The sequence below is a fragment of the Rhinoraja longicauda genome, chromosome 6 (assembly GCF_053455715.1).
Source record: "Rhinoraja longicauda isolate Sanriku21f chromosome 6, sRhiLon1.1, whole genome shotgun sequence".
Classification (NCBI taxonomy): Eukaryota; Metazoa; Chordata; class Chondrichthyes; order Rajiformes; family Arhynchobatidae; genus Rhinoraja; species Rhinoraja longicauda.
Window position 1 is genome coordinate 15,110,098 of NC_135958.1, and position 144,179 is coordinate 15,254,276.

At 40.7% G+C, this 144,179-nt stretch overlaps 2 protein-coding genes across 3 annotated transcripts; both read right to left on the minus strand.

Moving 5' to 3' along the window:
• Nucleotides 1–3,125: 3,125 nt before the first annotated feature.
• On the minus strand, nucleotides 3,126–84,746 carry LOC144594262 (Golgi apparatus protein 1-like). Its single transcript, XM_078400526.1, has 27 exons — nucleotides 84,237–84,746; nucleotides 64,300–64,332; nucleotides 63,093–63,179; nucleotides 60,381–60,596; nucleotides 50,644–50,829; nucleotides 47,667–47,738; nucleotides 44,214–44,397; nucleotides 40,949–41,163; nucleotides 38,021–38,142; nucleotides 33,788–33,889; nucleotides 32,882–33,035; nucleotides 30,166–30,303; nucleotides 28,494–28,580; nucleotides 26,878–26,940; nucleotides 26,593–26,706; nucleotides 25,642–25,730; nucleotides 23,670–23,787; nucleotides 22,294–22,386; nucleotides 21,293–21,430; nucleotides 19,351–19,474; nucleotides 17,299–17,441; nucleotides 13,098–13,199; nucleotides 12,831–12,938; nucleotides 9,975–10,095; nucleotides 6,375–6,481; nucleotides 4,996–5,159; nucleotides 3,126–4,573 (listed from the first exon to the last, which is right to left on the minus strand). The coding sequence occupies exons 1-27, from the start codon at nucleotides 84,729–84,731 to the stop codon at nucleotides 4,462–4,464; spliced, it is 3,687 nt and encodes a 1,228-aa protein (XP_078256652.1). The 5' UTR covers nucleotides 84,732–84,746; the 3' UTR covers nucleotides 3,126–4,461.
• Nucleotides 84,747–113,336: 28,590 nt separating this feature from the next.
• rfwd3 (ring finger and WD repeat domain 3) lies at nucleotides 113,337–139,641 on the minus strand. Of its 2 annotated transcripts, XM_078401678.1 has the most exons (13): nucleotides 139,500–139,641; nucleotides 138,118–138,469; nucleotides 136,917–137,119; nucleotides 134,471–134,541; nucleotides 132,560–132,784; nucleotides 131,636–131,727; nucleotides 130,330–130,444; nucleotides 125,102–125,330; nucleotides 122,386–122,536; nucleotides 121,201–121,377; nucleotides 120,073–120,287; nucleotides 119,179–119,396; nucleotides 113,337–114,891 (listed from the first exon to the last, which is right to left on the minus strand). In XM_078401678.1, exons 2-13 carry the CDS (start codon nucleotides 138,465–138,467, stop codon nucleotides 114,748–114,750), a joined length of 2,190 nt encoding a protein of 729 aa, XP_078257804.1. In that variant the 5' UTR covers nucleotides 138,468–138,469; nucleotides 139,500–139,641; the 3' UTR covers nucleotides 113,337–114,747. The 2 variants fall into 2 exon arrangements, with proteins under 2 accessions (XP_078257804.1, XP_078257805.1); XM_078401679.1 differs by lacking the exons at nucleotides 134,471–134,541; nucleotides 138,118–138,469; nucleotides 139,500–139,641 and having other exon boundaries at nucleotides 136,917–137,084.
• Nucleotides 139,642–144,179: the final 4,538 nt, after the last annotated feature.

Below are 144,179 nucleotides of genomic sequence, written 5' to 3' on the forward strand. Positions count from 1 at the left end.
GCAAGGTATTACCTTCTTCATAGCTGGAATAAGCTGCAGATGTTGGAAATTTAAAAAAAAACAAATATGACAAAGCTGAGGAGCGAGGCAGCAATCATGGAGAGAAACTTTTCTAGCTCTGAGAAAGTGTCAGTAACCTGAACTGTCGATTTCTTCTATAATCTTTTCCAGTATCTTGCGTTTTTGAGCAGGCAGGAAATCTAGCAAAAGTGCCCTCCATAATGTTTGGAACAAAGACCCATCATTTATTTATTTGCCTCCACAATTTGAGATTTGTAATAGAGAAAATCACATGTGGTTAAAGTGCACATTGTCAGATTTTACTAAAGATCATTTTTATACAATTTGGTTTCATCATGTAGAAATTACAGCAGTGTTTATACATAGTTCTGTTCCTCCCCCCCCCCCCCCAACCACATTTCAGGGCTTCATGTTTGGGACACATCAATGTCATGTAAATGAAAGTAATCATGTTTAGTATTTTGTTGCATATCCTTTGCATGCAATGACTGCTTGAAGTCTGCAATTCATGGACATCACCAGTTGCTGGGTGTCTTCTCTGGTGATGCTCTGCCAGGCCTGTATTGCAGCCATGTTTTGGGGGCTAGTCCCCTAAAGTTTTCTCTTCAGCATATAAAAGGCATGATCAATTGGGTTCAGATCAGGTGATTGACTTGGCCACTCAAGAATTGATCAATTTTTAGCTTAGAAAAACTCCTTTGTTGATTTAGCAGTATGTTTGGGATCATTGTCCTGCTGTAGAATGAACCACTGGCCAGAGTTTTGATGCTAGGGTTGCCAACTTCCTCACTCCCAATTGTGGGCCAAGGTGACATCACCGCCCCACACGACCTCACCCAGCCAGCGGCCATGTGCTCCCGCCCCACCAATGGCGGCCGCCCGGGCCGGGAGGCTACGCAACCACCGTTAGGCAGTGCCCGGGCCTCCGGATCTACACTGTCCGGAGCTAAAATGTCAGAAATCTAGTGTCGGGGCCTACAGCGCCATCCGGGTCCAATACCGTATTAGGACAAGGTGCTGAGAGCTCTCTTATACCTGCATTAAGGAGGCAATTAAACACACCTGAGCAATTACAAACACCTGTGAGGCCATGTGTCCAAAACATTATGGTGCCCTGAAATGGGGGGACTATGTATAAACACAGCTGTAATTTCTACATGATGAAACCAAAATATATAAAAATACCCTTTAATAAAATCTGACAATGTGCATTTTAACCATGTGATTTTTTTCGATTACAAATCTTAAATTGTGGAGTACCGAGGCAAATAAATGATGGGTCTTTCTCCCAAACATTGTGAAGGGCACTGGAAAAGTAATTGTATTACTGAATATCCATTGAAGGTGCCTAAATTCACAAACCGACCTCTTCTACATTCCCTCGAGCAAAATGAAAAACACCAATAACTATTTCCTTTGGATAACGCAATGTTACCAATTCTGCAGTCCTTTCTCAAAACAAAAACTCAAAATTGTGTCAGGCAGTGATTTAAGAAGCTTATTGGGTCTCAGATCCTGAATGGAGAACAATGGTCTTGTTCCCTTAAAAAACAATAGACAAGTTTGTTTTTAAAGGATTCTAGGTATCACATACATGAAAGTAAGAATTATATCCTCAAAATGCTTTTAAGATCAGGTTCCATCTGAATGAAATGTCAAACAAATGATTTGGACCAAACATATTTCAAGTTTTAAAAATGTAGCATCAATAACAATGACCATGCAAATGCAAACCTCCCAATAATGTAGTTGACCTGTGACAGTATTTCTACACGTGGCCTATATAGCTATTGTCGAATAAAGTCCTTCATACAAAGGTCACTCAGTCCCTCTTCATTGTGTGGCCTCTCCTTTGAAATAAATTGTGTGAACTGGAGTTTTAGCTTGCAATGTATTCAAAGGGTAATTTTAAATGCACTACAATTTTAATTACAATTTATCTTTGAAAGTAGTTTATTGTACTGCCAGGCCTAATCATAAATAGAGCAATACAGTCTTCGTTATATGCTCCTGCGTGGGCAGGCAATTTAGTGACATTTGCACACTTAACGTATCAGGTTTCATCAGAAACTTAAACCATTAAACTAAATTTGAACTGAAAGATTTGGAACATCTGTGGTGTCACTCAGGGCAGAGGGAAATTATTTTTAAGTGTATTCTGGATGCATTATGCAGCAGCTGCAGATGCAAATCAAGCCGATACCGCACAACCACCTACTTCTAACTCGGTGCTTCCTGCAGAAAACCCCAACCGTTTCATCAATCCAATATCCTGAGTCCCCAACCCGGTGTGCTCTCATTTCTCCCACCATCTCCCACATCCTCTCTCCCCAGTCACCCTGCTCCATTCCCCTTCTTTTACTCATTCCCCCATTCCCCTCCCTCCAGCATTGTTGGACTGTGGGTGACTGAATTTCGTCCAATATTGGATGACAAATAAAGCTATCTTGAATCTTGAATTGCACTCCTCTGCTCTCTGCCTGACACGCTTTTGTCTCCTTTTCACTGAATCGTTGTCACTTATTGTCATCGATCTACTTATCAAATCCCCCTCACTGTATCCAACTATTACATGCCAGGTTCTATCCCATCCACTTCTTTTCCAGTGTTCTCCCCCCTTCCAATCAGTCTGGAAAAGGGTTCCTGCCCAGATGTTGCCTGGCCCGCCGAGTTCCTCCAGCACTATGTTTTGCTTGAGATTCCCACATCTGAAGTTTCTTATATATCCATTCTCTGAGTGATTTTACTAATTGTTAGATTGCAGATAACTATGAGTAATATGCCTAGGTTTACTTGTGAGGACGACTTGCAGCTGCATGAACAACCCAAAGGATTGAAAGGAACCCTCAACACCAGCAAATCAAAAGTCAGTTCAACTTATGAAAACCAAATATTGCAGTTGCTAGAAATCTGAAATAAAAACACAAAGCACTAGCTCCCAAAAAGAACTTCCGATCTAAATCGTCAACCATATCTCTTTCCACAGATGTAGCCTGAGTGTTTCCAGTATTTTGCTTTTATTTCAGATAAACTTACCCAGAAAACAGTTCAAACCTACTAAAATACAACTTTGGCAAATAAATACAATGAACGGGACTCAAAGGGAAAGGACAAAGTTTAAAAACCTGCAGACCATTTTATTAATAAATTCTGCCATTTCATCTGTACAGAACAAATGTTAGGATTTCATTAACATCTCAAATTACACAGCATGATTGGAAACAAGTATCTTTTACGTTGAGAAAGTGGATTTTATACACAGAAAAAAGTTTACAAACCCTGGTTTGTAAATTTTACTTCAAAGTGACATTGACATCCACAGCAGAACAATGCACAACTTTTCCGTGTTTTCTCTGTACAATACACAGAGATACACATGTTGTCGTATCCCTGTACACAATTTCACTACAGATAATCTGTATTAAAAAATTTAAACACCCTACAAAGGAAATTTAAAAAAATGATAATCCCATGTCTGCAACATGCAGGTCGCCCTCTCACCATGATGGAGTCACATAAGTGACCAGGTATATCCACACAAGAACTTCAAACAAGGCAACAGAAAAGAGTCGACAGTTGCAGGCTGTGACCCTGCTAAAATTTATTAGTAAACAATAAATAAGGCTGAAGAGTCAACACATAGGGCAAAAATAATTGTGTGAGATACTTCTGTTAGCAGTCAGAGATCAGTATTTAAAATGTACATTGCCTAATTAGATCATTGTTCAACTGATGGGATTTACAACAGTCTAGTGAAATGGTTTTGATCATTGGTAGCACCCTTGGGTGCATCCAACAGAGATCCTGTCAAATCTGACTGAGGCTGATTAAAGCATTTGGTTTATTATCTGATCACTAACTTCATGACCAAGTAGTCTCTCAGCATAAAACGAATTTCAAACTTCAAAAGTTCAAACAATAGCAGATTTGGGCTTTTGTTCAAACAGATTTATTTTTGAATGGGCAAAATACACTGCCACAGAAATTTACTTCTATTGATTCCAAGTCAGCAATATTTTACATCATATGTTTAATTCTTTACATCTTATGCTATCGTAGCTTATGCCATATGATCGCACAATTCACTGCTGTAATAGTGTGTGAATATTCACCTCATGAAATTACAATTCTCCCAAAACGAAATAATTTTAGGTTGGTTATTTCCCCACTAGAAAACCTTTTTTTTTTCCCCGAGTACCATGATCAAAATCGAGTTATGAAAAAATTGTGCAGGATATAATGAATTACAATTAATTAACCTTTTTCAAAAAAAGTCCCGGGCCATAAAGTGACAAAATGAACACAAACTGGAATTGCAAAAGAAACCCGATCATCAAAGCACAGGACACAAATAAAAAAAATGACCACCACCAATTTACACAATGCCAAATATTTCAAATATACAGTGAATTAAGTTTGGCCTGAATGCATGTGGACATCTTAGCAGAGTGGTTCAATCTTTATGTTCTGCCTTCGGGTCCCTTTAAATCCCAAGGCAGAATCATAGCCCGTTTTCTCTTCCTCACCATCACCGAAAGCAAGCATGAACAATCTTTAATAAAAAAGGAATAAATCAATCTGATTTGTACAGACCACCACAAGAGTTGAAGCAGACACTTTTCTAAAGTATCCTACAATCTACTTGAACTGATGCAATTCTTTGGAATCATTCCAGTTGTGGCAGTTAACTTTCCTACAGGTGAGAATCTCTGTTGGATTAGACTGCTACCAATAAGACTTGCTGATCTGGGTGAATGTGATTCGGATATACATTGGAAACCAAGTCTACAGGAATCTAAAGAGAGGAGTCCTGCTGGAGCAGAAGCAGCAGCTTTTAGTTTGCATATTTGTTCTGCAGACAAAATTGGTGCAGAGCAAACTGCGAGCAAGTGTAAAGGACTGGATTACGTCTGCTGCTCTTATTTAAGGAGACTATACAGAGGCTGTACAAAAGCAGGCTGGACCATGCTCTACCTATCCTTCAGCTCCCGTGTCACTCGTTTGGTGATCCTGCCACAGGTCATGCCCAGTAGAAATAGGACGCACACTCCCAATGCCAACAAGCCCATCAGGTAATTTTTGGATGGAGACGTCATAACTTGATAGGCCAAGTCTGCAAAACCCTCAGCAGGGGCAACCTACAAGAAAAAAAAACGGGATGATGTTCCATGATAAAAAGCAACAGATTCTTGACAAGCACAAAATGTTATGAACATAAATTCTAATGCAATACATGTGAAATTGCATATAGATCTGCTTTTCACCTTCTCTATGCTTGGAATGTACTAATCCCAAAGGTGGTGAAATTACCCTCAGAATTCCTGCCATTTGAGTTGACCTATTCGCAATCAACCCGCCCACAACTCCACCTTTTAAGGCCTTTCAAAACAGCTCCCTGCCAAGACCATGCATTTCAGAAATGTACTGTGGCTTTCGGTCCAAGTGAGCATCGAAATTCAAGGTCCACTGAAGCCCAATGGTATTGAGGAGCTCTACTGCTACTTAGTTTTGATAGTAATACATCGACCTGCATCATAATTTGTTTATTCTCTCCATAAATCTTTTGAGCATTTTCAGTAATTTTATTCAAACAATGAGAACCCGACACTGGCAGTATTTTCAGTTGCTTTTGTGTGTTTAATTGTGGAATGTTTCATTGAGCATTTATACCCAACACCCCAAGAAATGCGTATGAAAAAAACTGCAGATGCTGGTTAAAATCGAAGGTAGGCACAAAATGCTACAATAACTCAGCGGGTCAGGCAGCATCTCGGGACAGAAGGAATGGGTGACGTTTCGGGTCGAGACCCTTCTTCAGACTGATGTCAGGGGAGGGGGCGGGACAAAGATAGAATGTAGTTGGAGACAGGAAGGCTAGAATGTAGTTGGAGACAGGAGATAGGAAGAAGGGGGAGGGGATAGAGGGAAAGCAGGGACTATCTGAAGTTAGAGAAGTCAATGTTCATACCGCTGGGGTGTAAACTACCCAAGCGAAATGTGAGGTGCTGTTCCTCCAATTTGCGCTGGGCTTCACTCTGACAATGGAGGAGGCCCAGGACAGAAAGGTCAGATTGGGAATGGGAGGGGGGGGGGGTTGATGTGCTGAGCCACCAGGAAATCAGGTAGGTTAAGACGGACTGAGCGGAGGTGTTCAGCGAAACGATCGCCGAGCCTGCGCTTGGTCTCGCCGATGTAGAGCACCTGGAACAGCAGATGACGTTGGAGGAGGTGCAGGTGAACCTCTGCCTCACCTGGAAAGACTGTGTGGGTCCTTGGATGGAGTCGAGGGGGGAGGTAAGAAATGTATTGGTAGCACACTACTCACCCCTTACCCAGGCACTAATTCACATTACCTTTGCTGCATAACTCCACATTTCCTGACGATCTTGTAATCTCTTTTTGCAGTCTGGTTGCAATCTCACAGTTTTATCTTCAAGTTGTTCGAGCAAACATGACATTTCTAGTGGAAGTTAAAAAAAAAATCAATAAATATCAAACCATTCAATGAGTCGACCACAGGAAACCAACTCAAAATTGCATTAATCTTAAGCTTGGAGTGTCATGTAAACTTCAAATATTTAAAGATAACTTACTTAAACTTAAAAATTGCAAATTCTCTTAGAGACAAAATATTGCCTTAAGCTACAGCAAGGTCAGCAACAATATTTGTATAGAGCTGTCATCAAGACATGTGGAAACCTGGAAAGCTATGGATGCTGATAATATTGTAGTGCGATATAACAAATGTGTGGGTGCCCAGTTTCATGAAGACGCCTTCTACACCATTGGAGGGCGTCTCCATGGTCGCTTCAGGAAGCGGGATGTGGCATCCTCGCTGCAAGAAAGTTGAGGGCAGCTGCTGGAGGCGATTGACAATGTGGCTACACAGGTTTAGTTTAGTTTTTAAATACTGTGCGGAAGAAGGCCCTTCGGCCCATCAAGTCCATGCCGACCAGCGATCCCCGTACATTACCACTATCCTACACACACTAGGGACAATTTACAATTTTACCAAATCCAATTTACCTACAAACCTGTATGTATTTGGAGTTCTTGGGGTTGTGGTGTTGGTGGAAATAGCCACTGGAAACCCAACTGGGTTAGCAAACAGATTGAACAGCCTGTGGCAGCTAAATGGAGCAATGGTGGAAAGGAGCCAACAACGCTCTGTTGGGCTAGGCTGATCGTTACATCAACCCAGTACCACTAGGACACTGAGCTTCAAAGTGAGAAACTAAGAAATGCATATCTTTAGGCCAAGATCAGACTTCTTCTGCAAATTTGCCCAGCAACATGGCCATTCTGAGTGCTCTTCCAAAAGAGAATCTACTTACAATCGTTTTACTCTTACTCATGTATGATTGTACCAATGAATAGTATTGATTTTACTGGATAGCACACAAAACATGCTTTTCCCCCCAATCACTCCCTCTTCCCACCCCAGTCACTCTCTCTTCTCCCCTCTCAGGCAAGTCATCGAGGTTTGAAAACGCATACCTCCAGATTCAGGGACAGTGTTTTCCCGGCTGTTATCCAGCAACTGAACTGTCCTCTCACCAGCCAGTGCAGTCATGAACTCCCATTTACCTCATTGGAAACCTTTGAACTATCTTTAATCACACTTTATCTTGCACTAAATGTTATACCCTTTGCACTGTATCTCTACAGACCCATCCTTTCAGCCTGGTCTTCTCAAAACAGAATTTGATTCTTCCTATTCCAACTTTCTGCTTTCCTCCCTTGCCCAGTCTTTAGCTTCATACGTGTACGACACTTGTGACACCCTCCCTTTAACAAATTTCAATGTCTGGCCCCAACTAGCTTGTTAATGTAATAATGCATGGCAACAACAGGGTTAATAATAATTAGAGTTCAGATATTCAAAAAATATAGAATTAATTTGGGCAGTAATGGAAATAGCGAGGGTATGAGTGAGGGTATGAAGTCACTGGTAGGAGTAGTACCGACAATCTACATTATCCACAAGAGATCAGGGCAATAACTTCTCATGGATGATACAAATGCAGATACCCACAAAGCCCTCTTCTATGTACCCAACACCACCCCACCCCCCCCCCAAATAAACATAAATATGCCCGATTATCAAATAGCATTAACACATTAAAGAACATTAAATATTTAAATACCCAAGAAGAAATGATACCACCCAGCAGAATATATCGATCGGTTTTCAAATCACAAGCTACAGCTGTGTATTTAAGACGTCCGTCAATTGGAACAGGCTGTGTGCCGTTACGCAGCACAGTGAATCATGGGGGGGAAAAGTGCCTAGGAAATAGTCACAGTATTTCTACAAACAATAGTTTCTCAATGTGCATATGTATGCAGATATTTGAAAACAGCTGGTAAGGCAGACTGAGTGTACATAAGCCATTGTAGAACAGAGCGTAAATGTTGTCGTAATATGGGCTTCTAAGATCGATATTGCAATAACGGTGTGCAATTTTAATCATTATACAGATTCAACAAATCAAATTGGCAAAGATAGCCTTGCAAACTCAGAATATTTGGGATGGTCTCACAGCAGTACATTGAGGAACTAACCAAGGAACATTGTAGGAAGGAACTGCAGATGCTGGTTTAAACCAAAGATAGACATTAAAAAAACTGGAGTAACAACACAGCTGCTGCTCCAATGCCACATGTCTGATAATAGTCAAGAATGGTATAAGATTAAAAGAGAAAGTATACAATTTTGCAAATATTAGTGGTAGGCCAAAAGATTGGGGATTTTTTTTAGAAAAAAACAAATGACAACAAAAATTATATAGAGGCATAACAGATTATGAGGTTAAACTAGCAAATAATATAAAAACAGACAATAGGAGCTTCGGCAGTTTAACACAAACATAAGAACTAAAATAAAAATGGTCTTTAGATTCAGTCTTTAATAATAAAGAACACTAAAAATATCCAATAATAATAGATAATTAATTGCCCTTGAGGAGGGAGATACATGAACAAACTATTACTGGAGAAAAGGTACTAGGCAAACCAAGGTGGCTAATGTTCAATATGTTCCCTGGACCTGATGGTCCACATCTTTGGGTCTTAATGTGGCGGCAGAGAAAATCGTAATCTCACAAAATTTCCTAGACTGGGTGGGTCCCAGAGAATGCAAAAACTACAAATTGAACAGCAATTTTTGAAAAAGAGAGGAGACTACAGAAAGTATGAGACTATAGGCCAAATATCTTAGTCTAGCAGTAGGTGCATGGGAATGTTTCAACTTGCAAAATCCCCTTCAAATCACACATATCCCAATCTCAAATATCTCACCAACTGTACCATGGCTGCATGCTATAATGGGGAGGGTTTTTAATGCCTGTATATGGAATCAAATGGACAAATTTCTGCCAGTATCAGCAGCAGGAACTGCCAGATTGGATTTAGATTCAGGATGAAACACCCTTTTTTAGATTAGAGATACAGTGCAAAAACAGGCCCTTCAGTCCACCGAATCCACAACGACCAGCGATCCCCGCACATTAACACTATCCTCGGGACATTAAAATTATTTTTTTATACCAAGCCAATTAATCTGCAAACCTGTACGTCTTTGGAGTGTGGGAGGAAACAGAAGTTCTCAGAGAAAACCCACGTGGTCATGGGGAGAACGTACAAACTCCGTACAGACAACCAGCTGTAGCCAGTATCGAACCTGGATCTCTGGCGCTGTAAGGCAGCAATGCTACCGCTGCGCAACTGCGCCATCCTTCTTACTCATTTCTAACAATCCACCTTAACATGTAAAAACAATCTGCACTCAACCCACCTTGCAGAGTTACTACTATGGTAGATTAAAAATGTTCCTTCAAATCCCTGTTCCCCCACCCCCTCATCACCCTTATAGAACAATGCCAATTCTATTGACTGGTTACATTAGTGCGCAAACTCTCTCAACCCCCGTTCTCCTCCCACTGTTCACTTACGGCGTCCTTTGCCAGGAAGGATAGAAGCACAATGGTGCTTGATATCGAGGCCACAGGCTGCATGAAGCACAGGGTCCACGAAGATGTCGGCTTTGCTCTCTTGCAACATGTTCAGCACCTCCTAAAGGACAAAGCATCATAACATTAAATAAAACTAAAGTAAGCATTTTCTCCAGTTACATCCAAGAGACTGTAAACAGCAATAGAGGAAAAAGAGAACTATAGTAGATCTCACTGTACAGAGTTTGTTCTCCCTATCACCGTGTGGATTTGGTATCCTCTCACTCTCCAAAGACATACAGGTTTGTAAGTTAATTGACTTCTGTTAATTGTAAATTGTCCCTAGTGTGTAGTATAAAGCGAGTGTACAGGGTTAGCGCTGGTCAAGAGAGAGCTGGATAGAGCTCTTAAGGATAGCGGAGTGAGGGGGTATGGGGAGAAGGCAGGAACGGGGTACTGATTGAGAGTGATCAGCCATGATCACATTGAATGGCGGTGCTGGCTCGAAGGGCTGAATGGCCTACTCCTGCACCTATTGTCTATTGTCTATTAGTCGGTGCAGACTTGGTGGGCTGATGGGCCCATTTTCGCACTGCACCTCTCAAGTGAATTACTAAAGTAAAGGTCATTCAAAGTCAAGGTGGTCTTAGCTGCTCTGCCATTCAATACGACCACTGTTGATCCTTTTCCTTACAACTTGATTTCTTCGGATTTAAACAAATGATTGCTTGGGTAGAAATCCAAAGAAATACTACACTTCAAATGAAGGCATTTGAGTGAGCTCATATGCTGAGATTGTGATGACTGATTCCAGCTAGGAGAAACATCAACTCTGTCTCCATCCTGTTAAACCACAACAATTCTTCAAAGAGAAAAGCACTCAATTCTAAACTTCAGACAGTTATAGGGCATGTATGCTGGCACCTCATTGAACTATCCCAGGAATACATCTGGTGAATCTCTGTTGCACACCCTCTACCATAAGTACATTTTGCTCTCAGCCATCGGGCATCTTTGGGGAAGGGGAAGAGGGGTAGGAGGCACTGATTGCATGAGAATCAAACATTATGGCACATCTCATACAAGCATTCTCTGAATAAATCTTTAAATAATATCTTCTTCTCTTTTGAAATAACAATGCAATTCTATATTTTAAAGCTAAACAATGCAAAATATGACAAAATAAATCAAACATATGACCGTATTCCCCTCACATGAAATGCCAAATCTTCAAAAAGGATGTTACTTCTAATCAGCCTACAAATGCATTGCTCTTATGTATAAATGTAAATAAACAAAGTTTCCGGGATTTATGCTTTGGGAATTCTTAGGCAATCAACAAAAATTTCTAAAGCATATTAAACAATTTTAAATAGTGACTTTTCATTTCATGCTTATTTAGTATGACACTTGAAATAAAAGTCGCGAGTTAAAATTGTTTAATACTCTTTAGAATTGTTTTGCTGATTGCACGAGAAATCGCTAAAGCATAATTTTTTTTGCTGATTGCATGAGAAATCCCCAAAGCATAAATACCAGATGATCACATTTTTCCACATTATATTCCATTTGTCATCTTGCATGCACTGTCAAGACCAGAAAAGAACAAACAATTCATCCATCAATTTCAAGGAAGGCCATGACATGTACAATCCACATGGTGAGTTATAGATATACCTTAATTGCAGAGAAAATTATAAACAGTAGCTATGTTTTTGCATTGTACAATAACACATGAATATGACAAGCACAAAACAGTCCTCAGATTCATCGTCTGTTCTACACAATTTATGATATTTTAGACATTTTAATGCATTCATGGTATTTATAACTCAATAATTGACCACTTTATGCAGCATGTTTTGGCTCAAAGGGCTATTTTAAGCTTTCTTCAGCTAACTATTAATGTTTTATTCTTTTCTTCCTTGTGTAGATAACTGGCTTGCTCTCAAATGCATCTATTCCACAATTGAAAATGGTCCTTGGGATAGTAACTTAAGATATCTATATGCTAAAACTCTCGTTTGTTATCTTGTTTGTGACTGAACTTCAGCCAAAATGATACACGATATCGCAAAAATTTTAGGCCCATCTTACTCACCATTGTCACTTTAGTGATAATGCAAGTAGTTTTATTGAAATCGGTGTTATATTTTTAAAGTTATTCACATTTTAAAGTTTAAAAGGAGGGGAGGGGGAGAGGAGAAGGGGGGGGGGGTGGGGGAGAAGGGAGGGGGGGAGTGAGGAGAGAGGGGGGGCCTGGGGGGACAGGGTGCTGTACCAATGCAAGAGAGGTTTGGGCCCAACGGGTCCACTTTGTCTAGTATCTGCATAAAATTCACTTGAAGATTTTTAATAAATCTACACTGGATTTATTTTTAAAAAGCACCATGAACTTTGGTTTTGGAAATCTATCAATAGAAACATCTTTATCCTTACACATGATCAAATCCCAGTCAGAAAAAAAAATTCTCACTTCATCTCAGCCTTCCTTTCTACAGAAAATAGCCAGCTGCCCATTTAGTTTCTTTTTTTAAAGTATAACATTGTAGTTCTTGTTTCATCTTTGCAGATATTTTTTCTACCTTCATCTGAATCTCTAGACTTCTTACAATATGTACCAGCACTTCTTCAATTAAGGTATAACTACCATTCTGTGTTTATAACTTCCCTGCTTTCAAAATCTATTTTTAAAGCACGAATCCCCATGCAATGCTTGAAATTTGAATTGCTTTGTTAACTTGTATGTTTATTTTTGATGATCTGTGAAACTGTACTTATCCTTTTGCTCATCTATTTCTGAAATGATTTTATAATATTGTTTTAAACCTAATACTGCATTATAGATAACCTTACCCTTTTGCAGGCCTCTCCTGTAATCTTCAGCAGGTTGATTTTCAGACACTCCTCTACCTGGCCAGTCTGCTCTTGTGCTGCCGCCTCCTCTGCGCACAACCTGTTAATCTGCAACAACATTAAAGGCAATTCACAGCATCATCACAATTATATCCTTCATCTCATGCAATCCCCCTTTATCCCAGTCACTATTTTCACCAACCACACTTGATTCCCCTCATCTTCGCATCCTTTTCAGGTCACCATGTTGTCCCAAGTTCAACCTACCTCTTTATTGCAGTGGATCTGCAACTGAGGATCCAGCCTGTAGTCCAAAGCAGATTCCTGGATAATCACACGGATCTGATCTTCACAATCTGAAGACAAACGCTGCCAAAAACAAGATTAAATGGAGCTCAGTCACTTTAACACGGTAACATGCGAACACTTGTTGTGAGATTAACTGAAAATTCAGTCTTAAATCCATCCTAAGTTTACAAAGTAAATTTTGGTGAATGTTGACTTTTTTCCCCCCTTCCTCCTCCCCCCCACCAAACTCCCACCCAGCCCCACCAACCTAACCCCCCCTCCCCCCTTCACTGCCTTCCGTAATTATACCTCGATTTAATAAGCACTTTCAAAACAGGTTTTAAACTTAGCTGTTCATTCATTGTCAAATCAACAGAGGAGGAAGTTATCATTAACACAGACAGCTATTCGGTCTAATTGCCGTTAAGATACTTTGCTCATAAAATGTCAAACAAGCAGCTTTCCTTGAACACAACACAGAGGAGGAGGAGGCCATCAAGCCCTTCAAATCTGCCCAGCCATTTAATGTGATCTATGCTGGCATCAACCCCATCTTCTCTGCCATCAGGACAGAGAATCCTAGAGATCCACTACCATTTCCAAGTAGTTTCTATCTATCTCAGTTTTAAATGATCGGCCCATAATTTATGGTTATGTCGTCTTGTTCAATACATTGTCATGAGTGAAAACATCCCAAAGGCGGCCTAACAAACCTCCTCAGCATCTTGCATTTTTGAACAAGATCATCTGTCATTCCTCTAAACTCCAAGGAATACAGGCCCAAACTAATCTCTCTTGGTCAGACAACTTTCGCATCTCAGGAATTAGCCTGGTAAATCTACTTTGTACTACCTCCAATATCACAATTTGTATTTACAAAACTGCATGCAATATTCCAGGTGAAGCCTCACCAACATCCTGTGCAATTGCAATAAAACCATCCTGCTTTAAACTCCAACCCCTTTGCAATGAAGGCAAGAATGCTGTTTGTCCCCTTAACTACTTGTTCAACCTGCCTGCTAACTTTTTTTATGATAAACAACTCGATCTCTGTATTTCACTTAATAGCAGTTATTTGCTTAGTGTAGTCCCTGGAAACAAAATAACATGTCAAACAGTAAAAACAACCTGCCTGGAATTGACAAATGGCTTTGTGAGCTGAAGTTCCTGTGTCTGCATGAAATAATGAGATATTAAGAAAATATGAAACAAAATGTTGAAATCTGAAATGAACAGTAAGTGCAGAAGCATGCCGAGGAGAGGCAGTATGTAGCGGGAAAAGAGCCAATGTAGTAGCTCCATAATCTTTCATGACAAACTCACTACAGATGCCACTCTTTCCTGTTATTTTGTCGGAACATCTTGAAACAACTCAATGTTGATCATAAACTGCATTGCCTTGTTTGAACGCCAAATGCATTTTGGAAATTGTACAAGCTTATATAATGTGGAAAGTGTTTGCTTTCAATCAATATAATGTACCTGGAAGCCCAATCTTCAACTCTTCTTTTTCAAGGCTGATGGTGGCCAGTACATACTCAATAAACACAAAGCTGACTACTCATCATCTCTGTGATCACATGTAGGGATGGGTAACAAAAATCAGTTTTATCGATGTTGTGCACCATCCACAGCTGAACAACAGCCAAGACCAATAGATAACAATAGATAAAGTATTGCAATAGGGAGCCTCAGAGCAGAATATGAAAACTCAACTAACACCACTATTAAAATTTCTTAGATAGATAAAAGTAGAATGCTCAAGACTCCTGCAGATTGTAACTTAAGCAACCAATGCAATATTTTAAATAAAAAGGCTCATGTTTCTAATATATCTTAGTGTGTTAATCGTTACTATAGTAATGATTTCAAAGACTGTTAAAGCAACTGCATTACGTATTGACTTACTAAAATGGCACCAAGTCAAAAACCAAAACATGATAAGACAATTAGGTCAAAAACAATGTTAACCGCAAAGAATATGCTGAAGCAGGAAATGTTATACTGAAGGAGTGTGCAGACTGACGGTGATGTTACCAAGTAGGGGACCAGTTGAAAGTGCGTTGTTCAAAACCAACGACAAAACATTAATTAAACTAACAAGGAACATACTAACAAGGGATAGTTGTCAAAACAGGTAGAGGTAGGGGGAAGAACATCGAGATAAATGTTTAATTGTTATATGCACCAGAACAATTAAATTATTACTTGCTGCAGATAAAGTTGAAAAAATCTAAGCACACTGTACTTAGATAAAGAAACACTGGCAGCAGGGACATTAGTAGCAGGGGATGAGACTGAAGAGGAGTACAGGGGGGAAAAAAACAGGATGTGGGAGAAGAGACCAGATTAAATTTAAAGATTAAAAATAACAAGGAGTGGGATTGACAGAAGGTTAATTGTTATAATCAAACATTTATAAGTACAGAGTCTGAAAGGTAGGGAGAAGAGAACTTGCAGTCAAAGGGTCAAAGTAAGGAGGAGGCAGGCAATGCTGTAGTTATTCAGAAAACAACCACAAAAGGTTTCCAGGAACAACTTCACTTCCCTCTTTATTAAGGATTACTTTCTTACATTGGATGGAAATTAAATGCAACTTATTTAATAAATCTGTCATTCTTATAATATATAAATACACATGCAAGGTCTTGTTGTAGTCACTTCCCTCGAGTCAGATTAAATTGGATCCTGAAAATAGTTTAAAAAACTCCAACTGTCAGAATCTTACGAGTTTAATTTAGAATTTAGAGATAGTGTGTAAACATGCCTTTTGGCCCACCGAGTCCACACTGACCGTTGAGCACCTGTACACTAGTTCTGTTATCCTACTTCCACATCCTACATACTTGGGAGCAATTTACAGACGCCAAATAACCTACAAACCTGCATGTCTTTGGAACGTGGGTGGAACTCGAACATCAGGAGAAAACCCACACGGTCAGTCTACCCCACGACAGAAAGGGGAAGAGTTGTATAGTTTGATAGCCACAGGGAAAAAGGATCTCATGTGGTGTTCTCTGCTGCATCTTGGTGGAACCAGTCTGTTGCTGAAGGTGCTCCTCAGTTTGACCAGTGTGTCATGGAGGGGGTGAGATGTATTCTCCTAGATGCTCCGCAGTTTGAGAAGCATTCTCCACTCTAAGACCACCTCCAGTAAATCCAACTCCACCCCCAGGATGGAGCCAGCCTTCCTGACGAACTTGTTAATTCTGTTGGCGCCCACGGCCTTTGCCCTGCTACCCCAGCACACAACAGCGAAGAAGAATGTTCTGGCCACCGCCGATTGGTAGAACATCTGCAACATCTTACTGCAGACGTTGATAGAGTGGAGCCTCCTCAGAAAGTACAGATGGCTCTGTCCCTTCTTATACAACGCCTCAGCTTTCATGGACCAGTCCAGTTTACTGTCCAGGTGAACTCCAAGGTACTTGCGCTCCTTGGTAAACTACACATCCACAACCTTGATGGAGACAGACGACAGGAGTGTCCCTCTCCTCCTAAATTCCACCACTAACTCCTTAGTCTTGTCGGTGTTGAGCTGCGGGTAATTCAGCACACACCACTCAACAAAGTCGTTAACTACACCTCTGTATTTAGCTTCCCTCCACTCACTGATGCAGCCCACAACTGCAAATGTGCAATAAGTCTAGATACTGGATAGAACTTAATAACTTAACCTGGCCTATCACACCTACACTGGTTCTCTGAAAGTGCAAGTCCGTTCCTTTTAACAGAAATTTTAACTCCAGACATACAGGTGTGTCCTCTAGCTGCTGACCAATGATTAATTTTATTTCTGATATGTTGAATCAGGGTTTAATGGTTATGAACACATTCCTTCAATTATCTCAATTTGATTTTGTTCTAATGTTATCTTCTTTTCCCAGAAGATCACCAATTGGCAAAAATCTTGTTTTTTTCTGCTTGTATCTGGTGAATAGTTAAAATAAATGATTCCAACAACTCCTGTGCTGTAAACTTCCAGGTTCTCTAAAAACTGGTAACAAATGGCTAACAACACTGCCAAAATAATCAAAACATAGAGTGTCTAACGATAGGTACATTTCCTTATTTTGGTTTGCAACAATGAGCACATGAATGCGAAGGGGGGAAGAGAGAAACAGGCAATATGCAATTCAGCTGAACTGTCTCTCCTGTGGCCCACCTGTCCTTTCAGTACCTGGTCAGCGTATTTCATTTTCAGACAGGAGATAACTTGCCCCTCCAGTTCTTTGCCATCTTTTACAGTGTTTAAAATGGACTGGCAGAATTTAGGGATATCAGCCTTGCAAGCTTTCCTCAGGACTGGATTTAAACGGTAATCTGAAAAAGACATGCAAAAATTAAATGCAAAATGGAGTAGAAAACTCATAATTTGGCAAACTCATCATTTGGCAAAACACAGATTTGAAGCTAGCTGTGGGACTGCACTATGTGGGATGTGTAATGCAATTCCTGGTAAATTACCCAAAATCACAGGATTTCACAGGAAGAAAACAAAGGGGAAGTTAGCCTGGGATCCTACTTGCAACTGCTCAACAAGCCCCATAAGATCAGAAATGACAGACCCAAGCTTCGGTGGTTGTTTTGTAGATGTTGTACTCAAATTCCAAGAATGATTAGGGAAAATGCTTTGAAGCAAAGAATGAACTTCACTGAACAGCCATCACAGCGTGATTTTACTAAAAAAACATACACTTTGTTTTCGGATATTTAGCATTAAGACTTCATTAGCTGTTTATTATGTTTTCCTTTTAAACCTGTAATTCTAGGTATTTATAAGATTTTTAAAAAATCAAACAGTAGTAAATATCTCGTAACAGAAACAAGGAAACACAGATAGTTAGTTTACACAAAAAGACACAAAGTGCTGCAGTAACTCAGCAGGTTAGGCAGCATCTCTGGAAAATATGGATAGGTGACGTTTCGGGTTGGGACCCTCACTTCATCCTGAAGCCAGGTTAATTGAAAATTTCAAAATTAACAAATTGCACTCATCTCTAGTTCTATTTTTGGGATCTGTGCATCACTAGCAAGGCAATCATTTAATGCCCATCCCCCAATTCTTCTTGAGGAGGGGGTGGTGAGCCACATTATTTTACGATTGCAGTCTTATGCTATTGGGTAAAGGTCACCAGGACAAAGGGCTTTGACCCAACACGAGACAAATCATTCACCAGCTTCTGACCCGTTCTTGAAGCCAATGTATTTATCTGGCTGACCCAACTGAATTACTGGGCAAGACTAGAATATCGGCAATCAGAATGACATTGCATGTCAAGAATTGGCAATTGGACAAATGGGGGTTATTGTTTCACACTGCTTTGACACAAAATGTTACTTCCCACTGATCAGTCCTTATCTGAATGTTGCCCTAGGCATGGATGGATTAATTTATTGAGAAGCTATGAATGGTATTGAATATCATGCTACCAGAGAACATCCCCCACTTCTGAACTTAGAAACGAAAGGACGGTGCTTGATAAAGCAGTTAAGATGGTTAACTTAGTTCATTGCCCTGAAATACTTCTATAGTGATGTCCTGTTTCTATAGTGAAACTGCAGTAAACTCTCAATTACTGGAATTGGAACATCCAGCAAAGTTTTTTAAATAAACCCATGCAGTACATTTTAGTTCAAGTCTTCTGCAAAGTAAGTGTGAAACACTTTTATCATTAATTTACATTTATACATAATAGTTGAGACTGTACTGCATATTGTGGCTAAGTCTAGTCACTTCCATGTAATTTTAAATAGCTTCATTAACTCAGTTCATTCTGTTAAGAACATTATCAGAGGAAGCTATAACTCACTTATATAAAACTACACTATTCACAACTGTACGAGTTCCAGTCCAGAAAGAGATCACTTCTAATGCAATTTAAGAATCTTGCACCAATATAAACTGCAATATTATTAACAGCTTTTAAAAATATACTTGCACATTGTTCCTTGCACCCGATGGTGGACTCGGAAGAAATGATAGCCCATGTGTACATGGAAGGAGCAATCAACAGACTTTGCTCAATCACAACTTGATTACTTAGCGTTTTTTTCCTTTCCTAGAAATTACATGAATTCCTGGTTCCAAAGAGTGCACCTCACCGCACAGAGCTGTGCACAGTCCCAAACAAATGCTAACTTTACAGCCAACATCTTTTCTTCCAAGTGATGGCAAGCAATTTTCAATTGTCTTAATTTTGCTGGGTGTTCTGGAGTTAATTGTACATACCAGTGTTCTGTGTGATTTGCCGTTTGGTGATCATCTGCTTGCATTTGGGATCCATAAGTTCAGCATTCTTATTTTGTTTCAGGCACTGCAGCACATTTTTTGAGTCAGAATCAGAACAGTAACGCTGTAAACATAAAGCATACAACTAGTTAATATTCATGTAAGCTTCTAGTAGCCAAACATGAAGTGATTGAAGAAGGGCCTCGACCCAAAACGTCACCCATTCCTTCTCTCCAGAGATGCTGCCTGTCCCACTGAGTTACTCCAGCTTTCTGTGTCTATCTTCATGAAGTGATTCATGAATCAGAAGATTGACAGGATGCAGCCCAAGTAAACACCCCTCAAATAACCAATGTTGTATTGGCGGCCCAAATTAATTACTACCAAAATGCAAATTAGTAGCCACTCAAATAGCAATTTAGAGTCTGAAACTTTAACCTCAACTCACCTTTTTCTAAATCACCAGTTTATAAAAAATGGGTTTGAGATTGCAAATAACAAATAATTTCTGTATCCTTGGCATGATAATAAGCTATCTGGTGAGAATTAGTGTACGTCAATTAAATCACTTGCTCACCTAACAATTCTCACATATTTCACATGGCACGATGACCCGCTAGACCTGTAGTTTCCTTCCATTTAGATGCCCTTCAATACTTAATCGTCAAAATCTACACTCATTCAACATCACAGCTGAGCAAAGCTTAGCTGTCAAACCGTCCAATTATATTTAAAGATAAAGTAGAGTACATATGGAACGCCTGCAAGTAACAGAAAATGGCCTAATCGTTTTAATCTACAATCTGCACTCAATAGTAATGTAATTAGTCTCTTAAAATTAACTCAGTTCTTGTTTTAGATCCAAATGCATCCTCGGATCCCATATTTTACAGTGCAACCTTTCCCTCCGTCTTAGACTTTGAATGGAACCCATTTTTTCAGCAATATCACTGAATATGGGCAAAGGTAAAGGGGCAGACAAGACTGGTCTTGACAATAAATAAAAAACAGTACGTTGTTCTCGATATAAATATCAACATGAAATAGAGGAAGCAACATGTCTTGCTCCTAAAATTGGCTTTCATCTTTCAAATTTCATTAAGGCATTTGTAAAGGCGGGATTGTTTCAGCAGGGGTATCCAAATGACAGCATACTATCAGCACATCAGTAACAGGCAAACTTTTTTCCTGGGTTATTCATGTCTGTTAAAGAGCAAACACTACACAGGCTTGCTACTTGACTCAAATCCCTGTTGATTAATTTGGAATCTAAATCAACTAGCATTTGGTGTGACAATGATGGCAAAAAAACTCAGAAAAAGATAGGCTAGAAACACAATAAAAGGTGTAGAATTGAAAACGTTACAGGCACACCGTCTGTGATTCCGCAATGTTCAGCTACAAAAGCTTTCAGTTCAGTCTCCTCCCTGTTCCAGCATAAGAACATAGCTTCAGGCTAAAGATGAGGGAAGGTAACCATTAAGGAAAGCTGACATTGCAAAGTGTCACTAAGTGCTGAGCAGACACAATTCACTCTCCCAGGAGGAAACATTTTCCAAAGTAGTAAGAAAGGTTCAACACTGTGATTATAAATACAGCAGTTAAAGGAAGAATGCAACAGCCTGGAACCCAAACTTTCTGAATACAAGTCGATTCGTCTCAATAAACTGCATTCTCTTTCTTCGCCAAATTCATTAGCTTGCACGGATGCATCGAATCTTTATTTTATTACTTGAAGTATTTGGGTAATTGGGAAAGTGGCTTTAAAGCAAGAAACTTGGCAATTGCAAAATATTTTCAGCTGAAGAAAGAACTGCTTTCAAGGACAGTCCCAATTTTTCCCAGCCATTGTTCATGGCGACAGGAACATCAGTTACGATTAAAAAAACACACCCTTCCAGCTTTAAGTCTCTACAATGAAAATGTGTCTCTCTCCTCCTACCTTAATCATTTGCTTGCAGATTCTCATGAGGGTGTAATCTAGCTCAGGGTCACCCATTTCTGTCTCCTGTAGTTTGAAGATTTTGTCATGACAACGGTTGGAGAGAAATGTCTTGGCATCTTTTAGACACTCGACCACCTGTTAAGAAACATCCATGAGATCCAAGAGGATATACACTTATCAAATGCAAATTTAAAAACATTTTTGGCCGAGTGCCTTAATATTGCACAAAACAAAAATATTAGGGTCTAAGACATAATATGCAGCTGGGCATGGTGGTAATGGCAATGGAAACAGAGGTCAAATTAATACTTAGTATAATTACATTTAATTAATAATTATTGATAATTATTCCTGTCCTCAAACAGGAAACTTGAATAGTTAGTAGCAATTCACCTTGATCTGCTTGGGTTTCAGACCAATTTCTGTGATGGAGGAAAGCTAGATCACCGACTGAACACAAGATTTGTGATTGGCATGTTTGATACAGCCTAAGCCATTGGATTTGTCGGTCAATCCTGAGTACACAGGCTCCTTAGTCACTAACTTTCTTTAGGAAATTGTTGTTTTATTGATGCCTAAATTGGTTTCAGCAACTCGCACATCAAAAAAACCTTCAGTCCAGAGACGTGCTCTTTGCCATCTTAAATATACATTCATTGCCCCTGGCCTCAATAAACTGCATTCTTTTTCTTCCCCAAATTCATTAGCTTGCGCGGATGCATCTAATCTTTAATTTATTACTTGTAAAGTATTTGGGAAATCATCCTTCTCCCCTCCCCTCTCCTCCGCCAAGGATGTAAGGACTTGTATCTTATAGCCAGCTTTAGTTGACAGTGCTACTTTTAGAAGGAATCAATTCTACTGTGCAACTCTACACTGCCATTTGCCAAGGTTAATCAGGATTATTACACTCCTGACATCTAAAAATAGCTCACATTTCTCACTTTATAGCTGCAAAATACAAAATACTTTTGTAAATTGCTATCTTGGTTGCTCACCTGTGCATTCCCAAATTGAGTATTCTGACAGTATTTGTCAATGTCCATTTTGCAGGACGCATAAAGCTCAGGCTCCAAACGAATGTCCTCAGTCTGTCAAGAAAGAAAGATCATAATTTTGTTTTATATAAGCTCTTTGTAAACTTAACAAGATCTATCTGTTAGGCACCTTAGAGTTCCTTCCCAAAGGAAACAATTATTTTGAGTTACTCGAATGATAGCAATTGCACATATCATAGCCACTTAAACATCCAATTTTTAGAGTCAGGAATTTGCTGACCGTTCACATTTCAGAACATATTCATACCCCAGTATGAATTAGATACAGGAAGAACCTAATCAGCCCCTCAATCTGCCACTCCGTTTAATAAAGTCATAGTTGATCTGACTAACCGCAAAGCTGGGTTCCATATACCCACTGTAATCTTTCCACTTGCCCATCAAGAATCTGTCCAACTTTGCATTAAAATATTTTAAGTCTATTCCTCAAAGGGGAAAAGGAGTTTCAAAGACTCTTTATCCTGAGAGATAGAATGCACATCTGTGTTAAATGGATATTTACCCCACTCCCCCCCAGTTTTAATCAGTGATTATTCAATTATCTATCAAAAGATTATTTCACTCATCAAAAGTGGGAGGTTACTACCCATCAAAATTATATCACAAGCAAAAACATCCTCTCCATTTCCACCCTTTCAGGATTTTCTATATTTAAAATCAGCCTGCCTCTGACTTTCGAAGCTCCCAACAGCTACAAGCCCAGATGCATCCACCTTTCCTCAAAGGACAACCTGACCAGTAGGAAGGTAGGGAAATAAGTTGCGAAAAGAATGAGGATACAAAGGGATGTGTAATTGAATTGACTCGTCAGGGATCACCTGCAAATATAACCTCAATCTTTTACAACAGCCTGCTAAGAGCCCATCATGTGGCTCAAAGTTACCCAGCAGAAGCAATTGCTAATATAGGAATAATAGTCTTGGATTTAGGGACAGTCTTACCACGGTTCCCTTTTTCAGTTTAATACACTTCAAGCTTATAATTGGAGAGAATGTTTTGGATTGCCTCCCATACTTTGATGAGCCAAGTTTCCCCAGCTATCAGAAAAGTATACAGAACAAGACAAACTTAACCTAGACAAAAACACTTGACATGCTTTTCCACACTCAAACCTACAAAGAAAGGCAAGTTCCTCAACACATCAACTTGGCCCTGTGTTATCACCTCTCAAAGACCTCAAATGCAATTTGAGGACATGTCCGACTCATATGTCTAACACAGCAAGGGATTCATTTACCTGGTTGACAGACTATTTGTAATGAAAGCTGAACAAAACCAACTGACACTGTCACTGCCACACAATCAGGGACACTTACCATTTCTAATTCTTCCACACGCAACTGTTTCCGACATTTAATGGAGACACGCTGATCCTTCTTGTCCTGCAGTGTGTCATTTCGTACTGTGGTGCTCAGACAGAACACAACGTCCACCCTGCACAGAAATGCAACAATAAAGTGCCAGAGTTATTTTTATGGCAAGTTTCTCTCATCCTTTCTTTTAGCTTATTTTCTCTGCCTGACTGTTGCCATTGCACAAGTCCATAGACATTCTTTGAAATCCCATACAGGAACCAGTAACAACCCACGCTGTTCTAGCCTACTCTAACATTCTGAAAGGCTCCTGTAAAGTACAAGAACATTGACTCTAACCATATTTTGGGTGCACTTTCACTATGCAGACTCAAGTTCTTTCGGATCTTCCAGAGGCAACCTTGGATGGTAATATCAAGCTGCTTGCACACCATGAGGGCATACTTAAAACAAACTCCCAAGGACAACTTTGTTCCTGTTGCCATATCTGCCAATACCTGTAAAACTTGGAAACCAAGTATCAAGTTGGAGAAACCGAATTAATGTTAAAAGGCTGAAAGAGACAAAAGGCAGGGTTGGCGAGGGAATGGCTCTGATAGGATGACACCAGAGCAAGCACAGGAATTAGCTCCTCCTGCTCTGCATTTCATGTCTCACACATTATTTTGTGTATGTTCTTACTCTGAAATATCTTATGGGGAGCAGTAATAACCCAGATAAGCTGTTCAGTTTATTCCTTTGGTCACCCTCATTTAATCCTATGAGGGGCATCAACTTTGCAAGTGACACAAAGCTGGGTAGCAGTGTGAGTTGTGAGGAGGATGCTATGAGGCTGCACGGTGACTTGGATAAGTTGGGTGAGTGGGCAGATGCAGATGCAGATGCAGGATAAATTAGGTTATTCACTTTGATGGCAAGAAAAGGAAGGCAGATTATCTGAATGGTGACAGAATAGGAAAAGGGGAGGTGTAACAAGACCTGGGTGTCCTTGTACATCAATCACTGAAAGTAAGCATGCAGGTACAGCAGGCAGTGAAGAAAGCTAATGGCATGTTGGCCTTCATTGCGAGGATTTGAGTTTAGGAGCAAGTGGTCCTACTGCAGTTGTACAGGGCCCTAGTGAGACCGCACCTGGAGTATTGTGTGCAGTTTTGGTCTCCTAATTTGAGGAAGGACATCATTGCTATTGAGGGAGTGCAGCGTTGGTTCACCAGGTTAATTCCCAGGATGGTGGGACTGACAAATGATGAAAGAATGGGTCAACTGGGCTTGTATTCATTGGAATTTAGAAGGATGAGAGGGGATCTTATATAGAAACATAAAATTCTTAAAGGATTGGACAGGCTAGATGCAGGAAAAATGTTCCCGATGTTGGGAGAGTCCAGAACCAAGGGTCACAGTTTAAGAATAAGGGGTAGGCCATTTAGGACTGAAATGAGGAAAAACGTTTTCACCCAGAGTTGTGAATCTGTGGAATTCTCTGCCGCAGATAGCAGTGGAGGCCAATTCACTGGATATTTTCAAGAGCGAGTTAGATTTAGCTCTTAGGGCTAAAGGAATTAAGGGTTTTGGGGAAAAAGCAGGAACGAGGTACTGAGTTTGGATGTTCAGCCATGATCATATTGAATGGTGGTGATGACTCGAAGGGCCGAATGGTATACTCCTGCACCAATTTTCTATGTTTCTATCCCTCTGCCAAATCCACCCTGCAGTTTTATCAGCTTCTTTTGCCTCCCATTCAGTTCATCTGAAGTCTTTGACCTGAAACTCTGTTTCTCTTCCCACAGATGGTGCTTGACTTGCTGAGCATTTCTCCCATCTTTGGCTTCTATTTTTGATTTTCAGCATCTACAGTTTTATTTTTTACATTTTCTCTTACTTGGAGAGAAAGAGACTTAGTTATTACTTCACATATAAAACCAAACCTTTACAGATGCAGAAAAGAGCACAGAATATATTTGTGTAACAAACTTACTTCTTCTTGATGTTTGGGCACAGTTTCAACACATCTTCTTTGCACGCCATCTTAAACTTGTATGAGAAACGGAAATCTTTCATTTGAATCTGTTAACAATTAGAAGGGAAAGGACTGATATTTCTGCTCAAAACACGACCATCTAAATTAATAATAAGCATGAATAAAAGGTTTGCTCACATGATAATGACCAATAAGTGAAAGCTTTACATGACTGGTCTTTGTTCAACTTCACAGATCCTAAGGCCATTGATCTCAGGATGCAATAGGACAAATGAGACCTTTTGAAATCAAGAATCTCTCCTTCATTACTGCCTAACCAGTTCATTTCTGAATGAAACTCCTTCGAGGGAGATCTTTATTTTGCTGGAAAGTCTACCCCATAAGCGAAGATTTCTACTGTACTTTCAAACACCGGCTCCGTTTGGTTACATGAGCTGTGTTCTGCTCGTGAAGTTGAGCGCCATATAAAATTAGATTCTTGTATGTCAATCTTCATGCTGACTTTTATCTCTGAAAATGGGCAGCCACGGTGAACATGGGAGAAGAGAGCAAAAGAGAATTGTCTGGTGAAATCAGTAGAAATTTGTAACACTGGTATATTAGATTAATACCATGGACCAAAAATCTTCACACAGCAGCAACTTTTTCAGGGACAGATGGCTTCTTGGAGTGGGTTCACATTTAACTTTGTTAACTAACAAGTTCTTATTGACCAATTGATGAGAATTAATTTGAAAACAGTCATAAAGTTTCATAACCTTTGACAAAATGAGTCAAAAATGTATGACAACCTTTATTTTTTTATGATCCAGGCAAGAGGTTAAGTTTATGAAACTTGTCTTATCTGCAGGGAAACCAGTAGTTTGCCAACCACCAAATCTGAGAAGATTTTAAGTGACGGCAAACGATTCTTGTGCCCATCAGCTTGATTAGAATGGTTTCTCTTACCAATTGAAAATGTGTAACTCCAACAACACACTTCTCATTCATCTCTTTCTGGTGTTTATTTTGAACCAGACACTCCATCAGATCCCCACTGTCAATCTGGTTGTCTGCTAACTCCTGCAGGAGGAGAAATACAATGAAACCATTGCTTAAAATGAGCAAAGGGATTACCGCTATGCAAGAGAAATTAAATTATTATAACCTCGATAAACTCTTTAAAAGCTCTGCAGACAATTTTTTATTATTTTTGCTTACGACAACAAAAAGGAAATCTTATCAGTTACTCACGTGACAATATATCTGAACGATAGGATCACAGGCTCTCATCAACAGGGCTTCAATCTGAATATCCTGAACAAAAACAATGTAACAGAAATCAGACATGCTAGTTTTCTTTTAACTAAACTACAGAGTAGATGAAATTCAAATTTTAAAACACATTAAAGGCAGCTTATAATTTCCAAGTGATACATACCAAAGACAAGGGACAAGCAAATTTAAGAGAACTGTCACACTATATTTAACAGACTTGTTGATGCAGTACCTCCTTTAAACACTCTGCTGAAGTGGATCAAGAATTAAGCATGAAACAGTAATAGTCAAAGTTTACATAGAATGAAGGCCATGGAAACATTATTTGAAATGTCAAGTAATGTTATATAATTCAATATGATGCTAACATCTCGGGATTTTTGTTCAATTGCCTTCCCTATGCACTTAATTACAGAGCTTTATTGCCAAGGATATTTTTCTGGAATTGGATTTTCTCCATCGTCATGGCAGGCCTCTCTCAGTTAATTCACTCTGGCAACATTCCCAATATATGGAGCAAATAAAATACGTCAGAGTACATTGATTTGCTCCCACAAGTTTAAGTGGAAAATTAGTTTTAAATCAAGAATGCTTACTGACCCTCCCCATCACACAAGAGGTAATTCAAGCATATTGACTTTAATAAAGAAATACAATAAAAAGCAGTTAATTCACTTCATCTTTGATAAACTTTGGAAGTACATTAAAGAATTGCATATCAAAACTGATGTGCCACAATCATAAATGCTGAGTGGATGGCAGGCAGGTACATTTTTAATTTAAATTGCTCTCTTTTGTCATAGGATACAATTCAGGCAATCTTTACACATCCCCAAAATCCCATGGCAGCAGTATGTATTTTCTCCAACAGATGGTATTCACAATATTCCAACTTCCCCAAAGTCAGTCCCATCGTTTACCACAGAACTAAAATGATGTAACAGCAATAGAATAACTTAGCAGTCAACTGTACATCGCAGTTTCTACATTTCCTTTAATAAGTCGTGAACTTTGATAATGTGCTTGCTTCCTTTAGAATTTCCTTTTCTTTTTGTGCATTTGATCCCGATAGAGGGCACAAAGTCGGATTAAATAGAGTGTCATTAAGATAGTTTTTTAAAAAACAAATTTAAAAAAATCACCAACTCATATGAAGATGACACCTTAGCTTCAAGGTAGATATGTGATATACATTAAGTGCTAGCTTCTTGAATTAAGCAAACAGCCAAGCCAGGAGCAACAAAACGGGTAGCTTTGTTGAATGAGTAGCAAAAGAACACAGCACCAAGTCTCTTAAATTTCGAGAGTCCCTTGACTCCAGGATTATGTAACTATCACAGGAGACAGAAACAGTCTATACAATCCCAAACCATGCATCCTTGAATGAACATGAATTGGGGAAGACAACAGTTAGGGAAGGAGATTACAGAAACTCAGTTCAGATTAATAATTAAGAAAGTTACAAAAGTTTCCCTTTGATTTGCTGATCTGGCAGCAAGTCTGGCAACAACTGTGGAAAAGTCTCAGAGGATGTCGCAGTCATTAAAAAATGTGCTGGCTCACTCAATATTGTTATTTGCTACAAGGCTTACCTCTGATTCCAGCTCTGTCAAGTTACCCACTATTTCCCTGCATTCCACTGCCAAGTCATCAAGATGGTCCTGGAGACACTCCAGTTCCTAAAAAGATAGCAATGCAAATCAGCAATGAATGGCAACAACAACCAATTGGAGACAAACAATGGTCTTGATTGTATCTCAGAATCAGTAAAACATGAGTACAAGCTTCCAGCAGTATCTATATATATTTCTTTATTTGTCCCACACCGGGGAAATTTACAGTGTTACAGCAGCAAAGTGGATAGCAAGAGATCATTCATTATAAATAAAAGTAAAGACAAGGATAAATTGTCATCAGTTTACTGTGTATTCCTTAACTGTATCACAAGGAGATTCATTTTCTAAAGAAATTACATACACATGCCTAATAAAATTGTTTTTAAAACTGTGTAACAAGTGCCTGCCCACTCTCACTAAATGCGTATTTCTTTTTGCATGCTATTTGAACAACTTACATCAAAGTAATTACTTTGGCCAAACTACAAAGAAACCAATCCTAAACTGTTTTACCAAGATGCCAATTGCACCTCCAACGCACAGAACCTTTCACGGCAAACATGAAGCAACTGTGAAATAAAGCAGAATACTTAATGTTAAGTATGCCACAGTGCAGCCGATTTCATTAGGTAGGATAGAAACATAGAAACATAGAAAATAGGTGCAGAAGTAGGCTATTCGGCCCTTCGAGCCAGCACCGCCATTCAATATGATCATGGCTGATCATCCAAAATCAGTACCCTGTTCCAGCTTTATCCACATATCCCTTGATTCCCTTAGCCCCAAGAGCTAAATCCAACTCTCTCTTGAAAGCATCCAGTGAATTGGCCTCCACTGACTTCTGTTGCAGAGAATTCCACAGATTCACAACACTGGGTGAAAAAGTTTTTCCTCATCTCAGTCCTAAATGGCCTACCCCTTATTCTTAAACTGTGACCACTGGTTCTGGACTCCCCCAACATTGGAATCATTTTTCTGGCATCTACCCTGTCCAATCCTCTAAGAATTCTATATGTTTCTATAAGATCCCCTCTCGTCCTTCTAAATTCCAGTGAAGATCTCTAATAAATTCTGAAATGGAATATAAGGAAATCATTTACACCTACATTTTCAGATATCCAAAAGTGAACATTATTAAAGAGTAACTCCTTGAAAAAAAGGTTGATTAATCGCCCTACAAGAGTCAAAATTATTTGTTATGAAATGTTTGTGGAATCCAAGAATCTATCTTACTATTCATTTAAGATTTCAGTGTTGGTCTTAATCAGAAAATCCTCATAAGAATTAAAACAAAGTTATGAAAAACAGATTACACAATGTAAGCAGCACATGAGGAATGTCAGCAGAAATTTACAGGAAAAGATCATATGATTTATCTATCCAGAGAATGCTGTGAGAATGGTCAGTGTTGGCTGTAGCTATATCACATTTGCACAACCTGAGTCTCACAAATAGGAAAATAATCTAGCAATTGTGTGGCTGTGACTGGAAAACAAGATTGAGCAGCTATTCAGACCAAAGTCAGTTCAATCGTCAGACGTCTCTCGCAGCTGTATACCTCGCTAGCATACATGCATACAGGTCCTGGCATCTCCACTTTCTAATCCTTTTGAGATTATGGGTACATTGTAAATCAGCCTGGTGTTACCTGTCCGGGATCTGTCTTCTCACTGCACCATTTCCCAAGGTCTATTATGCAGTGTTCTTGTAATCCAGGCTCCAACTTCACATCCAAGGCTCTTTGATGAAGAATCCGTTGAATCTCTGCCCGACAGTCTCTGGATAACTGTGTAAAAAGTATGGTTCTGGTCAGTATGTCTTCATTGTCAAGCAATAGTGTACAGATTTTTTTTGCACGGAAAAAGGTTTTATGGCTCAACAGGTTTGTTTGCATATGTTCTAGACAGGCTTTTCACACTTCCTGATGGTTACTGCATTAACATGTCCACCTGATCCTTTTGTCTCAGATCACAATTCAGCTTCACGTAAATGAATCCATGCTTCTAGCCACAACTCAACAACTGCCAGAATGTCAACCTTTACTTTGTGTGATCAGTAAAAGTTATGATGAGGCACAATTTGAAACAAATACCTTGAACAAAAATTGATACTTCTGAAAGTAAATATCAACGGTAACAAGGGTGCGAAAGTAAGAATTGCTCACATCAATTTCCACCATGGTAACTCTCTTATGAACCTCTGATCAAAATGCATGCAATTGCCAGCAGAGAACAATGCCACACAGTACCAGACCTCTGTTTCCAGCGTTTTCGCAAGTGTCAGTCCTCTCCAATATGAAAAATTATTGAAGATACAAAAGGACTACTACCGATTGTGAAGCATGGCCTTTGAATGAACTATGAAAATTCGCTGCTTAAATATTATATTTCAATGGTGATTACATTTCATTTAACACCTTCCACCAAGATAGCACACATTCATATCAGGACATATTAAAATGTACACAAATCAATGAGAGTGAATAAACACAATCTGTTAAAATGTATAAAGATTGTTTTCCAGAAGCACCCTCTTACAAAGCCCAGCCAGGAGCTCAAAGATTTAAACTGTGTGAATACAAATTATTTCTAGTTTGTGAAATAAGACCATCAGAATTCAGTAACGTGCCTTTTCTCAGAAAGGGAAGGCAGCAATGTTTCGTGTAAATAATGAGTTGCGATCTGCCTCCACATGCAGGTAATTGTCATGCAGATTTGTTTCATGTGTAAAACTCTCAATCAATATTTATATAATTTGCAAATGTCTTTACATTTGAGTTCAGATCTTAAACATCTCACAAAAAGCATGGCACTGAATGCTCAGTGCTGTGGAACTCCATTGGTCATGTTTAAATCACATCAACCGTGAGCTTTTGTTTACTGGCAGTGAGCCAATGTATAAAGTTCAGGTCCATAATGTTTCACCAATTTCATAAAAATCTATAAATGTTTCTCACTTCCTCCCCTTCTCCCTCCTCAAAAAGATGTGAGCTGACTTGGCTAAATAATTGCAGTCTTTTCTGACATGTCAGTTTTCTACCAGCTGTGGTTCTTCGCTTTTGGATTCTTTTGGATTCTTTTTGCTACTTTGTTCCCCACGAATTCCATGAGATTTCACATTTTGATCAGCATGCCATGTTGGATCCTTTCAAACGCTGTAACACTACACCAAATTCACTGCCCTCATTTACACGACTTCTTGCTCAAACATACCATTGAGTTAACACATATTAAGGGGTAGGCCATTTAGGACTGAGTTGAGGAAAAAAATTTCACCCAGAGTTATGAATCTGTAGAATTTTCTGCCACAGAAGGCAGTGGAGGGTAATTCACTGGATGTATTCAAGAGAGTTCGATATAGCTCGTAGGGCTAATGGAATCAAGGGATATGGGGAGAAAGCAGGAACGGGGTACTGATTTTGGATGATCAGCCATGATCAAATCGAATGACAGTGCTGGCTCAAAGGGCCGGATAGAAACATAGAATGGCCTACCCCATCACCTATTTTGTATGTTTCTATGTTTAATAATTAGCCCATCATTAAAATAAAATGATTGGTCTTTACTTACTCATAGACTTAACAATGGACTTTTTGATTTTACTTTCCAGTTTTTTTCTTGTTCTACTTGTTCTAAATAAATCCATTCCTGTCCCAATGATCTCATTTTCAATCGTGAATACTAACCGTGCTACCAGAATGCACAAAAACTACAAAATGTGCCAGATATGGGAAAACGAACAAACATTATGGAAATTAAAAACTTATCATTGAGTTACAGGAACTTGTCTTTTGACCTTTAACCTAAGACTGTCTTTTATCCGATTTTACTTGATCCAATGGTATCATATTTGGGACAATGTTTCCATTTTGTGATCCCACTACATCTAAGCCAGTGGTGTCCAAACTTTTTTCAAAGAGGGCCAGATTTGATAATTTGAAAATACCCAAGGGCCAATTGAGGGGAAACAGTGCAGCATTAGCTGAATGATGAATCAGACTCTGGCTCCACACACATTCAACATTGCTTGTTTCATCTAGGTATTGTTTCAAGCGCAATGCGCCTACCCTTATCATGGGTGCACTTATCCCCTCAATAAAAATGTTCACTCTTTTCTGCATGACTGAATATGCTGGAAATGATCACCACTTGGTCCAAAACCAAGCCTGGATGTGGACATCTTCCAAGGTCAAATAGCCTATCAGTTCTACATTTGAACTCATGTCATAAACCCTAGGCTGCTGACACCACTATCATGCCAGTACATCAAAGGCTACATAAAAATAACAGAGACCCTGCTATTACAGTAGACTGCATGTGGTGCTGTTTATAGTGTTTTGGAAATAAACAAGCCATCACTCTCACCCTGCGACCTTGTTCCTCTGTACGATAAGCATGGCGATACAAGCAGGAAAACACTGCTCCAGGAGGTAGCATCTCACTTGTTTGATTCCAACCCTGGGTATGGCAGAGCCTTGAAGCATCACCCTGGCATTTACGATAAAGAACAGGATCTAGCCTAAGGAGGGAAATCAAAAGAGGATTTTGTTCAAAGATTTCACAATTGCATTTTACGATAAAAGTCATTATATTTTTTCCCAATCGCACACTGAAATAATTAATTTACAATTAGATAAGTAGCATGACGTGGTCCTCTTCATAAAAATAATACTTTCTATGTCTATATAGATGGGCAAAAATTGCAGTTGACTTAATAATAGGTTTATTATAATTTCCAACGTCTATCTTAACTTGGATTCTAATGGTGCTATGAGCAGCAAGATGATTAAACATTCCAAAAAATTGCGTTTTTTTCTGTAATTCTCAGGCAGTTGCATGAGCAGAAAGTCAGTGTATTTTTGTGATGGCAATTGACAGATGAATATTGGCCACGGCAGTATGTAAGAATAGCCTTTTAATTCTGCCCTTTATCAAACTACATGAATAAGCTTCAGTTAAAAATCGCTTCTGAATAATGGTACTTCCTTAACAAATCCACTGTTGTGCAATGTTTCAATAACGGAAAGTTTTTTGTCAACTTTTTGGGTCTCCAAAGGTTGTCACAACATATTGGAGGTAGATGGGTCTCTTGGAGATGGCTGTTGAATTGTTTTCACTTGCAGAAGCCAACTGATATTACTGATAGAGCACCTTCAGCTTTGACCTCCAATTTCGTAGCAGTCAATGATTCTCTCTGCCTTTCGTAGATCATGTTTGATTGCAATGTAACTTGAAGCTTTCCAAACCCTCAGCACAGATGTCAATACTTACTTCCAGTCACGGGAAATGAAGTACTGCAGCTCAAGTAGTCGATGCTCACACTCTTCCACCATCTTTTCTGTGTAAAGATGCTCCATCAGACACGAGAGGATCCTGCCAGCAGAAAATAGTAAACATTAGAAAACATAGAAAAATAGGTGCAGTAGGCCATTCGGCCTTTCAATATGATCATGGCCGATCATCCAAAATCAGTACCCCGTTCCTGCTTTTTCCCCATATCCCTTGATTCCTTTAGTCCCAAGAGCTAAATCTAACTCTCTCTTGAAAACATCCAGTGAATTGGCCTCCAATGCCTTCTGTGGCAGACAATTCCACAGACTCTCAACTCTCTGGTTGAAGAAGTTTTTCCTCATCACAGTCCTAAATGGCCTACACCTTATTCTAAAACAGTGACCCCTGGTTCTGTACTTCCCCCAACGTCAGGAACATTTTTCCTGCATCTAGCCTGTCCAATCCTTTAAGAATTTTATATGTTTCTATAAGATCCCCTCTCATCCTTCTAAATTCCAGTGAATACAAGCCCAGTCGACCCATTCTTTCATCATATGTCAGTCCCGCCATCCCGGGAATTAAATCTGCGAACCTACGTTGCACTCCCTCAATAGCACATTCTCCATTCTCTAAACATCCTCCATTCTCTAAACAGCCTCTTATAAAAAGCATCAGCCGAGCAAGTGTGCAACTTTCCTCAGCACATTGCATTTAAAATGAGTAGCGTTTTATTCACAAATCAAATCCTGTTACTGCATTAATTTATGCAAGTACCTAGCAAGTTTTTAGTTTACCAATGTGCCTCATTTCTTTTAACATACTTTCATAGCACAAAACTATTGCTCAGGTTTTTAGAAAAGATAGCCTGGCAGTTGAATACAAAAACATCTTCTGACACCATATACAATTTTGATCAGGAGCTATTGGATGGAAATGTTAGGTTGCAACACACTGCTTCCTTCAAAATGTTAGAATGTGTCAGGTATGTTCATGAACACACTATTCCCACGAAGTACAAGGCCAACCAAGGATATATCACAGGGCACAAACACATTCATTCAACCAATAAAACCACAGCTGATGTTTTCAGCATCAGTATTAGGCAGTCTTTGGTACCCTCTGACCCTTCTTTGTGCAGAAAATATGTGTTGCTAAGAGATGAGTGAGAGGAAGGGAAGTAGAAGGGTAAAGATTAGTATGCACGTTGCCAACACTCCTTTCAAAGTCATTGTCTCATAAGTTGATCAAATCACAGAACAGTAATCCAACAGCAAATATGTTTTACTAGTTAAATAAACAGACACTCCTGGTTTCAAGAAGCACTTCCACATCTAAGACTATTTCTTTAAGTACATAACAGATTTCTCCTCCATCTGAACATGTGTGAGCCACTTTTCTTCCAACGGATACATACAGCCAAGTGCCTTTCGACTACAAACCGCCATAGTATTACAGATGAACAAAGAGGTCTAAGAAGGCATGAGGGAGGAGCGGCCAAAGTTGACTGAAAAGGGACCCTAGTAGGGATGACGGTGGAACAGCAATGGCAGGAAATTTTGGGAATAATCCAGAAGATGCAGGATCATTTCATTCCAAAGAGGAGGAAAGACTCTGAGGGGAGTAAGAGGCAACCGGGGCTAACAAGGGAAGTCAAGGACAGTATATAAAACTAAAAGAGAAGACGTATAACATAGCAAAGATAAGCGGGAAGCCAGAGGATTGGGACTCTTTTAAAGAACAAAAAAGTAACTAAAAAGGCGATACGGGGAGAAAAGATGAAGTACAAAGGTAAGCTAGCCAAGAATATAAAGGATAGTAAAAGCTTCTTTAGGCATGTGAAAAGGAAAAGATTAGTTAAGACAAATGTGGGTCCCTTGAAGACAGAAACAGGTGAATTGATTATGGGGAACAAGGAAATGGCAGACACAAAGGAAGACACAAACAATCACCCAGAGGTACTAGGGGACAGAGGATCAAGGGTAATGGAGGAACTGAAGGAAATTCACATTAGTCAGGAAATTGTATTGGGTGGACTGATGGGACTGAAGGCTGATAAATCCCCATGGCCTGATGGTCTACATCCCAGTGTACTCAAGGAGGTGGCTCTAGAAATCATGGATGCATAGGTGATCATTTTCCAATGTCCTATTGATACTGGATCAGTTCCTGTGGATTGGGTCCAAGTCAGAATGGCAGGTAGTGACTAGTGGGGTGCCGCAAGACTCGGTGCTGGGACCACAGCTATTAAAAAATATATTAATGATTTAGATGAAGGAATTAAAAGTAACAGTAGCAAATTTCCAGATGACACAAAGTTGGGTGGCAGTGTGAACTGTGAAGAGGAAGCTATAAGGATGCAGGGTGACTTAGATAGGTTGGGTGAATGGGCAGGTGCATGGCAGCTGCAGTTTAATGTGGATAGATGTGAGGTTATCCACTTTGGTGGCAAGAAGAAGGCAGATTATTATCTGAATGGTGTCAGATTAGGAAAAGGGGAAGTGAAACGAGGCCTGGGTGTCCTTGTACATCAGTCACTGAAAGTAAGCATGCAGCTACAGCAGGCAGCGAAGAAAGCTAATGGCATGTTGGCCTTCATAACGAGAGGAATTGTGTATGGGAGCAAAGAGGTTCTTCTGCAGTTGTACAGGGCCCTGGTGAGACCACACCCGGTGTATTGTGTGCAGTTTTGGTCTCCTAATTTGAGGAAGGGTATTCTTGCTATTGAGGAAGTGCAGCATAGGTTCACGAGGTTAATTCCCAGGATGGCGGGACTGTCATATGATGAAAGAATGGAATGACTGGGCTTGTATTCACTGGAATTTAGAAAGATGAGAGGGGATCTGATAGAAACACATAAAATTATTACGGGATTGGACATGCTGGATGCAGGAAACATGTTCCCGATGTTGGGGGAGTCCAGAACCAGGGGCCACAGTTTAAGAATAAGGGGTAGGCCACTTAGAACTGAGGTGAGGAAAAACTTTTTCACCCAGAGTTGTGAATTTGTGGAATTCTCTGCCTCAAAAGGCTGTGAAGGCCGATTCATTGGGTGTACCCAAAAGGGAATTAGATAGAGCTCTTAGGGTTAGTGGAATCAAGGGATATGGGGAGAAGGCAGGGACGGCGTGCTGATTGTATATGATCAACCATGATCACACTGAATGGCGGTGCTGGCTCGAAGGCCATTTTCTATGCATCTATGTATCTAGCCGGTCAGATCTCCACAACATTGTGTCCTCCATATTTTCTCTGATCACTTCCAACCAATCCTTGATTCTATTGTTATTGTTTGTAGAACTAATTGCGCGTTAATGCACAAATCCATTAGTGGTATACACATGTTCCATCATTTTACTGAAGATGGCGTGTTGCTACCTTTTGATAATTGAATTAAAGATCTAAATCCTGAATTCTTCATCCCAATAAATCTTGTCTACCAATAGACAGATATTTAGGTAAAATGTTGTCATAGCATCAGATCCTCTTTGTTTGATGCATATGGTGAAACAGCAAAGCACTGTTGTCAAAACATATTTGAAATAGCCAGTTCATTATGTGAGCCACAGGCAAAATCTGATCAAAAGCCTGCCCATCTTCTCCCTTAGGAAAGGTACCATAATTATACGGTCCTTTGGAAGCTAATTGCTTTAGTTCAAGGAGATTTAATCCCCACTTTACTGCCACGATAAAAGTAATCCTCTCTTCACCTTGGGAAATGAATAAATTGTGAAAGTCAGAACAAAGCAGCAGGCAACACCCAACTTATTTCGCTTTTAACAAACATTTTTCAAGTTATGATATTGACTACTATGTCCCCATCATGTCCTATTGTATTTCTCCTCACTATTAGAAAACCTGCAGTGGGTGTGTGTGCATCTGCAGAGTTACCATATTCTGGCATTAGATGCCGGTCAGACAATCTGACCTATACATTTTCTATCACATAATTTTCCCTTTCTCCAAAAAACCAATGCTCGCCTTCAATCAAATTGGCACCAAAAATCTTTTGAGGAGCAATATTTGTAGAATTCACTCCCAAAAGCTGCCTCTGGTTTTAGGGTTATGTTTTATGTACTTTACCTGGATTTGAAATTCCAAATGTTTACTGCATTCAAAAATACAATGCACAGAAGCTCAACTCTAATATCCTATGCACAAACTCTGTGAACTCCAGATTATAACATCAGTTTGTTTCCTACACAGTGGACACCGACTATTCTTACTCTGACTTACATGGGATCTCCATTGCGGATGTGTTTGCAAGCAGTTTGGATGACTGACTCACACGCTTCATTCAAAGCTCGATCAATGCGGTAGTCTGCACCAGGGTCTGTTTCTTGAATTAGGGTCTGAAGCTGGATTTGGAGCAGAAAGAGATTTAAGATGTACAAACTAACAAGAATGAAGCAGTAACCAGGCAGTTCACTCTATCCTCTCAAGTTCTTTGATTCTTTTTAACAATCACAAAGAGTTAATATTTCATGCTATTTATGATGAAATTACATCATTGTACATCAGACTATGTGTCAGAGATAAAAGATTTTGTCTGCATAATTTAGTAGGATTTACCAATGTTTTCCTAGTTATAACATTGATATTCATTGCAATCAAACATCCACTTCATCATTCATTATCAAATGGCGTTTTACTTAGATTAGCTCTTTTATAGGAGCTTTATCTTGAAAACTCAACCACCTCATTAAAAGCACGTCCTTTTAGACTGACATTTATTTTTTCCTTGCAACTGTTGTGAGCAATGAAATGCCATTCACTAAAAAAAAAATAACCTCACACCTTTGGTGTACAAAAAACAGCTACTGTAGTCTGAAGGGTCATAATCCAAAACACCACCCTTCCTTTTTCTCTGGATATGCTGCCTGACCCATTGAGTTACTCCAGCACTTTGTGTCTATCTTCTATCCAGCATCTGGATCCAGCCCATTCACAATTTGCTGTTCTTTGCTTCTACCTCTAACTAATTTTAGATAGCTTTCTAGAATTGTCCAGGGGATCACTTCAAATAATAATATTTTCACTCACATGTTTAGACCGTAATGTTGCATCCTTATTGTTTTAATGTGGTTATGCTTTATTCTTAATTGTTAACTGTATGTTTGTTTTGTCATTTGTGAGTGGAGCACCAAGGCACATTCCTTGTATATGCACATACTTGGCCAATAAACTTATTCATTATCATTAACTGAACTGTCAAGCCTATGTTAATAGTGTCAATACTCTTTTGAGAAATATCAGAGGCGTGCGGATACACTTGAGGGTAATTAGTTTAGTTTAGTGACACAGCGTGGAAATAGGTCCTTCAGCCCACTGAGTCCGCGCCGACCAGTGATCACCTGTACACTAATTCTATCCTTCACACTAGGGGCATATTTACAGATGCCACTTAATCTACAAACCTGCATGTCTTTGGAATGTGGGAGGAAATCGGAGCACCCGGAGAAACCACACGCGGTCGCAGGGAGAACATAAAAGCTCGATGCAGACAGCACCAGTAGTCAGCATCGAATCCGGGTCTTTGACGCTGTAAGGCAGCAACTCTACCATTGCGACATGAGATCACTTTGGTAGATAAGGCAAAAAAATCCAAAGAGATTTTGGCAGAGATATTTGTATCATTGTTAGCCATAAGGGAGGTGCCAGAAGATTGGGTGGCTAACATTGAATCTTTATTTAAGAAAGGCTGCAAAGAAAAGCTGGGGAACCCCAGACCAGTGAGCCTTGCATCAGTGTGGGCAATTAATTCTGAGAGCCAGGATCTACATGTATACGGAAAGGCAAGGACTAATTGCCTGAATTTGTGTTTGTTGGAAATTAAGTCTTAATAATTTTGAGAGATTTATTTTAGAGATTAAACAAGAATAGATGACAGGAGGACAGAAAATGTTATCTACATAGGCTTTAGACAGGAGGACAGAAAACATTATCTACATGGGCTTTAGCAAGACCCATTGGCAAGATTCCGCAAGGTAGGCTGGTCTAGAAGGTTGGATCATCTGGGATCCATAGCTAGCTAGACAGGATGCAAAATGAAGGTCGGAGACGGTTTTGGTAGAGGTTTCGTTTTCAGACTGGAGGCCTATAAAGTGGTGTACCACATGAATCAATGCTGGGAACACTGTTGTGCTTCAACTACCTATCTATATCTATATATCTATATACTAAAACTCTTGTTTGTTTGCTCCTGAACTACAGCCAAAACGGTACACGACAGTGCGACAATTTTAGGCCCACCTTACTCACCATCGTCCCTTTGGTGCTAATGGAAGAAGTTTAATTGAAATCAGTGTTATATTTTTAAAGTTATTCACATTTTAAAGTTTAAATCTATCTCCTAGGGAGTGAGGGAGGGGGAAGGTAGGGAGGGAAGGGAGGGGGGTAGGGAAAGAGGAGGGATGGGGGAGAGGGAGGGAGGGATGGGGGAGAGGGAGGGAGGGAGGGAGGGTGGGGGGGTTAAGGGGGATGGAGGGTCAAGGGGGGAGGGGAGGGTGTTGTAGCAATGCAGGAGAGCTTTGGACCCAACTTGATCTAGTGCATTACAAAAACTCTCGGTTTGTTTGTGTTTATGTGTGTACCATGCCCTCTACACAGCCAAAACGGCCCCTTTTCCGGGGTTACATCCGTGCCCGGGTGGTGTTGGAGAGGGACTACGCGCTGTCCACGGGCACCCTGGAGGATTTCCGGGACCGCTGGGCACCGCGGGGGATTGGATGTATCCTGGATGGGGATTGTAATATAATTGTATAATAGTTTCAATTGGTATATTTGTTTGTATAGTATTCTGGTGGTGGGTTCTGTTTTGGGTTTATTGTATTGTGTATATTATTTTAATATTTGAATAAATATCTTTGATTTTTTTTAAAACACAGCCAAAACGGTACAGGACAGCGCGACAATTTTAGGCCCACCACTCACTATTCCCCTGTGGTGTGAATAAACTCACCTTTATTACTTTTAAAAAACTATTTACCTAATAGACTTTAATAAACGCGCTCACTAGCTTGATTGGGCAATTTTGTCAGCCATGAACAAATTGGGCTAAAAGACCCGTTTCCTCCCAATATAGCTCTATGACTAACAAAATACAAATTAATCAGCCAATCTGCAGATGAAAAGGGTAATTTTACTAAGCATCAAAATACTCACTGCCTGCTGACAGTTCTGGCCCAGACTGCCCTTGTCGCCTCGTCCTAGCCTCATCAAGCAGTGTAATGTCCTTCCTTTTCGGTGCAGCCCTGAGCAGTGGAGTTCGATCTCAGTACGACAATTAAGAATAATCTCAGGGCTTAATGAGAAATCTTCCATCAGCATTCTACGATAATCCAACATCTCGCCCTGGCACTCACCGCTCACCTGTCGACCTGCTCAGTAATAAAGTGAACATCAGCATTTTGATAATGGAAAATACAGAGTAAACCGCAAGAAAAATCAAGTGATATGGTTAAGCTCACTTCTGCTGACATAATTTTAAAAAACTAAGCTCCAAGAATTCATCAGAAGTATTAAACTTTCATTTAAGATGCAGAATCTTGTGATAAGTCCAGCACTCTCAATATTCTAACAATAAAGTAGAGAAAAGGATTTAGGGAATTGAAATACAGACAGAAATAGTTTAGTACTAACTCTGCTCCCCATCTGCCTGTAATGAAAGTTGGTACAATGGGCATTTTAAAGAAAGATTTAATTTCCCAAAATGTAAACCCTTATTTTGGGGGTTTTGAAGCACAAGCTTCAACAAGCAAAGAAAGCATCTAAAACCAATCTATGAGCCTGCTGCTACTCCACTTCATTTCCCTCCTCTGTCTCTGACCTCAAACTCAGAGCAAAGCCTCGCACAAATATTATAATATTTAGTTTAGAGATACAGCATGAAAACAGGCCTTTCAGCCCACCCACACCAACCATGAATTACCCATTCTCACTTGTTCACGTATGGGGCAATTTTAGAGGCCAATTAACCTACAAACATGAAAAAGATTATCAGAAAAGGTGTCAGCTATTTAGCTTTCCAAGCTTCTCCTACCATTTAATATCATGGTTGACCTATAGCTCCATATACTAACCCTGCATCCTAATCATTAATATGTTGATTAATTTTAAAAATCTAACGTTCAATTTAAAATTACCAACTGGCCAAGTACCAAATGGTTTTTGCAAGTGCCCCAAACATTGTCGCCATGGATAAAAGGTGACTTAAACAAATATAATAATCTTTTACATGTATAAGCATACTTTAAAGACATCCAAATGTGTCTTGGTATATTAATATCCTTGCTGTAATGACAGTGTTGGTAAGACTGAACATTAAAATCAAGGCTGCAAAGCAAATAAACATTAACTATATCTAAAATGGCGCAAGGTCACAAGGCAAAACATTATAGCTAAGGCAAAAACAAGACCAACTGCAAAACGTGTTGAAACAGAATGATATTAAAACTTGCAAAATAAGAAAGTCAGGGCACTAATTTAGATGAGTGTTATAATTGAAGCAGACAGATAGCTTGAGTTAGAATAAGTCTCCCAGGAATGGGCCAATGAAGTACAGTGCTTGAAACAAGTAGGGACAGACTAAGCTAGAAAAAACAAAGTTCTTGAAACATTCACTGGGCCTCGTAGCTGAATTAATATTTTTGACAATTGTAGACAACTAATACAAGTAATTCATTCTGTAAAAGAGCAAAAAAAGAATGGCTGAGTCTGCAAAAGAGGCAATAAATGAAAACATACTTTATTTAAATAAACCACTGATAGCACTGATAATTAATTGTTAGCAGATAGGATCAAACAGAAAAGGCATACAAGGTAAGGAATGAGACCAAGCATAACCAAAAGGAAGCAAATCTATAGTCAACGGTGCTCGCAGAAAGAGACATCGACTACAGGTGTTTGAAGTGGCAACTATATGGAGCTTAAGGAGTAGAATTTGATTATTGCCTTTGTACACAGGTATCTTGCTTGGTGCACAGGATGTGAACCAAGAAGTGGGAGCATTAATAGAATCAGGGCTATAAGGAGTAATTATAACATTAAATAATGAGAGATTTGTTCCTGCAAGACTTGTGCCAGGAATGTGGTACAAGCTCAAAAATTCTTGCCACTACACCAGTAACTTGATGCTCATCCAATAATGATTCACTATTTGCTGGGGTTGGGTGGGATTTTTCTTTTAAAAATAGGCACTCAATGCCCACGGATGACCTTGACCGGTACAATTTGTGCAGGCCATTGCTAGAACTGACAGCACTTGCTCCAACAGTTGACAGACTACTGGGGTTCTACAATCCCTCGTCAACTTCTGTTCAAAGTGATGGAAGTTGCTGTTTTCCCTCTCTCCTCGTTTGGCTGCACACTTACCCAGCCCTGATATTTCTCTATGGTAACCAGATTGACCGCAGTCATGGGTCATTGAGCTTGTAACCACAAAAAAAATCGTCAGGGTAGGCAAAAAGGAGATTGGGGTGATATATTCCATTTCATTCGGGCAGAAAAGAAAATGTGACACGGGCAACTGGAGGATCCAGTAGTCTGCCAATGCCTGGAGCACCCAGACGCCAGCAAAAACAAACCACTGCTAGGCAGATAACCAGTGTACTGGATGCAATTTGATAACATTATTCTGCCTATAATCAATGCACCTGCACCTAGAGTGTTATACTAAGAAACAAGATTCTCAAAATGATTTAAATGAAATCTTAAAAGTGAAATGATAAACTGGCAAATTGTACCAATGCATAATTGTTGTCTACTTCACTCCTGAAAAGCCTCCTAAAGTCTAAACTCTCCAGTCACCAGATACATAGTTTCCCACTATTAATTCCTATATAAGATTTGTAAACTTCAATCAACCAGATCTTTATATTAAAAGAATCCAAGGCTTCAAACTGAGGTCAGGTACACCTACAAGGCATACCAAGTTAATAGAGATGATGGGAGTCGGGAACAAGGAAATAATTATATTAAAAAACTTCCATTCAATATTTTGAGATGGAGATGGGATGGCAGAATAAAAGTTTAGCAATACCAGAACTCCAGAGCGCACACTCCTAGTGTGTTTAAATCTGTCCTGACAATTTTCTGGATATCATTCTTGTCAATCTATTCTCCATTGCAATATCCAAATTAATGTTAACTGGAAGAGATTACAATCATAGCAAGATTCTGAAAGCCATATTTAGGACGTCAGCTTTTTTATCCAGCCAGCAGGAATTCTGATTAATGCAGTATTACTCAAAATTCTAGTTTTTCTAAGCCACGGCACTTTCCAAAGCCAAAGCACAGAAAACTATACTTCTCAATCCAATTGAATATTAGTTTTAAAACTGCATCATAACCTCAAGATAATCAATGTTTAGTCTGAACAAAGAGCAGTTATCAGCCCTGCACACCAGTATTGGTAATTACTAATGCTTACCCCGGTGCACAGAAGATTCCAGACAGAGCAGCAAGTAGGACAGTCGAGCCTCACGGGCCCGTGGCAAGTTGTCTGCGTTGCACCGGTATTTGCGGAGGTCAGTTTTGCATGCCTTGGCCAGGGAGTAACTCACTTTGTAATCCTGAGCAATTAGCTTCTGTCTTGTTGTAAGTGCCTCACGACACTGAAGAAAAGAAAACCATAACACAACAGCCATTAAATCTTTAAACCTCCCAGCACACGGAATACTGACATTTTAATAATAGTCTGCAACACTATATAAGATGTCACGTACAGCTCAAAAACCTGGAATGGCTTCAAATTAACCAACCTCAAAATTCCTGTTTAATACAGCAGTCCTGGCACACCGTTTATTTTATACAGAAGGTTCTTACTTGTCTGTCATCATCAGTTTCAACATTATGACAAGAATAAAAATTAAACCATCAAAAAGTGAACTCAAAATTTTCCAAAGCCTTTCCTTTACCAACAATCTATCCATCAAAGCATTGCCTTACATATTTTATGCATTCTCCTCCCGCTCTATATTTCAGCTCGCACTACTTTTTAAATTGGTCTATCTACTGGCAACCCTCGCATTGCAATAGCTCGGGTAATGAAAATTCCCCCACATGGAATTGACACATTATGATCAAAAATTCTGAATAAAAATGTTGGCCCTTATGGAATGTGTGTCATTTTAATTTTATTTTCAGCACACATTTCTTGACGCATGTGCATGTGTAGCATTGCGTTACTGAAAAAATGTTTAGTGCCTTATCTGACATCATGATCTTGAAACATCTTTTACTTTAACTGACCACATTGAAAGCGGTGTAACCTCAGCGCTGATGTCTGCCTTCACTGAAAGATGACCCTCTAGATATGCAAAGTGAACGCATATTTTAAAGCTGCAAAGTCACCAATACATGAAGCCTTCTGTGATGCTCTCGACATACACGAGAATGAGACACATTTGAAGGCAGACAGGTCTCAACTCAGCTGGCCATGGCAGAATATGAATACTTCTGCAACAGTTGATATTCAAGTGTTTGAGTACTTGGAGAGTGTAAGTTGCTCTGAAGCTGGTAAATATCAAGTGTGAAAGAAAACACTAGTTTACAACCTCTTATTCACTACACATCCTTTAAAGAATCACAATGAATTGAGGGACCCAATTAATTCTGGATAGAATTTTAACCGTCAATTACAATGACATCAGCTCAGGAATGGTATTCTTAAATCAAGTCTTAATATGCACATTTACATTAACTAGCATTTCAAGCTGTGTAATATCTTTGGTGTAAACCACTTTGGTGCTGCTTCTTAACTATGCACTCAAATTCAACAGCTCTGGGAAAGTAGAGCTAAAGCACTGCTCATTGCGGACGAACAAAGCTAATGATTTCCAGCATCTGAAACGTGCACAAGAAAAGCTGCACGCTGCAGCTATGCCATTTAACAGATACATTACAAACAAAACCCATCTGCTTCTCACCTCCTTAACAGCTTGGCTGCATTTAGTGTGGTGTGAATTTAGCCTTTTTGCAACTGACTGGTCGTTATGTTTAAACCACGAACATGGACTTTGAAATTGGAGGTTTTATTTACAACACCAATTAAGCTCATGGATTCTTTGCCTGTCTTTAACATAATAATAAAATAAACATGCAGTATATATAAATATCCAAATGACGTATGAATAAAATCAACCAGCTTGAAAAATATTCTGTAATCCCTAAAAGGTTTTTGACACTTTATAAGCAATTAAAATCAAGCATTCTAGGATCAAGGAAACAAAAAAAGTCAAGGTTAATATCTGACACTCACACAAACACTACCAAAAATGTTTAATATAGGAAATGAAATGCACAAAATTCTCAACCACCAAAGCTGCAACAAGGGAAGACAATATGACGCAGAAGTTGCGTTGAAGTCACAAAGCTCAAAGGACCACCTGAACACAAAGATAAATTAGAAATGCTCAAGTATGAAATAAAATTCAGCAGATTTAATAGGCCAGTCTCCTTACAGACTTCACTGGGTTATATCTGCAAGATAGACATTGACCAAACCTGGCATGATTTTGGATAATTATTACGGACAATTGTCATTGCACAGGGATTGGAGGCTACAATTCTGTCTCTTGAAGACTGAAGACCCATTTCTCTCCCATGGTAGGCACAAAATGCTGGAGTAACTCAGCGGGCAGGCAGCATCTCTAGATGGAAGAAAGGTCTCGACCCGAAATGTCACCAATTCCTTCTCTCCAGAGATGCTGCCTGTCCCGCTGAATTGCTCCAGCATTTTGTGTCTACCTTCGATTTAAACCAGCATCTGCAGTTCTTTCCTACACATTTCTCACATGGTCTTTGGAGATGCAGAAATACCCAACAGAATTGCTTGAGAGATTATGTGAAAGTTAATGTGTTTGCCTGCTGGTCAGGCCAAGATAAAGTTGTCATCCTTTACAACAGTTATCTTCCTTACTCAACTCTGACATGAAATCTGGACTGGAAAGATTTATAAGGATATGACCCTAACATGGGCAAATGGGACTAGCTGAGATGGGGCATCTTGGATGGCATGAAAGAATTGGGCTGAAGTACCTGTTTCTATGCTGTATGACTATGAAATAATCTTAGGGAGCTATACATTCTAATCTTAAGCTTTTTCTTGTGCAGCTCGGCTGGTTTGAAATATGAGGAAGTGCACAACTGAAGGTCACTTTGTGGCCATGGTTTTTGTTCAGACAACACAGGTGTGCATTAAATGTGCAGGAGAATGCTAATTAGTCCTGTATTCAGTACACGTAACAGACAACATGAAAACCCAAAATAAATGCAACTTGGAAATCAAGTAGAATATTCTCTTGAAATGGCAAGGACTCTATTGTGAAAGAAATAAAAAGATTAATTAAGCAGATATTCAGTCGCTGCATATACTAATTTGTATCCAATTACAACATGCAAAGTAAAACTAAACAAATGAGAACATTCAACATAGATTGCTTGTTATGTTTTATTCGTTGCAATCAATGAAAGTAAGAATCATGCCAATTGGAACTAGATTATGACTCACAACCAGAAACAAAGTTAGCAAATTCACCAGTTCAAAGGAGATGAGGGTATAACACGATAAGTTAAACAAGGGCAGAAAAAGATCCTCATTGAAACTTACCGAATAATGAAAGGCCTGAATATAGTGAATGTGGGGAATGGGAGAGTCTAGGACTGGAGGTCGTAGCCTCAGAATTAAAGGTCATCCCTTTGGATTTTCTTTAGTCAGAGGATGGTGAATGTGGATATTTTTATGGCAGAGATAGATTCTTGATTAGTACAGGGTTATGGGGAGAAGGTGGGAGAATGGGGTTAGGAGGGAGAGATAGATCTGCCGAATTACCTAATTCTGCTCCTGTGACCTTATGATCTTCAAACCTAATTGGATGCTTACCTGATCACTCATTGCATCTTCAAACTTATGGTTGAAAAGACACTTGTACACACGCCCCTCACCACCCTGAATCTATGAAATCAGTGAAAAGACAGAAGAATCAACATTAATGTTGACAGATAGAAAATAGCACAATGTGCAACTTAAAAGTTAAATACCAATCACAGAAGAAACTGAAGTTACCAAACATAAGCTATATAAAATTGCAAATTGCTTTTCAACTGTTCAAAAATCAATCATAGGATATATTTTTTGAGGAACTTTAAGACTAAAATTTCCCATGTTGGCCACATAGATGAAATACTCAATGCAATATTATACAATGAGTTCAATGCTGATACTACATTAGTTCATGAGGAGCCCTCAATAAAGATGCAACACACAAACAGAAATTGGATGTGATTGCAAGTGAACTGTTTTATCCACTGCCAAACAAATTTTTCAATGCTGAGGCCATCCCCAGAATATCAATGAGACCTTGTCCAGTGCAGATCATTGCTAAACTAGGAGAATCCCAAGGCTTGGTCCATCCAATTAATGCCTTTTGAAACTTGAAGTCAGTCTATTAATAGTTATCCCAATGATCAAAAGCAAAATTCAGTAGATTTACAATCGGTCATTGCATGCATATAAACTGTAGTGGCTGCAACCAGTACAGAGACAAAAGAGATGACAACAACTAACCACAGCCCTGGGATGCTGTCTGTATCCAAGAAAGCCTATAGTTCTAATGAAATAGATTGGGTCACAGCGAGCCGTTCTATTAGATAGGACTACACAAAAGACACAGGACAAAGCCCAGGTCTGGTTGTCAGATGACAGGAATGTGTCCTCCAATTCAAAGCTCCAACTTGGTACAGTACTGAAATGATAGCTAGTGGCAGAAGATTCTTGGAGACTCAAAAGTTGCAATATTATATTGATCAATAAACTCTAGGATCACAGGAGTAGAAGGAACTGCTGATTTCGCAACTGATAGGAAGTTAGATAAATGTGATGACTTTCATCTATTTTCCAGAAAATAAAACGTTGTAATAATTGTCACAGTTAAATGCTGGCAGGTCATCACAACTACCATACCCATTTCCCCTTAAGATTAACATGCTGAAAAATAAGCATTAAAAATTACAGCTTATCCAGTAATTTGGAAAAAATGCTTAAGTTTGAAGACAAGAGTCTTCAGATGCTGAGATCGTGAGCAAGGCACAAAGTGCTGGAGGAACCCAGTGAGGAGTGAGACCTGGGATGAGAATGGACTGGCAACACTTCAGGTTGAAACCCCTTTTAGAGTCTGAAGGGTCTTGACCTGAAACATCAACTATCCATTCGATCCCTGGATGCACCCTGACCTGCTGAGTTCTTCCAGGACTTATTACGGATGGATTACTTACACAATTTGCACTTTCATAACTGAGAAAATTGTTAACACAGTAACTCACAACCAAATTAAAATGTGCTAGAAAATGAACAAAATGCATCTCACGATTATGCAATCGCCACAGATTTGTGGGCATTACTGTCTAATCATGTCAATACTTCAGTCTTCTTTCAGTCCACTTTCATGACTTAATATTGCAAAAAAAAATTCTGAAATTCTGTCATCCACCCCAAACCCAAAATTGCATTACTGAACAATAAAGCAATGCTCTGACACGTTTAAAAACAGCACGAGCTACTGAGCTGACAACAAAGCACGTAATAGTTCATAATTAGTCTCAAGTCAACACAATTGAAACTGTCTGCAACTCAACTTAACTGCAAACTCAGATAAGTAAACACGTAGACAAAATTAGGGAGGTATTTAGGGTACCAACATTTCTGATAGATTTAATATTGCTGCGTTTACACATTAACGTTGTTGCAGACAACTCCTATCAGTATCCCACATTTGTTCACTTAGGGTTCAAATCCAGGCAGGAAATCCTTCAGGATCCTTCTCTCGTTCTGCAAATGTCAAGACGGCTAATGTCACTGTATGATCCCCAAAGTTTGCCTCAGATGGATAAAGGTAGTTGGTAAGCCAGAGGAGTTGGGATATTATCATTTTTAGTTGGACTCCTCAAGCTCCCAGAGACTAGAAATGCTCAGTGGGTTCCTGGATGCTGCTTTGAATGGTCATGGGCCAATCATCCCATGATTCAATAAATTAAAAACTATGGAGTCAGCTCAGTTCAACAACTAATCCCAGTTCTCCCTCAAGCTCACATATTTACCAGTTGTTTACTTTTATTCTGTTCCAACCCATGTTCTAGAAAACACTCTCGCCATCTCTCAGTCTTGATTAAAGCTATCCTTAAAGCTGCCTACCACTGGGTAAAGCTTTGTATCATATCTTTTACATTTTAAAGTGCAATAATGAAACCAAAACATTTTACAGTTGTAAAATCATGTTACTGAATATAACAAAAAGAATCTGACAACTAAACCTTAAATATCTGTTTATGAATGTGAAACAAGCTCCTGAACTATTTAAACCAAATATTTGGACTGAAATAGAAATATTTCAAACATTGCAGAGTCCACCACATTTGAAGGTGGGTGTTTGATTCATACAAGATAAATAGTAAAACTGAAAATGATGAACAAGTTGCAAAATTGACAGGTTAAAAACAATTATCTTGTATTCGTTCAGCAGACTAATTCCAGAGTTTAACAAGGTGAATTATATGTCCAAGTGTTTACACATTGCCACTGAAGAATCATTGCATTAACATCTAGTTATGTTCATGATTTTCCTCAAATATTCTCCAATATACAGAACATTATTCAAATGAGTTTTCAATTATTGGAGAACTTTGGCATTCCATTTGAATAATAAATACTTGTGCTCCTGAAAAAATTTGCATAAAATCTTCTCCACATCTTCATTCCATCAAGCTAAACCCTGTAGCAGGTTACAAATATTATTCAACATTTTCATTCTCGTGAGCTAAAGCGTCAATCTATTACAATAAAGACACAATAAATAAAAACTTACATCTTCACAGAATCTCTCCCGATCATTTCGACAGGAAAGATACAGGTGCCTGTCCAGGTGGAAGTCATCAGAGGAAAGTTCTGCAACACGGAGGATGGCCTTCTTGCAGTTTTGAGAAATAACATTTTCTTCAGTAACTAAAGCCTTTTCTAAACAGGATACCACCTCCCCCTGTGAATGTACATCCTGTTTTGGAAACAATAACAATTTAGAAACCTACCAAAAACTTAGCCAACACCTAACTGTTCCACATCTCTCCAGGACTTCTAAATTGCCAGACTGCCTTTGGTTATTTTTCATTTTCACTTGGGTGCAATGAAATTCCTTGTTCACAGAGTAAACAAACAGTAATGATAAAAACAAGTGCAAAATAGTAGATAGTGCAAGATTGCAGTGCAAATAGTGCGATAATTTAATTTCACAAATTCATGGAAAGGCAGCTGAGGCATGTTGCTTGCAATTCCGATGTCATTTGGTTTACGTGTACTGAGATATAGTGATAATACTCATGTGTACTGAGATATAGTGAAAAGCTTTTTTTGCACGCTATCCAGTTAAATCAGTCAATACCCAAATACAACAGGCAGTGCAAATAGAAAAATAACAAGAGTGAAAAATATAGTGTTATAGCATTATAGCGTGATGGTTACAGAGAAAAAAATCCAAGCTCCACAATATGGGAGATTAAGATCAGGGCTACACCCTATTTTATGGGAGGCCACACAGTGGTCTGATAACAGCAGGAAAGAAGCCATTCCTGAATCTGGTCATACATGCTTACAAATATTAGTATTTTCTTCCCAAAAGATATATATACGTGGACCAAGAATTGCGTGTTTTTAATTGAAACCCATACAGTAGCTTCGCCAACTCAAACACTGGTCAGCACAGAACATAGTTGCATACACCTGGAAGATCCCCAACTTAATTATATGCAGGAAGGATACTAATGAGAATCTGATAAGAATGATGAATAGAGATCAGAAATTAGTTGGAGTTCCTACACTAAGAAAGGAAATGGGAACAGGTTACATTGATGGATAATCCAGATCTACATAAACCTGAGGCTTGGTGGCAAGTTAAAATCTTGACAAAAAACACTAAACATTAGAAATAAGATGTATTACTTGCAATGTTCAGAATAACTTGGCTTTGTGGAATGTGGAAAAGCGCATATTTGCTTGATGTGGAAAAGCGAGTATTTAGTTTGCACGGAAATGTTTTCTATTCCAGGTTTGCTTTTCATGTACTTTCTTCAAATGTTAATTTTTTTCTCCTCACTTATTTTTATCTTTCTCTCCCTTCCCTTGTCTCGTATTTTTTCTCGTCACTTTTCCCTTCTCTTTTGAGCATTTAAGAGGATGGAGGACAACATATGTACAATAGGACCAAACTACCAAAACAAAACAAAATTCATCTGGACAACCTAATTCTCCCCACCTAGCCTAAATATTAGATGGCTGAATCCCAAGTCTCCTTGAAAGCGATCATCAACTCTTATTTTTCAGAATGTGATCCTCAATACAAGTGATTAAAGGGTTTAGAAAAGCTAACTTTGACATTGGGATTCAAATAAAGACATCACCATAGCTCAGATCAGTGTTTAATGCACCAAATATAACTGGATTCATGACCCAGCCACAAGAAAAATATTTCCATGCCAAAGCAGTGAGACTTTCCATTCAGTGTCATTATCTTCCATTCATCAACCGTCTTAGACGTATCATCTAGGATTTACAAAAGGAGCGATATCAAATAATGTGGGGTAGAGACTGATGAATCATTTGCTGTATCTCTCAGCAATAGGCTTTGCACACGTGTACACGGAGATGTAATCAACATTTCAAGAAGGGTAAGGTGTGTGTGTTCTTGGAGCGATGACAGAGATTCTTGCATTAGATTTCTAATCTATCTCCACGCAGAAAAACAAGTGCCTCTGTGGCTGTTCAAGTGACTACCTATTTAGTATTAAACTGAAGATGAAGTGTGAGTGGAATACACCAGCTTTGATGTTATAGAGTAAGAATTAGATTAAATATTAGAGCAAGCAATTAAAATTATTTGCAGATTAAAATTATTTGCAGTTCATCAGCTACTTTAAAGGGCTATAATTAGGTTTGTGCCAATTACTGATTGGGAATAATTCCAAAGGTGCCTCAATAATTAATGCCGTTTCATAATGCAGCCGGTATTTCCCAACAGGAAACTGCAAACAATTGCAAGTGCTCTTTTTAACTGGGCATTATCAGGACACCTATTAGGCAAGGACTAGAGAACATATTTTGCAAAATAAATTAGAGAAACGATAAAGACATAATTAAAGAAGAGCAATGGATTCCTGGTAACTTCAGGCAAATAGATTCCCATGGCTTTTGTCGCCAATAATGCAATATGTATGGCATGATGAATAGTATTCCAGGTGCTAAGTTAAAGACTATTAAATTGTGGCACAAGGTTCCAAGGAATATGCAATACTTACATTGGATTCCAGATTTGTCTTACACTCTGGCAGAAGATTAAGTTTATTGTTATTAACACAACAAAATAAAACTACCAAGTGGTTGTTCCACCCATGATAGCCAGCAGGTTTTCATTACTTTGCACAGCTGGCAAATCATACTGTTGTTTCCGTTCCATATATTAAAGTAACCATAATGTTAAAGCATGAACTCAAAGTTTTTGTTGAATTCTAGATTCCTCATTCTGACAAAAGAATTGCAAATACAAAGCCCTAACATAACACCAGCCCGCAATGGCTTTAAAGTTTGCCGCACTACTTCAGCCCCGGGTCAACTCAGTCACTAGTTATTGTGCTGATCAATTTACACAGTTCAGTTTAAACCTACTTGCAACCACTACAGTATTTGTTCATAAATAAAACAATCCCTGCTGAAAAAGCCTCATCTTAATGATCAAGCAGTGACATGTTTATGAAGGATATTCATTTGTATAACATAATGTAGTTTATCACACCTTGCAAAAACTTCACCAATGGAAAGCTTTTCTCCAAAAAAAATCAACATCCAGATACTCGTCTCCATACATGTTTCTAAATGCAAATGTAAGAGAAAGTATATACCACATAGAACCTAACCACATAGTCTTTAATTTTGGATAATTCAAATAATTAAATGATCTGACTCACCCCTCAAGATGTTCTTGCATGTTCCTCAATTGCTATGCTTCGGTGTATTTGACGGAGTCTTAGAAGCAGATCCCTAACCTATTTAGTTATAATGCATGGACTTCTAGCTGAAGGTGAGGGGGGGGGGGGAATGGGTTTAGGGGCTAGCCTCAAAAAGATTCAGCTCAAGAAAATGCTTTTTGATATAAAAAAAAAGAAGTCTGTGCTGCTCAAGGGTCATCATTTTCTGGAACACATGCTCAATTATAAGCTACAAAATGTCTACTAAAACCAAACCAAGATACCATAAAATCACACACAATTTATGACACGGAAGAAAATTATCAGCACAAATGATTTGGGATGGTGTTTCTGCTCTACCCAAAACTAACTTAAGCCTTTTAGAGCCAACTCGCGACTAATGGGACCTGGCTACGAGTTAGTACGTCTTTGGAAAAATGTATATATCCTAGGGCCACTCAGACATTTTATAAACAAATGCGAAAAAGCCCAGAACTTTAAATAAAGTTACAGCTATATAAATTTACTGCTCCACCTCTTTTTCACTGTTTGCAAACTCTTCTCAAAAGTACTTCCAGAAAAGCATTATTGGAACAGCCTCATATGATAAAAGAACAAATGTACAGTTGGAGGCATTTCTCTGTACTCAAGCTGATTTATATGCAAATTAAATTCTAAAGAGATTTTCACTTATTGCACGGATGAAGGCCGATTCAATGAAAAGAAAACTCAATAGCGGAATGTTTAATACTAGAAAGCTGTGTCACTATAAAGCGCACATCTTTAGTTTGGAAACATTTCCACGTCATTGATCTCCATGATAGTAAATATTTAACTGAATTTTGATTGATTGAAAAACAGTGTGGAAACAGGCCCTTCAGCCCACGCCAACCATCCATTCACACTGGTTCTATGTTATTTCCATTTTTGCATACACTCCCTACATGCTAGTGGCAATTTACAGAGGACGTAATCTACAAACCAGAGGGAATGAAAGCATCTAAGGAAACCCACGCATTACAAGGAGAACGTGCAAATTCCACACATACAGCACCCGAGGTCAAAATCAAATCTCCAGCCCTGTGAGGCAGCAGCTCTACCAGATTCAATGTAAATCTAGCAAACACAGAAACAGGGAAGCAGGGGGATACTGAATAAATATGCTACGACAATGCAGCAGAATCAAGTCAGTCATACACGATAATGTTTGTGCACATCAAAAAAATCTACTCTGAAGTGCACAGAGTGATTTTTCACCTAAAACTGCCAAAAATCAATTACTTTGTTGAATCCAAGACAAGAAAGAGAGGACACCGATGCTGATGGAGAAGTACACAACAGGTAGGTTTTCAATTGTGAAGAAAAATGAGTTGGCTCTACTGGACTGATGACAGAAAACATGTTTGCTACAAAATAGTATGGCTATCTACAATAACTTGCATTCTGACAGAAGCAATGATAACAGGAACTACCGCATAGCTGAAAGGTTAATGGATCAGCAATGGAATACCCTTGGGCACAATAGATATAATTGAAGATCTCAACTGAAGCTAAAATAAAAGTCTCCCTGCCGGCAATTGTTAAAACTGGGGAACACGCATAACATCTAATTTATCAGTCGTCCCCCCAGGCATTTGTCCCAGTTAACAACAATGACTGAAGTTTCCAGGCATTTTAAAACAGAGCTTGCAGGTTAAATAAAGCAAGGTTGTTTATTCACACAAACTGTTCTCGTGTTGCCTGAGTCAGTGTAGAGGTCAAGGATTGACACCAAGTCCACTCAGTCAATGCACAAATGTGAGAGTTTCTCTCAGGAGAAAAGCATTACTGCTTTCTGAGCAAATCGAGTCTAACCACTCAGGCACTGGGAAAAGATGCCACTGAAAACAACGAGATGTAATGTCTCAGGAGGTCTTTGGGGTGAACAGCATGTCTCTTTATAATAATAATAATAATAATAAATTGTATTTGTCATTGGCACAGGGTCAACGGTACAATGAAATGTATTTGACAAGACAACGGGTCACCTCAGCAGTAATATTCCAAGGATAAATAAGATTTTAAAAATGACATTAGTAAGGTAAAAAGACAATATTAAAAATAATCAACATACATGATTTGAAATGTGTTTGAGTTCAGAAGCCTGATGGTAGAAACTGTTCTTAAGTCTGGTGGTACGTTCAGCCATACTCCTGTATCGTCTGCCTGACGGTAACAAGGAGAACAGCCTGCGTGCTGGGTGGCTGTGGTCCTTGATGATGCTGCGTGCCTTCCGCAGGCACCGCCGGTAGAAAATGTCCTGAATGGCCGGGAGACAGTTGCCAGTGATGTGCTGTGCCGTCTTCACCACTCTCTGTAGTGATTTGTGGCTGTGGGCAGAACAGTTCCCGTTCCAGACTGTAATGCAGCCCGTCAGCAGGATCTCGATGGTGCATCTGTAGAGGTTTGTGAGGATGCTGGCGTTCATGCCAAACTTCCTCAGTCTTCTCAGGAAAGAGCCGCTTCTTTGTTATTGTGTCCGTGTGCAGTGTCCAGGAAAGGTCCTCAGTGATGTGCACACCGAGGAACTTAAAGCTGCTGACCCTTTCAACCTCAGCATCACCGATGGGGATGGGGAGGTGTCCACTCCCCCGCTGTCTCCTGTAGTCCACGATCATCTCTTTAGTTTTGCTGACATTGAGAGAGAGGTTATTTTCTTGGCACCAGCTGTTTAGTGCCTTTACCTCCTCTCTGTAGGCCGTCTCATTGTTGCCTGTGATGAGGCCCAAGATGGTCGTGTCGTCAGCAAACTTTAGGATGCTGTTTGAGCTGTGCTTAGTAGTACAGTCGTGCGTGAACAGGGAGTACAGGAGGACTGAGCACATAACCCTGTGGTGTGCCTGTGTTGAGGATCAGTGAGGAAGAGGTGTGGCTGCCAATTCTCACCACCTGGGGCCTGCCCGTCAGGAAATCGAATATCCATCCGCAGATGGAGGTCTCCAGTCCAAGATCAAGGAGTTTGGGGACGAGTTTTGAAGGAATTTAGAAGGATGAGAGGGGATCTTATCGAAATGTATAAGATTATTAAGGGGTTGGACACGTTAGAGGCAGGAAACATGTTCCCAATGTTGGGGGAGTCCAGAACAAGGGGCCACAATTTAAGAATATGGAATAGGCCATTTAGAACAGAGATGAGGAAAAACTTTTTCAGTCAGAGAGTTGTGAATCTGTGGAATTCTCTGCCTCAGAAGGCAGTGGAGGCCAATTCTCTGAATGCATTCAAGAGAGCTAGATAGAGCTCTTAAGGATAGCGGAGTCAGGGGGTATGGGAAGAAGGCAGGAACGGGGTACTGATTGAGAATGATCAGCCATGATCACATTGAATGGCGGTGCTGGCTCGAAGGGCCGAATGGCCTACTCCTGCACCTATTGTCTATTGAATAATAGTGTTGAATGCCGAGCTGTAGTCAATAAAGAGCATTCTCACATATGTATTTCCTTTGTCCAGGTGGGTGAGCGCAGTATGTATTGCCATGGCGATGGCATCATCCGTGGCCCTATTTTGTCTATATGCAAACTGAAGAGGGTCCAAGGTGTCAGGGAGAGAGGAGCAGATGCGAGTTTTGACTAGTCGCTCGAAGCACTTCATGATGACTGATGTCAGTGCGACAGGACAGTAGCAATTTAAACAGGAGGTTACTGGTTTCTGTGGAACAGGAGTGATGATGGATGCTTTGAAGGAGGTGGGAACCACAGACTGACTCAGAGAGTGGTTGAAGATGTTGGTGAACACCTCTGCTAATTGATCAGCACACGCTCTGAAGAATACCATCCGGCCCTGGAGCTTTGCAGTCGTTGACCTTTTCGAAGGACTGCCTCACGTCTGCCGTTTGTAACGACAGTGTGGTAGTCCCCCGCACACCTGTGAACTCATGGTGGGCGCTGTGTTGTCTGTATCGAACCGGGCATAAAAGGTGGTAAGCTCGCCCAAGAGCGATGCGGTAGGCTGAACAGTGCTCCTGTTTTTCCCTTTGCAGTCTGTGATGCAGTGTAATCCACACCACATGCGTCTGGAGTCCGAGCTGTAGTAGTTAGATTCCATTTTGTTTCTGTAGTCTCTCTTGGCTTTCCTGATGGACTTCCGGAGGTCATATCTGGCTACCTTGTAGGCGTTGAGGACGCCTGAGTTGAAGGCAGTAGTCCGTGCTTTAAGTTCAGCACATGATTTCCCGTCCGACCCAGGGTTTCTGATTTGGGTAAGTGCAAATGGTGGCTTTTGGGAGCACATCATCGATGCACTTACTTATGTAGCCTAAGACAGAGTCTGTGTATTCGTTGATATTGCCTTCTGCTGCAGTATATTATTTTATTCCTTTCTTCCTCATGTGTCTCAGAATCCCATTGAGGGAGAATAGTATATCACGATGAAAGAGGCAATTTCAATTTTTACTCCTTTAATTTATTGAATTTTTTTTTGTTTATGTATCTAGAAATACTGATTACGGATCTGTTGTGCTGCTGCAAGAATTTCATGGTTCCGTTTTCAGTACACGTGACAATGAAACACTCTTGACCTGCCAAAACCCATAGTTTCATCATCGCAGACCCAAACGATAATGCTCTTGTACAAATGCGTACATATATCCCTCTCACTCCCCTAAAATAAAGCCATAATCAGAAGTAAAAGTGAAAGATGATGGCCGAAACCTGTTTGAGACAGAAATTAGTGCTGGCAATGGAGTGCGGAGGAATATTGATCATTTTGCTTACACTAGAGAACATAATTAGGAGCAGGAATAGGGCACTTGGTCCCTGAAGCCTGCTTCGGCATTTAATAAGATCATGGCTGACCAGATTATAACTGCATTCCCCTTTACTCTCTGAACACTTTCAGTTTCTTGCTTGTCAAGGACCTATGCATTTTAGAAATATTCAATGATTCTACGTCAACACCCATTAGGAGATTCAAAGACACTTAATCCTCAGGAACAAATTGCTACCTCTGCTTTCAAGGTTTCACGGTCAGTTTATTGTCACATGCACAATTAAGGTAGTTAAATGGGCAACTCCTGGATCCAGATTCGCCCACAAGCCAAAGCATTGCACCACTCACCCTTTCAAAACCTCTCAGAATTTTATAGTCATAGAACCATACAGCGTGGAAACAGGCCCTTCGGCCCAGCTTGCCCACACCAACTAACATGTCCCATCCGCATATCTTTCCTCCTTCACCGTAAACCTATGTCCTCTGGTTCTCGATTCCCCAACTGTGGGTAAGAGACTGTGCGTCTTCCCGATCTATTCTTTTCATGATTTTATACAAGAAAAATAGAGTCCCAGCATGCTCAACCTCTCCCTGAAGCTCAGACCCTTGAATCCTGGCAACATCCTCTCTGTACCCTTTCCAACTTGACAACATCTTTCCTGTAACATGGTAGCCACACCAACGATTTATATAACTGCAACATGACCTCCCAACTTCTATACTCAATACTCTGACTGATGATGGTCAATGAGCCCTTTTTCAATCTTTTAGCATTCACATTGAGACAGTTATACACGGTGTTATTGAGGCCCCATCTGTAATACTATGCATAGTTCTGGTCTCCTTCCTAAGAAAGATTATAGTAGCACAGCACACAGCCCAAAGAAATTTAACAAGATTAATTCATGAGATGAGAGGATTGTCAATAGACAATAGACAATAGGTGCAGGAGTAGGCCATTCAGCCCTTCGAGCCAGCACCACCATTCAATGCGATCATGGCTGATCACTCTCAATCAGTACCCCGTTCCTGCCTTCTCCCCATACCCCCTCACTCCGCTATCCTTAAGAGCTCTATCCAGCTCTCTCTTGAAAGCATCCAACGAACTGGCCTCCACTGCCTTCTGAGGCAGAGAATTCCACACCTTCACCACTCTCTGACTGAAAAAGTTCTTCCTCATCTCCGTTCTAAATGGCCTACCCCTTATTCTTAAACTGTGGCCCCAAGAGACAAAGACAGCTTGGGTCTGTATTTCCTTGGAATTAAGAATGAGAGTTGACCTTATCCAAACATAAGGGACCTAAGGGAGCTAAAAGCATAGTTGTTGAGATATTTTCACGAGCAGGAGGGACACAAACAAGACCACTAGGTACAAAATAGGGGTTTGGACATTTGAAACTAAGGTTCACAGAAATTCCTTTTCGGAGGGTCATGAATTTCTGTAATTCTCTGCCCCCCAAAGATTGTGGAGTGCAAGATCACAGATATTTAACAGAAATAACAAAGATTTGAAAAAGAGAACATAATAAGTTCTTGAGTTGTGTGAATCAGCGAAATTAAGCATTATGGGGAACAGGCACAAAGGTGGAGATCACTATAAATTAGTCATGATTATACTGGGTTATAGACCTGAGGGGCATAATGTCTATTCTAGCCTGATTTGCTTGCGATCTTCAGTTTCAACAAATTTCTAATGAATTTGGTCCTGTACTTCATTGTTCTTACAATCAATTATAATGCATGGTTTCATAAAACTTGCAACAGCCCCATGCTGCAAATGGTCAACATTATAATCTACAAATGCAATCTACTCTTGTTAATGCACCTAATCACAGCAATAAGGAGTACCTTTTCACCAGGCCTGATGCTGCCACATTTGAACTGGTTGATGTCACTCTTGCAGCTGTCCATGAAGCCACAAATCAACTGGTAATCACTGAAGATGATAGCTGTCATTTTGGTTATGAACTGACGACACTGGTATTCAGTTATATTTGCACGATGCTCAATCAAGCAGGAAATTATATAACCTTTTCCGGGCTCCTGCTCAGCACAGTCCTTCACCTGTAAAAAGAAAATTTAATAAATACAACCTCAAATATTCTTTTTCAAAAGAAATACAGTTCTCCCCAGAAAATCCAGTTACAGTGCCCTCCATAATGTTTGGGACAAAGACCCATCATTTATTTATTTGCCTCTGTACTCCACAATTAGAGATTTGTAATAGAAAAAAATCACGTGGTTACAGTGCACATTGTCAGATTTTAAAGGCCATTTTTATACATTTTGGTTTCACCATGTAGAAATTACAGCAGTGTTTACACATAGCAGCCCCCCCCCCCCCCCCCCCCCCAATTTCAGGGCACCATAATATTTCGGACACAGCAATGTCATGTAAATGAAAGTAGTCATGTTTAGTATTGTGTTGCATGTCCTTTGCATGCACTGACTGCTTGAAGTCTGCTATTCATGAATATCACTAGTTGCTGGATGTCTTCTCTGGTGATGCTCTGCCAGGCCTGTATTGCAGCTATCTTTAGCTGTTTTGGGGGCTAGTCCCTTTCAGTTTTCTCTTCAGCATATAGAAGACATGCTCAATTGAGTTCAGATCGGGTAATTGACATGGCCACTCAGAATTGATCATTTTTTAGCTTTGAAAAACTCCTTTGTTGCTTTAGCAGTATGTTTGGGATCATTGTCTTGCTGTAAAATGAACCGCCAGCTAATGAGTTTTGAGGCATTTGTTTGAACCTGCGCAGATAGGATGTGTCTAAACACTTCAGAATTCATTATGCTATCACCATCAGCAGTTGTATCATCAATGAAGATAAGTGAGCCAGTACCTTCATCAGCCATATATACCCAGGCCATAACACCCCCACCACCGTATTTCACAGATGAGGTGGTTTGCTTTGGATCTTGGGCAGTTCCTTCTCTCCTCCATACTTTGCTCTTGCCATCACTCTGATATAAGTTAATCTTCACCTCATCTGTCCACAAGACCTTTTTCTAGAACTGTGGTTGCTCTTTTAAGTACTTCTTGGCAAAATGTAACCCGGCCATCCTATTTTTGCAGCTAACCAGTGGTTTGCATCTTGCAGTGTAGCCTCTGTATTTCTGTTCATGAAGTCTTCTGCAGACAATGGTCATTGACAAATCCACACCTGACTCCTGAAGAGTGTTTCTGATCTGTCGGACAAGTGTTTGGGGATTTTTCTTTATTATAGAGATAATTCTTCTGTCATCAGCTAGGGGTCTGCCTTGGCCTGCTAGTCCCTTTGCGATTAGTAAGCTCACCAGTGCTCTCTTTCTTCTTAATGATGTTCCAAACAGTTGATTTTGGTACGCCTAAGGTTTGACTGATGTATCCAACAGTTTTATTCTTGTTTAATGGCTTCTTTGACTTGGCACAACTTTGTGTTGATAAACACCAATAAAAAAGTTTCCAACGGTGTGATGGAAAGACTGGAGGAAAGACTGGGTGCTGAGAGCTCTCTTATACCTGCATTAAAGAGGCAATTAAACACACCTGAGCAACTACAAACACCTGTGAAGCCATGTGTCCCAAACATTATGGTGCCATGAAATGGGCGGACTATGTATATGGGGGTGCAGGGGGGGGGGGAGGAGGTGTGGGGGGGGGAGGTGTAGGGGGGGGGGAGGAGGTGTAGGGGGGGGGGAGGAGGTGTAGGGGGGGAGGGGGTGTAGGGGGGCCTAACCAATAATCATAAACCAATCATTTTCTATACATGTTCATACATAGTATAGGGGTGTAGGGGGGAGGGGGTGTAGGGGGGGAGGGGAGGGTGCTGCACCAATGCAAGGGTTGTTTGGGCCCAACGGGTCCACTTGGTCTAGTATTTACTAATTGTGAAAGATCCAATTCCACTGCTTCGTCAACTTGGACAATTTTCAAGTAAGTGCAAATAAGTGACAAGTTACTTTGCCACACAAGTGACAGGAAATGCCAATCTTCAACAAATGAATGCACTCTGTTTGACTGCAGCCCCAATCCAACATTCTGTCCACCACAGGATACCATGTACACCATCAATGAAATTTAATATAGGCTCAGCACATCCCACCAATAAGATGAAAGGCAACTGGCACATAAGAGCCAGCTGAATATTCTCCTGAAAGTTACACACTATCTTGCATTGGAAATATTTCCATCACATTAGGTGTAAATCCTGGACCTCTGCCAAATAGCTCTGCCGGAGTAACTACAATGCACAGATAGCAGCTGTTTAAATAGCAGTTTCTCTTAGTTGATCAGGAATAGATAATAAATGCTGGCCAGTGATATGCAAATAAAACAGGATCAGGAACTTTATGTTTGATATTTAATACCATAGCTAATCAAAACCCAGAAAATTCTTTTGAATCTAGTCAAAACTGAAATACCACCTGATCTTTTAATAATCTAATGGTTCATGTACTTAAAAGTAGTTTATTCATGACACAAAAAACAGTGACCTGCTCATTTCTGTGTAATGCCCCTTCTTTCCATACCCACTCTGCTAATAATGTTCTGCAGTGCAGCCAATCATTCATACTTACTTCACCAAGGGTAGTTTTGCAAACTTCGCCTGCTGCAGCTTCAAATTTAGGGTCAGTTGTGAGGTTTAATTTATAGTTCCACAACAGCTGAAAGAGATTGAAATAAATTAATATCAATGGTAACCCACTTCATTAAAAGGGCTGGGATCAGTAAAGTTTTGCGGTCTAATAACCAATGAATTAATCACTCAAAATGATCATTTACTCAAAGACACATCGGTTTGCTTTTCTGATTCAACAGTCTGATTGTTATGCTCAACATAACGGGGGATAATATGGGAGGAGAAGCAACATTAAAAAAAGATTAACAGCTGGTCTATTTGTTGGTTGAAAGGAAAATCACAAAAACTTCTGAAAATCCAAACTAAGATCTTCCAGTCTTCTAAATCATTCAATTAGCTCAATTAAGTTATTTTCTTTCCACTAATGTCCCTCCTTTTCCAAAAACATAAAATCTCTGTTTCTCCATGTATGTCACAATGATCCATAAAACAAATCCCATCATTTGGACATTAATTTTCAGTACTTTGATCATCATTTTAAAAAGCCATGGTTTCTGATAAGAAAGTTTGTGATCAGTGATGCACCAGAGATTGGTGCTGGTATCCTTGTTATGTGTGATAAATAGTAAAAAAACAGGTTGTGAAAGTCAGAGACATGATTAGTAAGTTTTGAGATGACATGGAAGTTGATGGTTTCATCAACGAAAAATGAAGAACGTGTTTTTAAAATGAGGATACAGACAAATGGAGCTAAAGAAGACGGGCAAAAAGCTCAGTCTGGTCATGGTGGGTCAAAGGGCCTGTTTCTTTTATATTTACAATTATATGACTCGAGGTGAAAGACAGCCAAGATCTTGATGAACAGCAGACCAGACCTAAAGGAACAGGTGACTACATCTATTCTCAATTTTAGGGCACCAGTTTTATGGGCCATGCAACTTGTCTGAGAAATTGGAACATAAAACTTGGGATTTGCTCCTCTTGATGAGCCATGTCCTTGTTGGCATTACCAACCACTTGAGCATTTGTTTAAGTTTACATTCTGATGTATTGGGCAGTGTACACAGCAATGGTACCCATCTTGTTATCCACTGTAAAATTAATCACTTGAAATAGTGAAATAATCATAAACCAATCATTTCCTATACATGTTCATACATAGTTAAGAGTGGAACATGGAGCAGAAATAAGGTTTCTTTACTTACATGGTTGCAGTCCGAAGAAATTTCAGCATCTGCCTGTAAAGGAAAACAACAAACATTAGCACCAGATAGTAAAACTGTCAATCAACTGGAAATATTTAAATATGCACATTTCATTTTCATTACACACGATCCATTCAATATTGTGGGGAACTTCTACAGATTCTCAGAAAAGATGCTCTCTTTAATTAGGAAGGCATAATTAAAGATTACAGGATGGATTCCGAACAGGAGTTAGACACGCGGAATTTCCCAAATGGTCTAAACTGCACAAAAAGGCAGTTAATTAATTCAAAAACATATCGCAACCTTAAAAAAATACATTAAAATAACCAAAGTATTCTTTTTTTTCCAAATGATATATTTAATTGCTGAAAATTAAATGTCAAATATGAAATGAACATTAATTAGAAATGCATTCAAGATATACTCGCCTGCAATAGCAAAGCTGCAACACAATTTAAAGTTAGGTGCTCACTTAATTCAAAGATACAATTCCTTACAACTATGTTGCAAAGGCCAACCTGTAACACTAACTCAGATATTGTTAAAGATTTAGAAAAGAGTCTGACCAACAAAAAAATTTGGGGGGGGGGGCGGGCTTGAGAAGATTGTGCCCGGCTTACATAAGAGAGCTACTGAAAGAATCCATCACTACAACTAATAAACTCCATCCACATGCACCCAATCATATTGGAGATTTCAATTTATAATAAAAGGGAATATATTGAAGCATATTTGAATGGTGGTGCTGGCTCAAATGGCCTACTCCTGCACCTATTGTCTATTGAAAGGAATCCAGTGCTTTTTGTCAAGGGTCAGACTGTGCAGCTACATAAAGCAGGACTCTGCTCCCAAGAGCAGATTCTGTTGGCAGTTCTTGGCTGATCATGCACAATCAGTACCCTGTTCCTGCCTTCTCCCCAAATCCCCTGACTGCTATCATTAAGAGCTCTATCTAACTCTCTCTTGAAAGCATCCAGAGAATTGGCCTCCACTGCCTTCTGAGGCAGAGAATTCCACAGCTTAACAACTCTGAGTGAAAAAGTTTTTCCTCATCTCTGTTCTAAATGGCCTACTCCTTATTCTTAAACTGTGGCCCCTGGTTCAGGACTCCCCCAACATGTTTCCTGCCTCCAGTGTGTCCAATCCCTTAATAATCTTATATGTCCCCTCTCATCCTTCTAAATTCCAGATTGGCAAATGTACATTCCAGATGGAGATGGTCATCGCACAACACAGGGATGTGGTAGTGACACTGAGACTTGAAATAATCTCAATAATCATCGCACAACACACGGATGTGGTAGTGACACTGAGACTTGAAATAATCTCAATGGCAACATGAATATGGCTCCATTAAATGCTAACTGTAACACCAATAGTTACACTTAGTAAGCAGACTAAGCAAAATTCAACAGCAATAACCTTTTACCATATTAGTTTAATGGAGCTGTGCAGGGAAAGTTTATTTTACATAGAAGGTGGTGAGTGCTTGGAATGTGTTGCCCGGAGGGGGGGGGGGGGGAGGGAGAATTAAGCAGACATGTTAATGGCATTTAAGAGTCTTCTAGATAGGCATATTGATATGCAGGGATTTGAGGAATATGGGTTGTGCAGGTAAAGTGATGATATTGGCATCATGTGCAACACATACATTGTGGACTGATGACCTGTTTTTGTGCTGGATTGTGTTATGTTCTATTTTTTCAATAGCAATAACTAATTCCACGTTCTCCAATGTTTTATTAGTTTTTGAATTATGCAGTGCAGGCTGTATCCCAAAATATTGACTTTGAACTTTAAACTCTTGATTTAGGGAGTGTCAAAATATTCCAAGCTCATTTTAAATTTCAGTAAAACCAGAAAACATCATGAACTAGGAGCGTGCTAAAATCAATACCTCAAAACCTACCACCAGGCGTTATAACTTTAAAGCTGGTAAAACTAACATTTAGCTAACATTATAATGTTGTTTTTCAGGTACATCGTGATTTAAAAAAAAGCTTTTATAAATGTCAAATCAAAAATAAAATGGTGTCAACAAAGCAAAGTAATAATTATTGTCATTTAAAGTGTGTTAGTACCAACTAAAAGCATGAAATCAATGGCTGCATTTATTATATTTGAGAGTATTTTGGAAGTTAAAAATCTCAGCTTTTCTTTCCTAAAATAAGCACACAAAAACACTAAAACAGTGACAATAAACAATAAAACACATGGACTAATTCCCAAATAATTTTTTTTAAACATAATTAACCCTCATTCATAATTCATGAACTGCATTTTCTGAATCCATTACCTACCGTTTCTTTGTATCTGAGAAATATTTGATTAATTTCTAGAAACAAGGAAGTGTAATGCTGGTTTACTAAAAATAAAGACATCAAGTGTTGGAGTAACGCAGCAGCTCAGGTAGCATCTCTGGAGAACATGGAAAGATTGGATAGGCCAGTCTTAGGGGAAGGGTCCCGACCCAAACATCCCCGTCCATGTTCCCAGATGCTGCCTGATCCGCTGAGTCACTAGCTCTTGGGGTCAGTTTTTGATTCATTTGTATTGACTTTCTGAATCAAAGTTGTTTTTACTTTAGTTCCACAACAAAAATAAATTCTTAGGCATTAAGCACAATGATTCCCTCTTTCCCCTTATACAACTCATCTGTAACATCCAAATTATTTTAACCTATTTATTAAAACAAAAAAAGAGCCCAGTTCACAGTCACCTTCTTTCAAAGTTACCAGGAGCCACAGAATTTCATTAACTCAATGTAAATATGCACATGTACCTGTCTTGAGTACAACAAAAACCCGTTCAAATATATTTGAAGCCTCAATGCTGATACCAGTGCCTGCTACTCCCATATTGCAGCTATTTCACTAGTAGCACTTCTGCAGCCCTGACAAGCAGTCTAGCAATACCAATCAAGTTAAATAGGAAAGATATTGGGATTCCAGAAGGGGTCATTACAGCTGATAAAGACTGAGATAACTACATAAACCCATGTCCAATAGCCTTGGAATGCCATCAATATCTGTCCAATAAAGCTCAAGCTGTCTCAACCAACTTATTTATCGACACAGGCACATGGCAAATTTCACACATGTGACTGATAATCACACTCGGGCAGTTAAAATGACAAACCCAGGTGCGAAGGTACTCTGTTGTCTTTGGGGGTTTCTAAATTGGTGCGGCAGAATACACACAGCTAATCATGTAGATAGAACCATTTATCTGATCTGTATTGCTTCATACTTCAGCAAGAAAAGTAAATTTGCAATTATACACCTCAGGATACTCCAATGTGTAATCGCTGCAGATCTTGCATCTTTGAAATTTTCAAATGTGATGTAGTCAGCACACAAAAGTTGATATTTTTATTACAAATCTAATTGTCTGAAAATAAGGTTACTTTAGAAAAGATACCTTTGGAATCCCAAATAAAGAAATCCTTTAAAAAAACAAAGATTCCTTGAAGATAGAGCAAAAGCTTTCAGAAAGTTGAATCCATCTTTTGGAGTATAATTCTTCAGTGCCATGGAACTTAATTAACTTTTAAAATTAGAAACCATGATGATGTAGAAAAGTGCTTTTAATTCTATTCACCCCTTCTCTTCCGTCATTTTTCAATTCAACACCTTTATCAGTAAAGAATAATGGAACATGTAATGGTGGACTGTGAGTATGTGATTTCCACTGAAATGATTACAGATTGCAAGCAAATAAAAGTGAAGTGAAGCTGAAGTACATTCTCCCACAGGTTGCATTAGTTTGTTTTCCAAAACCTTAAGTAAAATTTAAGACTCATGCTGTCAGGACCATCATAACATCACAACCTTCCGCAAAATGGCTGGCCTTTAAATGAAGCTGATAGATCCCAGTCACAGTGGGCAGATTTAAAAAATGTAGACTTCAAACTGGCAGAATTAAATGAAGAGTATGATTCTACCACAGTAACTGGTGATGTAAGGATATAATTATTTCATAATCAGTGGGTAAATCAGTGAATTTTGTTATTACTCACTTCCGTACCCATGCAATTCTCTTTTCCCTCTTTCTAAAGCATAAAAATAACTCCATGATAATCATAGGTATCGTAATTTCCATCCTTTGTTCTACATCTTTATTTAACGTACAGAGTTGGATTTTGGATTTCATCCCACAGGCATCAATAACTCACTCAAGGAACTATTCTGTACAGTGAGTCTGGAGGGAAAACATTGGTAGGCCATTGAATAACAGTATCAGAAGGGAGATGAATTCCTTCTTTTCTAAATATCCAATTTCTTGCAATGGTCTCTGGACAGTGAATCTAAGCAGGAATGGATTCAAGTTGTTATTCTGGAAATTTGACATGTTAAACTGGTATTTTTCAAACAAAGCAATGAAGTAATGGCATTAATATGGAAATCAGTAGTCACAACACAAATCTGAGTGACTACACAGAACTGATGGCTACAGAAAACAAATGCAAACCCTTGTGACAAAATATCTGATTTTGCAGATTATAACTTGAGACAATAACAGTTTGAACCCACTATGTTCTGAACAGTTACCAACACATAATGGTTCCCAAAAAAATTCTTCTGCAAGATCGTGTCAGTTTCGATCCTCAGGCCTTCGTGGACCAAAGTAGATAGTCTTGCCGACGTAAAGGAAGCCACATCGGGAGCGCTGAATGCAGTAGATAAGTCAAGTCAAGTCAAGTCAAATTTATTTCAAGTCAAATTTATTTGTCACATACACATACTCGATGTGCAGTGAAATGAAAGTGGCAATGCCTGCGGGTTGTGCACAAAAAGAAGGCTTCAAAAAGGTTAGAGAAAGTGCTTGTGAACCTCTGTCTCACCTAATTAATGATGGTCATTGCTGAACAACAAAAGCAAAGATATCAAATCAATGAGCCCAAAACAAAATAGAATCGTAGATGCTGAAGGTTCACCTCCAATATCCTTTTTTCTGCAGTCCTGGCTGAGTAAGAAAACGGATTATCAGTCCCGAGGATGAAGTAGATATCTGGCTGAGATTTCTGCTTCTTGTGGAAATGCAATTATGGAATCAACAAGGACATGACTAAGCTCACCTACAATGCTCACTAGTTAGACTTTCACATTCAATTAACTGGCATCCCAAAAATGGCTTTGGAAACAACTCCTGCATATAAAGACAATATGACCATTTGTGCAGTGTCTAAACTGACATTGACAAAGCAGAGATGACCTCAATCAACATGCTGAATCTACCAGTTCAGAATTTGGGTGCTTGACATGAAATTCCCACAGTTTCTTCGATCTGCTTTCATTTTTCAGAAGGACTGGGGCCCTTGTCAAAGGCCTACACATCACTTGTGGCCCACATTGCTATTTGAGTGATTCAGGTGCGGTGGGTAAAGGTTCAGTTCATCTGTCTGTCCATATCTGGCAAAAGTGAGCAATACAGATACAATAGCCTGCTTACTTAAGGTGGACACCATGATATCAAATTATTACATATCCATATGATGATATAGCACAAAAGACATTTACACTGTGATAACACATGATGCACAAAGCAGTGAAGAATTATGCTCAATGGAACAAAATTAACACTTCACTCTTATTTACTCAGAAACAAAATAATTAATGTGTGTGTATCAATTAGTGCACCATTTTAAAAAGTTAATTAGCAAAAGAAGCCCTCGACGCATAAGCAATAGACAAATCTGTGCTTCTACTATACCCACCATTGCTTCCGTTCCCTCCTTACGAAAAAGATTTTGGCCATTTACTAATTCATAAAATAAACCAAAGAAACTTACCCATACAATAGATAATACAACAAATAAATAATAGCCCATTTGTACTTGATTGACAGCTTTCAGCTTTCAGTCTTGTTTTGAAAATACAGATAATTGTTGTCATGTGGCATATTCATAACAACAAAAATAGATGTATTACCCTCCTATCACACATCAGGCTCCCCTTGTAAGTCTTCAAATACCAAATTTTGCCCATCCATAAAAATGTTTTTTTGGTTATATAACGGGAGAACTATAAAATGTCCAACACTGCATTTCCTGCAAAGGAGATACTGGTGCATAAGAGGACAAAGCTGGAAATACTCAGCGGATCAAACACTAACTGGGATGAATAAAAGTAGATGGTGTGACCACGCTACAAGCATAGTCATGAGCTTCCAGTTGTTTGCCACTTCAGTCCGTTGTCCCACTTTCATTCTGACTTTTTTTATTTTTCATCTCATACACGACAGCAGTCTCACTCAACAGTTTTAGCTGGCAACCACTGAATTTTTTCATATAACAGATTACCATCTCTTCCTCCTTGGGTCCCAACATGTTTATTTGTGTATTTCCCCTCCTTTCAACTTCCTTCAATTTGTCCAGCTTTACATCATTTTGTTCTTTCCTCAGCTCCCCACCATCTCTGTTTCAACACAAACATACAACATTTATAGCATTGTATATGACAAAACCTCATCACAAGTCCAACAACTTCCAAAGTTCCTCACTCCAATACATTCTGCATCCTCACCACACTGTTTCTTCCAAGTTACATTCAAAGCAGAGGCTCCCCAATACATCAACTGAGAGAGAATGGCAAAAACTTTTATTGCCTACGTTTGACCTGACTAATTGACTGAGTCCTGAGTGAATGTGAAGTTATGCATTAAAGTATGATCCTTTTATATTTTCAATAATTCATTTGCATTAGTGTTAATCTGAAAAACATTTTGCTTCTATCAGACTCTAGAAAAATTTGTCAAAACTTCTGTCATAATTAAACTCAAGTGCATTTTAAGAACTGGAACGGGAAGGAACCGCAGATCCTGGTTTATACGGAAGATAGACACAAAAACCTGGAGTAACTCAGTGGGTCAGACAGCATCTCTGGAGAAAAGGAAAGGTGACGTTTCAAGTCAAGACCCTTCTTGAGATGTCAGGGGAAAGGGAAACGAGAGAGGGAATCTCCCTGCAACTGACTAATTGCAAAGACCTCAAAGAGTTGTTAATGGGATGATGGGCTGTAAAATTCAAATTTAATTCCCAGATATTACTATGGCTAGAGGCAAACGTATGTACGTGTACTTTCAGGTTTGCAAATAATGGAGCAGAGTACAGTGGCTTTTGGGGTGGTCATGGAGGGGAATAGAAAAAGCCTGCCCACAATCCATTCCCTTTTGTTGACAGGGAACAAAAGGATGTCAAGAGAAAAAGGATGTTACTTGATATTGGCCACTCAGATGCTTGATCTCTGTTGCCCCATTTCTTGCACCTTTCCAGAAAACATACTCACTGTACTTTCTCATGGCAAGTCCATTCTTCAGCAATGCCCATCATTAATTAGGTGAGACAGAGGTTCACAAGCACTTCCTCTAACCTTATCTACTGCAATCAGTGCTCCCGATGTGGCTTCCTTTACGTTGGCAAGACCAAGCGCAGACTATCTACTTTGGTCCACCAAGGCCTGCTTGAGCTCCTGCTTGCTAGCCATTTTAACTCCCCTTCCCATTCTTATCCTTCTGTCCTGGGCCCTGTCCATTACCAAAGTTAGGCAGCAGGCAAACTGGAGGAACAGCACTTCATATTCCACTTGGGTAGTTTATAACCCAATGAAATGAACACCGAATTCTCCACACACACACACACACGACCCCTTCCATCCACATTCCTTCCGCCGGCTTCATATTTTGTTCTTCTCCTACCCTTATCTCACACCTTTTGTATTTTCATCTCTGGCCTCTGTTGCACCATCATTTCTGATTGTCCCGCACCCATCCCTCTTGCAGCTTTCTCCCCCCACTATAATCAATTTAAAGAAGGGGCCCAATCAGAAACATCACCTAATCGTGTTCTCCAGAGATGCTGCCTGACCCGCTGAATTACTCCAGCATTTTGTATTTTTTTGGTGTAAATAAGCATCTGCAGTTCCTTGTGTGTGCAATAATATTATCTGATCTTTTAAAATTAAATTGTGGAGAAAAGCAACTCCTATATTTCAAATAGGTAAATTTGTGCAACTTGAACAATAATTTGCCCTTATGTATCTCCTCAGTCATTATGAAACTTGAACCGACAGACTCTGATTGTATGTCAATTAAGCATGCTTTCTTCCCTGTCATCAAACTGGAGGAACTCAGTGGGTTAGGCAGCATCTGTGGAGGGAAATGGACCTACGACGTTTCAGGTGGGGACCATTCCTCAAGACTTCAATCTTGTTTGGGTCACAAATTGCAACATCGCCTGTCCATTTCCTTCCGCAGACCAACCTGCTAAGTTCCTCCAGCAATCAGGTTTTTTTTACTCAAGATTCCAGTATCTACAGTCTCTTTCTCCATGATATTATTGAGGTTTAGCTCAATATTTGGAAAAGGAGCATTGAATCTGATACCTACATCAGAGTGCAGTGTTTCTCTTTTAACACTTGAAATATTAATATGCAAATGGAAGGAAAGGCTTCCATGTTGCACATTTGCAATCATAGGACTCTGGATTAAATGGTTGCTGGAAAATTCACATGAGAACACTTTTTAAAATGGCATATTGCATTCTTTCTGTCAATACTGTGTATTGCAAAGTTTCAGTGTAAAACAAAAGTTAAATATAGAGATGCAGGGTCCACTTTATCATTAAGTTGCTAGACTTCAAAATCTACAATTACAAGTGTTCAAATAAAGGGAAATGTAGAGTCTTCAAATATGAACTGATGTCCTATTTGGGGAACTGTTCAACTGATGCAGTTACTCTTGTCCCACTAAACACATTTTTTTTCAAAATAGTGCTATTTGTAATACAGAATAGACCAAGTGGACCCGTTGGGCCCATTCCTCATAGAGGGGGAACAGGGAAGGGGAGAGGGTGTCGTCACTGAGTGAGCCCTGGACTCAAAGCCTCTCCTATATTGGTGTAGCACCCTCAACCCCCCTTATCCTCCCCTCCTCCCCCCACTGACCCACTCCATCCCCCTACCCCACCCCCACATCCCTCCCCTGCCTCCACCCCATTCCCCCCTCCCCACCCCTATTCCCCATCCCCCTCTCCTGACCCCCACCTCCCTCCCCTCCCCCACTCTCTCCTGTCCCTCTTCCCCCCCCCCCCAATCCCCACTGTTCCCCCCAACCCCCTCCCCCCACCCCCACTCCTCCCCCCAGGGCGAGAAGCGAGGTGAGAGGGGCGAGGGAACGACTGAGGCCGGGCGAGAGGCGAGGGAACGACTGAGGCCGGGAGAGGAGAGAGGGAGGGACTGAGGCCAGGGCCAGGCGAGGGGAGAGGGAACGACTGAGCATGGGCGGGTGGCAGCGCTGCCGGCGGCCATCTTGTTTTGGCGAGTGTGGAGCAAATGAAGTGGAACGTAGAGCATTGTGACGTCATACGCTGAGGAGTTTCAGGAAATAGGTTAGAAAGTGAATTTATTAACTTTAAAATCTCTCTAGCTTTAAAAATGTAGGTTCAATTTGAATGAGAGTTGTTACATATTATGCCCAGGATAATGGTGAGTAAAGTGGTGCAAAAATGGTGGCGGTATGGTGTACCGCTTTGGCTGTGCAAAATATAAAATTTATGCTTTGCACAAACACACATACACACGGACAGAGTTTTAGTAATATGATATATATATATATACTAGACCAAGTGGACCCGTTGGGCCCCATTCCTCGTAGAGGGGGGACAGGGAAGGGGAGAGGGTGTCGTCACTGAGTGAACCCTATTCCCCCCTCCCCCTCTGAGCATTTAGTTTTTTTAATGTTAATAATTAGAGTAGCAAGCTTTCACCCAATGTCATAACTGAATTTAATCACTGAGAGGGCAGCAAACCGGAGGACTGGGGGAAATTTAGAACTCAGAGGAGGACAAAGGGGTTAATTAAGAGGGGGGGGCTAAGAAAGAGCATGAAAGAACTCTTGCGGGGAACATAAAAACTGACTCAGCTTCTTTTGATATGTAAAAAGGAAAAGATTAGTGAAGACAAATGTAGGTCCCTTACAATCAGAGACTTGGGCATTTAAGTTTTATTTCTATGTCAATACTATTTGAAATTATTGGGAGTGTCCGTATTAAGTCAGCCTTGGGTTAAAGAACATGATTATCATACATGTTTATGGTTTTTATACTTTCAAATGTAAAATATTGCATATTAACATCATCTCGTTTCCATGTATTAATTGTGCATGCTAATAGGAAGAAGTTGCTCATTCCTCCTCTCCAGACATGCTGCCAGAAATCTCTAGTTAGAGTAAGTCTTGTGGCTGTGTGAAGCTCTCCAAATCAGCACGTTATCTGATACAAAAATGTAGGCTTTTGTTAAAAAGCTGATGCTCAAATTAAAAATGAACATAGATATGTTACATAATTAGGAAGGTAAATGGTACATTGGCCTTCATTGCAAGAGGACTTGGAGGAGGCCATACCAGTAGTAGAATTGCTGTTGTAGTAGAACAGTTATGACTATATTTTTTACAGATGATCTTTAACAAATCAATCTGAAAACATTGCAGTTTTGTGGACATAGAATTCAACAGTTTCTACTGAATCACTATTTTTGTATGAGCACAGGCTGGAAGATCTAGCCAGGTTATCCATCTCTAACACTGGTTCAGTTCCCTTCTCTATTAGATCAGTCTGGCCTGTACAATATTTCCTGCAGACCTAATTTAAAACAGAGAATGGTGGGTTCTTGATTAGTAAGGATGGGGACGGAGAGAAGGCAGGAGAATGAGGTTGAGAGGGAAGATAGATCAGCCATGATTGAATGGCAGAGTTGACTTGATGGACCGAATGGCCCAATTCTGCACCCATGACATAACAACCAGCTCTCTTGAATAACTGCACCAATTTACCAAAGAAAACCATCTGCCAAAAGGAGAAAAACATCCAAATAAACGTGACCATGCCATGAGCAAAGAACTATCCAAATATTACTACTATGCGGACCATGACATAGTGTTATACAACACAATAAGAAAAACAGGTTAAATACCGAGGTTAAATAAAACAACCTACATCACACATTGAATTATGTTGCGGTTACATTGGTAATTGCTAATCTGGTTTTTGTCAAACAGATTTTGGTGCTATTGGTTGAGAAAGAATACTGGAAAGCTTGCTGAGCCTCACATTAAAGTGCTTGGACAGACACCTATCAATACTCGAGCATTAATCCAGATGACCTGAAGCCCCCTTAATCATTGTTTATGACCCAGGCTGACCACTAAACATTAAATTCCCTTCAGATGAGAGGAGAAGCAACGCCCAAGATTTTTTCCCTTTATTTTATGCAGATGCCACAAAATTCTAAATAGAACCATTGGAATTGTTAAACTGTTATACAACAATACCAAGATGCTAAGTACATGTTTAGATAGAAATTCTGGTCCCATGAATTTGCTCCAAAGTTGAGATCATGATTGATCCAAGTAAATTTGGATGCTAGGTGATCATATTCTCAGATTCACTTTGTATCAAAAACAGTCTTTCAACCTAAGGATTTGTACTTGGCAACTACAGCTCAGTGCAGACAATAGACACAGGAGGAGGCCATTCGGCCCTTCGAGCCAGCACCGCCATTCAATGTGATCATGGCTGATCATTCTCAATCAGTACCCCGTTCCTGCCTTCTCCCCATACCCCCTGACTCCGCTATCCTTAAGAGCTCTATCTAGCTCTCTCTTGAATGCATTCAGAGAATTGGCCTCCACTGCCTTCTGAGGCAGAGAATTCCACAGATTCACAACTCTCTGACTGAAAAAGTTTTTTCTCATCTCAGTTCTCAGATGGAAATTTCAAAGATTTGCAAGCTCCTGCTAAATAAATTTATTTTCTCAGCCCTAATAGTTGATCCACATTAAGATCAAGTTCGGTAGTTCTCGGACATTTTATCAAGAATATCTCCAATATCTGCCCAGTTGATTACTTTCAGAACCTGGAATATTTATATATTTGCACTCCATTTCATCCAGCAGAAACAAATCATTCTTTAGGTGGAGGCTAAAACATGCACCATCTCTGGGTGTTTTTTCATCAAAGGCAAGACTTCCATACTCTTAAATTATGAGCCTCAACAAAATACCATAAATGCCTTCCTGATCTATTGCTGCAGCTGCAAGTTAACATTCTATGATTCATGCACCAGCATTCTCAAGAACAGTTGCTAAAATCCAAAAATTATCTCCACGATATTCCTGGCCATTATTATTTCGCTTTGCAGAACAACTTCCCACTGCTCACATTATCATCCAGCTTTGTAGTACAGTACTTGCAAACCTGAGTAAACTATGGTCTTAATTATTAATCGATTATAAATAGCTGAACGTAGAACTTTGTGGTTTCCCACTAGTAACAGCATGATATACCAAAAAGTAAATGTTTCGTGCAAATATTACCTGTTCTTATTCTCCATGATCTTTCATGTGGTCCATTATCGAGTGTTCTTTTGCAAAATCCTGAAATATACCACTGATTCCTCCTTAACTATCTCCTATTACACTGTTAAAAGACTTCCTATCAGTATGATTTCCATTTCAGCAACGAACATCAAGATAAATGTTTCTTGTTTTCACTCTATCGTTCTCAAATAGCAGTTAACCTATCTGGCCTACTGGGAGGAGGTAGCTGATCTGGCACTCTGGTGTCAAGACAACAGCCTCCTCTTGAATGTCACAAAAACTAAGGAACTGATTGTAGACTTTAGAAGGGCTCAACATTCAAGGACGTACACGCCACTGGAGATAAATGGGATTACTGCGGATAGGGTGAGCAGCTTTAAATACCTGGGAGTCCACATCACAGAGGATCTGACATGGACAACACACATTGCCACACTGGTGAGTAAGGCACGGCAGCGTCTTTACCACCTCAGACAGTTGAGGAAATTCAGAGTCTCTCTGAGGATCCTTCAGTGCTTCTACTCTGGGGCTGTAGAAAGCATCTTGTCCGGAAATATCACAATCTGGTTTGAGAATAGCTCTGCCCAGGACAGGAAGGCTCTGCGGAGAGTAGTGCGTTCGGCTGAACGCACTACGGGAACTAAACTCGCCCCGTTGCAGGACCTATACATCAGGAGGTGCAGATCCAGACCCAGCAACATTATGGGGGACCCCTGCCACCCCAGCAACGGATTGTTCCAGCTGCTACGGTCAGGCAAACGCCTCCGCTGTCATGCTGTGAGAACAGAGAGTATGAGACGGAGTTTCTTCCCACAGGCCATCAGGACTGTTAACTCTCATATCACCAGGGACTCATTTAATTTACTGTAATTTATTTTTTGTGTTAAAAAAAAAATTCTATTCTGTTTTGTAGTTTTAGCACAATCCGCAGGTGTTGCCACTTTCATTTCACTGCACATCTTGTATATGTAAGTGACAAATAAAGTTGACTTGACTTCTAATCTATTCAGACAGTTTCAGAATCTGGGGAATTTATAAGATCACTCGTAAAGTATCTAATGTTCATCTCTCAAGCCATCTGTTTTAGTATCCTTGAATACTGGCCAGCTAGCTCCACTCATTGTTCCAGTACCTTCCCTTGACTAGTACTGATGACTAATTCCTTGATGTGTAGAGGAAAAAACATCACCCATCCCTTCCCTCCCGAGATGCTGCCTGACCCGCTGAGTTACTCCAGCATTTTTGGTCTACTAATTCCTTGATCCTCATTGTGTAGATAAATTAAACATTTTCAGCTATTTTTCCTGATGACAACTACTTCATGAGACCTAAATTTATGTTTGTCACAGTTTTACATACTCGTAAAAGCTCACATTTAAAAAACAATAATTTACTCTAATTTTCTCCTTTATGATCGATTTTTTTTCCAGTCATTCTGACTGATTTCTCAATCTCCCAATTCTCAACTCATTACTCTTTATACCAATCGAAGGTATCATAAAATGCTGGAGTAACTCAGCAGGTCAGGCAGCATCTCAGGAGAGAAGGAATGGGTGACGTTTCGGGTTCAGACCCTTCTTTAGACTGAAGGGTCTCGACCCGAAACGTCACCCATTCCTTCTTTCCTGAGATGCTGCCTGACCTGCTGAGTTACTCCAGCATTTTGTGATACCTTTGATTTGTACCAGCATCTGCAGTTATTTTCCTACTCTTTATTCCAATAATCATACTGTAGAACATAGTGTTGCAGCTGCAGAAAAAATGCAGATAAAAAAGCGGAAGGGTCGCAACAAAGTAGGGTGGGAGATTAAGAATTCATCTTAATGAGTGATAGGGCCATTTAAGAGAATAACAGCAGGAAAAAATTGGTTTTTGATTCTGGTGGCACATGCTTTGATCTTTTGTAGGAAAATAACTGCAGATGCTGGTACAAATCGAAGGTATCACAAAAAGCTGGAGTATCACAAATTGCAGAGTTGTGACCAGCCTGATATAATTAAGCCTAATATAATTAAGGACCCCCACCACACCTGAGTCATACCTGTTCCCTGGCCTTCGGGCAGAAAATACAAAAAGATCAAAGCAAAGGTATCACAAAATGCTGGAGTAACTCAGCGGGTCAGGCAGCATCTCAGGAGAGAAGGAATGGGTGATGTTTTGGGTCGAGTCTGAAGAAGGGTCTCGACCCGAAACGTCACCCATTCCTTCTCTCCTGAGATGCTGCCTTACCCGCTGAGTTACTCCAGCATTTTGTGATACCTTTGCTTTGATCTTTTTGTATTTTCTGCCCGAAGGCCAGGGAACAGGTATGACTCAGGTGTGGTGGGGGTCCTTAATTATATTAGGCTTAATTATATCAGGCTGGTCACAACTCTGCAATTTATTGCTGCCTTGGGCAAAGTTGTTGCCATAGCAAGATGTGACACACCTGGATACAATACTTTCTATTGTGCATCTGTAAAAGTTGATAAAGAGTCTTTGGGAGATGCAGAATTTCCTGAACCTTCTGAGGAAGTGGGGTGTCGGTCGGTGTGCCCTCCTGACCATATTGTCAATGTGGTTGGACCAAAACAAATTGGTGTGATTACATCTAGGAACTTGAATCACACTACTCCCTCTGCCTTGGCACCATTGATCAGACAAAGGAATGTACTCAACCGCACTTTCTTAAGTCGATCTCCAGCTTCTTCGTTTTGCTGACATTGAATGAGAGGTTGCTGTCCTAACTCCATGCCACTAAGCTCTCTATATTCTCCTTGTATACTGTTGCATCATTGTTTGAGATCCGGCCCATTAGTATGGTATCATGTGCTAGCCTGTAGATGGAGTTGGGAGTAGAATTTGGCCGCACAGTTTGAGAGTGTACAAGGAAGATAATAAGGGGCTAAGCATGCAGCCTTACACAACACCAATGTTGTGAATTATCACGGAAAAGTTGTTAGCTATCATTATTGATTGCAGCCTGCAGGTCAGGAACAATACAATTGCAGAGGGAGGTGCTGAGTCCTAGGTCCTGGAATTTGGAGATGAGTTTGGTTGGACAGTGAATAAGAAAGACTGGTTCGATAGTCGGTGAATTAGTGAAACTAGGCTTCGTGGGAGCCTGAACTCGATGTGTGTGCCATGACCAGTTTCTTGAAACACTTCATAATAAATGATATCAAACCCAGCAGGCAATAGTCATGAAAGCATGAACCCATTAACAAAAATGGAAGAAATATGGAAAAATTAATCTCGAACAGTGACATAATGCTAAAAAAGAGCACAAGAGTACAACATTGACTTTTACTTCCACAAATTTTGCTGGTTAAATCAGCATAACTGGGGAATAAATGATCAAAACAAAAATTTCTGATGTACTTTTAGTTAATCTGAGGAAATACCTAGCAGTATAGTTCAAAAACAACAGCCACCATATTCAATAATGCGAATACGAGTTGTGTCACTGATGTGCTATGAATATTCAGGATTAGATAGCAATTGAAAATCTTAAACCAGAAATCTTAAACCAAAGATGGGAAACAGGCAAATATTTCACATCCGAAAATTCATTACCTTATATTCATGAATCGAATTAATCCATACGATAAAATAATGTTACAGAAGCAAGGTTTCCTTTCAAATGGTCAATCATCAGTTATTTTATAAATCAACAGTCTCTTATTTTTGCACGTGAAATGGCTACACAAAACATCTCAAAACTTTGCCTTGCATTACTAGTCTTCACCAAACAACCTAGGATTCTGGTATTGAGAATACTGATGTCGAGGAAGAGGAAATAGCAAACCTGCATAACTGCCTACGTAACAGACTCTGCATCTACTGCCCCAGACCAGTTGAATAAGACTGGCACTGTTCATTCATTTGGACTCGCACAACATAATGATCATTTGAGTAAAATTCCATTAACATCCTCAAAACAGCCGGTAGTAGAGAGATGACAAAGTAAATGTAACTAAAGAAATCAAATTTAAAAAAACGTTAAAAAGCGAAATTCAAATTGTACAACCTATAACGGGAAAGGAGCTACTTTAAAAAAAATTAGCCACACAAATTTGGATGAAGGAGATGACAGAAAGAAGAGGGATGCAAACGAGCAATACAAAAAAAATTATTAAACATACACTCACAAAGAGAACAAATTGAAAATAATAAATACAGAAGACCAGAAAGTGAAAGGTAGGCTTTGTATTTATTACGCTACAAAAATCAGAGCAGCAATTTAGCAGCTATGATACTCTTTCGAAAGGACAGAAATTATTCTCCTCTATTAGATATCTATTAGAATGATTTTGACTGCTCTACGTTTAGAATGCCTGATCACTTTACGCTTGTTGTTCATCCTGATAAGAATCACTCCACTAGTCCTACACAATGAAAGCCGAGACCAAATCTGTATTTACACAAAACTTAGGACGTGCACATCGGTAAATTGAAATGAAAATTCATCCACAAAATACACCTAGGTTAAAGGATGCAAAATATACATCAAACTTCATGTGAAGATATCATGTAGAAGACAGCAACCACCATGAAGCTGCCTCCAAATCAAAGTATAATGCAGTCACAGCTAATTGGGAAAAGTTAATAGATGCAAGCCAATGCAAGTGAGCCCAAGCAAGCCCGGAAAAGACAGCCAAAGAGGCAAGAGATACGAGGAAAAATATAGATAACAGAAATATTTTACTATGAATAACGAAAATAATTATGAAAACATCAGAACTCTGATATACCTTCTTGTGTCCCCTGCCCTTGCAGACTAGATTTTGCTAAAAAAGCAAATCTCGTACTCAAGATCGACTAAATAACCACGTGGCAGGTTTCACTTACAAAAGATTACTGCTCAGTTCACAGATACAGGCGATCTGCAATGAAAAACGTGTTCACTTTGCTTAACAAATGCAAGCAGTCAACATTATGTGGAACCAATTACACAAATGTGTCTACAACATGAATCAGCAATCCTGTCTACATAGTTCCACACTGTGTGCAGTTAAAGGAAGAAAATATAGGTCAGAAACCATTAGAAAATTGATCGAGGTTCGTCAAGACTCTGTTAATGGTCCGAGTGACCTGCTGGAATATCAAATTACCAGGTTTGACAAATCACAAGCTTTGTTTAGGTGAGAAGAAAGCTTTCAATTGTGTCTATGGTTCAATTTAGCATGCATCAGTAACGACCATGCGGGGGTGTGACTCCCTGGAGATCACCTCCGCCACGTCTGTTAGTAACTAATCTGTTAGTAACTAGTTCCTCTAGCTTATAACTAGTCTGTTCGTAACAGTCTGATGGAGGGACTAGTGACAGTAGTCTATTGGTAACTAGTTCCTCAATTAGACTCGCGTGGACCAAGTAGAATGTTTACCATAAGAGTCAAGAACTTCAACTGAGATTTGTGAAATCTGAACAAATTGGTCAACCCCACCCCCATGCAATCTTAAGAATGTAACTTCAGATTCAATATCAAAACCAACTTCAGAAGTGAACTTTAGGACATGTAACGTGGGATATAATTTCAGGAATCCATATCTCTGAACATTTTATACCCATGACAAAAAAAACGTCAGACCATCCAGTCACCAGGACTATCTGAAATGGGATATATGAGGAATGCCTCTACTTCCAACCTTCATTCACTTTATATCTAACTCATATGGTCCTCAATCCCAGGATCAACAGACCTCCATGCTTTGAACCCAAAATAAAAACCATATGGCCGGCAGAGCAAAAAAGTTTCAACAAACCCCAGCAGCAAATTCATCAGATCTCTCCCCAAGTTATAGTGCACAAGATCAACGATGACCTTTTTGACAAGTAATTACATTTTTATTCACAACACAGCAGAATAGCTAAGCCCAGTAGCTATAATATCCGTTTTATTTATTCAGAATTGAGATGGAATATGCACACCAAAACAAAGCTATTGAATCACATGCAAATATTTGGGATGCAGCAACACATGGGTCAATCTGCACCAGTGCATGTAGGTAATTGGAGAAACCAACTGAATGTTAGCCTAAAATTCAAGCAGATTTTGACTAAGCCCTACTACCTAACACAGACCTATTCTTTTGACATATTCCTCCAACAGCTCAACGAGAATGTGAAACACCATAGATACCTATGTGCACAATTCAGTAAGATTATTATTAGAGGCTTGCAAGCGACACTTGACGACGTGGTTGGAACAGAAAAAATGCTGGCAATTATCTGGGATAGTCACTGCATTATCAATTAAAATGAAATTCTATCCAATCCCTTCTATTTAAGTACAGACAATAAATCTTTATTAGAAGGTAGACACAAAATGCTGGAGTAACTCAGCAGGACAGGCAGCATCTCTGGAGAGAAGGAATAGGTCTCGACCCGAAATGTCACCCATTCCTTCTTTTTTCTATAAATGTGTAAGAGTTATTGGAGAGATGCTGAATTTCCTTACCCTTCTGAGGAAGTAGGTGTGCTTTCATGGCTGTAACATCAGAACTTGAAGCTCTTGACCATCGCCATTTCAGCACCATTGATGCAGTTGGGGTAGGTACTCCAACTGTGGTTGCTATTACATGTTGTATTGAGACATTTTATGAGAGAAATGATAGATGTTAAAAGGTGTAATAAAGATTTTTAGGTGGGAAAGAACTGCAGTTGCTAGTTGAAGGTAGACAGAAAATGTTGGAGTAACTCATAGCAATTTTTTTAAAATCTCAATCCATGACAAGAGCTTCGCCTAAATAGCAGCTAACTTTCTTGCAGTTCAAGTTATCACACCCTTAATCAAAACATAATTCAAATTGCCACATTAGTTTAACACTTCTAAATATCATAACTAGATGTTTTGAAAAATAAACAGGAGTTGCAGTGAAGAGGATTTCTGGAAAAAAGTTAAAGAATTAGTTTTGAAGTCACCTATTCCCTGGAGAGTACAACACAGTTAAATAAAAGCATCTGCTGTTCTGAATTTACATAAGGTGTGATTCTAGATAAATAGTGACATTTCAGGATGCGTATACTACGTCGGGAACTCAATAAACCCGAGCCTAATATCTGAAATATCCAAGTGAAACTATTTCAAAACAAATCATTCTCTTCTGACAACATGTTTACACAAGACCATTGCCATTGATATCTACAGAAGATAGGTTGAGCTGAATGAATGCATCTCTAGTTACACGTGGCTACTTAAAATTATAGACCTTGGGAAGTTAAGGACAGTTAACAGTCAAATAAGGACATATCATTTCATTTAAAAGTGGCCAGTAATTGACAAGCTCCACAATATACGGCAATACAATCAACACTCAATGTTTCGATGCCATCTGCCCCGTACGGAATGTTTCGTTGCCAACTCGCACCAGCGAATAACCATCAACCTGAAACTTCATTCCCCACAAAGGAGTAGGGCCCGTCAGCCAGTCGGATCTCCCCGTCTGGCAGGCACGCCACTCCCCCACACATGGACGTGGACCAGCAGCCAGTGCACGCCACCAGCAACAAGCCCCAGATGCGGTACTCCTGAAATGCAACTGCCCTCACTTGCCCAGTCAAGCCCGCGGCAGCTGCTTACCTCTCGCAAGTCTTGCAAGCATTCGAGCACTGCGAAATTGTTCTGCCAGGTATGTTTAGGGCAGACTCGGAGCACATCTTCGCGACACGCTAGGTCTTCCGAAATCCGCCAGATGTTCTTCCGCGGGGGCTGGAACACAGGACGGCCCTGCACTTGGAACGGGGGAATCGGAGGTTGCCCCTGGCCCTGCGGTGGCTGTTGCTGCTGTTGCTGTTGTTGCTGTTGTTGTTGCTGCTGCTGTTGCTGCTGCTGCTGTTGTTGCTGTTGCTGCTGCTGCTGCTGCTGCTGCTGAACCTGAACGTGAGACAGGTCAGGGCCCTCCACCTTCTTCGAGTCCTGAAGACGAACCGGGATATCCTGTGCTTCCGCAATGCAGAGACACGAGCATAGAAAAGTAAGCCCCATCGTCGCTGCCAGCATACAATGCAAGGCCCGCAGCCATTGCCGGCCATCAGCCGCCGCCAACACAAGGCTCCCACGTCCACACGCCGCCATCTTGTTGTGGCCGCCGCAGCCTCTGCGCACTTTTATAACGTGCGGCGGGATGACGTCAACACGTTGACGTCAATGCCTTGCGTCATACATTTCATTCTATCCCCGCCCCCTACTTCCCACCTCTTGATGGCCGTTCTGCGGCGAACAGCGACCCAGGATAGGGAGGGTTCGGCTGGTGACCTGAGCAACCAGATTTACCCTGGATTTACACGGAACTGTATAAGTGGTTGATCTCCATATACGTCTCTTTCACACCATTTCCACACCAGAATTCAGCAAAGGATAGCTTGGAAATTGATAAAGAAAAGGAAAAAAAGAGTGCAAAGTCCTAAAAAAACATAAACACTGCCATGGATATGTAAAAAAAGGAAATGATTAATGAGTGTAATCCAGATTCAGATTAGTTTCTTGTCATATACACCAGGGTATAATGAAATTCACTGTTCGCATGAACACCATTGTATAGACAGAGGAGAATTTACAATGAAAATAGCAGGGGAAGTAAACATATCGCAAAACATAAAGTTCTGGAGGAACTTCTGTGGAGGGAATGGGCAGGCGACATTTTGGGTTGAGACACTTTGTAAGTCTGAGGAAGGAACTCAGCGGATTCGGCAGCAACTATGGTGGCAAATGATAAATGATGTTTTAGGTTGGGATCTTTCATACTGACGAAGGTCTTAACCCAAAACATTGAATGTCCATTCCCTCTTCAGATGCCTCCTGTCCTGCTGAGTTCCTCTCAGACTTTGTGTTTTACTCAAGATTCCAGTGTCTGCAGTTTCTCGTGTCTCCAAAGTAAATATATACTTTGTGGTTGCGTTGAAGGAAGAAATAACAAGGTTAACATCCCAGAAATACTGGAGAACCAAGGGTCAGGTGCAAGACAACAACCTTTCTCTCAATGTCAGCAAGCCAAAGGAGATAGTGATCGACTTCAGGAAGTGAAGCGATACACATAGCCCGTTCTGCATTGATGTTGCCGAAGTAGAGTTGGTTGAAAGCTTTTAGTTCCTAGCAGTAAATATCACCAGCACCTTGTCCTGGACCACCCATATCAAAGCAATTGCCAAGAAAGCACAGCAACGTCTCTCCTTCCTAAGAAAGCTTTGGAAGTTCGGCATGTTACCAACAACTCTCACCAACTCCTACAGATGCACCGTAGAAAGCATTTTATCGGGATGCATCACAGCATGGTTTGAGAACAGCTCCATCCAAGACTGCAAGACATTGCAGAGAATCTGTCCAGACCATCAAACAAACAAACGTCCCTACCATTGCCTCCATTTACATTTCACATTGCTCGGTAAGGCCACCAGCATAATCAAGGACATGTCCCACCCCGGTACGTAGATAAGGAAGTGTATAGATAAGGTGTGAAACAGGACAAAGAAAATGGAGATCAAGGAAAATGTAGAATAAATCATTGTTAGTTGGGAGAAGGTAACAATAAAGCAGAGATAAAATGTTGTCGGAGACAGTAAGACTGGTCGGAGAACTGGGAAGGGGATGGAATGGGGAGAGAGGGAAAGCAAGGGTTACTTGAAGTTAGAGAAGTTCATACCACTGGGCCCAAGCGAAATATGAGGTGCTGTTCCTTCAATTTGTGCTGGGCCTCACTTGACAATGGAGGAGGCCCAAGACAGAAAGGTCAGTGTGGGAATGGGAGGGGGAGCAACCGGGAAATCAGGTAGGTTTAGGCGGACTGAGTGGAGGTGTTCAGCGAAACGATCTCCGAACCTGCGCTTGGTCTCGCCGATATACAGGAGTCCACACCTGGAACAGTGGATACAGTTGATGAGGTTGGAGGAGGTCCACGTGAACTTCTGCCTCACCTGAAAAGACTGTCGGGGTCATTGGGTGAGTCGAGGTGGGATGTATAGGGACAGGTGTTGCATTTCCTGTGGTTGCAGGGAAAGTACTTGGGGAGGGGGTGGTTTGGGTGGGAAGGGACGAGTTGGACCAGGGAGTTGCGGAGGGAACGGTCTTTGCACAAAGTTGAAAGGGGTGGAGATGGGAAGATGTGGCTAGTGGTGGTATCCTCCGACATTTTCGCCACCTCCAACCGGATCCCACCACTCGCCACATCTTCCCATCTCCAACCCTTTCCGCATCTATTCTACATTTTCCTTGATCTCCATTCCTTTTGTCCTGTTTTCACACCTTACACTTCCTTATCTATATACCTCCCACTACCCTGACATCAGTCTGAAGAAGGGTCTCAATCCAAAACGTCACACATTCCTTCTCTCCTGTCTGTCTGTCCTGCCTGTCCTGCTAAGTTACTCCAGCATTTTGTGTCTCTCTTCGATTTAAACCAGCATCTGCAGTTCCTTCCTACAGAGCAGTCTTCAGCTACTGTCTACCTCACTAGAGACCCTCAGACTAATTTTAATCAGACTTTACCTTGCACTAAACATTATTCCCTTGATCATGTATCTGTACACTGGATGGATCGATTGCAATCATGTATAGTCTTTCCGCTGACTAGTTAGCACACAAAAGTTTTTCACTGTACATCGGTACACTTCACAATAAACTAAACTAAACTAAAATGAGGGTTCAAATAAATTAGTATTTGTAAAACAATACAACTAGAAAATTGGATGAGTCTGAAAACTTATACACCCCAATGAATGGATGAACTACATCCCTGAATTTTGGAAAAGTTGGCAATGGAAATAGTGAATACTCTAGCTATTATCTTCCAAAATTCTGCAGATTCTGGAATGGTTGCTGCAGAGATAACATATAGACCCTTTGTTAATGAAGAGAGAGAAAATATGGAACTTCTGACTTGTCAGGCTGACATTGGAGGTAGGAAAAATGCTGGAATCTATCAAAATGCATATGATAGCAAAACACATTGAAAATAATGATATGGATTTACGAAAGGTATATGTTTGTCGGATCAAGTGGAATTCTTTGAAAAGGAGGTGATGGAGAAACAATGGATGTGAGGTATTTGGAATTTTTCAAATGTCTTTCAACAAGGTCCCACATCGCATATTGGCAAACAAGATTAAAGAACATGGTTGTTGGGATAATAAACTAGCATAGATTGAAAACAAGAAAACAAAACGTGGAAAAACTCAACAGCATCTGTGGAGACAAAAAGTGTAAGTCAATGATTCGGGTCAAGAATCTGCATTAAGATTAACGGGAAAGCCTCTGCTTCTATTCCTTTGGAAGGAGCTTCACCTGGTGATTGCCCTTTCTTCTCTCTGCAGCACTCCCCTTCCACTTAGACACCCCATTTTGGCCTTCTATCCTCTCTTGGTCTTTTCATTTCCAATTGCTGAGTTTCAGTGTCAGCATAGGTTGAGAATTGAGTAAAAGATGGGAAACAAATACTGGGAACAAATGGGTTCTTCCCAGGTTGACAATCAATGATTAAAGGGAAATGCACAGATTGGTGATTGGTAACTATACACAATCTGTCTCAACAGTTCAGCTGAAGGGACCAGATACAGTGTAACATTTCCAAGCTTTCCAAAGACATGAAACTATCTGGGAATATGATAAGATTACAAGAAGCCTTCCTGGAGGTACAGACATGCTAAGTGTGCAGGCAACAATATGGAAAATGTATAGTACAAAGAAAAGCAATGCTAAGTTCACTGGGATCCAGCATACCACTACCATGTGGAGTGCTGGTTCAGTAATACTGTCTAAGTACTGGAATGCAAACACTCACAGGTTCATAAAGACCTATACTTTAAAAAATGTCATATCAGGTTCTGCATTCCTGCCAGGAACCTAGTGTAGACCCCTTCCCACTGATGGTACTGCCAAGGTAATGAAAGGGATGTCACATCTGATGCAACGTATGGAGGCTGCCATCGAGAGCATGTGTTGGACATGTTGGAGTGAGCAGTCAGCACAGTTGTGAGGGGTCAGGGCAGCACCTCAGATGATCTGGTGAGTAAGTAAGGGTCTGTTGCTTGGGTCTGAGACAAACCAGATCCCATGGTCTCTCTCATCTCCTCTTCCCTTTCATTGTTTGGTTGCACAGCTCTGCTCATTGCAAATTCAACGGTAGTGACCACTTTTGAGCTTGTTACCGTGGAAGAATCAGCAGGAGACGCACCACTCACCCTAGCCCACCTTAAAGCAACCCTCACAGGCAGCCTTTGCACATTGCCTGGTGGTTCAGTGCACCTGTCACCATGGCAATGAGTAATTGTAAGCATATAATTGCTGCAGAACAGCCAGGGAAGGGCGACATTCTGAACCAGGTTCCTGGTGCAGGAGCATGCAGCAGCTGACAAAGCAGGAGTTCCTGCCAGACTTACAGAGAAGCAGTTACATATCTCTCCATATATAATGCTATATATCTTTATATGTGTCTTTACATATATAATGCAATAATGACCCTTTTTAGCTATGATTGCATCAGTAGACTTATTCCTGGGAAAACATCCAGAGCACAAAGCAAGTCACTGAATGATAACATTTAACTGCACCAGGCAATTAGGAAAGAAAATGGCACGTTGGCTTTTACTACAAAGGAGTTAAGTACAGCGGGAAAGATGTCTTGGTGTAATTAAGAACCATATCTGGAGTATACAACTTTGCTCTCCATCTATAAAAGGATATACATGCCAAATCGTGGAGCGAAGATTCACCAGACAGTTTTGTAGGATGGTAGGGAAGTTTAGTGAGGAAAGTCAAGAGTGTTTAATTGTCACTTGCACTGGCAATGGAATAATGAAATTCTTCCTTGCTGCAGCTTTAAAGACCCATTGACTCAACAACACACAAATAAATACACAATAATCAATAATATAATAAATTAATAATCAGTAATACTAGGTAATCACACTATAATAGTGCAAAACAGAAGTCCAACGTGCAACCAAAATAAAGTCCATAGTTAATCATAGTTGCTTGGGTATGGTTGGTGTTGAGCAATGTTTAAGACCATAATGGTTGCCGGGAAGAAGCTGTGCTTGAAACAGGAGGTCAGTTTTCTGGCTTTTGTATTTTCTGTCCAATGGTGGTGGTGAGATCAGAGTGTGGCCAGGTTGGTATGGAATGATATTAGCTACCTTTTTGAGGCAGCACCTCCTGTAGATCCCTTTTGATGATGGGGATGTCCGTATCTGTGATGGACCCAGTAATAACAACCACTTCCTGCAGCTTCCTTCATTCCTGGGTGGTCGGGTTACTGCGCCAGTCCATGATACAGATATGTTCTTTATCACACACCTGTAGAACTTCAATTGCGTATTCGGCAACATTCCAAATCTTGTCAACCTTAAAAGAAAGCAGAGGCATGGATGAGCTTTCTTTGTAATTGCATCAATGTGTTAGGCCTAGGACAGATCTTCAGAGATATGCATGCCCACAACTTGAAGCTATTGACAAAATCTCATCTGCTGTCCCAAACATATTGACAGGTTTGTGGATCCTCAGCTTTCCCTTCCTTAAGTTAACAATGAGCTCCTTGTTCTTGCTAATGTTGAGAGCAAGATTGATATTCTGGCACCATTCATTTAGATTATCAACTTCCTCCTGTACTCCAACTTATCGATCCCCATTGTTTGTCCAACAACTGTGATATTGCCTGCAAATTGATAGAAATCGTTGGAGCTGTGTCTGGTTAGAGTAATGGGTATAAAGAGAGTTAAGCAGGGGATTTAGCACACAGCCTTAAGATTCTCCTGTGCAGAGAAAGTGTTGTTGCCAATTCACAGTGATTGTGATCTGCTGGTGAAGAGGTCAAAGATCCATTTGCATTGGGACAAGCAGGCTCCCAGTTCCCCAAGGTGATAGGTTTATAGATGGTGTTGAATGCCAAGCTGTAGTCAGGAACAACAGATGGACTTATATATTTGTATTGTCCAAGTGGCCAGTGCAGAGTAGAGAGACAGCAAGATTGCATTCCGTGTTGATCTGCTGTGGCAATAGGCAAAATGTAGTGAGTTGAGGTGCTTACTAGGGCAAGAGTTGACATGTGTCATAACCAACTTCTCAAAGCACTTCATCATCATGGACGTCAGTGCCACAGATGACTAATTATTGAGACATGGACACTGGTAATATGGATGTCCTTTTATAGCAAGTGGGGACATCTACTGTGACAAAATAAAGTTGTCTGTATCAATTCTAGCTAGTTGGGACACACATATTTTAAGAATGCAGCCAGGTCACCCTCATGAAGGGCCTTCTGATCTCAGCTGGCAGTGACTGAGATCACAATGTTATCGGGGGCTGTGGAGGGGCCCCGAGGATGTACACTGATATTCATCGGTGATTGAATAGACCAGCCCTCATTTTGTAGAGTTAAAAATAATGTGATGTGACTTAACTGAACACACAAAGGCACACTACCTGGCTGCGTAGTCTAAATCTAAGGGTCACGGTGTCAAAATTACGGAAAGGTCATTTAGGATGAAAAAGAGGAGCAATTACTTGATCTAGTGGGTGGTAAATCTTTGGAATTCTCTGTCCAGGTAACTGCAGATGCTCAGTCATAGAGTTCAGTCAGAACTGAGATCAATAGATTTCTGGATATTTGCAGAATCAAGATATATGGAGAAATGCAGGAAAATGGCACTGAAGCAGAATCTCAAGCCCAATCCTGATGAACGGCGAAGCAGACTAAAAAGGGCCAGATGGCCACCTACTGCTCCTAATTCTACCATTATGTTCTTAAGACCTCTCAAACAACAACTCCTGCTAGGCACCAACCCTTTTCCACTCACCATGTTAAACTGTGGTCCACAAGTATGCCCATGATATTCTAACAAAATGTATCCACTTTGGTAGGAAACCTTTGCACTATGTGGTTCAGATTAATAGTTCACATGTATAGTTCTATTTCACAAACATCTATCACCGTTCAACAAACAACACCAATACATTAAAGCACAGGGTACAATCAAAAAACATCTGAGCTCTCTGATTCATATCACGCCATTTCAGTAATGAACACAGTATAAGGTTACAATGTGGACATGCAACATGAGTATTATGGAGAGCACGTGGCCTGACAGAATATCTGTTACAGGCTTTTATTTACTAATCAATGAGACACGATGATTCCCAATTAGTCACAACGACAAGGTATTAATATTGAAGATAGGTCAACAGCACGCCATTTTATCAATCGTGTTACCTTTCTTCCTGATAGATCCCTTAAGTTACATGAAACTCTGTAACTTATCTTATTGTTGCTATTTGATGTTTTTTCCATGTTAATTTTATTTATTCATTTACATATGTTTATCTTCAATAGGTGGTGGAAAGCTACCTTCTTTACTGCAATGAAGGTACTGCCAGGATGGAATTGTTATTTATTAATAAATTACATGTGCTATTCAGTCTCTGGTCTAGGTAACTTCATGTAATATTATGGCTCAATTCACAGCTGACAATATAAGCTAACCTTTACACCAAGAGACATAGAAGTTTCAAGAATGCAGGCAAATAATTACATTGGGATAGAATACTTTACAATCCTTTTGCTCCACTTGAGGTGACCGTGCAGTTGAAAGACACTTGTAAATGTGGATATTGTTTTTAAACAACCCATTTCTGGATACCTTATCTGGATTCCTCTACTCTGTTGCCCATACATTTAATTTCAAGATTCTTTTTTTAAGTTTCTCAAATCAATTCAATGATGTCAATGGTTTTCAATTGCAGCATAACACTTTCAATTTATCAATGTTAGATTTCTTTTGCTATCTGTTTGCCAAATAGCAACACTCACCAAAACCCTTCTACAAATCTTTAACTGCTCTTTCTGTCTCAGTTGCTTTCCCTACATTACTGTCAGTAAACTGACATTTGGTTTCAATACCAAGGTCATTAAATGTAGATTAGAAACAACAGGAGTTCAAGTGACACTCCATTTGTCCCACAGTCTGACACTTTACCTATTACAAATACTCGTTGTTCTTTATGTCTAAATCAAAACATCCCCCATTAATTTTGACAAAATCCTTGCCAGGATGAAAAGTGCCACACTCTGAAAGCTAAACCAAGTACAAACTCTGTGTTATCGAATTCAGGATATCTTTATTTGTCTTCCAAAAAACAAGTTTTTTTGACGAAATTTAGTCACCCACAGTCCAACAATAAAAGCAGTAAAATAAGCAAATTACACAACCCCAATCAACACACAAAAAAAGAAACATCCATCACAGTGAGTGAATGGAATGGGACGCACAAACAGTGACATAAAATCAAGTTGTTGGCTATTGTAATGCCTTTTTTTTAAATGCAATTGCAAAGTACTGCAGATGCAGTAAGCGTGAAGTAAAAATAGATAAACTGGAATCATGTAATATTAGTGGAGAGAAAAAGAGAATTAATGTTTCAGATCATTGGCCATTCATCAGAATTAGGAAACATTAGAAATCAAGCAAGTTGGAGAAGATGGAAGGCATGAATTAACATTAAAAATAAGAGGGTAACCAGGGAGAAGGTAGGGCCACTCAAAGATAAAGGGGCTAATCTATATTTGGAGTCAGAGGATGTAGGTGAGGTACTACAGTAGTACTTTGCATCTGTATTCACTGAAAAGGACGGAGAACAGCGAGAGAATACAAATGTGGAGAATGCAAATATGCTAGGGCAGTTTGAGATTAAGAAGGAAATGGTACTGAGGTTCTTGAAGAACATGAAGGTGGATGAGTCCCCAGGGCTTGATGGGATCTATCCCAGGTTATTTAGGAAGACAAGAGAGGACATTGCGGGGGGTCTTGAAGAGGATTTTTATTTCATCTCTAGCCACAGGCACGGTCCCAGAAGACTGGAGAGAGGACAATATTGTTCCTTTGTTTAAGAAAGGAATTAGAGAGAATCCAGGGAACTATAGGTCGGTGTACCTCGTGTCAATGGTAGAGAAACTACTGGAAAGAATTCTTCAAGATTGGTTTTACTCCCATTTGGAAGAGAATGGGTTAATTAGGAATAGCCAGCATGGTTGAGGGGAGACTAGATAGAAGGTTTTTTTAAAATTATGAGAGGCATAGACATGGTAGACAGTCAGAACCTTTTTCCCAGGGTAGAAACATAATTTCTCTCATTTTCTATTTCTTCTTTTTTGGTATTTCAGGTTCCATTCATCTCCTCCTATGTACCCCCTTCCTACCCTCTCAGCCATCATCTCCATCAGTGGCATTAAATCTGTCTTGTTGCACGGTTTCGACACAAAATGTCAAACATCCTTCTGCCTCCAGATGATGCCTGATCCACTGAATTCCTCCAGCAATTTGTTTTCTGCTCCAGATTGCAGTATCTGCAGTCTCTGGTCTCTCCACCCGTTTGCTCTCTCCATTCTTTTTCTTTCTCTGCAGCTGAAACATTGTTTTATTTCTAACCTTTCCCAATTCTAGTGAAAGATTATAGATGTGGAAATATTCACTCTGCTTCTCTTTTCACTCGTGCTGTCTGACCTACTGAGCATTTACAGCATTTTCTGTATTTATCATTTAATAAGAAACAATAGGCAGTACACTGCTCACCTGATGAAGGGTCTCGACCAGAAACGTCACCTGTTCCTTTTGTCCTGAGATGCTGCTTGAGTCACTCCAGCATTTTATGTATCTTCAGTGTAAACCAGCATCTGCAGTTCCTTCTTACACATGTTACTCAAAGTTCCTGTGTATAAGTCACACTCATGCGGTTGAATATTGTGACAAAATCTGAGGCAACGACCAGAAATTGGGGGGGGGGGGGGTACTAGAGTAAGACTTGTATGTAAAATTATTCTCATGGCAAGAACACATTTCATCCAGGTACTCGGGGGAATTTCGTGAGGACATAAATAAGAAATAGCACCTTGAGTAGGCCTGTCAGTCCCTCGAGCCTGCTCTGCCATTCAACAAGATCACGAATGATCTTCTAAGTACTCTGGTTTTCTTCCACATGTCAAAAATATGTGGGTTGGTAGGTCAATTGACTACTGTATTTTCTCTTTTTCTGCTTTCCACTGCACAACCGCCAACAGCTGGGCTATCTCGTGCAGGTTTCGCTCGCATGGGTACAGGTTGCAAAAGGCTTATTTAGATTTTTATGTGGGCAAGTTTGGTGAGATGATCCATGTCCAAGTTGTCGAGCTGTGACTTGAAGAGTGACAAGGTTGGTGCACATCTGGTGGTGTCGGGAAGGATGTTCCTCTCTGGGATAGTCCATGGATATAGTGACTGTAGGTAGCTATTTTTGTTTGCTCTAATTCTAGTATAAATGAAGTAACCTGAGGACTGTCTTGTAAATTTCTGGGTATTGGATTGAATGAAGTGAGATATGTTACTTGGGATGATGCCATGAGTCTTTTTGTAGACAGTACATAAGTGGGCTTTGGTGCGTCTTGACTCCAGCGACTCCCAGTCAAGGCGATTTAACATATGCTTGACTGTCTTGAGTAGTCGTCACAAACAAACCATGCTGCACGCCGCTGAACCTTGTCAAGGGTGTCAATGTTATTTTTCTGGTGAGGATCCCATATTGTCTGGCAATATCCCAACAGTGGGCGGTCAGGTGTTTTGTACGCTACCTCCTTTGTTAGTTTGTCACAACCAGATAAATTTCTCTGGAGAAGGCCCAATGTTCTGTTTGCTTTAGTGGCAATCTGGTTTATGTGTCTGTTTCAGGCTAGGCCTAGTATATATGTGAATAGGAGAATCTGGCAGGTGGAAGAGGGGGAGGAGGGAATTAATGGGAATGTGGAAGAATAAAATGGGTTAAGGCAGGATTAGTGCACGTGGGTGCTTGATGGTCAGCACAAACGCAGGGGACCAAAGAGCACTATTTCCATGCTGTATTTCTTTCTATGACTATGATTATTTTCCTAGCCTATCTCTATAACCTTTGATTCATTTAATTTCAGAAATATATTGATCACTGCTTTGAATAAATTCAGTGACAGTCTTTTGACAGGCCCGAGGAAAACTAGCATTGTGGCTTTTGGAAGAGTCAGAAGTTATCCATCAGAGCTTGGGTTCTGCTGATGAGGCAAGAGAAACAAGTGCAGTCCATTCTTTTGATGTGTCCCTGACTGGCTTCGAGACTGTATGCTGGGCCAAACAAAACAGCAGGTCTCAGGTTTTATTCAGTCTCTTCTCAGTTGACAGAAGTGGTGCAAGGCAAGTGCAATTGGCTTCATTAGTATAAACTAAGTCGGCTGACTTGGGGCTACTGTCTGTCCCGCGGTCTAGGCTTAAGCTCAGGGGTGACCGCGCTTTTGCGGTTGCAGCTCCTAGACTGTGGAACAGCATCCACCTCCCAATCAGATCTGCCCCTTCCATCGGCTCTTTTAAGTCCAGGCTCAAAACACACTTCTATTCTTTAGCATTTTGAGGCCTTCTGATGGGGCTGATTTTTGTTTTGTGCTGATCCCCTTGAACAGTTTTTTTTGTGCCCGTGTGCTGTGATGTCTGTTTCTTATTGTATTTTTAGTACCTGCTCTGATGTACAGCACTTTTACATGTTGCTTTTGAATGTTTTTATAAATAAACTTGACTTGACTTGACTATGACTCAGCATCAGCTGAAAATATGCATTGAGTTTCCCATTACCAAATACAAGGATGTATATGAAAAATATCAACTGTTGGAAGAACTCAGTCGGTCAAGCAGCATCTGTGGAGACAAAAGGATGCACAAGGGGCTGAATGGCATACTCAAGCTCCTATTCCTCACATGCTTTTATTGAACTTCACTGAGTATGTGGATGAAACATGTTCTTGCACTTTAAGCAATGGAACAATTTTATAGCTAAGTCTTCCTCCACTTGACCTCCATGGTCTTGGTGGTCTTACTCTACTTATCCGCCATGGTCCAGCTATACGGTCTTGACCCGAAACATTGACCATGCCTTTGCCTCCTGGAGCCTTGCCAGTCGTAATCCCCAGTATTGTATTGCAAAATGTGGCATTCAGTCTTTGAGTCAGCACATGTTCAAGTATCTCCTCTGGCGAGAGCATTGAATGTTTCTGCCTGAGACTGCATCAAAGAGCAAAACTACTGCAGAAGCTCAAAATCTGAAATAAAATATTGAGGATGTCAGGCAGAATCTGTGGAAAAACAAAGAGTTACAATTCAGGTCAATGACCTTGCATTAAAATCCCCTATAAACATTATCAATTTGAAATATCAACTTTCTGTTTACAGATCTTGCCTGACTCTGAGTTATTTGAGCATTTTCTGTTTTTCAGTTTGAAACTCAAGTACATGCTTCAAGACAATACCCAGAAATTGGACACAAGAGTAAATGGTCTTTCCGGCCATTCTTACAGTGCCTTTTATTGGCAGGATTCCAATGCAGGACTGAAGGGAATGGATATTTTTAACCCTGCTAGTATCATATAAAAGAAAGCTAGAATGCCTACATTTATCAGCGACCAAAGTATCAAACAGCAGCTACTGGTAACTGGGTCAGCAGCCTGAATTTATTTCAGGGTCAAGCATAACAGTTAATCGCTCAATATTTGACTCAAGTATCTCAGAGGCCTGAGTTAACACCTAAGGCGCCGAGTGGAAGTTTCCACTCATCTGTGACTTTAGTATGTACTTAACAACAGGAGCTAGCTACAAAGTCACACAGAAAATAAAATAAATGTAATACGAGTAATAGGTTGTGAAATTAGATTCCCTGATGTCAAACGGAAGAATTTAGACAGTGAAAGCATCTAAGACAATGAAATGAGTCATGCAGTCGAAAACTCAAACTGAAAACTCAGTTATTGAAAAAAGCACCCTGTTAGAGAGGTGTATATTTTTTAATCCATTTGTCACCCCTTTTACATTTGTCTCACTTTCTCTTGTACCCTTCCCTTTGTTGCGATTTCTCTGTACTCACAATGTGTATATTTAGACCTTCAGGGCTGCCATAGCTACTGTCTCCAGTTAAAAATACTAGGTAGATTCATAATGACTATGGTATGTATGAAAATACACTCTCTGCTTCCTTTGATACCATGTTTAGTAGTCTGATGATGGCAGTAATTAGAAAATATGTGTTGCACACATACATCAAGAGTCAAGAGTGTTTAACTGTCATATGAACCAAATAGAATAATTAAATTCTTAGCTGCAGCAGCATAACTGTAAACACAGTACTCAATAAACATACAAACAGAAAAAAGTTCACTAAATAAAAAATCCAATATAGTGCAAAACAAAATAATGCCAAAGTTCCTAGTGCAACCCAGCCAAATCGTAGTTCAGAGTTTAGTTGGCGCTCGTAGTGTTCAATAGCCCGATGGTTATCAGGAAGAAGCTGTTCCTGAACGTCAGTTTTCAAACTCTTATGGGCGGCACGGTAGCGCAGCGGTAGAGTTGCTGCTTTACAGCGAATGCAGCGCCGGAGACTCAGGTTCGATCCTGACTACGGGTGCTGCACTGTAAGGAGTTTGTACGTTCTCCCTGTGACCTGCGTGGGTTTTCTCCGAGATCTTCGGTTTCCTCCCACACTCCAAAGACGTACAGGTATGTAGGTTAATTGGCTGGGTAAATGTAAAAAAAAATTGTCCCTAGTGGGTGTAGGATAGTGTTAATGTACGGGGATCACTGGGCGGCACGGACTTGGTGGGCCGAAAAGGCCTGTTTCCGGCTGTATATATATGATATGATATGATACCTTCTTCCCGATGACATGAGTGAAATGAGAGCGTTGCCATGGTGATATGGATCCTTGAGGATGCTGGCTGCCTTTTTGAGGAGGAGCCTCTTATAGATCCCTTCAAATGGTGGGGAGGTCACCTGTAGAAGTTCAAGAGATTATTTCTCAACATACCGAATCTCCTCAATCTTCTAAGGAAGTAGAGGCATTGATAGGCTTTCTGTATGATTGCAAAGTGCTAAGGCCAGGACAGATATTCAGAGATATGCACACCCAGGAACTAGAAGTTGTTGACTTTCCCCACCACCGACCCATCGATTACGACAGGTGTGTGGATCCTTGGCCTTCTGCTTCTAAACTCAATAAGCAGCTCCTTGATTTTACAGACTTTGAGAGCAAGGTTCTTGTTCCAACACTATTCAATCAGCCAATCAATCTCCCTCCTTTACTTGACTAATCATTATCCGTAATTTATCCAACAGGGGTGTCATCAGCGAATTTAAAGATGGAGTTGGAACTGTGTCTGGCCAGTCATGGGTATTTAAAGATGGAATTGAAACAGAGTCCGACGACATGGTCATATGGGCATAGAAGATGGAGTACAAATTAATGAACCAAGCAGGCTTTGCGGCTATTTATTTTCAGAATTACATGGAAATTACCTTTCAGAAGTAGGTCATTTGACCCACTTATGCTCTCCTTGTATCATATCATATCATATATATACAGCCGGAAACAGGCCTTTTCGGCCCTCTAAGTCCGTGCCGCCCAGTGATCCCCGTACATTAACACTATCCTACACCCACTAGGGACAATTTTTACATTTACCCAGCCAATTAACCTACATACCTGTACGTCTTTGGAGTGTGGGAGGAAACCGAAGATCTCAGAGAAAACCCACGCAGGTCACGGGGAGAACGTACAAACTCCTTACAGTGCAGCACCCGTAGTCAGGATCGAACCTGAGTCTCCGGCGCTGCATTCGCTGTAAAGCAGCAACTCTACCGCTGCGCTACCGTGCCGCCCTATCTCCTCCTATCTTTTCTAATCTAGGTCTTTCTACTTAATTCTTGCTCTCTTGCCTCCCTTTAAATTGAATTAAACAATTTGCCTAAGACTTCCTTGCTGTAACGAGTTCCACATCCTACTAATTATGTAAGAAGTTTTCTGTTTAATGGGATGTTTAATTTTGACAGCATCAAGTTCTATTCTTCCTCAGTTTCTATCCAAGTAGATTTACTATCTCCATAAAAACATTCATGATGTCAAAGTTCTATTAGATCACCTCTAATGTTTCCCTTTACAAGCTGAGTTGTAACCTTGCATTTTTGGTATCATTCCTACGGAGCTTCTTGGCATTTTCTCCAGTGCCATGATCCAGTGACCGCAATGGTGCCCCACAGTTCAATATTTGCCCACGGTTCAAAGTGATTTTAGCATAATCTTCTGACTTTCCATTTGTATTTCTCTGGAAAATAAAGTCTAATGCTTGATTATTTTTTCTTTGATTAAACCTGTGTCTACTTTCGATAATTTCTGTACATATTTCTAGATCAGTTTGCTACTGGGATTAGTTTGATTAGCATCATTGACAGCACAGACATGGTAGGACAAAAGGCCTGCTCCTGTGCTGTCTATGTTTTACGTTTTTCCCTGCATATTTTTTAGATATTACACATTCTTAATTTTCTTTTCAGAAGGCAATATCATACATTCACCTGTGTTGTATTTTAATAGTAAGCTTGCAGAATGGACAAATAACTAATGTTTCCCTGCTAATTATTACAATCTCCTGGTATATTAAGTAGTCTCCCATAACTCAATGTGATTTGCAAATTAAAAAATTGGTGCCTTCGATTCTACGATCTAAATATTTTATACAAGTTAGGAACAGTTGCGTTTTGCACCGATCCATCTAAATTCCATCTGTTTTCTGCTTCCTTGGGTTATGCTTTAATCCCTTTCTCTGATTTCTATTGAAGTTGTTTGGTTATCCAATGGTCCTCAATTCAGATGCTCAGCCTTTACTTATTAACCTATCAAGTGGCACTTTATCTGGACCTTATGGGAATCTATCATTCGTATCTATTCTCTTGTTACCACATCAAAAAATTTAAAGCGATTATTCGTGCAAGACCTTTCTCACTGAACATTGACCACCCCACTCTACTTAACTGGCAGTACTCAGCTCACTAAGGATTGACCTTGACATCCTCATCGTATCTGATGACACGAATGGTGCAGTAATGACTTGGTAAACTGACCTCTACCTCAGAGGTCAAAAATCAGATATCTGAGACCACCTTATACCTCCCTCCGGGAATTCATCATTGAACATCATGCTATTGTCTGCCAATCACTCCCATTTTCTTTTTGAAGAATTTTCCTTCACAGCCTTCAATCTCAGTTCTCCAGCCACACATAGCCTACTTCTATCTCTTTCCCATGATCCATAAACTGAATTATGGTGACATGCCCATTGTTTCAGCCTGTTCTTGCCCCACAGAATTTGCTTATCTTTATCACTCCCTTTCCACTTACATCAAACACCTCCGATACTCTTCGCCAAATTCCAGTTTCCAAACAGAATATCTTCACCAGTTCCTGTACACCTCTATTCCGAAACAGGATGGTAGGAGGACATTTAATTTCTTCATTGAACAGAAGCTCAACATTCCCCTACACCACAAGTTCATCTGGCTGAACGTGTTCATAAATTGAATAACTCTTCCGCTTTATTCAGGTCAAAGATGTAGCTAAGGTCCCCAGCTATGCTTGTCTTTTTGTGTATATGTAGAACTGTTTTTGTTTCAGATCTATTGAGATCTCCAACTTCAATTTTTTCCCCACTGCATTATGATTGCATCAGCATTTCCTTCACTGATAGAGAATTCAAAATTCAATACTTTTGCTGCAAATTTCCGCCCTACACTTTCATGTGGTCCCTAACTATTACATCCCTTTCTTGCATCTTGAACTCATGCTAAAATGCTGTCTGACCTATTGATTCTACAAGTATTTTCTGTTTTTGTTTTGGGCTTCCACCACCTACAGTTCTAAGACAATTCCCATATTGACTTTTCATTTTTAGAATCTAAGAATTACTATATTTTCACCTCGTATTAGGGATCCGACTGTAGTTGCTACTGCCAATATTAAGATGACTGGTCGATGGTTTCCTGGGCACATTTATTTCTTACTCTTAATTGCATCAGCTTATTCTTGGGTCTTGGCACATATCTTTTTCTTGCAAATTAACCAATGTGTGTAGTAGTGCTCCGAGCTTCTATTTACACCGATTAGCTAAAACATTATGACCTGATGAGACAAAACATTATGACCACCTGCTTAATATGCTGTTGGCCCCCTCCATGTGCAGCCCCATACGCAGCAAGGTGCGATGCACTGTGCATTGTAACACATTCCTTCCTTGACCACTATTAAAATTTTCTGTGACTTGTGCCAAGGTAGACCTTCTGTCGGTTCAGACCAGACGGGATAGCCTTCGTTGCCCTCGTGCATCGATGACCCATGGGCATCCAACACCCTGTTGCCGGTTTGTGCCTCCTCGGACCACTGTCAATAGACAATAGACAATAGGTGCAGGAGTAGGCCATTCAGCCCTTCGAGCCAGCACCGCCATTCAATGCGATCATGGCTGATCACTCTCAATCAGTACCCCGTTCCTGCCTTCTCCCCATACCCCCTCACTCCGCTATCCTTAAGAGCTCTATCCAGCTCTCTCTTGAAAGCATCCAATGAACTGGCCTCCACTGCCTTCTGAGGCAGAGAATTCCACACCTTCACCACTCTCTGACGAAAAAGTTCTTCCTCATCTCCGTTCTAAATGGCCTACCCCTTATTCTTAAACTGTGGCCCCTTGTTCTGGACTCCCCCAACATTGGGAACATGTTTCCTGCCTCTAATGTGTCCAATCCACTAATTATCTTATATGTTTCAATAAGATCCCCCCTCATCCTTCTAAATTCCAGTGTATACAAGCCCAATCGCTCCAGCCTTTCAACATACGACAGTCCCGCCATTCCGGGAATTAACCTAGTGAACCTACGCTGCACGCCCTCATGTAGGTACTCACTGCTGCTGACCGGGAGCCTTGCCATTTCAGAGATGCTCTGACCCAGTTGTCTGGCCATAACAATTTGGCCCTTGTCGAAATCGCTCAAGTCTTTACTCCTGCCCATTTCTCCTGCAGCCAACACATCAACTTCAAGAACTGGCTGTTCACTTGCTGCCTAATATATCTCACCCCTTGACAGGTGCCATTGTAACAAGATAATCAATGTTATTCACTTCGCCTGTCAGTGGTCATAATGTTTTGGCTGATCGGTATAAAACGGACAGATGCATATTTGAATTTTCATAACAGATCTGTTTTTTGTTTTAGACACTGGCAATTATATCTAGTCTTTGTATCAGACTGCTAGCATTTGTAGTTATTTACCATAATGAATAGTGCAGTCATATACTACCGTACTCATACCATGCGTGACGCACTCAGAGTTCTTGCAAAAGCATCCACCTTGAACATGACCTAATTTTTCTTTCGGATCCTGACTTGTTGTTCATTTCCAGTATAATCTGGTTAAAACATCACTCTCTTGACATTGCTTCTGATTTTCTCTGATTAAATTTCAGGGGTCTAGTTAACATTTAATTAACTCAGTTGGTAATGCATTTTTTAATATGGATAAATTATTCCAAAATAAACAAATTTTTCTTTGCCAATTATTCCTTTCTTCCCCACACTGAGTTGACTTGTATTATTTCCATAATACCAATGTCCAAGAAAACTAAGGTGGCATGCCTCACTACCGACCATTGACACCAATGTCAGTGGTGATGAAGTACTTTGAGTGGTTAATTATGACGCATTTCAATTTCTGTCTTAGTGGGGCTAAACGTACTACAATTCGCCTATTGCCACAATAGATCAACAGGGAATGCAATCTCACTGGCTCCCCAACCTGTTCTGGACCATTTGAACAACATGTTAGATGTAGCTCGAGTTAGATATGGCTCTTAGGACTAATGGAATCAAGGGATATGGGAAGAAAGCAGGTACGGGGTACTGATTTAGAATGATTGGCCATGATCATATTGAATGACAGTGCTGGCTCGAAGGGCCGAATGGTCTACTCCTGCACCTATTTTCTATGTTTCTGTGAACACATACATCAGTCAGTTTTTCATCAACTACAGCTCGGTATTCAATACCATCATCCCCAATAAACATGCCAGCACACTCCGGGAACTGGCTGTCTGCTCATCCCTACGTAATTGGATCCTCCTCTTCAGAAGACCATAATCAGTACTTCTTCCTTGACAACCATTAACACAGGAGCACCTCAAGGCTGGGGGCTCAGTCTCCTGCTCTACTTTCTCTATACCTATGAATGTGGAGCCAGACACAACTCCAACACTATCTGTTGGGCAAATGGTTAGTAATGATGAGGGAGATAGATAATCTGATTGAATGGTGCCTGAACAACAATCTTGCTCTCAATGTTAGCAAGACCAAGGAGCTGATTGTTGACTTCAGGAGGGGAAATCTGGGAATCCATGAACCTGTCCATTAGCGGGATTAGCAGTGCAAAGCCAATAGCTTACAGTTTCTGGGCATGCACATCTCTGAAGATCTGTCCCAGCCCCATCATATTGGTGCAAACACATAGAAAACTCATCAATGCCTCAACTTTCCAAGATTTAGGTCATTTTGTATGTTGCTGAATATTCTCTGGAACTTCTACAGGTGTACAGTAGCGAGCATATTGACTAGTGGTATCAGGGCATAAACATTGGAGGCTGCAATAAGCAGTCCATCACAGGTACTGATATCGCTACCATTAAAGAGATTTACAGGAAATGCTGCCTCACCAAGATAGCTAATATCAAAGACTAAGCGTAGCCACTCCACCCTGGCTACGCTTTGAAGTTGCGACTACCATCGGAAAGGTACAAGTTGCCAGAAACCTTGACTTCCCATCAATTATCAGGCTCTTGAACACTGCACAGTACTAACCACCATCTCAGAAACTATGATCTACTATGATTGCACTATCATGATCTGGTTTGTATTATTAATTATTGCATATTTATTTGTGCTATTGCATTAATAAGCCTACAACAAGTACTACAACAAGAAAGAATCACATTGTTCCATTGCTAGTAGATATGCCAATTAAACTTTCTTGATTTCACCAACAGTTACTACTTAATACTTCACTCAAAATCTTTCAAATGATATTCAAGGGCGGCACGGTGGAGCAACGGAAGAGTTGCTGCCTCACAGCGCCAAAGATGGGGGTTCAATCCTGGGTTCAGGTGCTCGTCTGTACGCTCTCCCCGTGACCTGCATGGGTTTTCTCTGAGAACTTCGATTTCCTCCCACACTCCAAAGACGTACAGGTTTGTAGGTTAATTGGCTCGGTATAAATGTTTTTAAAAATTGTTCCGAGCAGAGGATAGTGTTAATGTGTGGGGATAGCTGGTCGATGCGGACTCGGTGGGCCGAAGGGCTTGTTTCTGTTCTGTATCTCTAAAAAATAAACAACACCAAAGTTAATTAATTGGGGGGAACATAGAACAAACTTCACAGCTTGTCAAATCTGGTCTTCTGTGGAGATCATTGGATTTCAAAGGAAACAAATCGAATTTTGCTGCCCCTTCCATGAGCCCAAAGACTTGCAAGGACATTTACCTGGAATGACAGTAGCAATCCTTTAAGACCGGTGTCCCAAGCCTGGGGACGGATTGAACATCAAACCAATTTTGTTTTTTATGATAGAACTAGTGATCGAACTAGAACAGAACATTCTGTCAATATCATCAGCACATACAGAGAAAAGTTAACATTTTGGAACCTAGCCCTTCATCAGATATAATCTTTGGTCTACAGGTGGCCATTGAATAGGGTTACGCTGAACTTTAATTTCAGATTTTTCTTATTTCAATATAGCATCTCAAAACTGGCTCACAGAACATTATAAAAATAGTAGTCAGCAATTCAGCCCTCCTCCATTCAAGCCAACGCCTCCATCCAATTATGATTATCTGCAACACAGTGACATGTGACATATTCCTCATTTATTAAGATCTTACCTAACAAAGGTCTAGATTTCATTTCGATCAGCAGGTCTTTTATGTTCATCTGCTTTGTATGGAAAACTACTTTCAAACATAAATTGTAAAGCCAGGGGGAGGGATATAGGAGGAAATGGGTTGGGGGTGCAGAGAAGGGACATGATAGCGGGAGAAATGGTATGCACCTGGCTGCATATGTGATCCCTCCACTTTCCATAGAGATTACTCCCTCCACAACTTCTTGGTCTCCCCAGGTACATTCTCTGGCAACTGCAGGAGATGTAACATCTAGCCCTACATTTCCTTTCTCGCCTCTCTGCAGGGAGCCCTGCAACCCTTCCAAGTGAGATAGAGGTTCACCTACTCCTCTTCTAATCTCTTCTACTGCATTCAGTGCTCCCGACAAGGTCTCCTTTACACCAGCAAGAACAAACATAGAATATGCAAGTTTCACCAAACACTTGTACATGGTTTCCTCCAAGGCCTCAAGGCCTGGTGAATCTTCCATTTATTAACCATTTTAAATCCTCTTCTGATTCCCATACCAACCTTTCTGCCCTGGGGCTCCTCCATTGCCAGAGTGAGGCCACACCCAAACCAGAGGAACAGCACCTCATATTCCGCTTAGGTAGCTTCCCAACAGTATGAACATCGAATTCTCAAATTTTAGATAAGCCACTCCCTCTTTTCCCCCTCTTTCCTGTGTCCCCGGCCCCTGCACCCCCACCCCCCCCACCCCATTTATGCCAAATTCTCACCACCTTTCCTCCACTGTCTCCTTCCACCTATATCCTTTCCTCTGGCTTTACATTTCAATCTTCTCTCCTTATCTGACATCCTTTTATCGCATTTTCATCTCTAGCCTTTTGTCTAAGGCGGACCTTATGTTTCATCATTCACATCTACAGTTCATCGTGCACATAGACTTGATTGAATGGAATTTGTCATAAGCTAGGATTTTGGCAGCAAAGTTTTGTACGAGTTTAACTTTATGGGAGGTAAATGATAGAATCCTGCCAGGGAGTCACTTCAATAATTAAAAACCATAGCAAGGAATTCTGGCTGCATGCGAGCTTAAGTACAACTGGAGATTAACAATGTTACTGTGGTGGACATAAACCAGCCTTAGGGAAATTGCTTACATCTAGTTTGGTGCTCATTTTAGGATTATACCTGACACCAAGGCAGCAAATTGATTCTGCCTACGTAAAATGCTAAGAGGCTCGTCACTTGGGAGGTGAGTGCGTTGCTGCAACTAAAGATGTTGGATTTGATCTAATCAGGTTTACTTTGAGGATATTTCTGATCTCCACGTAAACAGTTGCACAATTTCTGCTTTAGTTAAACATTTTGTTCAAGATGGCCGCGCTGTTGTGTTTGGCTGCCTGCCACTGTATGTTTCTTTTTTTTTTCCTAATCAGATGTGCAGCACTTTGGTCAACGTGGGTTGTTTTTAAATGTAGAAGAATAGTTCCTTTATTGTCATTGTAACATGAGCCATGTACAACGAAATTGTAAAATGTCAGCCAGTCAGTGCACCATTCAAACATTTCTAAAAGCTAACGATACATACAAGGTAAAATATTTTAAAACAGATAAACAACTAAAATAAATATCATGAAAATAGCACGCATAAACACCCAACCCTACATCCTTCTGTCGATTTCACAGTCTCTTATTATGTATCGCCCCTGCGTTCCTTGGCGGCTACATTTAGTGCCTTTATAGCAGTGGGGTAAAAACTATTTTTAAATCTGTTTGTCCTTGTCCTTGTAGATCTGTACCGTCTGCCTGACGGTAACAGTTCAAACAGGGAGTGTCCGGGGTGGGAAATGTCCTTTATAATACTCTGGGATTTTTTGATGCAGCGGGAACTGTGTAAGTCCTCCAAGGTAAGTAGAGGGCAGCCGACAATCCTCTGGGCGTTGTCAATGGCCCTCTGGAGCGCTTTCCTCTGAGCCGCTGTGCAGCTGGTGTACCATACGCATACACAGTATGTTAGGATGCTCTCAATGTAGCACCGATAAAAGGACAACAGCAGTCTCTGAGTGATGTTATTCTTCCTGAGCACCCTCAGGAAGTGCAGTCTCTGCTGGACCTTTTTCAGCAGCGCAGAGGTGTTCACGCTCCACGTCAGGTCCTCCTCAATATGGATTCCCAGGAAGCGGAAATCCGCCACCCTCTCCACACATTCCCCTCTGATAGATAATGGTACCATGTCCGTTTTATTCTTTCTAAAGTCTATTATTATTTCCTTTGTCTTTAAGGTGTTGAGGAGCAGGTTATTTTCTCCACACCACACTGTCAGCTGCTCCGCCTCATCCCGGTAGGCGTACTCGTCCCCCCCGGTGATGAGTCCCACCACCGTAGTGTCATCCGCAAATTTGACAATGGTGTTGCTGTGGTGGGCGGGGGTGCAGTCATGTGTATAGATGGTGTAGAGCAGGGGGCTCAGCACGCAGCCCTGTGGAGAGCCGGTACTGAGGCTGAGGGCCGTGGATGTGTGATGGCCCACTCTGACTCTCTGGCTGCGAGCTGACAGGAAGCTATTTATCCACATGCAGGTGGAGTGTGGAAGTCCCAAGTCCCCCAGTTTGTCCACCAGTTTATGGGGAAGGATTGTATTAAAGGCAGAGCTGTAGTCCACAAAGAGCATCCGCACATAGCTCCCCGGCTGCTCCAGGTGGAACAGTGCAGCATGGAGGGCTGTGGCTATAGCGTCCTCTGTGGATCTATTCGCTCTGTACGCAAACTGGTGGGGGTCAAAGCTTCGGGGCAGGAGTGATGTGATATGACCCCGGACCAGTTTTTCAAAACACTTCATCACCACTGGTGTGAGTGCGACTGGCCGGTAGTCGTTGAGGCTGGAAATGTGGGGTTTTTTGGGCAAGGGGACTATGATTGCGGACTTCAGACAGGATGGAACAGTGGACTGGGCCAGAGACTGGTTGAAAATCCTCGTACAGACTCCAGCCAGCTGGTCAGCGCAGTCCTTCAGCACGCGTCCAGAGACGCCGTCGGGTCCAGTAGCCTTCCTTGGATTGATGGCCCGCAGCGTGCGCCTCACCTCATGCTCCTCTATCTTGAGGGTTAGGCTGCTGTGGACCATGTGGTGTGATATGGCTGTCTCGGGTGGCTCCACTTCAAAGCGAGCAAAGAAGAGGTTCAGCTCCTCTGCCAACGAGGCGTCACCTTCAGCAGCTCCAAGGTTGGTCTTATAGTTGGTTAGATACTGGATCCCCTGCCACACCTGCCTGCTGTTGTTACTGTCCAGGTGGTCCTCTATCTTCCTCCTGTAGTCTAATTTGGCCTCTCTGATGCCTCTCTTCAGGTTAGCTCGGGCCATGCTGTATAAAGCCCTATCGCCAGACCTAAAAGCAGTGTTCCTCTCTTTTAACAGCCGCTGGACCTCCCGGGTCATCCAGGGCTTCTGGTTGGGGTAGACCCGGATGCGTTTGTCCACTGTGACAGTGTCCATGCAGTTTTTAATGTAACATAGTACACTGTCTGTGAACACCTCCAGGTCCCGGTGTTCAAACACATCCCAGTTGGTCCTGTCGAAGCAGTCCTGCAGCTGCTGAGATGCACCATCAGGCCAAGTTGTGATGGTCTTTGTGATGGTAGGAGCGGTTTTCCTGAGGGGGGCATATGCAGGAATTAAAAACAGGGACATATGGTCCGACTGACCCAGGTGTGGTAGTTGTCTAGCCCTGTAGCCCAGCTTGATGTTGGAGTAGACCTTGTCCAGTGTGTTAGCTCCTCTTGTAGCACATTTAACATGCTGATAGAATTTGGGGAGCATTTTCTTCAAGTCCGCGTGGTTAAAGTCCCCTGCTATGATGTGAACACCGTCAGGATATATGCTCTGTTGACTGCTAGTGCTACCATACAAATATCCGATAGCCGAGTTAGCATTAGCATCCGGTGGTATGTACACAGCAGTTATCATGACAACAGTAAACTCTCTAGGGAGATAAATGGGCCTGCATTTAACAGTCACATACTCCAGGTCCGGGGAGCAGTGACTGTCTACAATCACTGTGTTTGTACACCAGGTGTTGTTCACGTACACACAGAGCCCTCCACCCCTGCTCTTACCAGAGTCTCTTGTCCTGTCATGACGCTGTGCTGTGTAGCCTGCTAGCTCGATAGCAGAGTCCGGAATGAAAGAGTGAAGCCAGGTCTCCGTGATCAACAGGATACAGCTGTCCTTCACGGCGTTGTTAGCTGCAGTCTGCAGCCTAAGTTCATCCATCTTGTTAGCGAGGGATCTGGCGTTCGTTAGAAACAGGCTGGGATGTACAAATGTGCTATACAAATAAAATTGACTTGACTTATCCAAAGTTTCACTTATCCATGTCCTCCCCAGATGCTGCCTGAGCCACGGAGTTACTCCAGCACTTTGTGTTCTAAGAAATTGCAGGAATCATGGATGAGATATACAAATCATTAGGCTCAGGCAAGGTGCCTGAAGACTGGCTAATGTTATACCTTTATAAGAAGTCAGCAAATAAAAACCAAGGAATTATAGACCAGTAAGTCTAACATATGTGGTAGGACAGTTACAGGAGAGAATTCTGAGAGATAAGGTATACATGCATTTGGATAAATGGCAGTAGATTAGGGATAGTCAGCATGATCTTGTATACAGGAGGTGATGTCTCACAAATTTGATTGAGTCTTTTCGGGAAGTAACCAATAAGAGCAAGGCGATAGATGTACTCTATGTGGACCAGCAAGGCTTCTCTGGAAGGTTAGATTGCATGTGATCTAGGGAGAGTTAGCTAACTGGATACAGAATTGGTTTCATGGTAGGAAGTAGAGGCGGGTGGTGGAAGATTGTTTTACAACTGGAGGCCTGTGATTAGTGGTGTGCCTCTAATGCTGGACCCATTGCTGTAGGTAATCTATATCAACGATTTAGATGAGAATGTACAAAGGATGATTAGTAAGTTTGCAGATTACACTAAAATTGGCGATATCGTGATCAGTGAAGTTGGTTATCAAGAATTACAGCAGACACATGGAAATGCAGATGTTGTAATCTTGAGAACACAAATTGCTGGAGCAAACATCTCTGGAGGACATGGATAGGCAACGGTTCAGGGTCAATTCTGAAGAAAGATCTAAAATGTCACTGTACCTTAATTGGTACATATGACAATAAACTGACCTTGAAACCTTAACCCAAAATGTTGCCTATACATGTCTGCCTGACCCTGAAGTAGGAAAGATGCCATTAAGCTATAAAGGGTGCAGGGAATATTTAAGAGGATGTTGTCAAGACATGAGGGCCTGAGACACAAGAGGAGATTGATCAGCTAGGACTTTATTCCTTGGAGTGTAGGAGGCTGAGGGGTAATCTTATGGAAGTGCATCAAATCACAACAAAATGAACACACCAAGTCTTTTTCCCCAGGGTAGTGGAATTAAGAACTGGAGAGCATAGGTTTAAAGGTAATGGAAGGCAGATCTGATAGAAACCAGAGGGATATATTTTATCACACAGAGGGTAATATGGAACAAGAGGCCAGAGGAAGTAGTTGAGGCAGGTGCAATAACAATATTTACAATACATTTGAACAGGTACACGGATAGGATAGGTTGAGAGAGATATGGTCCAAATGCAGGTAAATGGGTCGAGCTTAGATGGGGCATCTTGGTTAGCATGGATGAGCTGGGCCAAAGGCTTTCTTTCCGTTCTGTGCGACTTTAAATGAGCTGCAGTTGGGATAGGGTACAGTAGGTGCTGGAGTGTCATGGGAAGAGGAAATACAGTGCATGGATTGCTATAGGTGCAGATTAGGACAGTTACACCTGGCAGTAAAATGTGATTTTTCATTGCAGCTGTAAATTAGATAGTTACAGGGAATCAATGCAAAGGGGATTGAAGCTGTACAAAGTATTATTCTTGGAGAAATATCCATAATACCTTGGCACAATTCTGCAGTAAAGTCTTCCAATTGATACTTCATATTTCAAACATTGCATGAAATTGCAAAAATTGCCCAGTGAGCCTCCTCATTTGGACATATTCTTATTTTCACAAATATCCAAGTTGATTTGCAAGCCAAAATGGTCAACGCGACATATTCTGCTTAGCTTAGATATCAGATTAAGTGCAACATTTAAACAAGTTGTTTTTCAGACATGATTAGTTGCTGATCCCAACTTGTAATCAACCTTGAGCTGCTACGTTACGTGGAAGGGAAAAGCATGCAGATTAGAGTAAAACTCGTATTCTATTGTATAAAGATACTCAATTCCTTGCTGTGTCTCCCTCAGTATATAGAAATTACATGCTACTCATCAGATAATTGAAAAATATCAACGTTTTACAGTAGGGGTCCAGTTTAATGTATTAGAAATGAAAGCTGGTTCAGGTGTAACTGGTTCAGAGCCACAGGTTCAGGTGGACTATCAGCTAGTTTCAAATGAGACAGCTACAGTAACATCACAGTGTGTTTATAGTGTCATGGATCTGTATTACAGTACTCTCATTTTACAGCATGCTGTTTACAGGAAGTGCTGCCCACTTGCTGCATGAACTGACCTTAGATTTGGAAGGTGTTTGAAGTCCCAGTGGATTACAATACCCTTCAAATTGTTTTGTTATCAACTTTCAGTTCTGCGCTGCACTCAAAAGTAGCGACTGTTCATTTCAGCTGGCTGACCAAAATTCTGAGAATCAGTATTTACTTTGGCTCAGAATTAGAACTTAATTCATCATTTTTCTTCTACCATCACGCTCAACTCAGGCTCTCTGCCATCCCCACTGGTTCAATTTCAAGTGGGGCTTGCTAACACATGTCTGATCCACTCGTAGTATGGAAAAAAAAGGTCTCATGCTCACCCAATCCTTTCCACTCTCACTACATCTATACTCCCTTCATCTATATTAATTCTGCAAAAGATTAGCTTTCTCTGCACTTGCCTTTCTTTTCAATTTTCAATACTCCAGCATTTTGTGCCTAGCTCCAGATTCAGGGACAGTTTCTTCCCAGTTGTTATCAGCTAACCACATTCAAACACCACAACCAGAGAGCAGTCCTGAACCACTATCTACTTCATTGGTGACCCTTGGACTACAAGTAGACATAAAATGCTGGAGTAACTCAGCGCGACAGGCAGCATCTCTGGAGAGAAGGAATGGGTGACGTTTCGGGTAAAGACCTTTCTTCAGACTCATCTGAATCTGAAGGCATGCGGTTTCACACCTCTATACCTTTTGGCTGATGAGAGAGGGAGAAGGAGTGGCCAGGGTGCGACTAGTCCTTGATTATGATGCTGGCCTTGCTGAGGCATAAATGGAGTCAATGGAAGGGAGGTTGGTCTGTTTGATGGTCTGGGCCCTGTCCACAATTCACTGCAATTTCTTGTGGTCTTAGATGGAGCATTTCCCAAACTTAAGGATGGAAGTAAATGGAAGTCTTGTCAGAAATCAACACATCCATGAAAAATTTCCAAACAATATTTCCTTCTGCCAAAATTCAAACCACTTATCACTCGCATCCTTGGTACGAGTTCCCATGCATCAAATGTAAATTCATAACAAAAGCTCTACCCTGTCCCAACACATTTCTTCTGATGCTCCTGGAGGCTACTTATTATTCTAGGTTATTATCTGCACCATCCTAATTGGCAAGGCTTACAGATACAGTAAAGGGTACAGTTCTGATCTCCATTTTATTAGAAAAATAAACAGGTTTAGGAGAATGAATAGAAAAGATTTACAAATATGACACTAAATCAGAAAAAGTGGCACACACTATGGACTTTTCACCACAAAATGAGGGAGATTAAACTGAGATCTTTAAAATTATGGGTTTGATAGGATCGAAGATGGTCCCACTTCGGGAGATTCCCCAACCGTTCAGTAAAAAAACATTCATAACCCCAAAATATTGTCTTCATTTATTATTTTCCAACCTTTTGTACTTTGTGCAAGTAGTTATTATTTATACAAACTTCAATTTTATCCCCAGAATGATCAAAAATCAAATGCAATGCAGATGAACTCTTGCTTTAATGAACACAATTCACAAAGAATAAAATAATTTGATGTTGAGAGTACTCAAGCTATTTGCACTGCTGCCAGAGATTACTTAAAAAACATTATCTCTGGAACCCAAAGGTTCACCTGATACCAAACAGAAAGCACTAATTGTTAAAGCCCAGGCTGAAGATTCCAGCACAACACAGATGTTGCTCACAACCAGATCTGATGCAACATGGCAACAACCCAGCTATCATTTAATCAGCGATTATGGAAAGTAAAACATCAGAATTTCACATGCAGTTAATTTTTTTTATTTCAATGTAATAGTAATAAAATGACATTTATATACAAACTGCAAGTTGGTATTACACATGAGCACAGAACCATTCAAGCGTAGAGCCAGAAATCGGCTTCCATAGCTCCCATCATGGATTTTCCAACTTTCCACATCAAATTAACGATCAGATTCTCGTAACATTCCTGGGCGTACAGACTCAATCATGGTTCCTTTCCCTCAATCATTATGTTACAAAATCAACATTCCGGTCCCATGTAACAAGACAAGTAGCTTGTGTCCATGAGAATCACCAGATCCAAATATTTTTCCTCCTCAAATCAAGAGATATAGGCATTACACTGAATTTTATGCAATTCTCTGAAGATCTAGTATTCCCGCTGGTGGGAACTCATTCCACTCCTGCCTGAACAGGTGGAATTTTGAATGTTGGTTTTAAATGGCAGTGCTGGGGGGTGGCACTGACAGCTGTCAGTAACAGCTGTCTCCCCCCCCCCCCCCACAGAGTTCCTTCACTGTTGCCCTTATGCAAGGCAGTAAAGGGGAGATTATAAATCATCCTCACCTGAAAACAGGGAAAGGCGAAGAGATAAAGTGAAGACACAGGCTGTAGATGCAGAAAAAAAGATAAAGCGAGTTGGAGGAGCTGCTGCAGGCCTCTTGGGGTCTCCAGGCAAACAGAATCAGATGTGCATTGATGAAAAGCAAAGTACACTGCAAATGCCATGCAAGGAAAGCAGTAAAGAAAGGGGGGGGGGGAGGGGAAGGGTACCAAAATCAAGTTCTTATTCTTATTCAAAGATTATCTTGCTGGAAATGTCACAATTCTTAATAGGAACATTTGTCAGCAATGAAATAACTTAAAGGCCACGGCTTGTAGCAACAGGAACATTTTGATAATTAACTGAAATGGGTAGTGGATCAGTCACACCTACATACAAGGAAAGTTTTTATCAGGTGTCATGATTCATACCCAACAGCAGATTTGGCCTTAAGAGTTCCATCCTTGCCAAGTTAGTGTAAAAAAGATTACAAATACAGTTCCATCAGGCCCATTTGTAGATCTTCACCATTTTCTCAGTCAGAGTTCCCAGGAAACTGGTTTGATTCACCTCGAACGGACAGATATCCAGTATTGGTTGGTCGGCTTGAAGCTTCTGGATGAGGGAGCCAGTCCCCGCATTCCATAACTGTTATAGCAAGAGAATGAAAAGGATTAGAGTCTCAAATTTGTGATCAAGCAGTGGATAGACAATAGGAAATATTGAAGTTATAAAAAGGTAATAAGGAAAAGAGCAAGACATTAAAAAATGTTTTCATGTTTGAGGGATAAATACATGTTAAACTTACAATCTACTGACAATTAGGAACTTAAGGATATCATGTCTACTCAAATTATAAAGACCCCATGTAAGATCAGATCTAAAATATTGTGCAAGGAAAGATGTGACAGAGGAAGTGCAGTGAAGGTGCACTGATCACTGAGATAGTGAGACTGTCCTGTTGTTGTTGTTCGTCCTTCGGGTTCGAAGATGACCATGACTTCACTTTCAGTTGGAGGATTGGTGACTGTGGGTCCGGAAGTGACTGGTGGGGCCAATCCGGGCCCGGAAGGCACGCCCACACTTAGGACACAAGTGGATGGCTGCTGCAGTGGAAGTGGAGGTAGCCCGGGCCTTGAGCGTTTCCTCTGGGCCTCTGCAGTGCGTCTGTTCTCTGCTGCACGGGCTCCTGTGGTGAGCTTGCTACGCCGGGTTGGACAGTCCAGAGCAAGAGACCCAAGTGCTGAGGTTGATGAGACTGTGAGATTGTCCTATGAGAATAGATTAAACAGACTGGGGCTACACTCTTGAGCGGAGATGAATGAGAAGTGATCGCATTGGAAATACGAAGTTGTCAGGTTTTAAATTAAGTTAATGTCTTCTTTGGCTGGGTTGACTTTCACCATGATTTTGAGGCACAATATCACCATCTGCTCTGGTATTCAGGGCACATAGTGATATTTTATATAAATATAGATTAATTGCACAAATACAGAAGAACAAAGAACTATAGCACAAAGGAGAGAATTGCTGGAGAAATTAAAGGGACTATTAGCCAATGAATCCCTCAAAACCGATAGCCTACACCAGCAGGCTTTTAGAGGCGTTACCCATAAAGTGGCGATTTTTCAAGATTCCTTAGATTTTGGAATATTTTAACAGCATTGAAGGAAGCAATTATGACATTGCTGTTCAAAGACAGAAAAAGGGAAATGAGTAACTGTAAACTGGTCAGGCTGACAGGCAAACGCATAGCTGACAATTAAGGACATGGCAACAAATAAACATGGAAAACCATTATATGATTAGGCAGCAACAAGTTAATGACAGGCAGAACAATGACAAATCTGATTTTTGAGAATATAACTAGCAAGGCAGATAAAGGAAAATCAGGGCATATCTTAATTTTCAACGGGTTGTTACGTAAATCATGATCTTGCCGTGTTCATTAAATGACAAAACTGGAGTAAATGGGTCTGTCTTCAGGACAACATATGGGTTGTCATCAAGATCCTTTTGGGATCTCAGCTATTCACATATTAGGTTTGTGACATATCAAAAGAAAGTGAAACATACCTAAGATTACTGCTGAAGCATGATCATGTGGGAAATTGTATTAAGGATAATACAATGAGTTTACATAGGAACAGACAGGTTGTGAAAGCAAGTAATGCGGCAGCAAGTGGAAAATGTGGGAAAATTTTGAGGTTACCCATTTTGGCAGGAAGGATAGGAAAATAATATTTTAAATCATGAGAGATTAATAAATAAGAATGTAGAGAGAAATTCCAGTGTGCTGATTCATGCAAAGAAAGCACATATTCAGAAAGTAATTATAAAGGTTGACATGTTGGCCATAATTACAAAAGAATTAGAGTGCTAAAATTAGAAAGTCTTGCTGCAAATACTATACAAGGAATTGGTAAAATCATAACTAACATACTGTGTAGTTTTTTATTTTTTTCCAAGTTGGTGCAGTGTAATTAACTAGACTGATTTTTGGAAGGAATGGTTTGTCATTAGAAAACAAAACAAGGCTAACTGAATTCTAGAAGGAAAGATGATTTCATTGAAACAATTATGATTCTGAGATTTAGACAAGATACCTACACAGAGAGACTATATTCTCTGGATGCAGAATCTAGAACAAGTAGACAAAATATCAGCATGCAGGGTCAGCATTTAAACGGGTTGTGGACAGTTATCTTTACTTTGGTTGGAATTTCCAAACCCAGTCAGCTGTAGGTGCTCAGTCTCATTAAAACCTCTGTTAATCCAATATGCTTAGGACTTTTGTGCTGCCAGACTGACAAGATACCCCAGCCTATTGGATGTTATTCCAATTAATACTCCAACACTCTTAAATATCATCTACAAGAAGTTCACAGTACAGTCGTTCTCTCTTTGACTCGATAATAAATTTTCCAGTGTCCCATTTAGTTTAGAGGGAACAGGGGCCCTGATGCATTATATGGGGTGCAGGAACTGGGTCTCCAGTAAAATAGATGCCAAATTACTGGGGTTTCCATTCAATCAGGGGTTTCACATGTGATTTTTTTATTTTAGAAACAGTAATTAATAATATGGTTCTCAAGTGAAAAGGTGGAGAACAGGATCAGCCACCATCATCGCTTTGTTGGAACAGGCTTGAGGGGTTACAGGGCATATACCCATTTTATTTTTTATATTCTCTTGAAATGAGGCAGTTTACAGTACTTTGGAGATCAAACAACCAGCATGTCTGTCTTTGGTTGCACCACTCATAAACCTTGCATTGTCAAGTTTGTCACAGATTAGGGGGGGTAAAGAGGAAAGAATGAATACAAGTATCAGGAACTAAAAAATAAATACAGGAACCACATTATTGTCTGGTAAATAAAAAGGTACAAAATTCATTTTCATACATTGAAAAAGTCAAACACATCAACATTTAATTTAAAAATTCTGCCTAACTTCTTAGTCATACAATCCTTTCTACCAGGATATTCTTGTGCAGGCTTCTCTTCACTTGTCAATGCCAAATTCTACTCCTATATCCTTCTCTCCATTCATACAGTAATCATCACCAGCACCCAGGGCTCACGTTTGCCTAGTGCTCTGTGGTCATAGTTTGCCCTCATATGTTATTCTCAGCTGTCAAACAAAAGAAACTGTGAACCACCAAGCTCTTTGGCCAAATAGAAAATATGGAGGCATGCTGGTGTAATGGAGATTTAACAACTTAAAAATCAAGCTTACTGGAACAGCAGTTTTAACTATGCTTTCATTTCAATCCAGTTTACATAGAGTCTGAAACTTCAGATATAATTAGAGAAGGAGGGTACTTGATACCTTAATTGTGCTAACCAAGAATTAATAGCCACGTCATTCCCCAGCAAAACAGATATTTCAAAGATGATGATACCTGCTGCCATCATGTGGGTAAACTCAGCAACACACAAATCACTAAAATGGGGTCACATATTTTGAAAGCTTACAGAAACACAGACAAAACATACTCGCCCATCTAGCATCAGTAGTCATATACACCACATTTTCTGTTCTTGTGCAGGGGGGGGGGGGGGGGGGGATAGGTAATGAGAAACACAGTGTACAGAAAGGAATAGTGCATAAAATGAAAGTGAACCTCCAATTAAAGTCAGGGCAGGAAAAATAGCACAAAAGCAAAATTGGAGGCACTTTATCCACGTGCACGCAACATTTGCTACAAGGTAGGCATGTTAAATGGCATTGATCAACATGAATGGGTATATCGAACAGTATTACAACTAAATGTGTGTCGAGTAACAAAGATTGGGAATTACGTATTCCAGGATATTTAAATTTTAGTAGCCTTTGCTTTCCCTCTCTCTATCCCCTCCCCTTCCCAGTTCTCCGAAGTCTTACTGTCTCTGACTACATTTTATCTCTGTACAGCCCACTCCCCTGACATCAGTCTGAAGAAGGGTCTCGACCCAAAACGTCACCCATTCCTTCTCTCCAGAGATGCTGCCTGTCCCTCTGCGTTACTCCAGCATTTTGTGTCTATCTTCGATTTAACCCAGCATCTGCAGTTCTTTCCTACATAATTACATTTTAGAACAGATTAATGAAAACATGTTTATATTAACTCCTTACCCGAAAATGGGAGCATATTCCTTCAGAATATTTGAAATATAAGAGAAATATAACTAATGCTACTTAAATTGTAATGTATTCCCTTCCACCACCAATTCCCACTTCCCCACATCCCTTTTAGTCGCTGCACAAGACAAAATTACTTGAAATGCTATTTTCAGGTTATTATATGGAACACAACCATTATCCTATCCAGCAGCATGGTTGCAATCTTTGATCACAAACAAGCATTAAAAATCAATAGCAATATAGGAAGGGGGATGTCCAAAATGCAGTCAATGATAGGATGAATGCATCAAAATGACTGGCATCACTCACCATTGCACTGTTGGTGGCTTCATCTCCTGCGCACACCAAGACACTGCCATCTCTCTCAGGACTTGTGAAAATTGCATTTTTTGTTAAAAGTTTGCATGTAGGGCCAGCGTTGAACGTTTGCACCGGGTAACAGGTGCAGATGAGGTTCTCAAGTGACTCTGGAGAGGCACTGCTTGACAACTCCATCACGACACACCGTAAAGAACTGTGAGTTTTACCTTTAAAAATAAACAACTTCGATTAATACTGTCTGGGAAAGTGTGTGATTTCTGACACAAAAAATGTTGATCTTACAAGTGAGGAAATTTTGAGGTTTTGTTCCATAATCCCAACAACTACACAAGTATAGGAAAGCATACACCTATCCATCAGTCTGAAGAAGGGTCTCGACCCGAAACTTCTCTCCCGAGATGCTGCCTGACTTGCTGAGTTACTCCAGCATTTTGTGAATAAATATCAATCAGGCAAATGTGACCCAGGATTATCCTTCATATTTCCCCATCTAAGCTTTACATGCCAGCCCAGCCCCTCCAGATAGAATTTACTGAAGATCATTTCTGGAAACGAATAGGATTGCTCATTCGAATGGTTAAATTACACAAGAGATTAATCATTGGAACTTGATGAATTTTTGCCTTTAATCATTAAACTGGAGTCAATTTTGTGACCACTTGGGTCTGTCACTGCAATTTACCAGCCAAGCCAGACTGTCCAGTGAACATATTAAAAAGAGAAAATGCTGAAATACTTTCTCTACAGATGCTGCCTGATCTGCTGGGTTTTTTTCAGATTTCCAGCATCAGCAGGTTTTTGATTTCAGATTATTGTTCAGTACCCACATTGTACCATTAGATATGCATTACCATCATATTTCCCTCAAGCTCTTCCACATACCTGGTCTGTAGGTAACAAGGCAGTGTCGCATCATGGGTTCGATCTGTATATCTGTGCAACTCCCAGCCTCCAGAGGTAGCAAATGTGCCTTGTAACCGTTTGTAGATTTCTGTTCCCAAAAGCAGCCCCCTTCCAAAGTACCAGCCACTAGTCCACCACATGGAAACGCTGCAGATGCCGTTCGAGGGAGATAGGAAAGTGATGTCACAGGACACCTGAACAATAAAAGTACAAGTGGAGTTGGGAAAGAGGTTGTTGCAGGAAGAACTGGTCATTTTCTGCAGCAATCTTGCAAGAGGCAAGGGAAATAAATACAAGTCCACGTTTGTTATTGTAGTAGAAGAGGAAGAAGAATGCAAGATAATTTAAAAATCAGGCAGCACGTATACATGGATTACATGACTAAAAATAACCGTGGAGGATCCAACAGATGTGTAAAAATACAGTTTTTCTAAGGTACTACATACAAGTCGCTCACCATTTTACCTGAAGAGATTAAGAAATAGCTATCCAAACCTCTCTTCCACCTCCTGGTTTCTTGACCGATCCAGTCTAATTTAGAGGTACAATGCCGAGTCCGCACAGTTCCCACCGAGTCCGCACTGACCAGCAATCCCCACACATTAACACTATCCTACACACACTAGGGGCAATTTACACGTAAACAAAGCCAATTAACCTACAAACCTGTATGTTCTTATGGAGTGTGGGAGGAAACTGAAGATCTTGGAGAAAACTCGCGCAGGTCACGGGGAGAACGTACCAACTCTGTACGGACAGCATCTGTAGTCGGGATCGAACCTGGGTCTCTGGTGCTGCAAGGCAGCAACTCTATTGCTGTGCCACCGTGCCGTCCCTATCTTTTAATCCAGATTTCAGACACATTTTAAAAACCAGGCACATTTGGTTAAATTACCAAATTGTTGCTGGTGGAAGAGGCAAGAAAGATTTCTCACTGGTCCATTAGGAAGTGTCATCCATCAGTTCCCATAAGAACTGGATCACAATGTATGTATGTGCTGTCGTTAAGGAACTGGCCGAGCATTTAGGTGTCAGAAGGGTCAAAAGGTGGTGATGAGTATAACAGCAAAGAAAACAACAGCTACCATGTGTTGAAAAATACCCTACCTAGAGCCCTGTGGTTGGAGCTCCTGAACATGTGTAGTGGTGTCCCTCATGTCATAGATCAGGATAGAGCCATTTATCAATCCAGCATAGATGTAGTTTGTGTCATCCGTACACCAACAGCAACTCCATACAGGGCGACCAGTGTTGTAGGTCTGCACGACAGTATTGGCAATCAAACTAGAAAGATAAAAAAGGGTTACATTTCAATGTAGGTCATGCACAGAATGATGAAGAATGATATGGCTAACATTCCAGGCACAGTTAGGACCTAGCAGCATAAGAAAGCACCCAACATCACCTTTCACAAGAAAGAAATCAAAAGTCAATTCATGATTGCTCCCCCGTGGAACCAATATAACCAATGCCAGCAAAGGAATTGGCTTTGAGCACTGGGCAATTTCAAACTGAAACAAATTAGAGTCCTGCAAATTCCCCAAGCTACGGTCAGCTGTTATTTATTTATTTATTAATGTTATCGCACAACCTTTGCCAATAGCAAGCAAATTTTAGTGCCACGTCGTTGGCCTCTGCATGATCCTTTACAGTGCATGTGTCATGCAGCATGTCACAGCTCAGGAGATGTTCCATAGTCTGGAGGCCCCTTCCGCACTCGCAGTCTGCCGCATCTTCAGTATATCCCCACTTCAGCATGTTCAATTTGCTCCTCAGAATACTCTCTAGTAACTTTCCAACCACAGATGTTAGACTCAGTGGCTTTATAGTTCCCAAGCTTTACCTTGCAGCCCTTTTAAATGAAGGCACAACATTCCAGCACCTCACCTGTATTTAATGACGATTCATAAATCTCAGCCAGGACACTTTCATACTCATTAGGATTTCTCTCTTTTTACCATGGAGAAAAACATGAGGACTGGGGAACTTGGGCAGTCAATGGAAGTGTCTTGAGGTCAGTCAGTATTACGGACAAGGATGTGTTAAAGGTCCAGTGCTCCCGATGTGGCCTCCTTTGCATCAGCGAGACCAAGCGCAGACTAGGCCAACTCTTCGAGGAACATTTAAGCTCTGTTCGCCAAGGTCCACTGTAACTTCCGGAGGCTAAGTAGGTCAGCAAAATGGTCACCTGGTCTGGCCGATGCAAAGGAGGCTGCATTGGGAGCATTGAATGTAATAGACAAGTTTGGAAGAGCCTCTTGTGAATCTTCACAACCATTAATAGTAATTTACCTGGTTAGTTTGATAGTGTTGTCTAGTGATGCAGATAAGAGCACACCGTCATGTCGATCACTGAATGCCAAACCTCTAATCTGTTTAGAATGAATTGGGATGTACTGGGTACTACGGAAGTTCACTCCACTTATCTTCTTCACGCCACATCCTGTAGGCCAAACAGGAAAAGGTGAGCTTGGTGAAAGAAAGTTCAATCACAGGGACTTTCATTTACAATGCGACAGAGTTACAAGCAAACATGACTCCCTGCCCACCCCACCCACTTGCAAAACAAAACTGATGTCCAGAACAGGTCAACTCTGGGAGTCAAACAATGCACAAAAGAGTACAAGTTGTCATCAGATGAGAAACACTGAAGAAATAATAATGATCAGGTATAGGTAAAAAAAACTGCAGATGCTGGTTTAAATGGAAGGTAGGCACAAAATGCTGGAGTAACTCAGCGGGTCAGGCAGCATCTCTGGAGAGAAGGAATGGGTGACATTTTGGATCTGAAGGGTCTCGAGAGATGCTGCCTGACCCGCTGAGTAACTCCAGCATTTTGTGTCTACCTTCGAAATAACAATGATCTGCTGCCAATGTGATTATGTGCCAAGTGAAAACAATTATTGATCATCATTGGTTTGTAATTTCTGGTCTAATGTTATACAATCTCCTTAAAACACCTATAGATTACATGAAACAAGAACACCGTCAAAAGTAGCAAGATATCTCAAAGCATCAAAGATAACTTTTTAAAAAGGTGATGCAATAATTCAGCGAGGCAGGCAACATTTTGAGAGGTTATGGATAGGTGATGTTTCAGGTCGGAATCCTTCTTTGATTGTAGAAGGGGAAGAAAGCTGAAGGGGGGGGGGGGGGCGGGGAAGAACAAGAAACCAAACCTTGCAAGGGAAGGGTGGATACAGACGAGGAGGGCTTGATTGACTAATAAGTTTTTAAGTTCCAGGAGCAGAATTAGGTCATTCGACCCATCAGGTTTTCTCTGCCGAAGATAGACACAAAAAGCTGGAGTAACTTAGCATCTCTGGAGAGAAGGCAGCATCTCTGGAGAGAAGGAATGGGTGAAGTTTCGGGTCGAGACCCTTCCTCAGACTCCGGTTTAAACCAGCACCTGCAGTTCCTTCCTACACGAGTTTACTCTGCCATTCCATCGTGGCTGATCCATCTTTTCCTCTCAACCCTATTCTCCTACCTTCTCCCAATAACCCCTGACACCTTTAGTAATTAAGAATCGGTCAATCTCGGTCTTAAAAATATGCATTGACATGGCCTCCAGTTTCACCACCCTCTGCTCTGACTAAAGAAATTCCTCCTCATCTCCTTTCTAAAGATATGTTCTTTTATTCTGAGGCTATGGCCTCTGGTCTTGGACTTTCCCACTAGTAGAAATATCCTCTTCACATCCACTCTATCCAGGCCTTTCACTATTCAGTAAGTTTCAATGAGGTCCCCCCTCACCCTTCTAATCTCCAGTGAGTGCCCTGTGCTGTCAAACACTCATTATGCGTTGACCCAATAATTTCTGGATCATTCTCGTAAACCTCCTGTGGATCTTATCAAAACGTCAGCACATCCTTCCTCAGATATGGGGTCCAAAACTGCTCACAATATTCCAAATGTGGTCTGACCAGTACCTTATAAAACCTCAGCATTACATCCCTATTCTAGCCCTCTCTAAATAAAATAGCATTGTACTCGCCTTCTTTACTAGCAATTAAACCTGCAAATAACTTTTTGGGAATCCTGCACCAGCACTCCCAAGTCCCTTTGCATCTACGATTTCTGAATTCTCTCCCCATTTAAAAAATAGTCTACGCTTTTATTCCCTTTATGATAAATGGACAGAATAGAAATCAAAAGGGTGTAAGAGAAGAGGGATCAAATGTGAAGCCCCAGGGAGGGATAGTGGAATGAGTGTGCATTATGGTGGAACACGGTGAAGAGAGAGGGAAAAAGGCAGGGTGACCTAAAATTAGAGAATTCAATGTTCATACCCAATGTAAGCTACCCAGGCAGAATAATAACAGGGAAGTCACGGAGAGGCAACTAACGTAAACATCAGATTCATTGATTAAGGGAAATGAACGATTGAAAGTTAAAGCGAGATGTAGACACTAGAGAAGGGAGATGCTGGAATCTCAAGCATCAATCAACAGGTTGAGTATACTCAGTATATGGGCGAGAGGGGAATGAATTGTCAACTTTTCAGATGGAAATTAAGCAAGATGTGTTCAAGACAACAACATATATATACAAGAAAATAACTGCAGATGCTGGTACAGATCGAAGGTATTTATTCACAAAATGCTGGAGTAACTCAGGTCAGGCAGCATCTCAGGAGAGAAGGAATGGGTGACGTTTCGGGTCGAGACCCTTCTTCAGACTGATGTCAGCGGGGCGGGACAAAGGAAGGATATAGGTGGAGACAGGAAGATAGAGGGAGATCTGGGAAGGAGGAAGGGAAGAGAGGGACAGAGGAACTATCTAGTCCCTCTATCTTCCTGTCTCCACCTATATCCTTCCTTTGTCCCGCCCGACATCAGTCTGAAGAAGGGTCTCGACCCGAAACATCACCCTGAGATGCTGCCTGACCTGCTGAGTTACTCCAGCATTTTGTGAATAAATACATATATATATATATATATATATATATATATATATATCTGTCAACATTTCAAGTTTGTTGAAAGAAATACCCTCAGAAGCTTACCAGGAAGGAATACTGTTTGAGGAGACGGCTGGGACACAACGAGGCAACTCACTGAAGCACAGTAGGCCATGACTCGACAGTTTCCACTTTGTGAAATCATGATGCCTTTTTCAAACTGATATTTGTACTGACTTTGGCTGGAACTGATGTGGCCACTCAGTGAGTTACTGGAACTTGAGGGACCTTGTGAAGCATTTGGACCATGCTTGGCCATCAGACATCTCAGTTCCTGCAGCAGTGATGGTGAAATTAAATTATCACACCTACCATGCAATCCAACACACAACTCCAACCTATAGTTACATAAATTATATGCACATCAGAAACTCTATGAAGAAAATATTGTAAATACAGCTATACATTCAGAAATGGAGAATTTAATACACTCTCACGTGCACAATATTCAAACCAAAGCTTCACAATCAATGCATACACATCCAAACACCACCACCCCCTCCAGTAAAGCTACGTGCTAAAGAGGTCAGATCACAGACTGAGCTGCTGCCTTCCAATCATTGCCCAATTTAGTCTGAAACCCTGCGTCTGTCCTACAGCTCACTTGTCGTTCAAATACATTTCAACTTTTTCCAACATGCAAGCTGTGATGCCACGCATTTTGCCAGCAGTGATTCAAACATGATGAATCCAGAATTCTGTGATATGAGAAATGGAGGGGAATAATGAAATCTTGTTAGAGCATTCCACCCATCCCTCAAAGCAGCAGATTAGGAAGAGAGACAGATGGGATACCTGGCTTCATTTACTTGGAAAATAATACACAAAAGGCCAATCCAGACCAGTGGTGCACAATATCTATGCAGTGAGCCAAAGGTAATCACATGATGTACGTTTGGCCTGCCTCTGCAATTCTCAGCTCCCACATTCCCAGTCACTTGTATTAGATTCCTCAAAGCTAGCTACAGACTGGCAAAGCCTGCCTACCAAAAATGCAAACACCATCTCCAAAACAGCTCTAAAAGACAATTATGCCAGGCCCCCAGATCTATCAAACATCAACTGCCCAATACCATCAAGACGTCTGTTTGGGCAGCACTGTGAAGCCTACTCCTCCATAGCTCCAGTGACTGATTCAATCCTGATCTCAAGTGCTGTGTGGAACTTGCACCTGGGTTTCTCTTGTGTCTTCCAGTTTCTGCCCTCATCCCAAATTCATGTGGGTTTGTCAGTTAATTGCCACTGTATATGCCATTGAAACATAGGTGAGTGGTAAAATCTGGGGGGATTAATAGGAATACAAGGAGAATAAAATGAGATCAGTGTAGGATTAGTGTAAATCCTACACTTTTAGCATTTTCTGTTCCAAAGAAAGCGACCTTGGCCTAAAATGCTCCAGTTCTGGCAATACTTTCAAATAACTTCCCTATCCGAACATATTCTAATCTGTAATGCTGTATGCTATTCAGCACTGCATGCAGTGCAGTTTGTGTGGCTGAACAATTATTTTATATAGATGTAGCGCAGTGATGCTGAATACAATGTTTCTGCAAGGAGGGCAGATTGACATGATAGATTATAAACATGGAAAACTAAAAGTTCATGAATGGTCCCACAGTCTTCATTGCACACGAGCTCTAACATTGGCGACTTTAATGAGTTCAGCGGAAGAGCACTGATTTCTTCTGCCATTCCTCAGCAGAAACCTCAGGGATCTGCCCACTTAACCTGTGCCAGATGACATGTAATGACCTAATCAGTCAAGAGAAATGACTCTGGTAATTTAGAATTATTTATTTACTTTATTTAAATATTTCAATGCATTTAGTTTTGAAGTTTCATGACTGGTATGATTATTTTATGTATATTGTATGATTCATTAACTAGTAGCTTTTAATTAGTTTTCAAAGTGAAATGTCAGAGACATTCAAGTTTGTAGGAATTCAGCCATGCCAAAAGGTGTGGGAGAGTGATCGTCTTTAACCTCAAGGAAGCAGTTTATCAAGTACTAGACCAAGAGGACCCGTTGGATCCAAATCTCTCCTGCATTGGTGCAGCACACCCCCTCCCCCTCTCTCCCCCCTCCCATCCTCCTCCCCCCCCTCCCCTCCCCCTCCCCTCCTCCTCCCCCCCTCCCCTCCTCCTCCCCCCCTCCCCTCCATCCCCCTCTCCCCTCCCCTCAACCCCCCCTTATCCTTCTCCCTCCCTCCCTCCCCTCCCTAGGAGATAGATTTAAACTTTAAGATGTGAATAACTTTAAAAATATAACACCGATTTCAATGAAACTTCTTCCATTAGCACCAAAGGGACAATGGTGAGTAAGGTGGGCTTAAAATTGTCACGCTATCGTGTACCGTTTTGGCTGTAGTTCAGGAACAAACAAACAAGAGTTTTAGTATATAGATAGCTTCAAGACAGCCTTGTAAAACAGACGTCAACAGGCAAAGGGAATACAATTCAATGGTTGCACTCACTCCACACCCAAAAGGAAGATGCTTTAGGTATGGTGCCAAGTTCAATTATCCTATCCTCCGGCTATTACTGAAGGAGTTCTTCAGAATAGTGTCCTTAGCCCGACCATTTTCAGCTATTTTTATGACCTTCTTTCCATAAAGGTCACAAGTGCTGTTGCTGAATATTGTGTCATTTTCAATTCCATTTCCAAATCTTCAGTAAATGAAGCAGCATATGCTTGCATGACGAGAAACTCAGCTGACGAGCCATGTAAATACTGTGGCTGGAAGAGCCGGTCAGAGGCCACAGCAAGTAACTTGCATCATGATACCGCAAGGCCTTTCCCTGTACCGGCACAAATCAGGAATGTGATGGCATACTCTCCTCTTGCCATAAATGATGCATCAATACTCTTAAGGGAAGTAGAATGCAGAAATCCAGGAGAAATCAATGCACTCAATAATCATGCCATTAACAACCTTAAATAGTCAATCTTTTCAGCATCAGTACATAATAGCCCAGCAGACATTGGCTTCAGCTGTGAGTACCATGAACAAATTGTACTTTAAGTTACTTACATCGACAACATCTCTGAAACCCACGATTCCTACTACCAAGAAAAACAATGGCAGCTGGTCCATGAGAACACAATTACCTGAAGATTCCCCTCCAAGCCATCCGAACTTGGAAATACATCACCGGTTCTAAATCCTCAAACCTTTCCCCCAACTATACTCCAAATATGATCAGAAAGGCTACTACAACTTAAGGCGACAGCTCAGCTTCAAAGGGAAAAAGGGATGCACAATAAATGACTTTGATGTTTGTGCCCAGAGATTCTTGCACAACCAGTCAATAGTGGTTGCACAAGGTTGTTTTGTTCTTATGAAAATAAACTCTGAATTTTTATTCAAGTATTATCCAAAATAAGCATGAAAAGAATTTTTATTTATGTTTATACACAAGGGCAGTGCAGTTGTCGGCTCTTTAGCATCAGCTTACTCTTTGAAAATTTGGCACTTCATGTTATCGCAAGTTTTTAAGCATTATTTATATTTACTAGTGAATTGCACTGTAAAACAATTGTTTAAAAGGTGTAGGGACTTGCAGAGAACTGATAGGGTTAGTTTAAAAAAAGATTATTACCTGCTTGAGAACAAGTTTGCAAAACACAGTGGCAAAGAGTAACTTGTGAACTAAAGGTAGCAACCGATAAGAATCTGGGACAATGGTCCTATAGTACAAAGTACAAGGGTGATCGACACAGCCTAATCACCATGTCAATGAGGAAGCCTGTTTTTTCAGAAGCGTGTTCTATGTGAAAGTTCTGTGTGAATATTTTGTCTACTAAGCCACAATTAATCATGTTCAGTCTTCAGTCCTTCAGTGGCAATTCATTTCTTTGTACAGAGATCAGATGAGAACTGGCAAGTAGAATAGCCTCTTACCAGTTGGACAATGGCAGCTTCATTTGCTATACACAAGCAGATTTGCTGTGTGCATAATCATAGCTCACTTTCAGTGTAAATATTTACACACAAAGGAGCCATCAGTATGCACAGTAAAGTACCTTACAGGGAGTAACCCAAAATCCATGTTCTCAATTGCACCAACTCCTCCCTCACATGAGTAAATCACAACCATACCTCCCCTTACCAATCAGCTCCCTGATTTTACTCTGGATCTGCACAATATTAACTAGAATCACCATATTGTGGAAATTTTAGAGACTCTATAAATCATTTGCCAATGAATTTATGTCACAAGAGCAGAATTAGGCCATTTGGCCCATCGAGTCTATTCCACCATTTAATCATGGCAGATCTATTGTTCCCTCTCAACCCCATTCACCTGCCCTAGCCCCGTAACCTTTGAGACCATTACAAATCAAGTACCTGTCAATCTCTGTCTTAACAATACCAAAAGACTTGGTCTCCACAGCCACCTGTGGCAATGAGTTTCTCAGATTCTAGCCGGTTCTCCACTCTATCTGGGCCTTACATTATTTGGCAAATTTCAATGAGATCCCCCTTCATCCTTCCAAACTCCAGCAAGTGCAGGCCCAGAGCTGTGAATGGAGCATCCTCGTAAACCTCCTCTGGACCCTCCCAAACGCCAGCACATCCCTCCTCAGATATGGACCGCAAAAGTGCTCACAATATTCCAGATGTGATCTGACCTGTTCCTTATAAAGCCTCAGCATTACATCCTTGCTTTTATATTCTGGTCCTCATAAAATGAATGCCAGCATTGTATTTGGCTTCCTTACTACCGATGCAGCCTGCAAATTAACCCTTTAGGAATCCTGCACCTGCACTCCCAAATCCCTTTGTACCTCCGATTTCTGAATCATCTCCCATTTAGAAAAGTCTACGCCTTTATTCTTACTGTCAAAGTGCATGACTGCTTACTTTTCTACGCTGCATTCCATCTGCTACTTCTCTGCCCACTCTCCCAACCTGTCCAAGTCCACCTGCAGACTCCCTGCTTCCTCAACACGACCTGCCCCGTCACCTATCTTCATATCATCCACAAACCTGGCCACAAAGCCATCCATTCCATCATCCAAATTATTTATATACAACACGAAAAGCACCTGCGGAACATCACGAGTCACCGGCAGCTAACCAGCAAAAGCCCTCTTTATTTTCACTCTTTGCCTTCTGCCATTCCGCCAATCTACTATCCATGCTAGTATCTTCCCTCCAATACTTTGGGGTCTCATCTTGTTTAGCAGCCTGACGTGGATCATCTTATCAAAGGCCTTCTGAAAATCGAAGCACCTTTTTTTTGAAACAGAGGATTTGAAACAGTCTTACCTGCAGCTGCTTACGCAACTTCGAACACTCATCTGTCAAGAACTGCAGTTGGAGACGACACTGTGCAGATTCCAGCTCTGCTTTACGGCGCGACATTTGCTCCTTCTCCAAATCACTGTCCAGGAGAAAGGATTGGGGAAAAAGGTCAACACAAAAGGAACACTCTTTAAGAAAATCCAAAAAGAAAAATTAAATGAATTTACATGGCGTACAGGCAAATGTGACAAATTCATAATAAAACTATTTTAATTTATTACTTTGGACTGGGAATGCGCAGGTGAATTTATTATGCTGTCATGATTTCAGATTATCCTAAAGCACTTTATAGCCAATGAATTACTCAAAATGAGTCACTAAAGTAGAAAGTACAGTAGCCAATCACCATAAATATGAAAAAAAACAAATTATCCATGATTAGCAACGTTAGTTAAAGCGTAAAGACTGGCCAGGATGTTAAGGGCAGTGCAAATATTGGGGATCTTTTGCATCTATCTGCAATTGGCTTATGCAGCTTTGATGCAAATTAGAGTCATGAAACCAAAATTCCTTCAACATTGCCTGGATTGCATGCACAATTCCCTGGAGCAGAGTTTAAATCTTCACCTTTCAGGAGGTGAAATTTGATATTGCGCAGTCTTTCATTCAAAATGTCCTAATAACAAGGTAGGTTTTCCTCTCAGAAGGGAAGAAAGAAAGAGAAAATGTGTTATCAAAAGGGATCAGATCAAGGAGTCCTGTTATTATATTTTCTTTAAAGCTGTATTTTGATTAATATTCCCCAAAGTGTGGGAATCATTGCTCAAGGTCATTTTGCACTTGGCCATCTTTGATGACACATAATAACTAATGCAAATATAGGGGTTGCAGACAGATGGAAAAAGTATAAATGCAATAAACAGTATCTGAACCACACGTACCTGAAAAGGGAGTGGTAACAGAGGAATTTCAAAGAGCAGTTAAGGATTGATGACACTACTGTGGAGCTAGAGTCAAAGGTTGGGCCTTTAACCCAATCCAATAGGTATGGTACTTTTGACAGATTTTTAAAAATGTACACATTTTTCCACCTTTATCAAATTCTCACCCTATTACAATAAAAGTTGAATTTAGCCTCTATACTGATCTACTTGGGTAAGTACTACAACCAGGCCCAATTTGCATATTCTTTAGACACTAGGACATTTTGCTTAATCACTGCACTTGTCAATCCCCCACTGCAGCTTGGTGGCCCTCGTGCAGAGGAAAGGCAGCCTTTTGTCTCTTTGCATATGGGAAAAAAAGAAATTTCCCCACAACTGGTGTATACCTCTTTAATCGCTCCTGTTCACTGGTATCCACAGCTGTCAGTACTCGGGCATAGAGTAACACCACATCTGATCTCTTAGCTTTCTTATTACACTGAAAAATCCAAAAATAGTTTTTTAGCATGGTTGTGGTTAGTAATTAAAATTAGTCTCAATTTTCTTTGGAAACCAAGTTTGGCTTTACAGGGAAACAATCAAAAAAATCTTCCCTCACAATCCCTCTTTCCTTTCCCAATAACCATGTAAAAATTATAATTCATCTCGCAATTTCACCTCTCCAATTTTGATTTTCTTCAAATTGCACTCTCATTTTGGTTTAAAAAGGCCAAAGGTGTAAGACCCTGAATAATGTAGAGTACCAGTTCCGTTGGAGACGTGGCTCAATCTGACATGATCACAAGAGACCTTCCAGCTACATTTCATTTATCAATGATTGCTCCATACATACATATCTCTCCCTCTCAAAATCTATAGATCAAGATTTTAACAAAGTATGATGTAACATAATGTAGTTAAGATCGTAAAAAGGAGAGGAAATCACAAGGCCCTTATGCTTGCTTTGTCATTCAGTGGGTTTATGGTTGAACCTTCACCCCAATTCTTCTTTTCGGCTCTATTCACATCACTCAATGATCTTGATATCCCAAACAATCTTATTTGAGTAAACTCATTGCATGAAGGGCCACTCCTTCAGATAGACAACAAAATATAAGATAGGCAGTTTTGCATCTCAGTTCATAAAGTCCAACACTCCATGGATCCATTTTTACCATCCAAGTGAAAGTCACTGAGAATCTAACCTAACCACCCAACAAAATTATTTTCTTTGTTTAAAAAAAAATTATCAGAACATAATCCCATTGTATTCCAGCGGAAACTATAAGATGCGAATTTTTGCTTTTCATCCCCGATATCTTGCTGCATACCTGTGGACATTTTCCTCCTTGTCCCCTCAGCCATCGATCAATGCAGGTAAACCCGAAAAGATGGCCACATCGCAGAGCAGCAAGACGATGCTCTCCTGCATTTGTCCATGGCTCAAAACAGATGGAGCAAGTATCTCCTTCATCATCAGAGACCATACTAGTAGCCTGTGGACTTGGGTCATCTTTTTTCACATTTAATACTTCTGAATGCAAGGCCAGGCTTTCCTAGGGTACAATATTAAATGAAAGACACCGTGAATACTCTTTATAGACCCATTTTATTTCCAAAGTGTGAGAGTACATGAAAGTACAAAAATTCCATTTGTAGTGGCAAATAATTGTATATTAATACTCTTCAGCCTCCTACCTCCATGGCTATTAACCCTCGCTATTACGGACCACGGGGAGGGGGTGGAAAGAATGGTGTCTGTTATTGCCAATTGTCCACTAAAACCAAATGAAGAGGGTAAATTATAACTAGTTTAACCCAAGGCCAGTTGGGAAGAAACACAGTATCGGGATGGCGCACTTTGCGTCTGCATCCAACACCTTGGGACCTCACTTTGTGGCAGCCGCTGCAAATGCATGCCCAATGTAATCCTCTTCAAGAGTGTTTTACTGCTCGCACTCGCCCCGCCGCCCAACACTGCACTCCCGCCGCCTGCCAACAACCACCAATAATAAATGCCTCGGTTCACTATAACAAAATCCATTATACAGAGGTCCATAATAGCAACGGTTTAATGCATATTAACCAGCCAACTCTTTAGAGTGGTTCAAAGAGGCATGGGGTTTTTGTACTTGCAAGTAAATTGAAAGGAGTTCGTGGAAGGGGGCAAAAGTACAGTGGATGTAGCAGTGAGGAATAAAATGCAACTGTAATTCATAAATTCAAAACTTTTAGCATGTTTACGAGATATGCAATTCCTACTACAGACTCTCAAGTATAAATTCCAGTATTAGGGCAAGTGGGAATGACCTCTTGAAGGGGAATTTTGTTAACTGCTTTTCTGCCATCCAGTTTAATCAGCACCAAATTAAATAAACATCTACATCCTTAAATGCACAGAATTCAAGTGATTTGTTTCCAAAATTGAACTGCGATTAAAAATATATATTGATAGCAAATTTAACATTTACTGTAATAAACCTCTGGTCAAACTAGCTGTTAGCAAAGGGTTATTGCAATAACTACATACAAATTAAATTTAATGGTATAGCCAAATGCTGATATATCTGTGGAATGAACCATATCTCAGGAAAGTGGATATGAAGAGAGACTTGCGTGGGGGAGGGATACCCCGGCATTCTCTCTCTCTCTCTATCTCTCCCCCACCCAAGTCGCATCAGCTTCTCGGTTTCACCCAACAAACAGCTAACAATGCCCGTTTCCTTTATCATGGTTACTTTTTGCATTCATTGTTCTTTATCTCTCAACATCATCGTCTATATTTCGTTTCCCTTATCCCTAACTAGTCTGAAGGGTCTCAACCCAAAATGTCACTCATTCCTTCGCTCCAGAAATGCTGTCCGTCCCACTGAGTTACTCCAGCTTTTTGTGTCTATCTTCAGAGAATTATTATTAATATGATCAAGATCAATGTCACAGATCACAAGCAGACCAACCAAATAACTCAATCTGCAGGAACAGGAGGCTATTCAACCCTGTATTTTCCCCACCCACTGTAGAATATGGCCAGTGTATACTTTAATTTTATTTAATGTCAAAAAGTCTAATTTCTTTGCCCCTTTGATTTTACGTTCCAATTTGTTATTCATAGAGATACAGCACAGAAGGCACCCATTCACCCACCAATTCCATGCCAACCATTAACCTTTCATTTACACTAAATCCTACAAGTAGAGGTATCATTTTTAAATCTGTCAGCAAAATTAGCAGATATGTCTGACCTGGTCTTGATGTAATAACTGCAAATCCTCATTCTCAATACCCTGTGCTGGTGCAGGGTTCGCCAATGGGGCTGCAAAAGCAGAGGGAAATAAATTTAAAGCAATTCTTTGCATGTAAAAGAAAATGACACTTAACAGCTTGTGTTCTAAGTGGGCACAGAAATAAATCCGACTGCAACAAATCCCAACCATTAAAATATACTGTTAGTTCTTTTTCTTCAGAGCTAATATTTTCTTCTGAGGTAATATTTCGGGTTGGGACGCTTCTTCGGTCTGAAGATGGGTCTTAACCTGACACGTCACCCGTCCTTTTTCTCCAGAGATGCTGCCTGACTTGCTCAGTTACTCCAGCACTTTGTAGCTATCTTAAGAACCTTTTGCTCATCTTTTCCCACTTTGTGACGGTAGATCAGTTCAAGCAGTATAGGAAAAAGTAATAGGACCATTCAGATACATTTGGAACTAATGAAAAATGTATTTTTCTTTTAAAAGGGAAAATGGGTGGAACATGATGATGAATTAAATGAAAAGTGCAGGGTTAGTATAATGTCAGACAGACAGTGTTGCTGAATAAAGAGCCATGGGAAAAACAAGGGAAGAATGTATGTTACATTTACATACAAAATTGAAGAGTGGAGAAACAGTAACTGCGAATCTTGCTTAAATTTACATGAAAGTTGGATAAATAGCAAATCAAATTTAAACACAAAAAGCATTGGGTTTTAGAAGACAAACAACCACAATGCATGTTTATCACAATTTCAGCATCCTCAGCTTACCTTAAAAGCAAACAAATGAATTTGAATGGATTCACCAATAAACACTAATGTCTTGGAAAACAAACTCTGAATTCAGCATAGTCCTTAGCTTATCTTCTGCGTCACACTATCATGGAGTAGATGCAGAACAGATCCAGGAAATCAAAATAGTGCCATGATGAGGATACAACAGTAGAACTGTATACCACCATTAATTAGTGATTAAACAAACCTTGCGCCATCATTGCCATCAAGCAAAGGGCACAATCTAGAGTTAATAAAGGTTGCAGGCCAGATGCAACATCAGGAATATCAAAAGTTAGATGCCAACCTGGCAGTGCAAAGCACAGGAACACATGAATTGAAATGATGTGCTGTAGCTAAAACTACATGATTCCATTAACCACATGATCATTTGAAAATGCAGTTGTGAATGACCCGTTGGACACTTATATCATCATCCTCATTGAGTTGGAGACAAACAAGAAAATATAAGAGGCTGAAGTATTTGCTGAAGCTTTTACAATCACCTCCAACAGAATACCCAAATAGAGAATAGATAATAGGTGCAGGAGGAGGCCATTCAGCCCTTCGAGCCAGCACCGCCATTCAATGTGATCATGGCTGATCATTCTCAATCAGTACCCCGTTCCTGCCTTCTCCCCATACCCCCTGACTCCGCTATCCTTAAGAGCTCTATCTAGCTCTTAGATTAATCAAACTTGGCTTTTTCTTTCCCCAATTATAGAAACCAGTCTTCAGCCAATTCTATTTAGTGGGAAGAAATTGCAAAGTATGCTTCAAAGGTTCAAGGATATACAGAATTAGCTCCATCTGTAGCAGAGTAGATCCCTTGTGGCCAAAATGCTTATGTCCAAAATACTTACGTCAATCCGAAATTATGGAAAATAGTTCATGTTATATTGGCAAAAATAGAACAAGTCCAATATGACCAATTACTGGTTCATCTATAGATTTTTAATGCAAGCCGAAGGAAGATTTTGTACGCAATACAGCTGAACACTTTTTCGCCTCTAATCTGCTCAAATAAAGTTTGGGTTCCACCATACCACATCTCCACACTTCTGTAGATTCGGAATAGATTCCAGAGGGGCGGAATAGATTTCAGAGGGGAGAACATGCAACTGAGAAGGCATCAAGTAGTCATAGTACAATTGAATTCAATGAAAATGAAGGACTAATCTCACTGACTGGAGCCATTTCTACCTCAGGAAGAGATGGCCATGTTTATTGGAAACCCTTTTAATGCCCTTTTTGTATAGCGCATTGATGTTTTCGGTCCAGTTAAGTTTATTGTTGAGGTAAACACGCAATATCCCGGCACTATCTAAAAAATTCCAATAATCATATTGAATGGCAGTGCTGGCTCGAAGAGCCGAATGGCCTACTCCTGCAATACCCCACCCAGTGATAGTAGGAGGGGAGGGGCGGGAGAAATAGGCAAGAGTCCAGGTGGGGCATGGGGAGGTGTTAAGAGGTACCTAAAATTTGAGAATTCAATGTTCATACTGGTGAAAGGCTGGTAATTAAATGCAAACATGGAATAAAGTTCAACGGATAAAAGTTCCATCCCCACTGAAAATGTATGCATGATTTATTAATCAGATTTACCCTGCTATAAGAGAAACAGATTGATGTTAACAATGACACAAAGCTCCTCAACTCACCAGAGGTTGCCACAGACTCATTTCCTCCATAGTCATCTTCTATTTCTGTGCTGCTACCACTCTCCTCTGATTCACTGAGATCAGTGCTCTGATCAGTGCTTGAATCTTCACTGCTCACCTCTTCTGCTCCATATTGCATAAGTCCATCTGCTACTGTGCGTTGTTGCCTATTAACCCGAAAGTAGTTATCTAAAGCTCCAGACCTAGAATTAGAAGAATTGCATATCAATTTTATTCCAAGTCATAAGATATCAGAATTGTGAAGGCAAATGTCGAACAAACACACATATCAAATCAAAATTCAATCTGGTAGAATTTTTCTTCAACCCTCCAGCCACCAGAAAGATTTGTCACCATGACTCTTAAACAGTGCCATCAGTTCTGAGCTGTACTCTACTTCAATCGGGATACGCCTTAAGGAAATTGAAGATCCCAAATTAAGTTAGAGGAACATCTTAGAAAAGTGTTTCAACAGCACCAGCTAGTCAATAAAGGTTGCTTGCAGAATAAGATAACCAATACATACACATACATATAATTCCAGCAGACAAACAAGGTAACTGAATCCCAAACCAACATAAACCACCATACAATCTTGCACCATACAATCATAACTTGCGCTAACACAAAACAGAGTATTGTTTCTTCCAAAGCCCCTTGCTTTTCCACCAAATGGATACATCAAACTGTGATCTCAGCCTTACATTTTGGGCACTATCTCAAAAATTCCAATGATCATATTGAATGGCAGTGCTGGCTCAGAGCCGAATGGCCTCCTCCTGCACCTATTTTTCAATGTTTCTATGAAATACAATAGGCCAGAGCTTGATTATTGGAGTGTTTCTAGATCGTTTGAGGGTGGCAGAGTTAGGCTGTGTGACAAAGCAAGGCAATAAAGAAAATCTCTAAGCAGCAAAACCAAATTAAAATTAAAATCATTTGGCACTGAGATCTTGTCAAATATCCGTACATGGACAGTAACAAATTCTCAGAAATCCCAAATTCACCTAACCAAATACCTTTATAGGACATTAGTTCTACCAGATCTGAGAACACAATTGAGAGTGCAAGATTCAAAAACACTGGCAGAAACTCATCTGAAGTATCAAAATAAATATGATTAATGTTTCTTAATGTTAGAAAAATTAAAATTACAGCCATTTGATTCCCAATTCTTTGTCACTTCCTAGCTATAGATTACCTGGATGAAACTGATCTCTGAGAAGTACTTGCACTTGATTGGCGACGACTATGCCTCCTTAACTGTCTGCGTTGACGACCAGGTCTTTGCCCAAGTGAAAAATGCTGGGCTACTGTCCTCAATGCTCCTTGCAGTCTCTGAAGTTCCTCAGTTAGTAATGCAGCTTCCAGACCACCACGCTGAGCACTCGGAGCTACTGCTGCTAATGGCAGCTCTCCCGACTCCATGCCACCAGGGACGTCATCAGGGCTGGGTGCTGTTGACCTTGAAGCTGGATCATGGAGTCTTAACTGCGGTAAGACAGCTTCCTCCTCAGGTTGCATATCCACATCGCTTACTTCTTGAGCCATTCCTAGGAAAAAAAGAAATAGTTAGTGGCAAGGAGAAATGAATGCAGAATACTCCTGTTATTTTTTAAAATAATAAACTCTTAATGTTGGAATCAAAAATGTTGAAATGAGCATAGGAAGATGAAGTAAACCAAATACAGCATCCCAATAAGAGCTCAACAGCAGGAGATACAGGGGTTTCCAAGGGACATGGAGAAGAGAACCATATGTAACAGGAAAAGTGATACAATGGAACCATAGAGTAGGGATGCAGGAGGGCTGAATTGCAGAGAAAGAAAGACATGGGGGAATGCATTGAGGTCTCAAAACGAAAAGTTAACTGTCCATTCCCTGCAAAGACCTTGCCTTTGCAGCTGAGTTACTCCAACAGCTCTTTTTTTTTTGCTCCATATTTCAGCATCTGCAGTCACTTATGTCAAGCATGAAAGAAACTGAGAAGAGAAAGAAAAAAAAGGCAGGTGCTGGAAATCAGAAATAAAAACAGAAATTGTTGAAAACACGCAGCAGGTCAGCATTTATGTTCAGAGTAAGATCGAAGACTTTTCGTTAGATGTGGCGGATTGGGGATCAGAGAGAAGGAACATAAACAGAAGCTAAACTAAAATAGGCAAAGTGAAAGGGGAAAAGGAGCAACCGAAGAAGAGAATGCAGCAGCCAGAGGTAAGGAGAGGAAAGTACATAGCCTGGGAGAGGGGGAGACCAGCGTCAAGAAGGGATGCGGAAGAGGACACAAGTGCCACGGTTTGAAGTCCTGTTAGTTTAATGTGCACCAAACCGTCGCTGAGAGGCCTCGCTTGGTTCATGATTCCGTCGGCATTCGCCCACGGCCCTTGACCGCCGTCTGACCCAAACCGACAGACATGGCGCTCGACCAAGGCCCTGGGCTTGCCACCGGGAGAGGCGGTCTCTCGGCTCAGACTCGCTGCAACTCCAGGCCGGGGCTTCAGAGGCCTCTCCCGGAACTCTCCGTATCGACGAGAAGGCGATTGCTCCCACCCCCCACCGATATTATTGTCCAAACCTGGCACTCACCCGTAAACCACGGGCCCGCGGCCTATAATTCACCCTCTTCGTTCTCAACTCCCAACTGAAAAATCCGCGCCACTCACAGCGCCGCTCGCTGCCCCTCGGAATGATCACAAAAAGCCAATCAGCGCTCACTGCCCAGTCGGACGTAGGATCGGCTCGTCAATCATCAGCATTTGCTCTGAAGGCAGGGTGCAAAAATGCTGGAGTAACTCAGCGGGACAGGCAGCATCTCTGGAAAGAAGGAATGTGTGACCTTTAGGGCAGAGACCCTTCTTCAGACTGTCTGAGAGAGTCAGGGGAGTGGGAAACGAGAGAAGGTACAAAGGACAAATCAATGAGATGTATGCAACAGGACAAGTCAACGACAGCAACGATGATGAAGGAAAGAAAGGTGGAGCCCACAATGGTCAATTGTTGGCTGTGGGGAAGGTGACAACGAGTGATGCAAACAGTGAAACTCAGCAGGACCACGGGGAGGGGCGAAGCAAGAGGGGATGCCAGGGTTACTTGAAGTTAGAGAAATCAATATTCATACCGTCGGGTTGTAAAACAGCATTTGCTCCACAGGCAGTGAGTGCTGAAGGCCCGGAGGTGATTGCTCCTCTGGCCAACCCAAACGATTCAGGCAATAGGTGCAGGAGTAGGCCATTCGGCCCTTCGAGCCAGTACCACCATTCAATGTGATCATGGCTGATCATTCTCTCTTGAATGCTTTCAGAGAATTGGCCTCCACTGCCTTCTGAGGCAGAGAATTCCACAGATTTACAACTCCCTGACTGAATTTTTTTCCTCATCTCCGTTTTAAATGGCCTACCCCTTATTCTTAAACTGTGGCCCCTAATTCTGGACTCCCCCAACATTGGGAACATGTTTCCTGCCTCTAACGTGTCCAACCCCTTAATAATCTTATATGTTTCGATAAGATCCCCTCTCATCCTTCTAAATTCCAATGTATACAAGCCTATCCGCTCCAGTCTTTCAACATATGACAGTCCCGCCATTCCGGGAATTAACCTAGTAAACCTACGCTGCACGCCCTCAATAGCAAGAATATCCTTCCTCAAATATGGAGTCCAAAACTGCACACAGTACTCCAGGTGCAGTCTCACTCGGGCCCTATACAACTGCAGAAGGACCTCTTTGCTCCTATACTCAACTCCTCTTGTTATGAAGGCCAACATCCCATTGACTTTCTTCACTGCCTGCTGTACCTGCATGCTACCTTTCAGTGACTGATGCACTAGGACACCCAGATCACTTTGTACGTTCCCTTTTCCTAACTTGACACCATTCAGATAATAATCTGCCTTCTTATTCGTAACACTGAATGCATCGGCATCCAGTGGTGGAACTCTCAGTCACCATGGCAATCTGTTCAAAATTATATGACCTGACAGATCAGGTTGAAGTTTGACTGTGACCCACTCCCTTTATCCCCCTCACTCTTTGGTGGGGTTCATATACATTGAACCAATTGCAATATGTTGGGAAACTGTTCCACACAACCAGTTCACAGTGGAGAAGTAGCAACAAGGAACTGCAGATGCTGGTTGACAAAAAAGACACAAAGTGCTGGAGTGCTGAATGAGACCAGGGTGACCTTTGACTGATCCGCTCCCATTTTCCCTCTCTTTGGTGAGATACATATACATCGAACCAATTGCAATATGTTGGGCAACTTTGTTCCGCCCAACCTTTCCATAGTGGAGAAGCAGCAACAAGGAACTGCAGATGCTCGTTACAAAAAAGACGCAAAGTGCTGGAGTAACACAGCAGGTCAGGTAGCATATCTGGAGAATATGGTTGGGACCCTTCTTCAGACTATTGTTCAGAGTTGGGATTATACTGTACTCAAGTCTCCATCTTTCCCCACTTAATTCTACCGGCACTAGCCTCTACCTTTCCCCTTCTATGCTTGTTAACCTTGCCCTGTAGCAATTGTTTCTATCTGACCTCTGAGAGTAAATGATTGATTGAAAGATACAGCATGGAAACAGACCCTTTGGGCCACTGAGACCATGGCAACCATTGATTCCCATTCACACAAATTCTATGTTATCCAACTCTTCACCACTCCCTACACATGAGAGATAATTTATAGAGGCTTATTAACCTACAAACCATGCAGTCCCAGGGAGAACTTGCAAACTCCACACAGGCAGCACCCGAGGTCAAGATCAAACCGACATCTCTGGTGCTGTAAACCAGCAACTTTACCAGCTGCACCACTGTGGCATCCTAAATGTCTTCTGAATCCATTTTAGATTCCCTGACACTATCCAACATTCAGTTTTTCGTCACAAGTGGAAATATTTTCACTGGCGTCATGGCTATCCCTTGAGGTCGAGGATGATGGTCTACGTTCCGTTGTTTTTATGAACTCTCAGGTGGGTTATGAGTCCAATCCTGGCTTTGAAAGTTCTTTGGCATTCAGGGCAGGTAATTCCAGATGTCAGGTCGGGCTTTGGTTGTTGCTACCTCTCTTTCCGTTTACTTCTCTTTTCTTCTAATTCTGCACATCTGTTGGCTTCGAAGGTCCCTGTTCCTTTTTGGACGATGGTTTGCCAGAGTTTCCTGTCCTTGGCATTGGTTTCCCAATTTTCAATGTCGATTTCACATTTCTTCATGCTGGCTTTTAAGGCATCTTTGAATCTCTTCTTTTGTCCGCCTCGTTTACGTTTGCCTTCTTTAAGCTGGGAGTAGAAGGCTTGCTTTGGTAGACGCTCGTCTTCCATCCGAACAACATGACCGCTCCATCTTAGTTGGTTCTTGATGATGAAGGCTTCAATGCTTGATGTTTTTGCTTCATTCAGCATGCTGACTGACATTGGTTCTTCTGTCTTCCCAGCTGATATTTAAGCTGCTTCAAAGACGTCATTGATGGAACTTTTCAAGTGTTTTCAGATGGCGTTGATATGTTGTCCAGGTTTCTGATGCATACAGGAGCGTTGGAATCACCACTGCTTTGTACACTAACATTTTGGTATCTGTTCGGATGTCACGATTTTGAAAGACTTTTGTTCGAAGATGTCCAAAAGCTGTTCCAGCACACTTAAGATGATGTTGGATCTCGTCATCAAGGTCGACATTGGAGGAGAGGTGACTTCCAAGGTATGGAAAGTGATTCACATTTTCCAGGGTTGTTTCATCAAGTTGAATTGACGGTTCTTTCCGATTTGTCTCAGTTGGTGACGATTGGTAGATAACCTGAGTCTCCTTGCGGTTGATGGTAAGTCCAAGTTTCGTGTATGCACTGTTGAAGGCAGTCAGGATCCGTGGCAGATGTTTTCTGAGAGAGCTGCAACACAGTTGTCGTCTGCCTATTGGAACTCCATGAGGGAGCTCATAGATGTCTTAGTCTTGGACGTGAGACGGGCAAGATTGAAAAGTCTGCCATCTGTTCTGTAGACGATTTCGATCCCTGGGGGTTGCAATGAAGATGATGAACAGTGTTGGGGCAATCACGCATCCCTGTTTCACTCCCGATCTGACTTGAAATGGCTCACACTTGCTGTTGCTGGCCATGACTGTGGCAAGCATGTCATCGTGGAGGGGTCTCGGGATTCAAATATACTTTTCAGGACATCCATAGGTGGATAGGACGTCCCATAAGATTTCCCTTGATATCGAGTCAAAGGCCTTAGTGAGGTCGATGAATGCCATGTACAAAGGTTGAAGTTGTTCCCGACATTTATCTTGTAGTTGACGCATTGTGAAGATCATGTCGGCAGTTCCATGTCATGGTCTAAAACCGGCTTGTGTCTCCGGAAGGATCTTCTCGGCTAAAGGCTTGAGTCAGTTGTTCATGATGCGGGCGAGGACCTTGCCTGCTGTTGCTAACAAGGAAATTTCACAACAGTTTCTGCAGTCAGATCGATCGCCTTTCCTTTTGTAGATGGTAACGATTGCTGAGTCCATTTTAGATAGTTGACACTATCCAACATTGATGGACCATAATTATGTTTTTCTTCACAAGAAAAGGTGGAGGGAAGGGGGTGGGAAGGAGGGAGGATAAGGGGGGTTGAGGGGGATGGAGTGGGGGAGGGGAAGCGGGAGAGGAGGTGGGTGGAGGGAGAGGGGGAGGAGGAGGGGGGGGGGGGGTGCTGCACCAGTGCAGGAGAGGTTTGGGCCCAGCAGGTCCACTTGGTCTAGTAAGAAATTTAAAAAAGAATGGGAAGCAAGAAGTAGATCATTTAGCTCCTCATGCTTGCTGTACTATACAATAAGATCACAGGTAATTCCGTACCTCATTATTTTTTGCTCCCTCACCTTTCTCACCCACAATCCCCTCATATGCCACGATTCCCAAGGGTTTTCAAATGTCAGTGGGTCAGTGGTCAGAACATTTAATATACTTCAAGGGCCACAAAGTGCTAGAGGAACTCAACAGGTCAGGTAGCATCTCTGGAGAATATGGATAGGTAACATTTCAGGTTGAGACTTCTTCAGCAACCTTGAATATACTTTGCTTGATCCTATGCAGTAGAGTATTCAAAATATTTCAAAATATCTAAGTAAAAAAGACTTCTCTTTAGCTCATTTGTAAGTGAGCCAACTCCTATTCTTTAACAATGGTTCCTAATTTCAAATTTTAACTCTTGAGGACACACCCTGTGAATCTCTTTCTTATGTCTCAATGAGATTACTTCTAAAATTCAAGTGCAGACTAATCTTACACAATCT

What these genes read in the sequence shown, in the direction of transcription:
- LOC144594262 (XM_078400526.1), bottom strand. Translation starts at nt 84,731, where the DNA reads ATGGCGGCGTGTGGACGTGGGAGCCTTGTGTTGGCGGCGGCTGATGGC. An exon ending in AAGATGCAATGAGTGATCAG is followed by an intron (nt 44,398 to 47,666) that starts GTAAGCATCCAA and finishes TCTTTTCTTCAG; the next exon opens with TGTCGTGAGGCACTTACAAC. An exon ending in ACACGGGAGCTGAAGGATAG is followed by an intron (nt 4,574 to 4,995) that starts GTAGAGCATGGT and finishes TTTTTATTAAAG; the next exon opens with ATTGTTCATGCTTGCTTTCG.
- rfwd3 (XM_078401678.1), bottom strand. Translation starts at nt 138,467, where the DNA reads ATGGCTCAAGAAGTAAGCGATGTGGATATGCAACCTGAGGAGGAAGCT. An exon ending in TGAGTCTGTGGCAACCTCTG is followed by an intron (nt 134,542 to 136,916) that starts GTGAGTTGAGGA and finishes CTGCTTTTGCAG; the next exon opens with CCCCATTGGCGAACCCTGCA. An exon ending in AAGGAGGAAAATGTCCACAG is followed by an intron (nt 131,728 to 132,559) that starts GTATGCAGCAAG and finishes TGGATTTTTCAG; the next exon opens with TGTAATAAGAAAGCTAAGAG.